The sequence below is a fragment of the Pseudophryne corroboree genome, chromosome 2 (genome assembly GCF_028390025.1).
Source record: "Pseudophryne corroboree isolate aPseCor3 chromosome 2, aPseCor3.hap2, whole genome shotgun sequence".
NCBI classification, from domain to species: domain Eukaryota; kingdom Metazoa; phylum Chordata; class Amphibia; order Anura; family Myobatrachidae; genus Pseudophryne; species Pseudophryne corroboree.
Window position 1 is genome coordinate 925,997,215 of NC_086445.1, and position 144,179 is coordinate 926,141,393.

At 46.2% G+C, this 144,179-nt stretch overlaps 1 protein-coding gene across 4 annotated transcripts; it reads left to right on the plus strand.

Moving 5' to 3' along the window:
• The first annotated feature begins 36,147 nt into the window (after positions 1–36,147).
• On the plus strand, positions 36,148–108,178 carry LOC135050066 (uncharacterized). 4 transcript variants are annotated; one of them, XR_010241538.1, is made up of 9 exons: positions 36,148–36,279; positions 39,240–39,294; positions 95,452–95,884; positions 96,196–96,215; positions 96,951–97,065; positions 97,150–97,521; positions 104,941–104,962; positions 106,264–106,872; positions 108,002–108,178. XR_010241538.1 is itself a non-coding variant. In XM_063956185.1 (8 exons), exons 3-6 carry the CDS (start codon positions 95,752–95,754, stop codon positions 97,350–97,352), a joined length of 1,107 nt encoding a protein of 368 aa, XP_063812255.1. In that variant the 5' UTR covers positions 36,148–36,279; positions 39,240–39,294; positions 95,452–95,751; the 3' UTR covers positions 97,353–97,521; positions 104,941–104,962; positions 106,264–106,671. The 4 variants fall into 4 exon arrangements, 3 of the variants coding, with proteins under 3 accessions (XP_063812255.1, XP_063812256.1, XP_063812257.1); XM_063956185.1 differs by lacking the exon at positions 108,002–108,178 and having other exon boundaries at positions 96,315–97,065; positions 106,264–106,671; XM_063956186.1 differs by lacking the exons at positions 39,240–39,294; positions 108,002–108,178 and having other exon boundaries at positions 96,315–97,065; positions 106,264–106,671.
• Positions 108,179–144,179: the final 36,001 nt, after the last annotated feature.

A 144,179-nucleotide genomic window follows, 5' to 3' on the forward strand; every position in this document is an offset into this window, starting at 1 on the left:
GAAAGACTAATTCACTGATAAGTTAGAACACATTTTTAATAGACAGACCCCTAAATCAGTTGAAAAGGGGTGGCCTCATATCTGGACCTTAAACTGAAAAGGTTACCAAAGAATTTTCAACATCAGCTAATTATTCCTTTAATATTCTCTTATCTAATGTCATTTAACCTAATTTAGAGAGTGCTCATTGCTGAGATTCTCTATGGGGGTCATTCCGAGTTGTTCGCTCGTTGCCGATTTTCGCTATGCTGCGATTTGTTGCAAACTGCGCATGCGCAAGGCACGCAGGGCGCATGCGCTTAGTTATTTAACTAAAAACTTAGCAGATTTGCTTTGGATTCTGCGGCACTTTTCAGTCGCACTGCTGTTCGGTAAATGATTGACAGGAAAGGGGCGTTTCTGGGTGGTAACCCAGCGTTTTCCCGGCGTTTGCAAAATAACTCAGGCGTATCAGGGAAAAAAGCGGGAGTGTCTGGAGAAACGGGGGAGTGGCTGGCCGAACGCAGGGCGTGTTTGTGACGTCAAACCAGGAACTAAACGGACTGAGCTGATCGCAATGGCTGAGTAAGTCTGGAGCTACTCAGAAACTGCAACTAATTATTTAGTAGCAATTCTGCTAATCTTTCGTTCGCACTTCTGCTAAGCTAAGATACACTCCCAGAGGGCGGCGTCATAGCATGTGCAATGCTGCTAAAAGTAGCTAGCGAGCGAACAACTCGGAATGAGGGCCTATACCCATTAGTTGCCCTTTCCTGCACTTTCTCACTTCTAGGACATTCTTTACCTTATGTGAGATGGTGCCCAAATGTTATATTTAAAGTGACCTCACTAGTGCTTTATAACATGGCAAAATGATTGTACTTTTTTCATCTAGACTATAAAAATTGAGTGTTCCTCAATTATTTTTCTACTTATCGAGCTGGAAAGGAAGCCAAAGCAGTATGCTCACTAGGGTCCCATGGTGTATTAATCTGGCTCTGGTTACCATATTTCTTACAAAGGAGAAGAGAAAGACAACTCTCTTTGTTGGGGAACTCTTTAGAATAATTAAAACTTAACTTTTATTAATGATATCAATTATAGGACTCACACAGACATAACAACGAAAAACATAAAAATATAATGCCCACAGGTGAAACCAAATATAATTGGACTCTCTCCTGTTTTAGTTTAGTTGTAGGGATGTAGCACTGTTATTAAGTCATTTCCTATTATATCTTATAAAGGAAACTATACATTTTTAAACATTAATTGGAATAACTAATAACTCCAACACTAATGCTCATGCAAAAATATTTACACCAGGATATGTTTCTGTGTATCCAAAACAAAGGGGAGGATAGTAACAATTTGTCAAAGCAACACTGACTAGAACTTTGGATACAATTATTTAACAGTCTCATACATTGGAAACATTTATTGTTAACCACATCAATTCCATTGCTGGCTCTCTAGTACCTATTTGCTGAGCGAAAATACACAGTCCTAATGTGCATAAATCCACCTTTAATTATTACACGTGTGGTGAGTAAAGATATCAGTCAGAAGGAAGAGGGGATATAAGTCATGTGACTAGTTTCTGCTTTTGAAAATCTGCTAATTAGCATCAAATTTTCAATGAGAGGACCATTTTTGACACACATATACATCCCAAGATCTGTATCTGCCGACCTATCATGTGACCATCGATTATCACAGGTCAATGAGAGTACAGAGGAGAGGTCCCTAATAAAAATATTATTTTTAAAAAGTTTTGAAATATTTAATAGGTGCCCACCGAAAAATATATTAAATATTTATATCAAAATATGTAAAAAGTATGCTTTGAACAGAGTAGAAATTCTTAGTAAGAAGGTGTAAAATGATTTAAGCTATTGAATGTCAGATATCCTATTGGCTGGTATTGCTAGAAGGAAGCTTCCCATGGAAATAGCATCGATGGTTTCTGCTGTCAGCAATCATATCAAAGGACATCGAATTGCTGATGAGAGAACCAAAGGGATGCTGACCCATGGAATCAGACGTGCTTCTACTGTCCATATCCAGATACCTAGATATCGATGAGAGGGCACAGAAATAGAAGATAATCGGAACCAAAGTGGAAAAATGCAATAAATGCTGTTAATAGCAATTTATACCTATAGCCAGATGTGGTATAAAATTCATACACCATACTTATAAATCATCTATGTGCGAGTTCATAGGATATAAAGGTATTTAATAATTATCAATTTAATTAGGTCCTATATTAAACATAAACATCTAATACTCATCCAACCACTCTGTTAGAATACAATTAGCGTCCCTCTTGATGTAACTATTTATAGAAAATCCCGGGGGTCTTATAAATTCTGTATCACATTATATACAGTACTTTCCACACCCATGCATATAATCTGTGAATGGATTGTAAATCATGTGAATAATTAAATAAGTACCTGGGTCATGAGTGTAATCAGATAAGGGTATATAATTCCTAAATATCAACTCATATATATATATACACACATAATTATTTCTATTATTGCAACATGATTATTAACAGCGAAAATTTCATGGGTTTCAGTTCATGTATATACACATGCACATATTCATTTTTTCTGTTCCAGCATGATTTTTTTACAAGAAAAAAAAAAAGAAATAGAAATAGAAGGAGATTTAAAACCCATTCATGTGTGTGCACATGTCTATCTATGTCAATCCTACTGTCCAAATTCATGGATACCAATTACGACCTATACACACATGCTAGATTAGTAATTAATATTATACCAGCATATCTGCATAAATTATGCTGGTATAATATTAATTACTAATTTAGCATGTGTGTATAGGTCGTAATTGGAATCCAAGAATTATCAGCCACAGCAGTATATTTGGAAAAACATCAGTAGCATGACTATAAAACATATCCAACACAGCTTGTTCCTTTGTCTATGTGAAAATACCACAGGCATATTCAGTTTATTTCACCCTGCCAACCAACTACCAAGGGCTGTCCGTGGGCCCTCATCAGTCATCAGCTTACTTCCAGGCCACCCTACGGTGTGTGGCTTCAGCATGTCTGCTAATGCAGGAGACAGGCAGACTGCATATAGACAGTGTCTATTGTCTACAAGGTGTGGCTATTCTATAACGAGACTAATGCTATAATTTATGTTCAAGTATATTAAGTACATTTTAACTCTGTTGTACTCTATGTACTCCCCTTCTGCATTCACACACTTCTGCATTTTATTTTCCATTGGTCAATGCTGTTCTATTGGTTGCTCTTTTTCTGTCAGTTTCCTGTTTTCTTCTTTACCTCAGGAACTGATGCAAAATGGGTTTCTTTGAGTACAGATTTATCTTTAGGGAAAATAAAAAGGCACACGGTGCTAGGACTGGCAAGTATGGAGGATGTTATAGCACTGCAGTCTGTTTCTCGGACAAAAAATTGCTTCACAGAGAGAGCTATGTGGGCTGGTGTGTTGACCTCTTTCTACTGATTCCTTCCAGCAGTTTCTAGAACATTTTTGTAGTAATGTTGACTCACTGTTGCACTTTCTGGTACCCAGACTTCCAAAATAACACCCCTGAGATCACAGAAAACAATTAACATGGCTTCAAACTTGAATGTGCTTTGACATGCTTTCTTGATTCTTGGTGATGTTGGTGTTGTCCAGTGCATGGACTGGCATTTTGTCTTAGGATCGTACTAGAAGATCCATGTTTCATTACAGGTAATAACTGTATCTAAAACATGCAAATATGCTTGAATTTGTTCCAAAATGTCTGTACAAATTCACTTTCGATTTTCTTTCTGCTTGGCAGTGAGAAGCCCTGGAGTCATCTTAACACAAGTTTTTGTCATGTTAAAATCTTGATGCAAAACTTGCCTACAGTTTCTTTGTCAATGATTACCATTTCTGCTATCATTTGGATACTGTGTCGACGGTCAATTTGAACACTTTTCTACATTTTTTCCACATTTTCATTTGTTTTTGATGTGCAGGGACTTCCGCGACATTCATCATCTTCGACATCCTCATGACCGTCACTATATCTTTTTTGCCACTGACGCATACATGCACGTGACATACAATCATCGAACGCTCTGTGACATCAAACTATCTGTGTGAAAAGGGTGAAACCTGCAAAACCATTTTGGGATAGTCCAAGGTCAGTGTTCCCCCACTTCCTTTTAACTCCAGCAGTATGGTTTACTTTTACAGTATTGTTATATAATAGCCACACCTCGAAATGCGTTTCAGGCAAACCTCTCTCAAAAGTGGAGAAAAGGTTTGGAGAAAGGTTTGTCCAAAACACGTTAAGCGGTACTGCATCATCCTCTTATCCTGACGGTGACATTACCATCTACCAGTCCCCTTGGAAGGTAATCTCTGTTTCCGGAACTCTGCTTTGCCTGGCTGTAAATACAGTCTCAGCAAACTGGTGGGATACTGTTTAGCCACAGAGTATGATGTGATATGCTATTTCAAGCTTTTATTTTGTGAGTGTAATGTGCTAAATTAAATTGCTGATTTATTAAGGATCTCTGCACTACTGGTCTCTTCTGTTTCTGTGTTTTAATCCCTGTATTTCATCCGTGAGCGAACAGGATACCACATTTTACAGGTTGTCTATTAAAGTGAGGAGGAGGAGGAGGAGGAGCCTGCAGGAATTCAACTGCCTTCATCTTGTTTTGAAAAGTCAATTATCTGCATGTTAATCCTGGAGAGCGCCTGAGTGGGGACACATATTTTCACATTCTTAGCCCTACAATGTGACATCATGTTAATTAGGGGGATGCGGTTATGTGACCGGCGGTCGGGAGGCCGCTGGTCACAATACCGACGCTGGGATCCCGAACCCTGAATAGCCACCAGTCAGCATGCCGACCAGCAAGGACTATTCCCACTCGTGGGTGTCCACGACACACATAAAGTGGGAATAGATCATGTGGTGAGTGCAGCTGGCCGGTCACATGAACCCAACCCAACTAGGGAACTACGATGGTTCATAAAATAAACTAGGGCCATACTATACAGTATAATATTAACTAGGACACTACTATGGTCCAGAATATAAATTAGGGCACTGTCTATTATGGGGCAGAAAATCAATAGAGAGGTGTCACTCAATAAGCATTGGGACAGGGGTACCTTGAATATGTTGCTATGGGACACTCTAAGTGCCGTTTATGCCCCTGGCTATATGTCATTATTATTATTGTATATTTGTATAGTGGCACCATATTACCTAGCACTTTCTAAAAAGAATATTGTATTCTCCATCAGTCTAAACCCCCGTTAAGTTTACCATCTAAATTCCCTACCACACACTTGGCAGCAGCCATGGACTGGGCCTCCGTTTCGGGTCGGGCATTTGTGAACATGCACATGCGCCGAAGACGCACATGCTGTAGGGAAAAGGGGGTGCCGCAAGTCAACGGGGAACTGTGGCACGCCTCCATTTCTATGGCGACGCATGCTGGGGGCAGAGGCGTGCAGCGAGTCCGGGGGGACTCGCGGCATGCCCCAATTTCCATGGCGACCGGGGGGAGCGGCTAAACCAGAGAGCCGGAGGTTGCACATGGCCCTCCTGGCTCTCCGTGGGACCGGACCACCTGCCCATCATCCCTTCTGGCATGTGCCAGAAGTGTTAGATGGCCAGTCCAGGTACACACATAGCATGTATCTGATAATTTAACCCCCCCTCCCCATCCCCTTCTTAAATCCTGGAGATACTGAAATTTTGTTGGGCCATTTTGCATTGCATATGAAAATGGCACAACAGAGATAATCAAATAGTACACAGAATAAATATTCTGCATATCTAAATTTTGCAAAATGCATACAAAAATCCTAAAGTGATATATAATTATCGATGAAACATGACATACAAACGGACTGCTAATTCTAAAAATAGACGACCAAGTTAAAATAAGAATTACAATGATAAAGCAATGCAAGGGGCTTGAAGCATTGTGTATTTTTCTCCATCCATTTAAAGGACATGGAGAGCAAATACATAACATGAATTAATAAATACATTAACATTTATAGTCTTATATACAAAAAAAACACACATTAAATTTTAAATATGAATTTAGCCCCCCAGGTATTAATGTTTTTTTTTGCATTACATGACTGGTTGATTCAAAAGTAATCCCATTAGAAATATAAGACAAGTTCCAATTTCTGGCACCTCCAGAGGGCCTTTTAAACATATTTTATTATGCTATTGAGTTTGTGCTGTAACCTCTTTACCACGGAAATCGCCCTCAATCATAGTCAAATTAAGAGGGGGCTGCAGGAGATACTGTACCCCAGGCCCACCTGTGTCAGGGGTCCCCCTGGCCAAAGCAAACTGACATCACTAACTTTCCCTCTTGTGCATCAGCAGAACCAGAGCTGTAAGTGCCCCAGGGATCCCAGTTTCTCCTCCTCCCCGCCTGGGTGTCTGGGTCCTGTGTAACCGGTTATCTAATGAGACCATTCAGGTGTAGAGATGGAGAGACACACAGAGAGTCCTCCTGAGTCCTGTCCCAGTGTGTGAGTAGCACAGAGGCTGCTGCTATTCTTACATGTGACAAGATAAATTATAGATTTAATTTTTCTTTGTATATTTTAAGATTGTTTGAATTATCTTTGTTCCACTACATAAAATGTTATAAAATAGTTGTCTGTCAATTAGGTGGAGCCATAAAGAGTACCCAGGTATTATTAAACTATTACTTTAAATCTAATATAAACTATTGGTTTTAATTTAATATACACAATCCAATATACACACCCCCTTTCCCCGAGCCCCCCTGTTTAAGTGCTCCAGCCCTGCCCTTACTTTTCAACCCTTGAATCTTATTTTAATGTACATTTCCATCAAACTACATTTGCATGTGGGTGCAATACTAGATACAAGGTGTACCCGGAACTTATTTAATTAGGACTACCCCTATTACATTTCCAGTGAAGTCTTACTCAAATGACTGCTTTAATGATTTCAGCGATACATATTATATTTCATGTACACACAAAAATATTCTACATTATCTGCAGGTTAGTATTTTCAAGTTATATTTAATAATTTAATTCTATAACTCATTCTTAAAGTTGTTGCTCAGATTACTCTTGTGTGGACTAATGGTGGCAATTTTGTAATTTTGTATTGCTAAGTGGGGATTACAAATATTGAAGGAATTCCCACAGAAATGCACATATGACTACTATACAGTATGTCACAGAATGTGCTCAGCTACCTTTCTTGACTATAGCAGCACTAATAAGACAAATGAGCCAAGTGAGGAGAGACAAATCTTGGTTGGGTGGTGGCATTATGGGTTTCAGTCTGTATTACATTCACATAATTTCCATGGCATAGTCTCCAATTACTGGATTGGGCAAGGGAGAATTATTATTAGGGCAATGGTTAGCATTACTGCCTCGCAGCACTGAGGTCTTGGGCTCAATTCCCACCAGTGCCCCAACTGTGTTGAGTTTGTATGCTCTCCCCATGCTTCTGTGGGTTTATATGCTGGTAGGGTTATTGGCTCCCAAAAAAGTGAACCTGACAGATAGGTAAGATCCACTGGGTGGAGACTAATGTGAATGACCAAATATTCACTGTAAAAGCACTGCAGAATATGTGTGTGCTACATACATAATTTGTAATGAAGCACTGTTATATTTCTCATTTGCAGGGCTGTCCTCAGGTCTATCATCACCCTGTTCAAGGCAATTTGAAAAAAATAAAAAATAAATTACCACCCCAACTATATCCATGATGAACACTATTATTATTATTATTATTATTAATAGTAATAAATAGCATACACATTTGTCTGCATAGGATAAAATAAAATGCACTGACCCTTGTAGGTTACAAAAAAAACAACAACACGTTGGTCAGAATAAAAAATAAAAATATATTGTCCCTTTATGAAAAATAAAAAAACTAATTGAACCCTCTCAGATTGCCCACTTGTGCTCTATAATACCCCTTTTCCACTAGCTCTAAAAACATGGGTAAATGCGCGGGGGCGCGCATTTACCTGTGTTTTTTTCTAGTGGAAACGCCCCCCCCCCCCCCTGCAAATTCCCTGGTAGGTTGCCGGGATGAACACGTGTTCAACCCAGTAAGCTGTGTAGTGTAAATGGAAGCCGTGTTGAGGCAGCGTCACTAGCAGCTGCCGCGTCACTAGCAGCATCACCAACCCGGCAATATGCCGGGTTGGTGAGCGCAGTGGGAAAGGAGGCTTAGCACGGGCCACAGCCGGGTAGCACCCATGTCAGGCTCCCGGCTGCGACCCGTGCTCAGTAGGTGTAAAAGGGGTATAAGTGGCCAGCCACGGGTGGATGGAGGAGAGAGTTTTGCGAGCAGCTGGATAGGGAGACTTGCCCACCTTGCCAGGGGGTTGGGCGCATCATCCAGTTTTCAGGGAGCCTCTCGGCCATTTCAGGAGAGCAGGCAAGTTTGCCCTGATCTGCAGCACCTTTTTGCTGATAGAAATGTCTACAGTACTTCCAGTCTGTTTAATAGGTTATTTGAAATCAAATAAAAACAAAAATTGCTACAATACACTATCTAATCAAAAGGGGGCACTGCAGAGACATCTTAAGATTGTTTGATCTTGAACTGCGGCCCCTGGCAGCAGGAAACATACAGTGGGGGAGATATATCAAGTCTTAGATAGAGATAAAGTGGAGCGAGAGATAAAGTACCAGCTAATCAGCATCTAACTTTCCTTTTTTCAAACACAGCCTATAAGATAACAGAAGCTGTTTGGTTGGTTTACCTTTCTCCACTTTATCTCTCTCCAATGCTTGAACCATCTCCCCCATAGAGTTAAAGATGATTCTGCAGGAGCATGCATGAGAAAATGCCTCACTTGACTTCATTTGTCTGCTTTTTGACTTTAGGAACTGCAATTTTAAACTTTTCATGTTAGATACTGTTATGCCAAAAGCACACACCAGGATGGGTTGAAAAAAAAAAAAAGTTTCAGATAACCGCAGGTTATTTATTACACCCATTAATATTGTAACCAGGTATAACTGCTCACAGTCAGTATCCTATCTGTCAGGAAGGGGAGAACGGAATGCTGTATTCAAAGATAAAATGATATTTTGGCAGCAGACGTAGGATACTACTTTGTATCTGTCTGTTTCATAATATTGTCCGTCATGCTGTACTTTCTCTCTTTCATTCCATTTCTCTCTCATTAATTTCACTTGACTCTCTACAGTATATCCCCCTCTCTCTCTGTCCTATATTCGCAGAAAGTCAGTATGACACAGTATTACTCTGCCCAACCCTATTCTCACTTGTCACATGACTCTAACATTCTTTCTGCGCTCATACATGATCTGTCACACGACAGTGATGTCACCACATAACAGCCTCTCCCCAAGCTGAAGACGTTTCAGTTCTCTCATCAGTTTCTGTTTTATCAGTCTGACCATATATGGTCAGAAGGATGTCTCCTTAATCTCTTTACTATTTTCACTGTTATTGTGTTAGACATAACAAAGGTTACAGGAAGTAATTGCTTTTGTCCTGCCTTAGGAATTAGATCATAATATGGATAACTGAATACAACATGGAGCTGAATGATGCTAAATGATTAAGGGGTCTATTCAATTGATGTTGGATCCTTTCAGACGGAAAGGATCCAACATTTCAGTATTCAATTTGCAGCCAAATCCGACAGGTTTTCGCCATTCACGACAATGCCAATCTGAATTTTTTTAAAAGTCGGATTGACATTGTCGGAAACAAGGCTAAAACCTGTCGGATTTGGCCGCGAATCCGACAAAACACGTGGATCCGTGGCTTATCCACCGATCCACGTGTTTTCTGACAAGTCAGAATTTCTGACTTGTTGAATAAATGGCAGTATGATTGAATAGGTCGAATCTGGATTCCACCTTAAATTGTCGGAAACTGCCGTTTTTGCGACAAGTCGGGAATTCCGACTTGAATTGAATAGACCCCTAAGACTATAATATAATGGTATATTTAGCTTTAACTGCAAAATCTACAGGTCTGCAGAGATTTGTAATTTTAACAGCATTGTATAAATATATTATGAAATGTTAGTGAAGGCAGTTGTCATAGGTAGATGACAGTTTGTGGTTAGCTAGGTTCATGAGAAAGAATATATATATATTGATTGTGCGCATACAGGGCTGTCTTTTTGTATGGGCTCAATGGGCTCTTGCCCAAGGGCCCCAAGAGTATAAGGGCCTAAGGCTGATAGCTGAGGGTCCCCTCTTTCCAGGGGTACCAGATTTTTGAAAATCGGCCCTGGGGAACCGGAGATATCCAATGTGAAAGCAGTGGTCCCCATCTGAGCCTGTTAATTGCTCTTCCCAGCCAGATATCTCAGGTTCTGTCTGACTTAGAGTTTTTGTGAGGGTATAATCCAAAAGCTGGGACTCTTCCCTTTCAATGGACACTGACAGCTTGTCTCTACTATGCCCAGAACCAGAGATATCAGCCTTCCAGCAGCTGGTCCCTGCTCCAGCTCCACACGCCTTATATGAAGTTTTATATTTTCATCTGTGAATTGCTCTGGCACCTGAACTCTGATCCCCAAGTCCCCAGTACCTCCTGACAGGTGTCCCCAGTACCTCCTGAAAGGTGTCCCCAGTACCTCCTGAAAGGTGTCCCCAGTACCTCCTGAAAGGTGGGACTCTTTAGTGTTTTTAGCCCATTCAAAGCTAAGAAATATATTTTCAGGAACTGGAGATATCTGCAGTCAAGTAAGCTGCTCTCCCACCGGAAAATTATGAATATTAAGCCCATCCCACTGTCCACCCTCCCCTACGTATTAAACACCCCCTACCACCCTTCATTCAGCCCAATGCCCCCTTCTACAGTTTAGCCTCATCTGTGCAGTAAAGGAGTAATTAGCAGAAATGACTGCTCCAGGTCCTACATGCTCAGCGGAAGATAAAACACCCCCTACCGCCCGCAGGACATCAAAGCTGCCGCTGAGGGCACCCCCCACCCCTACCGCTGGAGGATAGGTAGGGGGCCCAGTGCATTGCTGTGCCCAGGGGCCTACACTGCTGTTAAGACGGCCCTGTGCGCATACATACACAGGCTGAGTATATTTATTAGTCCACCGGACTATGTACGCACAGAATCAATTTCGGGTGCAAAACAGTTTTCCACAAAGCTGTATTAGAATATTATTATTATTATTATTATTATTATTACACACAATTAAAAACCATGCAGCTCCCACAATGTAGTCTGAAATGTCCTACTATAAGCAAATGTACAATAATTTAAATAATAATTTAAACCAAGGGAGCGCAAAAATATTCCATATTTATTATAAAAACACAGTGGATAAAACAATTACAAGTTGAAAAGCTAAAGATTGCACTATCGGATTTAAACTCTCCAACCATATATCTCTTATGGGATCCCTAATGTTGTGATCACACCATATACCTGCAATAATCCCTTTTTCACTTTTCTATATTAGCTGTGAGTAGGAATATCAACAGATAAAGAATGTCATTTGTATCCAATTATTCCATGCGCATTTTAACCATCGTTTGATAGTGACAGTCTGATTAGATGTTGAATAGTGTATGTCACACAGTCCCAGATAGTATTTAGGTTCTCACCCTTTTCAGTGCGCGGTATTGCGCTATGCTCCACCTCCGTTAACCTCAATTTCTGAGTGTAAGTCCATATACCGGTATCTCTAATGCCGTGTTGAGAGCAATCAGCTCCGGCCAATGTAGGCTTTAACAAACCCACCAGGCGGGTATTAACAGCGTGTTTCCCCGTTACCTCTTGGTCGCTAGATGGTATTACGGCTCCGGTACCTATTGCAGATATGGAACAGCAAGGAGGGAAGGCGCTTTCTCCGCAGCAGTTGAATGGAGTTTTTAAATGGATGGCAGTCTGTCTCCGATATTAAGTTGTCCCTTAACGCGTTTCTCCGTTCTTAAGTAATAACGGTTTCATCAGAAGGATTTTGATGTGTGGTGCACAGCCCTTGTATTTAACAGAGCTTTCCTCCAATCATAGCAGGGTTTTAATTATACCATACAGGTGTATGGATCAGGTGTGACCACACTAACTATATTGAATTCATTTACTCTAACGTTTTATTATCCACAATATCAATTTCTTTTATATATATACATAAAAAACATCTCGACATAAAATATAATCAACACTTTCATATACAGCTTATTTTGTTATATTGTTTTCATTTACTTAATGGCATTGCGTGGTTTATAAAAGGTTTTTTTTCTTAATATATCTAACTTTATATATATCCAGATGCTCTGTGGGGTCTTATATATCTCTTATAGCTAGATAACCAAATCTCTGGTTTAGCAAAGGAACACAAATAACAATATCTGGTTCAATTCACAGTGGTGACCACCCCGAGCTCGCCACCATAGTTCATTTACCATATATTATTTCTACTTTTCTATATATATATATATATTTATGTTTTTTTATCTTTTATTTTTATTATTTATTTTATATATATATATATATACAGCCCCACACGGCTCTCCTTATCATAATTATCTAAAGATATGACCAATTATAATTGTCTCAAATGGCTCTTATGCATGATATATAGCCATCATAGTCTAGTGGTTAGAGGTCTCGACTAACAAAAATAAACCACAGGTTCCCGGTTCAAACCCCCTCCAATATGGTCGTCCATTCCAAACATCTTATTTTATTTTTATTTTATTTTATTTTTAAAAAATATATATATTTTCCCAAAGCCCATGTATATTTTTTCAGGACCAACACCCATTCTTAGTAAATTTCTTAGATGAATCCATATTATTAAAGAACCACTGATTTCTACAATAATACATCAACAGAATTCCCCATTCGTCTAGATGTTATTCATCTCTATATTATCATTTAATCCTAGAGGAAAAAGAGATCCCATAGAGAAAATCCAGAACGCCTCTCTTTTGCACAATATGCTGAACCTATCTCCACCTCTCTCAGTGACAGGGATGTGTTCAATGCCCTGCAAGCGCAGACCCTCAAGCTTTCCGGTCCGGGTCTCCCGTGCCCGGAAGCGCGTGCAATCACGGGGCAGATGGTGGTGGTTTGAGGGGATATAAGGTGAGTTATTACATGTATGTATATGTTTACCTGATGAAAACTCAATTAGAGTTTGAAACGTTGTACAGTTAATCTGCTTCCTGTCGTTATTTGGGCTGCCAAGTGGTTGTGAGTGCCGTACTTTCGCTTCCCTATATATATATATATATATATATAGAGTACTATGTACTCGGCACTCACTCATAAGTTGATAGGTGCTGCGGTGCCCTCCTGGAGGCGAAGACCTCTAGTAATATATTGATGAAGAAGGCGGCACTCAGACAGGCTTGGAAAGCAGTAAAACTTTTGTCAGTTTATTCCAACATGTTTCGGGGTAAATCCCCTGTCCTTTGATGACCCTGAGGACGGGGGATTTACCCCGAAACATGTTGGAATAAACTGACAAAAGTTTTACTGCTTTCCAAGCCTGTCTGAGTGCCGCCTTCTTCATCAATATATATATATATATATATATATATATATATAAAATAAATAAATAATAAAAATAAAAGATAAAAAAACATATATATATATATATATATATATATAGAAAAGCAGAAATAATATATGGTAAATGAACTATGGTGGCGAGCTCGGGGTGGTCACCACTGTGAATTGAACCAGATATTGTTGTCTGTGTTCCTTTGCTAAACCACAGAGATTTGGTTATCTAGCTATAAGAGATATATAAGACCCCACAGAGCATCTGGATATATATAAAGTTAAATATATTAAGAAAAAAAAACTTTTATAAACCACGCAATGCCATTAAGTAAATGAAAACAATATAACAAAATAAGCTGTATATGAAAGTGTTGATTATATTTTATGTCGAGATGTTTTTTATGTATATATATAAAAGAAATTGATATTGTGGATAATAAAACGTTAGAGTAAATGAATTCAATATAGTTAGTGTGGTCACACCTGATCCATACACCTGTATGGTATAATTAAAACCCTGCTATGATTGGAGGAAAGCTCTGTTAAATACAAGGGCTGTGCACAACACATCAAAATCCTTCTGATGAAACCGTTATTACTTAAGAACGGAGAAACGCGTTAAGGGACAACTTAATATCGGAGACAGACTGCCATCCATTTAAAAACTCCATTCAACTGCTGCGGAGAAAGCACCTTCCCTCCTTGCTGTTCCATATCTGCAATAGGTACCGAAGCCGTAATACCATCTAGCGACCAAGAGGTAACGGGTTAACACGCTGTTAATACCCGCCTGGTGGGTTCGTTAAAGCCTGCATTGGCCGGAGCTGATTGCTCTCAACACGGCATTAGAGATACCGGTATATGGACTTACACTCAGAAATTGAGGTTAACGGAGGTGGAGCATAGCGCAATACCGCGCACTGAAAAGGGTGAGAACCTAAATACTATCTGGGACTGTGTGACATACACTATTCAACATCTAATCAGACTGTCACTATCAAACGATGGTTAAAATGCGCATGGAATAATTGGATACAAATGACACTCTTTATCTGTTGATATTCCTACTCACAGCTAATATAGAAAAGTGAAAAAGGGATTATTGCAGGTATATTGTGTGATCACAACATTAGGGATCCCATAAGAGATATATGGTTGGAGAGTTTAAATCCGATAGTGCAATCTTTAGCTTTTCAACTTGTAATTGTTTTATCCACTGTGTTTTTATAATAAATATGGAATATTTTTGAGCTCCCTTGGTTTAAATCATGAGAATGTAAGAGGTGCGGCGGTGCGTGTGGTGGTGCCTTCTGCCGTGCAGGTGTATTTTCGGTACTCACCAGGCGCCGCTCTCTCTCACCTTCAGGTACCGGAACCTTCAACAGACCTGGCAAATCTTCCGTCGGACCCGGACACGACGACCTAGGAGGAAGGAGATTTCATCATTCATCATTTGAAAAGTCTCCTGAGTGCCGCCAGACTTCCTTCGTTTTATATATATATATATATATATATATATATATATATATATATATATAAAAAAAAAAATTATATATATATTTTAGTTTTCCCTTTGTACCATATTTACCAGTGATATTGTGACATTTTCTATTGCCTGACACAACCTCTTGAACATCTGTTGTAATTCTGACATCATATACCTGGGCAAATTATATACCCTTGCAAATTTAAAACGTGTAGCTGAAATGAAAGTGTTATGGGCCCTACACATTTTACGATGCGCCGCCGAGGTGCCCGACGGCCGATACGGCCGACGAGCGACCCGGCGGCGGGGGGGCAGTGACGGGGGGAGTGAAGTTTCTTCACTCCCCCCGTCACGCGGCTGCATTGAAGTGCAGGCAAATATGGACGAGATCGTCCATATTGGCCTGCATGCACAGCCGACGGGAGACCAGCGATGAACGAGCGCGGGGCCGCGCATCGTTCATCGCTGGAGTCTCCACACTGAAAGATATGAACGAGTTCTCGTTCATTTATGAACGAGATCGTTCATATCTTTCAGAAAATCGGCAAGTGTGTAGGGCCTATCACTTATTTCAATCTTTAAAGACTTGTAGCTGCTGTTGTACTACAAGTCACAGCAAGGATAATAATACCAATTTTTGAGATTATAGAAAACAAATAAAATACACAGAAACAGCTCTATACCCACTATGTACTTTGACCTACTCACAAACACCAACACACACCTTGACAGGTTAGCAATTTCAATACTGAATGAGCATAAAGGATTCTGCAAATACGCAAACTAGAGTATATGAATACAAAGATGGCATCATACCTCCCAACTGTCCCGATTTTTGCGGGACAGTCACGTTTTTTGAGGACTGTCCCGCTGTCCCACCTGCGGGCCGCAGTGTCCCGCGGTGGGGGGGGGCATTTGGGAGTCTGTGTCTCTTGCTGCCCTGCTTAGCAGAGCAGCGGTGAATAGACGCTGTGTGCATGCGCACAGCGTCTATTCACTGGAGTCAGAGGGAGAGGGGGCATGCCAGCGGCTCACAGAGCGCTGGGCATGCCCCCTCAGTGACGAAAATGGGGGCGTGGCTCACGATCGCGGGTCCTCCCGCGAAGCCATGTCCCTGTTCGGGAGCACGCGCTCCCTCTTTAGAAAGATGAGAAGTTGGGAGGTATGATGGCATACATTACTTTTGAAATAATTTTAGTTTATCAGCAGCCCACCATCCTCTTGATGCACCCAGCTGCAGTCATGCTCTGCAGATCCAGTGTCAACACGGCAGCACTTCGGAGCCACTGCGGGACAAGGGGTGTAGTATGGTATGCCGGCGCCGGGCTCCCGGCAACCAGCATACCGGCGCCGGGATCCCGACCGCCGGCATACCGACAGCGTGGTGAGCGCAAATGAGCCCCTTGCGGGCACGGTGGCACGCTACGCGCGCCACACTATTTATTCGCCCTCCAGGGGGGTCGTGGACCCCACGAGGGAGAATATCTGTCGGTATTTCAGGTGTCGGGAATCCGGCGCTGGTATACTGTGCGCCAGGATCCCGACATTTGGCAACCTGAAGACCACCCGGGACAAGGAATGAACAAAAGCCCCAGCCAAAGCTACAGGTGAGGGGGCAGTTGAGAGTCTCCCGAAGCCGTGGGTGGAGGCATTTTCAGTCCGCTGATTTCGCAACAGTGCCCTATACAAGCACGCATGGGTGGTAAGTGCACAAAGTCCCTGTGCATCAGATCCAGGCGTGGAGTGCAGGATATTCCAGGACAAAACTCTGGGTCCCCAGGGTCAGCATTATTTTAGCAGTTGCTGAGAGCTCCGTGCAGTGAAGAGCTGCACGGAGCTGCTGTCAGCTGCTACTTATAACTTGTCGGCCCAAGTCATTTTGGGACTGTAACTCCAGGCCGTGGCACCCCTGTAAGTACGCTGCGGAACCCCTGCGCCGCACACTTTGAGAACCGCTAGGCTAAGTCCATTTCTGTACCAAGCCACACAGCTTGCAGTGGCCAAATGCAGTGCAGTCATTGGCATTTCTATAATGGGTGCAGTGTGTGCACCCATTTCTCCTATACTTACCTTTCCGGAGTCCATCGCTGACCGTGTGTGGGCCCCTCCTCTCCCGTAGCCGTCGCGCCGCTGCAAGCGCACTGACCACTAGGTAGAGCTCCCACTGTACCAGAGCGCATGTGCTCAGAGGGGCCGATCAAGATATGGGCGACAGACACCCGCAGCTGCAGGTAGCTATCAGTGGCCAGTGAGGAGAGGGGGTCCTGTCTGCAGAGCCGGAGGGGAGGACAACCAGCTGCATTCCGGCTGCTCTTGATCTGTGTGGTTGAGCTGTGTCACCAGTCAGGTCCAGCGGCACGTCGAACCTCTGTATCACTGGCTCCGGGGCGAAGGTCCAGGGAAGAGGTGAGAGCAGTGAAAACACAGCCAGCCCATATCCCAGCCCACACCAGTTAGCGCTGCCCAATAATATCTGCCTTACTGACAGGGACGTGCCTTGATGTGGGTTGTAGGCACGGCCCTATCAATGAGTCAGATTTACTTTGCTTCACACACTTTATTATAGTCAGTGGGAGGCAGCGCTCTTGCTGCCACCCATCTACTTTTGGCTGCATTTTCACAGCAATGATGATTAAGATAATACAAAGCAGATTTTTATGCCATAGAATATGTTATAAATATCTTCTGTGCATTCTTTTAATCATCATGACAGGTGAGGCACTGCCTCTCCTGACTGCACGTCCCTGACAGGGAGGGAGCTAGTCATTGGCAGCCCTTATCTCCTGGAAGTATGGCAGTGACTGACAGTTGTCCATTTCACTACTGGACCCCAGTGGAAAATTTTCCATTAGGCACATGAGGCACGTGCCCGGGGGCGGCATTTGTGTGGTGACGGCAGTTTGTGTTGGTACAGTCAGTCTGAAATGGACCAATAACTGCTAAATATTTCCACTGTACTGTACAATAGTAGGAGTAGTACTGAGTAGGATATGCACATACTACCTGTATAAGTTGCCCTACTTAGTAAATATGTATAAATACAGTAATTTAAAAAAAAAAAAATCATAGTGGAGTTTAATAATTCTATTAAATTGGCTATTTTCAAATGAAGGCTTATAATCATTCAATAAAAGTAATAAAATTAGGCAATGGGAGGGCGGGGGCGGCCATTACTGTTGTGCAATTCGCCCCTGCTAGACCCCCTACTGGCACCACAGAGTCTAGAGATAACAAACTTACACAATAGTTCTTAACATAAAGACTAATCAATGACTATTATCTCAGCTCAACTGTCAACTTTAATTAACCTCTTCCAGTGTTTTATTGAGATTCAGAGCTAAAACTTTACAGGACTTTCATTGCTCTCATTCATACACTTAAGGGGGGGGGGGGGGAGGTACTCACGGAGCGATCGCTGCTTAAAATCTAAGCAACCTGACTAGATTGCTTAGATTAGAAGCAGCGATCACTCCGTGTGTGCCCCTCACAGCGATAGCGATGTGCAGCCCCGCGCATCGCTATCGCTGGTGCTAGGTATGCAGGCCAATCTAGCATGTCGCTCACTTCACCCGCTGGGTGAAATGAGCAGCCCCCCCCCCCGTCTCCCCCCGCACGCTCAGCACACATCGCGCTGTGCTGAGCGGGGGGAGAGATGTGTGCTGAGCGTGCGGGGGGAGACGGGGGAGACGGGCTGCTCAGCACACATCTCTCCCACATCGGCCCATGAATACAGCCCTTTAGAGAAGTAAAAGAGGTCTCATGGTGATGCACAGGTCAAATTTCACGAACTGGCAAAACCATTTTTCTCTAACGTCCTAGTGGATGCTGGGAACTCCGTAAGGACCATGGGGAATAGCGGGCTCCGAAGGAGGCTGGGCACTCTAGAAAGATCTTAGACCACCTGGTGTGCACTGGCTCCTCCCACTATGACCCTCCTCCAAGCCCCAGTTAGATTTCGTGCCCGGCCGAGGTTGGATGCACACTAGGGGCTCTCCTGAGCTCTTAGAAAGTTATAGTCTTAGAATTTGTTATTTTCAGTGAGACCTGCTGGCAACAGGCTCACTGCAGCGAGGGACTAAGGGGAGAAGAAGCGAACTCGCCTGCTTGCAGCCGGATTGGGCTTCTTAGGCTACTGGACACCATTAGCTCCAGAGGGATCGACCGCAGGCCCAGCCTTGATGTTCGGTCCCGGAGCCGCGCCGCCGTCCCCCTTACAGAGCCAGAAGCAAGAAGATGGTCCGGAAAATCGGCGGCATGAAGACTCTGTCTTCACCAAGGTAGCGCACAGCACTGCAGCTGTGCGCCATTGCTCCTCTCACACACTTCACACTCCGGTCACTGAGGGTGCAGGGCGCTGGGGGGGGCGCCCTGAGGCAGCAATAAAAACACCTTGGCTGGCTAAAATACCTCAATATATGGCCCCAGGGGCTATATATGAGGTAAATACCCCTGCCAGAATTCCATAAAAAACGGGAGAATAGGCCGCGAAAAAGGGGCGGAGCCTATCTCCTCAGCACACTGGCGCCATTTTTTTCCTCACAGCTCGGCTGGAAGGAAGCTCCCTGGCTCTTCCCTGCAATTCTACAGTACAGTAAGAGGGAAAAGAGAGGTGGGGCATTAAAATTGGCACTGTATACAGTATATTATATAAAAAGCAGCTATTAGGGACATAACTCAGTTAGTCCCTGTATATATATATAGCGCTCTGGTGTGTGCTGGCATACTCTTACTCTGTCCCCCCAAAGGGCTTTTGTGGGTCCTGTCCTCGTTTAGAGCATTCCCTGTGTGTCTGCGGTGTGTCGGTATGGCTGTGTCGACATGTTGAATGAGGAGGCTTATATGGTGACAGAACAGAGGCCGATATATGTGATGTCGCCCCCTGTGGGGCCGACACCAGAGTGGATGGATAGGTGAAAGGTATTAACCGACAGTGTCAACTCCTTACATAAAAGGGTGGATGACGTAACAGCTGTGGGACAGCCGGCTTCGCAGCCCGCGCCTGCCCAGGCGTCTCAAAGGCCATCAGGGGCTCAAAAACGCCCGCTCTCTCAGATGGCAGACACAGATGTCGACACGGAGTCTGACTCCAGTGTCGACAAGGTGGAGACATATACACAATCCACTAGGAACATCCGTGACGTGATCCCGGCAATAAAAAATGTGTTATACATTTCTGACTTTAACCCAAGCACCTCTAAAAATGGGTTTTAGGTTTGGGGAGAAAAAACAGGCAGTGTTTTGTTCCCCCATCAGATGAATAAATGAAGTGTGTGAAAGCGTGGGTTCCCCCGTTAAGAAACTGGTAATTTATAAAAAGTTACTGATGGCGTACCCTTTCCCGCCAGGTGGATAAGTTACGCTGGGAGATATCCCCTAGGGTGGATAAGGCGCTCACACGTTTGTCAAAAAAGGTGGCACTGCCGTCTTAGGATACGGCCACTTTAATAGGTACCTGTTGATAAAAAACAGGAGGCTATCCTGAAGTCTGTATTTACACACTCAGGTACTAGACTGAGACCTGCAGATAGTGCTGCTGCAGCGTGGTCGGTGACCCTGTCAAACAGGGATACTAGTTGGCAAACATAAAAACATATTAAAGACGTCGTCTTATATATGGGGGATGCACAGAGGGATATTTTGCCGGCTGGCATCCAAAATAAATGTAATGTCCATTCTGTCAGGAGGGTATTAGAGACCTGTCACTGGACAGGTGATGCTGACTTAAAAAGCGCATAGAGAGCCTTATAAGGTGAGGAATTATTTGGGGATGGTCTCTGGGACCTCGTATCCACAGCAACTGCTGGGAAGAAATAATTTTACCTCAGGTTTCCTCACAGACAAAGGTACAGTCCTTTCGGCTTCAGAAACAAATGGCGCTTCCTTTCTGTACAGAGACAAGGGTAGAGGGAAAAAAGCTGCACCAGTCAGCCTGTTCCCAGAATCAAGATTCTTCCCCCGCCTCCTGTGAGGCCACACCATGACGCGGGTGCTCCACAGGTGTAGCCAGGTACGGTGGGGGGCCGTCTCAAAAATTTCAGCAATTAGTGGGCTCGCTCATAGGTGGATCCCTGTTTCTTTCAAGTAGTATTTCAGGGGTACAAGCTGGAATTCGAGATGTCTCCCCCCAGCCGTTTCCTAAAATATGCCTTGCTGACAACTCCCTCAGGCAGGGAGGCTGTGCTAGAGGCAATTAATAAGCGGTATTCCCAGCAGGTAATACTCAAGGTGCCCCTACTTCAACAAGGACGGGGTTACTATTCCACACGGGTTGGGGTACCGAAACCGCATGGTTCGGTGTGACCCATTTTATATTTAAAATCCTTGAACACAAAAATTCAAGTTCAAGATGGAATCGCTCAGGGCGGTTATTCCAAGCCTGGACGAGGGGGATTACATGGTATCCTGGGACATCAAGGATGCTTACCTGCATGTCCCCATTTACCATCCTCGCCAGGAGTACCTCAGATTTGTGGTACAGGATTACCATTACCAAGTCCAGACACTGCCGTTTGGACTGTACATGGCACCGAGGGTGTTTTATCAAGGTAATGGTCGAAATGTTGATACTCCTTCAAAAAAAGGGAGTTGTAATTATCCCGTACTTGGACAATCTCGTTATAAGGGCGAGGTCCAAGGAGCAGTTGGTAGTCGGGGTAGCACTATTTTGGAAAGTGCTACAACAGCATGGTTGGATTCTAAACAGTCCAAAGTCACAGCTGGTTCCTATGACACGTCTACTGTTCCTGGGGATGGTTCTGGACATAAACCAGAAATAGTGTTTCTCCCGGAGGAGAAAGCCAAGGAGTTGTCATCTCTAGTCAGAGACCTCCTGAAGCCAAAATAGGTAGCGGTGCATCATTGCACGCGAGTCCTGGGAAAAATGGTAGCTTCCTACGAAGCAATCCCATTAGGCAGGTTCCATACAAGAACTTTTCAGAGGGACCTGTTGGACAAGTGGTCCGGATCGCATCTTCCGATGCATAGGCTGATAACCCTGTCTCCAAGGACCAGGGTATCTCTACTGTGGTGGCTGCAGAGTGCCCATCTTCAAGAGGGCCGCAGGTTCGGCATACAGGACTAGGTCCTAGTGACCATGGATTCCAGCCTTTGAGGCTGGGAGGCAGTCACACAGGGAAGAAATTTCCAGGGACTTTGGTCAAGTCAGGTTATTTCCCTACACATAAATATTCTGGACCTGAGGGCCATTTACAATGCCCTGAGGCCGGCAAGGCCTCTGCTTCAAAACCAGCCGGTACTGATCCAATCAGACAACATCACGGCAGTCGCCCATGTAAACCAACAGGGCGGCACAAGAAGCAGGATGGCGATGGCAGAAGCCACAAGGATTCTCCGATAGGCGGAAAATCATGTGTTAGCACTGTCAGCAGTGTTCATTCCCGGAGTGGACAACTGGGAAGCAGATCTTCTCAACAGACACGACCTCCACCCGGGAGAATGGGGACTTCCTCCAGAAGTCTTCCAATAGGATTGTACACCATTGGGAAAGGCCACAGGTGGACATGATGGCGTCCCGCCTCAACAAAAAGCTAAAAAAAAGATATTGCACTGGGTCAAGGGACCCTCAGGCGATAGCTATGGACGCTCTGGTAACACCGTGGGTGTACCAGTCGGTTTATGTGTTCTCCCCTCTGCCTCTCATACCAAAGGTACTGAGAATAATAAGAAGGCGAGGAGTAAGAACGATACTCGTGGATGGCCAAGAAGAGCTTGGTACCCAGAACTTCAAGAATTTATATCAGAGGACCCATGGCCTCTGCCACTCAGACAGGACCTGCGGCAGCAGGGGCCCTGTCTGTTTCAAGACTTACCGCGGCAGCGTTTGTCGGCATGGCGGTTGAACGCCGGATCCTGAAGGAAAAGGGCATTCCGGAGGAAGTCATTCCTACGCTTACTAAAGCCAGGAAAGAGGTTACAGCAACTCATTATCACCGCATATGGCGAAAATATGTTGCATGGTGTGAGGCCGAAAGGGCCCCAACAGAGGAATTTCAACTAGGTCGATTTCTGCATTTCCTGCAAGCAGGAGTGACTATGGGCCTTAAATTGGGTTCCATTAAGGTACAGATCTCGGCTCTGTCGATTTTCTTTCAAAAAGAACTAGCTTCAGTACCTGAAGTTCAGACATTTATAAAAGGAGTGCTGCAGAGTCAGCCCCCGTTTGTGCCTCCTGTGGCACCTTGGGATCTCAACGTGGTGTTGAGTTTCTTAAAATCACATTGGTTTGAACCACTAAAAACCGTGGATCTGAAATATCTCACGTGGAAGGTGGTTATGTTATTGGCCTTGGCTTCTGCCAGGCGAGTATCAAAGTTGGCGGCTTTGTCTTGTAAAAGCCCTTATTTGATTTTCCATATGGATAGGGCAGAATTGAGGACTCGTCCCCAGTTTCTCCCAAAGGTGGTGTCAGCGTTTCACCTGAACCAGCCTATTGTGGTGCCTAGGCTACTAGGGACTTGGAGGACTCCAAGTTGCTAGACGTTGTCAGGGCACTGAAAATATATGTTTCCAGAACGGCTAGAGTCAGAAAATCTGACTCGCTGTTTATCCTATATGCACCTAACAAGCTGGGTGCTCCTGCTTCTAAGCAGACTATTGCTCGTTGGATTTGTAGTACAATTCAGCTTGCACATACTGTGGCAGGCCTGCCACAGCCAAAATCTGTCAATGCCCATTCCACAAGGAAGGTGGGCTCATCTTGGGCGGCTGCCCGAGGGGTCTCGGCTTTACAACTTTGCCGAGCAGCTACTTGGTCAGGGGCAAACACGTTTGCAAAATTCTACAAATTTGATACCCTGGCTGAGGAGGACCTGGAGTTCTCTCATTCAGTGCTGCAGAGTCATCCGCACTCTCCCGCCCGTTTGGGAGCTTTGGTATAATCCCCATGGTCCTTACGGAGTTCCCAGCATCCACTAGGACGTTAGAGAAAATAAGAATTTACTCACCGGTAATTCTGGCGGAGCCAGTGCACACCAGGTGGTCTAAGATCTTTCTAGAGTGCCCAGCCTCCTTCGGAGCCCGCTATTCCCCATGGTCCTTACGGAGTTCCCAGCATCCACTACGGACTACGAGAAATAGAATTACCGGTGAGTAAATTCTTATTATAGCATGTTTTGATAAAGACATAATTACCCTTTTAGATAGGTATCCGGTCTCTAGGTCGACACTGTCTAGGTCGACCACTATTGGTCCACAGTAAGTAGGTCGACATGGTTTTGAGGTCGACAGGGACTCTAGGTCGACATGTTCTAGGTCAACATGACAAAAGGTCGACATGAGTTTTCCACATTTTTTTTCCTTTTCTTGGACTTTTTCATATTTTACATCCACATGGACTACAATTGGGACCAGTAACCTGTTGTTGTTTTTTGTTTTTGTTTTTTTAAAAAGTAGTCTTTATTTGACATAAAGTAGCAAAAAACATACATATACATGACAAACATACAGTAAGTACCGTGTTGCAGCACAGCCAAAACACAGTACAGATGCAGACGGTATAGGGGGTCATTCCGAGTTGTTCGCTCGCAAGCTGCTTTTAGCAGCTTTGCACACGCTAAGTCGCCGCCTACTGGGAGTGAATTTTAGCTTATCAAAATTGCGAACGAAAGATTCGCAATATTGCGAAAAGACTTCTCTGTGTAGTTTCTGAGTAGCTCGAGACTTACTCTGCCAGTGCGATCAGTTCAGTGCTTGTCGTTCCTGGTTTGAGGTCACAAACACACCCAGCGTTCGCCCAGACACTCCTCCGTTTCTCCAGCCACTCCCGCGTTTTTCCCAGAAACGGTAGCGTTTTTTCACACACTCCCATAAAACAGCCAGTTTCCGCCCAGAAACACCCACTTCCTGTCAATCACATTACGATCACCAGAACGAAGAAAAAACCTCGTAATGCCGTGAGTAAAATTCCTAACTGCATAGCAAATTTACTTGGCGCAGTCGCACTGCGGACATTGCGCATGCGCATTAGCGACTAATCACTCCGTTGCGAGAAAAAAATAACGAGCGAACAACTCGGAATGACCCCCATAGTGCAGTTGAAGAACTACGGCACAGGCCAGCCTACACTATAGTTCTCGAACTGCACTATGCATTTAAACTATACAGTAATACAATAGTTAATAAGGCTATGGGTGTGGAGGGTAGGAGGGTGAGGGAGGGGGAATCACAAGCCTGCAGCTTTATTGAAAGACAGACACATATAAGGGGAAGGGCAATAAATAGAAAGACATCAACAAAATAACAGACATTGTGAATGGGGGGAAGGGGCCACGGTCCCAAGTCTCATTAATCAGTTCAAACAAGGGGAGAGGGGCAGAAGAAGGGGGGGTTTAGTCCTCTTCTTCCTCAGGGCTGTCTATGATGGAATAGTCTCTTAGCAGGCTGTGAACCAGCCTGCAACAGTCCTGGATGGACATCCTCTCGCTCCGCAGTATGAGGCGGTTCCTGGTGAGCCACAAAGCGTCCTTAACACAGTTCATAAGGCGCCAGGCTTCCTGGATCGCCCCAACGGTGTGGGTGCCAGGGAATAGTCCGTAGAGTACCGAATGGTATGTGAGACAGTTCCTTGGCACACAGTCTTTCAGTTCGTTTTCCAGGGTATCCAACAACAACTAAGCACAGGCACAGTCCCAAAACAGGTGTGCCGAGCGCAGTGGTAGAAGAGAGGCACCTTGCCCAAAGTCGCTCGCCATGTGAGGGGACACGGTGCACTAATTGGGGATCCTGGTCACTCTACGGAGAGAAAAACACTAAAAAAAAAGTGCAAAAACTCATGTCGATCTTCCGTCATGTTGACCTAGTACATGTCGACATAGAGTCCCTGTCGACCTAGAAACCATATTGACTTACTTATTGTCGACCAATAGTGGTCGACCTAGACACTGGCGGGCGAGCTAAGTGTGGTCGACCTTGCATACCACACCCTTTAGATATGGTGATCACTATAAACACAACTTACCTATTTTAATTTTAGTACAATATGGGGGGTTCCTGTCACTGCTGCTCTGCTTAGCAGGGCGGCGGTGAATAGACGCTGTGCACATGCGCACAGCTTCTATTCACTGAAGACAGAAGGAGAGGGGGCATGCCAGCAGCTCAGAGAGCGCTGGGCATAACCCCTCAGTGATGAAAACGGGGGGCGTAGCTCGCGATAGCGGCAACCCCGTGAAGTCACGCCCCCTTTCACAGGTCACACCCCTTTTCACACCCTGCGCTGATGTCCCTCTTCCACAGGATTGAATGTTGGGAGGTATGCTGATAGAATGATAGAACACAGATTACGGTTTAGCAGCAGTCAGGTTTGAAATTAATTTAAGGTAATTCTTCAGGCAAATACAATACTGGAGGAACATATTTATTATTATGTCACCAAGCTCTGTCGTCATACAGGGACAGCAGTTGCTAAATAGCTACCATATAGGCCTTATCATTAGTCTAACAGAGCCTGATTCAGAGATCTACGCTAATGCCAACACAGCTGCAAGTGTATACGCAGCGTTTGTGCAAAAATATACAAATACTGCAGATGCTTGGATTTGTAATGAGACACACACCTGAGAATCTCAACAGTTGAGTACACAGACACAGCTTCTGTCACAGATCAGTCAATTATTGAACATCAGAGTAGATTCTATGGTTGCTCAGCATGGTTACAGAAAGTGAGATACCACAGCTATTGCTTCTGTATCTGAGATTTCAGTCGCACACTGAGAGGCCCTGAAAAAACTACTTTTTTACTGCGACTTCCTGTAACCATGACCAAATGGTCTCTGGCTGTCAATCAATTAATCGTAGGGGCCACAGAGCACCCTCCTGCAAAGGTAAAATGTCTGTTGAAATTAAGAAAGCCCTTCATTCTTTTGGGGAGCAGCTATGAACTGGGAATGAATCATACCTCTTATCTTTGTAAACAACCCCACAACAGAAGTCTCTAAGGTCTTTGTCATAAGTCTTGGATTTCTGAAAATGTCTTCCTATTTTAGTTTATTTTTTAAATTACTTTGCAATCATAGGGCGGTATTCAAATGATATATCACGCCAATCTCCTTTCTAAAGTGATCCCCGTTATTGCACATATCACGCCCATAGTATTCAGGCTTAGCTGTGTAAAGGGTTGGGCGCCTCGCTACCCCAGGGGAAGCAAGCTGAAATGATGATACCACACCCGTCAGCAGAAACAGAACGAGTGTGGAGGGGGGCGGAAAGAATTGAATAACGCCCGTAATCTGTATGTAATATCCTTTTGTAACCAAAGCATTGGAGATATTTTTCAGTTGAAATACATTTAATCTAGCGTTTTCTTCGTGATTCTTATTGAACTGTGGGGCCCAGTACTACATACCTATGTGTAATTAAGTGTTAGGTATTAATATTTGTGTGGAGAATGTAAGGATTCTATTGTTTTCCTTTGTGGTGGCAGGGAAATTGTGTATTTATCAGTGAGTGACTGAAGTGAGCACCATCACAACCCAGCTGTCCTAGATTGCAGAATTTGAGAGCAGGCTGGTATTGTGACAGATTGGCAAGCAGTGGGATGATAATTTTTTGCTCCCAAACACTGGATAATGGACAGCTTTAGTGGTCAGCACACCCTTATTCAAGTCTTATGATATTTTAAAGAACATACTGTTGCAAATAGTTTCTGCATCTCCCCCCACCTTCTCTTATTTTTCTGTTGTATTTGGCAAAAGCAGGGGCTAAGATTGCCACTGGATACAAGCATCTGAAGAATGATGAGCTTTTGTGACCTACATGAGGACAGAAGAATTGTCAGCATCAACAAGAGAAAGGATCAGCTGATCCAAGCACTCTTCAGTGAGGACCAGGGTAAGGATGCAGAAAGGGATCAGGCTGAGCCAAACTCTGTTGGGGAGATCCTCTGGCATGGGACAGTACTACACATGCACAGCAAAGGACGGACACCTCTAATGACTCCAGGGAGGATTCTGATCTGGACAAGTATTTACAGATTGCCCTTAAACATGTGAAGGATGCAGACACTGTGTCAACTCTGAAGCTGATCGAGCAATACCATGCTGCCAGGGAGTCCGCAGAATGGCAAACTGACGCAGACCGTTAGTACCAGAGGGATTTGAAATTACTTGCCAACAGTTTGCATTAGACTCCAGTCACTGGGCAAGCTATTTAACCCCTAGACTGAGGAAGAAAGCTTTGGAAGAGTTTGCAGACCTTCCCCAGGAACTGGAGGTCGATTATGCCGCAAATAAGATAGCATTGATGCAGCATTTCAACATCATCCCTGAGGCTTACTGCAGAAGTTCAGAGTCTCAAAATGTAGTCCCCCTGATACCTATGGTGGACTGTTAGCGCAATTGTCAACCTTTTTTACATCAATGGGTTGGGATATTGCAGGTCATGGACTATGACAAACTGAAGGATCTCATCGTACTCTGCCCAGCTGAGGTCAAAGAGTAGATTGTGGATCGGGATCTCACATCATCTAAGGAGGCTGCCAGCCTCGCAAACAAGTACACCAGTACCTGTTGTACAGTGGCTGCTAATCTGATGTGAATAATCAATACACTGTTTTACCGTACTGCTGGAGATGATTCTTCCTACCCTGCAACAACTGCAAATATACCATTATCAAGAGGTGGGGTGAATACTATATGCAGCAATATGTTCAATGCAACCCCTTTTTTAGCAGTAATACCTGATAAGACATAACACAGAGGAACTGTGCATTAACCCTTGCAAGTGTGGAAATTAGTTACTAGAAACTAATCCCCCTCAACCCCATTCCCTCCCTGCAGAAATTTCAGACTCAGATACTAACTTTAGAGAGGGCAGGCAATCTCATGCTTTGTTTCCACTCACTGATCAGCTAGTCAGAGGTGATGCTTTCAAAGCAGAACAGCAAACAGACTCTAGTTTATCATCTGTGATGGGGCAGGTCAGCCATGCAGGTCTAGAAGCAAAATGTCCCAGGTGCGCCTCAAGACAAAGGGTCTATTTACTAAGCCCTGGATGGAGATAAAGTGGACGGAGATAAAAGTACCAGACAATCAGATCCTAACTGCCATGTCACAGGCTGGGTTTGAAAAATTACAGTTAGGAATTTATTGGCTGGTACTTTATCTCCATCCAAGGCTTTGTATATAGACCCCAAAGTTCCTTACAGACAGCTGGTTATTTCCCAGATCTATAGAGAAGGGTTGCTGAAGATAGTCAATGAATTTCCTTTAGCAGAACATTTGGGTGTAACTGTTAAGCTCTGGAAAAGACTATGGGGTCTATTTACTAAGCCTTGGATGGAGCTACAGGGGTGCATTTACTAAGCAGTGATAAGAGTGGAGAAGTAAGCCAGTGGAGAAATTTCCCCATCAACCAATCAGCAGCTCTGTATCATTTTATAGTATGCAAATGATAGATGTTACCTCAGTGCTGATTGGTTGCCGTGGGCAACTTCTCCACTGGCTCACTTCTCTGCTCTTATCACTGCTTAGTAAATGTACCCCAAAGTCACTGGAGATAAAGTACCAGCCAATCGGTTCCTAACTGTCATTTTTCAAAAAAAGCCTGTGACATGGCAGTTAGGAGCCGATTGGCTGGTACTTTATCTCCAGCAACTTTATCTCCATCCAGGGCTTAGTAAATAGACCCCTATATTCTGACTGTGGAGGATTAGTCCACTAGTTACCATGAAGCAGTGGCTCTTTCCTCTATCCATGCAGACAAAGTAGTTGATGCCCTTATAACCAAGAGGCCATTTTATCAAGGGTGGGGTTCACAAAGGAAATGTAAATGGATCAGGGTATCCAGCTTATATATAATCTCATGCAGAGCCTCTGTAAAAAAGATGCAGATGGATCACTTCATCAACTCAGCGTATCACCCCCAGACCAATGACATCTGTGAACATTTTAATAGCACCCCACAACAAATGCTTAGGACTGTTGTGGAGTCCAAGAGTAGAGACTGGTAGAGGTTCCTGACACGCCTCCTATTTGCATACCACAAGGTACCACAGGAATCCACTGGCTTCTCATCCTTTGATCTCCTGTACGGGTCCTGGGTATGTGGCCTCTTGGATTTGATAAGAGTGGGAAGGAAAATGATTCACCCCTGAAACGTCAGTTGTACGCTATGTGGTGCAGTTCAGGAAGAAAATGCAGTCCCTAACGGGAATGGAACTGAGCAACCTGAAAGCTGCACAGGCAAAACAAAAACTGTGGTATGATCGCAGCTCGAGAGAATGCATATTTGAGGTGGAGCAAAAGGTTCTGGTTCTGACTCCTATGTGGCAGAACAAGTTACATGCTGCTTGGGAGGCCCCGTACACTATAGTACAGCGCACCAATGATATCAATTATGTATTGGCAAAGGAGGAGGGGCGTAAGAGGCAGGAGTGTACCACATCAACATGCTCAAAGCTCAGCATGACAGGGGGAGCTTGTGTGTTAGTGGTGGGTAGCTTGCCTGAGAATGAGCAGGAACCCAATCCCTTGGTGGATTTGGCAGCTGGTGCTACAGAGGGGAATTCCCTGGGAGATGTCCACTGAAGTGAGGAGCTGACTGAGATTCAGCTACAACAGCTAACTGACAAATTGTAGCCCTTTCAGTCCCATTTCTCAGGGAAGCCTGGAAAACACACATTGGTCACGCATCTTATCTTTGTGAAACGAGCCACAACAGAGGTCCCTAAGGTCTCTATAGTAAGGCTTGGATTTCTGAAAACGTATTCCTATTTTATTTCTGAAATTATTTTGCAATCATAATCTATATGTCAATTTTATGTAATATGCTTTTGTAACCTAAGCCTTGGAGATATTTGCGACCAGATAGGCTTAACTGCTGCATCAAGTGATTACAGATTTGTATGGGTCTCATGGGACCTGAACCAATAGGAGATTCCTTCTTACCAACAGTAACTGTCTGTTACTGACTCCATCCACTGCACAGTGGGTAGGTATTTTGCTGCCACCACCAGATTCTACCACCGGCACCTGCAACTGCTTGCTACTGTGTATGCGTAGACTTGCTGCTGACACACCTCCTAATTAGTGTTGGCTGATTCTCACTGGTCCCTCACATGGACCAGGCCCTGCACAGTAGATAGCAGAGGTTGGAGCTGGGAGATGCTGGACTCAGAACAGCCGGAGAATATAATTGTGTTTGGCGCAACTCTGTTGGTCACAGAAATTCAGATGTAGTCATCTGAGGGACGTATCAACGGAGGAGGGGACCCGTGTTCAGTCTCCGTGTGTGGGCCCCCTCCTCCTCCATAGCAGGCAGCGCAGTTAGTGCTCTGAGCACTAGAAAAACAGTGGCAGAGACAATAGCGCTTGCGCAGGTGTCCGGGAAAATGGCGCGGCGGCCATTTCTCCGGAGGCCTGCATAAGCGCTTTAGACACAGTGCCTGAGTCTCTCTAGCGCTCAGAGCACTAACTGCGCTGCCTGCTACGGAGGAGGAGAGGGCCCACACGTGGAGATGCCGATGGACAACAGAAAGGTAAATGTAGTTGAAATGGGTGCAGTGTGTGCGGTGTGGGCCCCCTCTGGACCCAGGGGCCCGTGTGCACTGCACACACTGCACCCATTATAGATACGCCACTGAGTCATCTTAAAGGCAAGATGTTTATTGCTCAGTCTTAAAAAAGACTCTTTCCCTTTGCAAGGGTGTACAGCATACTGATGTTCACAGCAGCACAATTTTTTTGATGTCACAGAAGGTATATATCTACACACATAAGGCTCACATGCCCTCTTTTTATAATCAGAAGACACAGAACACCATTGTGTAATCCTCCCATAGTTGATCTTGTATACCAGGGACGGGGAACCTTCGACCCTCCAGTTGTTGCTGAACTACACATACCAGCATACCCTGCAACAGTTTTGCAATTTGGTCATGCTAAAACTGTTGCAGGGCATGCTAGGATGTGTAGTTCAACAACAGCTGTAGGGCCAAAGGTTCCACATCCCTGTTGTATACCAATCAAACTATCTCAAAATGTAAATATAACTCACATTATGCAGGAACTGGTAATTTGTATTCCTCCTTTGATATATTTATCACACAGAGTCAAAGGGGGTAATTCAGACCTGATCGTAGCAGCAAATTTGTTAGCAGTTGGGTGGGGTGTTTTCAAACTGAAATCTAAATTGCAGTGTAAAAATAATGCAGACAGTAGTTACCCTGCACAGAAACAAAATAACCCACCCAAATCTAACTCTCTCTGCACATGTTATATCTGCTACACCTAAAGTGCACATGGGGGGTCATTCCGAGTTGATCGCTCGCTGCTGTTTTTCGCAGCATAGCGATCAGGCTAAAATTCGGCTGTTCTGCGCATGTGTATGGGCCGCAGGGTGCACGCGCCAAGTAATTTCACACAAAACAATGCAATTTTACACAGGTGCGAGCGACGCATTTCAGTCGCTCTGCTGATCGGTGAGTGATTGACAGGAAGTGGGTGTTTCTGGGCGGAAACCGACCGTTTTCCGGGAGTGTGCTAAAAAACACGGGCGTGTCAGGCTAAAACGCAGGAGTGGCTGGAGAAACGGGGGAGTGGCTGGCCGAACGCAGGGCGTGTTTGTGACGTCAAACCAGGAACTAAACAGTCTGCAGTGATCGCAATCTAGGAGTAGGTCTGGAGCTACTCAGAAACTGCAGGAAAAGATTTTCGAGCAATTCTGCTAATCTTTCGTTCGCACTTCTGCTAAGCTAAGATACACTCCCAGAGGGCGGCGGCTTAGCGTTTGCAATGCTGCTAAAAGCAGAAAGCGAGCGATCAACTCGGAATGAGGGCAATGGTTTTGCCCAACTGCTAACAAATTTGCTGCTACGATCAGGTCTGAATTATTCCTAAAGTATCTATGTAATTTATACAGCAATAATGTTTGCATTTGACTTCCTAAATTGTACAGGAAATATACATATGCTCTGAAAAGTGCTGCATGTTCATCTCTACATTTGCCCCGATGTCTGCATCATCCTTTCTCTTTAGTCACAGACATATCATTTATTACTGTAAAAGTAACTACTGTACTGTTGACTTTCCCTGCAGCAGGTCAGTGTGAGTCCGCCCATCCCTGTCTTACAGAGACGTACGTTGAGATTCCTGTTCCACTGTGCTGTACACCATACCAATATAGTAAAGCAGACAAACTGGTATTTGCCGACTGGTTTCAATAATAAAGGTAGCGTTATCTGCAGATGATAACTTGTAACCTGACAATCATAACTACACAATCCGTATCTTATACAAACAGCCTCAAACACGTATTAAACGCATTGCCTTTATGCTCAATTGTTTATTCCCAGAATTTCACATCCTTAATCACTAATATTATCTTACTGCTCTAGCCGCAGGGACATCATGACTACACAAGGCTGTATATGATAAAAGTAGGTCTATTTATTTTACAGACATTCACAATCCTATTTATCATATGGAGAACAACGCAAAATCCAGCAAAAATCGTTTTTTGCATTGGAGCTAGGACTTCTCCACAGATAAGGAGGCTGGCAAAGACTGTTTCCAGTTCTTGCCAGCTGCCTATAGCGCAGAGCCGGCCATAGGTATAGGCAAACTATGCAATTGCCTAGGGCATTTGATATGCCTAGGGGCATCAGCAGCTTCTGCTGATTAAAATGATATGCGGCATGCCTATATTCTGTGTGTAGCATTTCATATGCAGATACAGACACAGTCTCACACAGTATATAGGCATGCTGCATATCAGTTTAATCAGTAGAAGCTGCTTGTGCATCCTAGCCACATAGCAATGCAAGTAAGATGCATTTTCATAAAAAAAATGTGCCGGACGTTCAAATTGAGGCAAGATTTATGAGGACACATCTGTATCCAAGCAGAGGCAGAGGGCACAGTGTTAGTGGCAGTGTGAGTACTGTGTGGATGTGAGTGGGTTGGTTGTGTAGTAGTGTTCAGAATATGTGTACGGAGCATTATGTGTGTCATGTAAAAATTCATTAATAATGTGTAACATATGTGCAAGGGGCACTATGTGTGTCATTATGTGTATAAGGGCATTAATAATGTGCGGCATATGTGTAACAGGGTACTATTGTATGTGTGTCATTATGTGTATAGGGGCACTAATAACGTGCAGCAAATGTGTAGGGGACACTATGTGTGTCATTATGTGTATAAGGGCATTAATAATGTGTGGCATATGTGTAACAGGGTACTTCTGTATGTGTCATTATGTGTATAGGGGCACTAATAATGTGCAGCAAATGTGTAGGGGGCACTATGTGTGTCATTATGTTTATAAGAACATTAATAATGTGTGGCATATGTGTAAGGGACATTACGTGTAAAAAGGCATTAATAAATGTTGGCATAATGTGTAAGGCGCATTATGTTTATAAGGACATTAATAATGTGTCTCATAAGTGTTAGGTGCATTACTGTGTGGCATTATGTGTTTAAGGTGCTTTACTATGTGGCGTTGCGTATAGAAAGGGCACTACTGTGTCGTCTAATGTGAATAAAGAGCAGTAGGGTGTGGTGTAATGTGAATAAGAAGCAATTCAGTGTGATGTAATGTGAATAAGGGGCTCTACTGTGAGAAGTAACGTTAATAAGGTAAAGTGATACTACTGTGAGATGTAATATGAATTATGGAAACTATCGCATGATCAAATGTGAATAAAGTGCAGTACTGTGTGGCGTAATTGGAATTGGGGTTACTATTGTGTGGCCATGCCCCTTGCCAGCAAAAATACACCCCGTTTTGGGCTGGGCGCCAAATGTGCGAACTGTTCCTATTTAAAATATAGGGGGTACAAACACCAAAATAAGGACTGCTATGGATGAGGGGTGATGGTGCTGGGAAAGAAGTGCAAGGTCAGAGGCGGAACCAGTGGTGGTGCTAGGGGGCACCAGCCAAAATCTTGCCTAGGGCATCATATTGGTTAGGGCCAGCTCTGCTATAGCGATAGCTTCCTGTGCCTATCTGGCAATAAAGCGGGGGTGGCACATGTACTGCCGGCTGTCCTGCTATAGCGACCTCAGGATGGCGCCTGAAAGAAATAAAATTGTTAAAATAAGTAATTTCTTCTATTGGAAAGTATATATTTATTCCCATATTATACCTTTTTTGTGTGTATGTTTTCATTTTTAAAGAGCCTGGGCTCATAGTACAGTGTGGATGTGCCTGGACAAAGCCACAGCGGAGACCAGGACTGGCAGGAGAAAGCGGAAAGGCTGGGTACACACCATCCAACAGTGGGACCCGTGATGCGACAATTCACTACACTGCGGCGCGCTGTATCATTACGTGCTTTATATAACTACACAAGGGCCCTCATTCCGAGTTGTTCGCTCGCTAGCTGCTTTTAGCAGCATTGCACACGCTAGGCCGCCGCCCTCTGGGAGTGTATCTTAACAGAATAGCAATGAAAGATTAGCAGAACTGCTACTAAATAATTCCCTGCAGTTTCTGAGTAGCTCCAGACCTACTCCTAGATTGCGATCAGCTCAGTCTGTTTAGTTCCTGCTTTGATGTCACAAACACGCCCAGCGTTCGGCCAGCCACTCCCCCGTTTCCCCAGCCACTCCTGCGTTTTTACCTGGCACGCCTGCGTTTTTTAGCACACTCCCTGAAAACGGCCAGTTACCACCCAGAAACACCCACTTCCTGTCAATCACTCTACGATCATCCGAGCGATTGCTCGAGCTTGTGTAAATCTACTAAGTTTTGTGATAAATAACTTAGCGCATGCGCGCTGCGTACCATGCACATGCGCATTTTCCACCTAATCACTGCGTTGCGAAAAACAGCAATGAGCGAACAACTCGGAATGACCACCAATGTCATCCATGGAGTTGTCCCATTGGACATGTAGCCCATGCAATGGGACAATTTAGTGAATGACGGCAGGGACAACGGATTGGCAGTACACACTATATGTTGTGTATTATGTATAATTCCAATACGCGACAGAACAGTATACTGAACAATACACTAAAGTCTCCTTTCACTGCTGCCATACAGTATCATCAGTGAACTGTCCTACTGCTACTGGCCATTGGCGGATTCAGGGAGGGGGCACCAAGGCACGTGCCCCCCCTGTCATTTTCAGGCGTTTTTTTTTTATTGTACTTGCTGCCAGCATTAATAGTACCTGTAGCAGCAGCTTGGTCAAAGGCTCAGCAGCAGCTCCGCGGCTTCCGCCTCCGTGAGCTCTGCTCTGCAAGCTTCCCGGACCCAGCTGCTTGTCAGTCATCGGAAGAGTGAAGACGGGAGGGAAGGTGAGGTCAAAAGAATGCTCCAATTTACGGCAGAGGGAGACAAGGAGATTCCAACACATGCTTTTCAACCTCCTCTCCCCTCTGCTTCACACAGTCACATACAGACGGGATCCCACCAGCCAGTATGTGGGGCGGGCTGCTGCAGAAACTGTGCCAGTAATACATAAACATGCATTGACTTATTGCCCACACACGGCAGCTACAGTAAGTTCAACTATAAGTTTGTCTGTGCTGCTCTGAGGATTTGCATTTACTAGTCTGCTTCATTGAGTTTTGTAAGTGCAGGCTAAAATCCTAAACTCTGCCGCATTCCTGACCTGACCCAGACAATAAAGTACAACAGGTCAACATAAAACAAACAGGAGACAGCCAGGAATACAGAAGGACAGCATAAAAAATAATTAATCCTATTGTTTTCTGATAGAGTAGGTACATAAAAGCCTGGTTGCCATATATTAAAATATTTTAAATATATAACATCACAGATTTTCAAAAACTTCCAGGGACCCATTTTATATTCTAAAAAATGTGCTTTATTATTTGGCTTACTTTTCAGTTATTAGCGTTACATCATCACCGTTAATGGCAGATCTTTGTGAATTTTAAATACAGGTAAATGTTTATTAAATAAATCCATGTGCTCTGCATTTATATTCAGAATGGATAATACTTGTGGTGATATACAGTACTGTAGCACGTGGAAAATGTATGTGTTTTTTAAAATAAAATATAGATTTGAATGCTTACAATTAGACAAATTCTGTCTTTTAGCAAATGGTATTCAAAACATTTCTATTTAAACAATTTTACTTTACTGTTAGTAGTGGTTTCATAGAGCACTTACTCACACTCTCTGAGGCCTATGTATCAAGCATTTTACCATAAAATGATGTAGAAACTGAATTTTCTGCATCATTTTATGGCTTGTGGCTATATACTAATAGCATAATGCAGGAGATTTCACAAAATCTCTTGCTGAATGCTAATTAGCACTACAGATCGCAGTCCCCACTATTATCAGCAAAGCTTTTCAGAGTTTGTTCACGTTAGTTTACGCCATCTCTCCTTTTAGCCTAAAGAGGCATAGTAGCAGGTGAGAGATCTTTCGCTCGCCCTACTGCAGCCTCTGTCCAGCAGGAACGTGCGTTGAGGCAACTGGCTGAGGATGCACAGGCTACTACCAGAGCCAGATTTACACACAATATATGAGCCAAAGGGTACACGTGGCATTATACACAGGTTCAGCAGTATATACATGTGGGCATTATACACAGGTTCAGCAGTATATACATGTGGGCATTATACACAGGTTCAGCAGTATATACATGTGGGCATTATACAGAGGTGCAGCAGTATATACATGTGGGCATTATACACAGGTTCAGCAGTATATACATGTGGGCATTATACACAGGTGATACTGCTGGAAATTTGGTGAGCTTTGATCAGAGATGTGCGGAAAAGGTAGGCAATGGTAGAGATGGACATCGCATCACGATGGTTTGCAACCATCAATGTTTTGTTGCGATGGTAGTGGTTTTTCCCTTTAATGTTTGCCGCCATCTAATGGTAAACATTTGATGGTGTAGTGATGGGCCCGCCCCAAGTCCGATCCCAAGCCACCATACTGCAGAGGGTTGAACATGCGCAAACAGGACTTTTCTTGCGCATGCGCTAATCATATGATTTTTTTTCTTCTATCTAATTCTTTTTTTGCATCGAAAGATCATTTGATGGTGGGCTTGCGATATCCATCCATAGGCCCCTGCCATAGACTTTTTACTCCAAAGATTTGACTATATAAATGATTAGATACAAAGAAGATATTTATAATATATTCTTTGTATTTTCCATATACGTTAGTATGACAGGAAAGGCTCTGACTCACCTGCCTCACCTCACCGCACGTCACTGCCACACCCCACAACTACACTTTCCCAATCACAGTGCCCCCCCTGTCATTTTTTTCTGGATCCGCCCCTGGCTACTGCCACATATTGGGCCTAATTCAGACCTGATCGCTGCTGTGCATATTCGCACAGCAACCGATCAGGTCTGAACTGCGCATGCACTGGTGCCGCAGTGCGCCGATGTATGCCATACAGCCAACGGCCATCTCAGCCCTGCGATCGCCTCTGCCTGATTGACAGGCAGAGGCGGTCGCTGGGTGGGAGGGAGCGGCCCGGCAGCGCTTGGCCGCTGTTTTAGGGGCGCGGTCCAGGCAACACAGGCGAGCCCGGAACGTGCGGAGGGCGGGGCGCGGTTGCTGCGTGACATCACACGCAGCCACTGCGACCCGGACAGCGACGAGTAGCTCCCTGCCAGCGTGCAGGAGCTGCGCTGGTAGGGAGCTACTCCTCAAATACAAAAGCACCACCGCCATACGATGCATTTGTACTTGCGCGGCAGGGTAGGGCCTGACATGCAGTCCCCCACATGTATCAGTAACTGATTGTAGCCATGCAAAATTTTGCACGGCTACGATCAAGTCTGAATTAGGCCCATTGACCAGCATAACCCTTTAATACTGTTCTAGCCGAGTAAATATCATGATCACAGCTAAATAAACACATATAGCATACAAGTAGATTGACATGACTTTGCCATACACTAAAGCCTTACTGCCCCCTGTCTGTCTGAACTGTAACAGCTACCAGTAATTTTTGCAGAGAAAAATGAATCCATATCATCATCATGACCCTTAATGTGACTGTGAGTGCAATATAATGAGATGGATCATTGTAGGTGCTCTTACGTGAGTACAGTACAAACATCTCTGTCTGTTTCCATATTGAGTGAGGTTATTTGTAAAAAATGAGAAACATAAATAAATGAAATGCAGCCATGTTTATATATGAAACACTCATGTAGAGTTGCTTGTACATCAGTTTATTTGAGAGAAAGATATATTTTTTTTGTCCTGCGTGCACTCACCCAAAATGTATCTGTATCTATTCTAGACATTTGCCTTACCTAAATTGGTAAAACTTTGGCTGGGAGGAAGTGCAAGCATAGGTGAGTACAGCAAGGGCAGGGTCTACATAAATGTAACGTAAGCATAGGTGAGTACAGATAGGGCAGGGTATACATAAATGTAACGTAAGCATAGGTGAGTACAGATAGGGCAGGGTATACATAAATGTAACGTAAGCATAGGTGAGTACAGATAGGGCAGGGTATACATAAATGTAACGTAAGCATAGGTGAGTACAGATAGGGCAGGGTATACATAAATGTAACGTAAGCATAGGTGAGTACAGATAGGGCAGGGTCTACATAAATGTAACGTAAGCATAGGTGAGTACAGATAGGGCAGGGTATACATAAATGTAACATAAGCATAGGTGAGTACAGATAGGGCAGGGTATACATAAATGTAACGTAAGCATAGGTGAGTACAGATAGGGCAGGGTCTACATAAATGTAACGTAAGCATAGGTGAGTACAGATAGGGCAGGGTATACATAAATGTAACGTAAGCATAGGTGAGTACAGCAAGGGCAGGGTATACATAAATGTAACGTAAGCATAGGTGAGTACAGCAAGGGCAGGGTATACATAAATGTAACATAACTAGGTGCTTCATCGCGCCCTACGGGCGCTCTTCACACCGTCGGTAGGGGCTACGCCCCCTTAACCCCTGCACGCCTTTCTGGGGTTCAATATATGGAGTATTACCTGCATTCCTAGTTTTGTTAGTGTTTGAATATTGCACAATGAAAGGCCTTCCGATGGTGAAGGGGGCGTAGTCCCTTGCAACAGGAAGGGGTTTGGGGAGTGGGGACCGCGGATGGGGGAGGGGGTATGAAGGCAAAAGGGGCTACGCCCCCTTAACCCCTGCACGCCTTTCTGGGGTTCAATATATGGAGTATTACCTGCATTCCTAGTTTTGTTAGTGTTTGAATATTGCACAATGAAAGGGCGTCCGATGGTGAAGGGGGCGTAGTCCCTTGCAACAGGAAGGGGTTTGGGGAGTGGGGACCGCGGATGGGGGAGGGGGTATGAAGGCGCTGTGGGTGGGGTAGGAGCAGGGGTGTCGCAGGTGGGGGATGGCAGCTGCAGGGCTGTTGCGGATGGAGGAGGGGTTCCGAAGGCGCTGCAGATGGGGAAGGGGTGGGTGCGGGTGTGCAGTGGATGGGGGAGGTGTCCAGGGGGCGCGGTGGATGGGGGAGGGGTGGATGCGGGGGTAACGTGGGTGGGGGAGTGGCGGGTGCGGTGCTGTTGCGAATGGTGTAGGCGATGCGGATTGGGAAGGGCCTGCTGCGTGGGTGGGGTAGGGGATCCAAAGGTGCAGCGGGCGGGGGAGAGCCAGATGCGGGGTGTGGCGGATGGGGGAGGGGGTCCGGAGGTGATGTAGGTGGTGGAGGAGCGGGTGGCATAGGTGGTCTGGAGGCGCCGCGGGTGGGTACCGGGGGAGGGGGCCGGGGGGGCGTTGTGTGTGGGGGAGGGGCAGGTGGGGGAGGGGCAGATGCTGGGCTGGATGGGGGAGGGGTTCCAGAGGTACTGCGGGTGGGAAAGGGTGTGGCGGGTGGGTAGGAGGTGTGGAGGCGTTGCGGGTGGGAGAGGGGGGGGGTGCAGTGAATGGGGTTAGGGGTCCGGAGGAGGGAGGGTCCGTGTGTGTTGAGGTGTGGGGTCCGTAGGCGCTGTGGGTGGGGGTGCCACGGGTGGGCTAGGGACAGGTGTGTGGATTTGCGGTGGATGGGGTCTGGAGGTGCTGCAGGTGGTGGAGGGGTGTGTGCGCGGGTGGGATAGGGGGTGGGTGCGGGGGTGCAGCGGATGGTGGAGGTGGTCCGGGAGTGTGGGAGAGGTGAGGTGCTGTGGGTGGGGGAGAGGCGGGTGAGGGGCTGTTGCGGATGAGGGAGGGGTTCCGGAGGCGCTGCAGGGTGGAAGGGTGCAGGTGTTGCGGGTGAGGTAGGGGGCCTGGAGGCGCTGCGGGTGGGGGTGCGGTGGATGGGGAGGGGCTGCAGGTGGTGAAGGAGCGGGTGGTGGAGGAGGTCTGGAGGTGCAGTGGGTGGTGGAGGGGTGGGTGCTCAGGGTGGGGTAGTGGGTCCGAAGGTGTTGCGGTTGCTGGAGAGATGGGGGTGTAGGGGATGGGTCAGTGGGTGCAGCGGATGGGGGAGGGGTGAGTGCGGGGGTTCAGCGGATGGGGAGGGGGTCAGGGGATGCGGGAGGGGTGGGGGTGCTGTGGGTGGGGGAGGGGCGGATGGGGGAGGGGTTCCGGAGGCGCTGCTGGTGGAGAAGGGTGCAGGTGTTGCGGGTGAGGTAGGGGGCCTGGAGGCGCTGCGGTGGGGGAGGGAGGGAGGGGGGGGGAGGGTGCGGTGGATCGGGAGGGGCTGCAGGTGGTGGAGGAGCAGGTGGTGTAGGGGGTCCGCAGGTGGAGTGGCTGGTGGTGGGGTGAATGCTGCGGGTGGGGTAGTGGGACCGAAGGTGTTGCGGTTGCTGGAGGGGTGGGGGTGCAGGGGATGGGTCCGGGGGTGCAGCGGATGGGGAGGGGCTGCTGCAGATGGGGGAGGGGTTTGGAAGACACTGCGGGTGGGGTAGGGGGTCCGAAGGCGCAGTGGGTGGGGGTGCCACGGGTGGTGGAGGGGCAGGTGCGGGGGTTTGCGGGGGATGGGGAGGGGTCCAGGGGCGCTGCAGGTGGTGGAGGGGCAGATATCAGTGCACATAGTCTTTGTGGTAGTTAGTGAGGGTTGGTGATGGTGTGAGAGGGGTAAAGGCCAGTACACAGACAGGCAGTTAGAGAGCAGGATGAGGGTGACAGGGCATAGTGACGGGGAGTACTTAGCAGATATATGGGTGGGCTACAGGTGTGATGTCACAGTGTGTGTACCTTTGCTCTCATGTGTGAGGTATGTGAGGTATATGTGAGGTATGTGTGAGGTATGTGTGAGGTAAGGATGTGCGGGTCGTGGTGGCCACTAACCTCCAGGCTGCTGCTGTGAGATGGTGACTGCAGAGGGAGGTAGCTCAGACCCAGCAGCAATGGGTCGTGGTCAGCATTCCTTCCTGGCCCCGTTCCGCCGCACACTGTCCGCCCCGTCTGACGGGCGTCATTCCTCCATCCTGCCTGGCAGCGTCAGCTGCTGTGATCGCGGAGCATAGGTAAGCTCCGGGAGCCCTGTGGGCGGGCAGGCATGGTGTTTCCCTGGAGAGGTGCGGCGCGCGTCCTTAGGCTGCAGACGGAGGGAGCTCCGGCCCAGCAGCAATGTTTAGTGCGTGTCCCGTCCTGGCGCTGTCCCGCTGCACATGCTCCGCACCGCTTGCCGCTGAGCATGGCAGCCCTTGTGTGTATGCTGCAGATGCTGATCTAGCGGTGCCTGAGCTAGCGCCCTCTCCCTGGGGTGTGGGTGTCAGGCGGCAGGTATGGTGTGTAGGTGGGAGAGGAGCTGCGGGCGGCGACTCGCTGCCTGCAAGTACCCTCCATATCAGCGCTGTTCCCCTCCCTGCAGATAGTGTCAGTGGCCGTGGTGTACTTTTGCTACTGGTGACCAGGGCCGGTGCTAGGGTGTTCGGCGCCCCCCTGCAAACTATGAATTTTGCGCCCTCCCATATTCCTTTGTTGTGCATCGGGAAAAGTGGTGTGGTCTCACAACTAAGGGGCATGGCCACACAATAGTACCCCCATTTAAAATTACGCCACAATGTAGCACAATCTTATTCATCTTATACGTAATGCCCCACCCGTAGTAGTAGCGTCCATATACGTAATGCCCCCCCAGTAGTAGTAGTGTCCTTATACATAATGCCCCCCCAGTAGTAGTAGCAGTTATATGTAATGCTCCCCAACAGTAATAATAGCGTCCTTATACATAATGCCCCCCCAGTAGTAGTAGCATCCTTATACATAATGCCCCCCCAGTAGTAGTAGCGTCCTTATACATAATGCCCCCCCAGTAGTAGTAGCGTCCTAATACATAATGCCCCCCCCAATAGTAGTAGTGTCCTTATACATAATGCCCCCCCAGTAGTAGTAGCAGTTATATGTAATGCCCCACAACAGTAATAGTAGCATCCTTATATGTAATGCCCCACCCGTAGTAGTAGCGTCCTTATACGTAATGCCCCCCAGTAGTAGTAGCAGTTATATGTAATGCCCCCCAACAGTAATAGTAGCGTCCTTATACGTAATGCCACCCCTGTAGTAGTAGCATCCTTATACATAATGTGCCCCCAGTAGTAGTACCGTCCTTATACATAATGCCCCCCCAGTAGTAGTAGCATCCTTATACATAATGTGCCCCCAGTAGTAGTACCGTCCTTATACATAATGCCCCCCCAGTAGTAGTAGTAGCATCCTTACATGTAATGCCCTCCCAGTAGTAGTAGCACCGTCCTTATACATAATGCCCCCCAGAAGTAATAGAGTCCTTATACATAATGCCCCCCCCAGTAGTAGCGTCCTTGTATGTAATGCCCCCCAGTATTAGTAGCCTCCTTATACGTAATGCCCCCCTATAGTAGTAGCGTCCTTATACGTAATGCCCCCCCATAGTAGTAGCGTCCTTATACGTAATGCCCACCCTATAGTAGTAGCGTCCTTATACGTAATGCCCCCCCTATAGTAGTAGCGTCCTTATACGTAATGCCCCCCCTATATTAGTAGCGTCCTTGCATGTAATGGCCCCCCAGCAGTGGCGTCCATAAAGTGCGCACACACAGACATACCTCACACACACACAATTCACACATATATACAAACACACACACCCCACCATATACACACACACACACACACACACACACACCACTATACACACACACACACGCACACACATTTCTCTCTCACCCTCCACTTACCAAGTCTGGCTGGCCGTCACTGCAATGCTGATTCCACCACTGTTCAGCTGTCTGGTCCCGTGTAGCTCCGCCCCTCTATTTCATGTAGCTCCTCCCCCTCGTGCCGCCGTAGCTCCGTCCCCTTTTTCGGGACCCGCACTGCACAGCACACAGCCCGCTGTCACAGGTGATTGGGGGGGGGGGAAGGACAGGCACAGCAGCCGGCAGCTAGTGGCCATCCTCACCTCCTATACTGTAAGGTAGGGTCTTGCACCTGACTGCTGCTGGCGCTGGGTATGGGATAGCTCCCTGCAGCAGATGCAGTAGACTCCGCCCAGCTCTGTGACTCCGCCCAGCGTTACGGGCACAGAGTCACAGACTAAGGCAAATATATAGGAGATTAGTCTTAGGTGCATCCCCAATTACATCTTTGGAGGCATACAGTATCTCTTGTGGGGATGCAGTTAAAATGCCGGCTGTTGGGATCCCAGCGTTCAGGATACTGACGCCGAAATCCTGACAGCCGGAATCCTGGCTCACCAGGGTTATTCCCACTCGTGGGTGTCCACGACACCCATAGACTGGGAATAGATCCTGTGGGAACTTTTAGAGCTCGCCCTGCTGTCGGCATTCTGACGGGGGGGATGCCGCTGTCGGGATATTGATAGCCGACATACCGCTCGCCAGTATAATGTATGTAACCCCTCTTATGGGTATGGGACAGGTGTTGCATGGTTCACTTTGATGATGATGATGATGATGATATTAGTACCACCATCTAACCACTCCTGATTGGCCGCTTGTGTATCAACCTCTCCAGCTGATAGAACTTGAATGATTAGTATCACAGCACTGTACTATAAAGTCATGCACATCCATTCACAACAATTTAATTATACATGGGAAGTGTGATATTTGTGTTTATTAACACTTGTCAACACACTTTTATATCATGTGGGGAAGCAGTCAGGATCCCGGCTGTCGGGAACCTGGCAGTCAGAATACCGGCATTCAGAAAGGGAGCAAGATCCCGGTGCCAGAATACCAACAACCAGGATCCTGAACGTGTAAAAACCACGGTGCTGCAGAGGTAAGCTACGGGGAGGGGGGGGGGGGGACTGCTGGGGGGCGGGGTGTTAGGTTTAGGCTGTGTCGCGGGAGGTTCGGGTTAGACTGGGTGGAAGCGGGGTTAGGGTTAGGCACCCCCCTCGGAGGGTTAGGGTTAGACTACGGGGTGGGATGATTAGGTTTAGGCACCTCTGGGGGGTGGTTAGGGATAGACTGCGGGTGGGTAGGGAGGGTTAGGGGGGTGGGGAGAGGTTAGAACACTCTTTACTCAACCCTGTCGGTATTTTCAACTCCAGTATCCCAGCGTCTGTATTTCGAAAGCCGGGATACCATACACTGGGATCTCATACTGATCCCATCTTGTGTATGTGAGATTTAATTGCATTATTGAACTGTGGGCCAGATTCAGAGTATCCGATATATTCAGATCAGTACATGTGCAGATTTCTATCTGCGGCAACAGTCTCAGCTGCAGCAACTTGGGGGTAGAGAAGGGGCAGCGACGACCAGTGTTCTAGAAGACAGGGGCATGTCAGGGCGTGCGGGGCTAGCAGCTGTGCTTTATTAACCAAGATGCCTCCTGTGTCATTAACATATTTTAGCACAGCCATAATCTGATTTAGGCCCTGTATACAACTAGTCATTTACTACTCTCATTGTTAAGCTCTATGAAGTGCTGATAAACATACAGTCACAATCATGTTTGTAAACCATCTGACTGATTCCACTCAGACTTTTATTTTTTCTTCAGTAAAAACATTCATTTGGGCTAACAGTTACACAGTGTTTTCTGTCCAGAAAGCTATAAGGTAGCATTGTTACAGTGAGGGACGGACTGGGCTACCTGAAAAAGGGGTAAGTCCCCGGGCTGGTTTCATGTCCCCCTCTTGCCACTGTGGACCACAACCTGGAAGCTGTCATCAGCTCCAGCTAGCGGTCACTTTCGAGTACGGTTAGCCAGGAGAGATGGATGCTGGGAGCCACCAAGAAAGTTCCCTCCCACCTCTACACACCGCTATTAGCCACTCCCATCTTGGTCAGAACTCCTGTTATTAGCCTAAGTTCCCCCAAGACAGACCTCAGTAGGTATGGCCATCAGTGGGTTATCCATCTATGGTTACTATCGATGGTACCATTGATAGATAACCTCGAGGTGTGAAACCATCTGTAAGGGAGCTATCAATGTTTTTGCCCATCGATTGTCATCCTTACTTTAGTCTTGAGCAGGTCGTGGGCCGATCAGGGCCCGGGGGCATGGCTTCGTGGGTGTCGGTGGGGCAAAGCTATGCTCCGTGTCCCCGACACCCTGTAGAGGAAAGAAAAAAAATTTGATAGCTCTTTATCATCGATGGCAGGAAACCATCTGGATCTCTTCCATCGATGTGAAAAGTAGTTACCATCGGTCATAGACAATTGATTTTAAATCATTGTTGATCGATGGCCATCACTAGACCTCAGTACTTGCAGCAGATTCATCACCTCTCCCCATCACCCTCTGCTGCTCCCACCCTTCATCAATAACACCCCACTGACTCAGATGGACCAAATCAGTTCTGCATGAAGTGTGGGCTGGCAGGGCTTGTTGGTATTAGACTGAACCATCTGTGCAGGGGTGAGCAATTTCTATTGTGTTTAAATTAAGTTCACTGGAGTATATTTACGAACTGTGTGAGAATGAACAGCTTGGAAAATAGCAGTGCAGGAATAAGAAACCATGTGGAAATTATAAGTGAGCGTTAGAAATAAGAAGTGTTGGAATGAAGAGTATTGGAATGGGAAGTATATGGTTGAAGAATGAAGAGTATGAATTAATAGCATGATAATAAACAGTATGACAATGAGTGTTGGAATAAGCAGCCTAGGAATGAACAGAGTAGGACTGTGAATTATCCATTCAGTATTGGACTGCAAACAATCTATAGTTTCCGTCTCACAGGGCTGAAACGAGGGAAGCAGAGTTTTCTCTGCCATGAGGATAGCTGTTGGATCACTCTTACCGCCATACCTCTCTGGGGGTGACAGCATGCCAGCAATGTTTAGCTACTGATCTATTCATGTTTTCCTCTGGGTTTCTTATTATTAAAATATTTAGGCAGTGCCGTAACTAGGCATTTTAGCGCTATGTGCAAGAAACAGCATCGGCTCCCCCCCCCCCCTATACAAAGCAGGTCCCCTTTTTACACGTTACAGCAACAGAGACCCCCTTTTTTACACATTACGGCAGCACAGTTCCCTTTTTACACATTACGACAACAAAGTCACCTTTTTCAAACATATAGCAACAGAGCCCTCCTTTTTTACACATTATGGCAGTCAGTCCCACTTTTTTACACATTATGGCAGGCAGTCCCCCTTTTTTACACATTACGGCAGGCAGTCCCCCTTTTTACGCATTACGGCAGGCAGTCCCTCTTTTTTACGCATTACGGCAGGCAGTCCCCCTTTTTTACGCATTACCGCAGGCAGTCCCCCTTTTTTATGCATTACGGCAGGCAGTCCCCCTTTTTTATGCATTACTGCAGGCAGTCCCCATTTGTTACGCATTACTGCAGGCAGTCCCCCTTTTTTACGCACTACTGCAGGCAGTCCCCCTTTTTTACGCATTACTGCAGGCAGTCTCCCTTTTTTACATACTGTATTACTGCAGGCAGTCCCCCTTTTTTACATACTGTATTACTGCAGGCAGTCCCCCTTTTTACACATTATGGGTGGGGAGGGAAAGGAAGGAGAAGGGGAGAGAGAGAGAGTTATACTCACCACCTGTGACGAGCCGGCATGATAGATGCGCCTCTCCTCTCCTTCTGTCTTCCTGCGCTGCGCTGTGCTGTTGGCAGCGCAGGGCATTGTGAATAGGCTGGGGGTGGGCTGGGAGAGACGTCATCTCTCCCAGCACATGGGGGGAGCGGAGGGGGAGCTGTAGCGCTGCCCGGCTACCTATGTGAGCGGTAGCCGGCCAATGCAGCTGGGGGCGCCGGACGGTGACAGGCAGGGAGACGCGGCCAGGACACCTCAGTGCGGCGGCGATAGCAGCGGCGGAGCGACCAGACGGGTGTTGCTAGTGATCCTGCGCCTCCAGCGCATCTGCGCTGTGTGCAAGGCACCACTAGCACACACCTAGTTACAGCGCTGTATTTAGGGGTCAATCCTATTAAGTGTAGGGGGATAAGTTGTTATTGCAATGTAGTAGAAACACCAGCGGCCGCACCGCAACTCTTCTGCTGCTGAAAAGTGGTTGCGTGCAGAGATGCTGAGTCACTCACATTGGAGGCCATACTCAGACGGAAGATCTGCATGTAGCACAGGGAAATGATCAATCGTGTGAAAGATGCTGGGGTCTAAAGATGCACAAAGCATGATGGAAACGTGTAGACAATGAAAGTGGGCACATTCGGACACATGGATGTACACCAGGGAAGGGCTTTGTAGCGCCATTAGCATAAATTCACAGACGCAACTGCAGAAAAAGACGCAAGGATGACTATGACTGCGTCTGACTCAGAATGAGGCCCTATGAGGGTGTATCACACCCCCTCCACAGCCCCACCCCCTCAACTGACCCACCCTATTAGGGCTGCTTACAGAAATTTCCCAGGCTAGTTTTCCATCCCAATCCTCCCCTGGTTACAGTTTACTCTTATCATACTTGCCAATAGTCCCTGATAACGAAACTGTAATAAATGATGTATGCATAGATTACTAAAAAAATCTAATCTGATTTCTCTACATAATTCAATGCATTAATATTAGTGGGAGTATTTTTATTAAGTGTTCTGTGACGTTCAGACGCTCCAGTTATGGTAGTATCCTTTCTTATCAAGTACAATGTATTTATTAAGTGTTATTTTCAAATTGAAACATTTCAATAGAATATACTTCTTATCTGACTTGAATTGCCAGCATTCACGACATAGTCACGCACGTTACATTTAGTATTGCAAGAAGTGAAAGATGAAATGTTAAAATAATTCAAACAAATCAATGAAGTAGTTCTTGTGTATTATTATGCTTGTGTATTATATACAGTTTACCAAACTTATAAACTTTGCTTATTACTGTATGTGTGCAGCTTGTCTCTATTATCATACCTTCATGCCTGACCAGTTGTCTTATCAAACGATAAATCAATAAACTGATTGCACTACTGACCTTCTTTAAGGATTTGATTAGTGAGATTTTGGAATCCAGGCTGAAGCATAGTGAGACTTGATGGATAGGATTATATCTCATTATATGTTATCCCCTAACCTTCAGCCAGTGAAAAGTGATGTGCTCTTTGTCATTAACACCTATGAGTCATAAAGTCTGCTTTATCTTATATAAATGGCATAGGATGGGTACTGTACTTCAAGAGCAGCTTCTGATGGGGAGTCTCTGTTTGTTTACTATTTTTTAAACTACATCTGTTCATTATTTTGGGTATTTTATTTTATCCACTTGCCTGACATGGTTACATTGTATGTGACCACACCAGCAAGTGCATTATCTGATCTGGTCGCAAAAGACGTGGCCAATCAGATACACAGTGTTTGCGGCTGCAGGAAGAGAAACTTCTTGCAGATGCCGCTCTAAGAGGGATCTTCCGGTCTCTCTGCTTCCCTGCCCCCTCCCTCTAGTGTCTGCCATGCTGCCCATCACTGCTGAACGGGGAAATGTAAATTAGCCCCTAGCCCCCAAGCTCCCCCTCCCCCGTTGTATATCTGGGTGTGGATTATAGGGTCGACCACACTTAGGTCGACAGTCATTAGGTCGACCACTATTGGGCGACAGTGACTAGGTCGACATCTGAAATAGGTCAACACAGTCATTAGGTTGACTTGAACACGGTCGACATGGAAAAATGTCGACATGAGTTTTTTTTTTTTTAAATGGTGTCCTTTTCTTCGCAAAGTGACCGGGAACCCCAATTAGTGCACCATGTCCCCTTGCATGTCTCGCTTCGCTTTTAAATGCTTCTAGCAAGGTTACTGTTCCCAATTGTAGCCCACATGGATCTTAAAGTATGAAAAAGTTGTAAAAAATGGGGAAAAAATTGAAAAACTCATGTCGCCCTTTTTCCATGTCGACCTAGTGACCATGTCGACCTATAGTCCATGTCGACCTAATGCATGTCGACCAATAGTGGTCGACCTAATGACTGTCGACCTAAGTGTGGTCAACCTAGAGACCGGGTACTGTATATTTGGTGTCTTCTGCTGGGAAAATGAAAGTTGCAATAGTTGCAATTTTACCAATGTTCTTGATGTTCCAATAATGGCTATCCAATGTTCCTATGTTTGGAAATACCCTATTCTTTGACAAATATAAAAACACTTTTTTTTTTAAATAAATTAGTTTTGGATAAGTATAAACACTTCTTGACCCTAAAAAAACTACAATTTCTCAGTGGTTTTTGGAAAAAAAATTTGTCAGTTAAATGGTTAATCACTAATTAACATATTACATAGATTTGGCCTCAGCACTGACTCCCAGGTTCTGTTAACCAGCCTAATCGTGCTGTAATGTACCCTTCAGCAAATTCTATGAATTACATATGATTCAACTAGGGTTGGCCATCGATGGTCTAAGGTTTATGTGCCTAATTCAGCTTCAGTCGCTTCTGCGACTCACTGAGCAGCTTCCCGATAATTTGGAACATATGCAGAGCGGGTCCTGCGGTCGCATCGCTATAATGGGAATGCCTCTGCATTCGGGGGATGGGACGGGGGCGACCTGCATTGGGGAAAATGGGGACATGTCACCACCGTTTTCCAAGAGTGGTGAAGCCAAGGACTGTGTCCCAGATGCAGTTTCCTAGGCCTCGCAAGTCGCACTGCGACTGCTAGTCTCAGTAAGCTCAGGCTTACTCAGCTTGCAGTCGCAGATGAACATTGCTATCGATGGTCATGATGTTCATCCAAGCTCTGTCCCTGCATGCGATAATTGCTACATCCCTGCGAATCAATTATCGCAGTGCGATTATGGGTGATGCGGATGGTGATAAATAGACCCCATAGTGTGCCCATGCCAGGGATGCTTTACATGTTACAGGCTGTGTTTGAAAAATTACAGGAGCTGATGGGTTGGTACTTTATCTCTCACAATTTTCGCTCTCTCCAAGCTTTAATAAATACCCCCCCACCCCTCAGTGCAGCAAAGTCTCTTCTATGCATGCGTGGGTATTCGATGGTGGAAACCATTAATGGCATGCATGCAAATTGTTTAAAACCATAGATTGTCCCATCCCCCTTCCCCGTATACTTACCCAGTGATCGGTGCTCCGGTGCGCTCCGACAATCTATGGTTTTAAATAATTTGCATGCATGCCATTAATGGTTTCCACCATCAAATACTGGTTATGTGATCTCCAGCTCCTGCACTGTGACCCGGTCATCTGACACTGCAAAGTGCTGCAAATGCCAGTTTATAGCATTAGATGACCGGGTCACAGTGCAGGAGGCAGAGATCAGCTGACAGGAGATGGAGGAGAGCACCGGAGCACTGTACACTGGGGAATGACAGTGCAGGAGGCGGAGATCAGCTGACAGGAGCTGAAGGAGAGCACCGGACCACTGAACACTAGGGAATGTAGGTATATTTTACACACTGACCAGAAAGTCTGTTGTGGTCCATGGATCTCAGCCAGCACAAAATCCTCAGGCTAGTATAATCTTGGAAGAGCGGGAAGACAGCGCCATTAAGGGGGTGGAGCTTCTCCTCAGAGCGGACCCAGCAGCATTCAGCACCATTTTCCTGCCTGCAGACATGCAAGTGGAAGAGCAGTCCCTCCAGAGCACCTGCAGCTATCTGTATGGTAGCAGGGGGTTCTAGAAGGGAGGGGAGGCTGTGTAAAGACTGTGTCACTTATTACGGGACACAGTCAGCACTGGTTAAGGGTCTCCTTATAACTATATAGCGCTGTGTGTGGGTTGGCTCCAATCTCTGTGTCTCTCTGCCATTCTTGGGAGGGAAACTCTGTCTACCCTGTACCCTGTGTGTATGTAGGGTGTACATGCAAACATGTCTAGAGACTCTGTCTCATATGCTGCAGAGGATTTATCTTCTCAGGAAGATCCCATCCCATGTAATCAGGATTGCACTGTTGTAGCGCAGATTCCAGCTAGAGAACCACAGTGGTTAGCCTTTCTTAGGGGGGCTATTTCTCAGATTTCTGAAAGGGTTGCAAGGACTGAGCATGCAACTCAGGTATTGCAGTCCTCTATGGCAGTATGGTCCGATACTGCTCCCCCGGGGCCCCCTGCGATACATTCTCACAAACTTGCTCTTGCACAAATTATGCAGGATGACACGGATACAGTTTCGACACAGCAGACGGTGATGGGGATGTGTCAAGGGGAACGGCATCACTTGCTAAGGGGGTGCAGTTGATGATTGAGGCCATGCAGGATGTGTTACATATTTCTGACACACCTCCTGAGCAGGTTGAGGAGGCCTTTTTCACAGACAGTAAGTAAAGCCCCTCTCACCTTCCCGGCATCTAAGGAATTAAATGCTATATTTGAAAAAGCCTGGGAAAACCCGGAGAAAAAATTCCAGATCCCTAAAAGGGTTCTGGTTGCTTTTCCCTTCTCGGAAGAAGATAGGAAAAAATGGGAGTCCCCACCTATAGCTGACACCTCTGTCTCTAGGCTGTCAAAACAGGTGGTTTTACCAGTCCCGAGATCTACCGCGTTGACAGATCCGGAAGATCGCAAAGTGGATGCTACGCTCAAATCCATATACACGGCTTCAGGGGCTATACTGCGGCCTACTATTGCCTGTGCATGGATTTCAAAAGCTATAGCAAAGTGGTCAATCACTCTGCAGGAGGACTTGACTACGATGGATAAAGGTGACGTTGATTTGTTTTTATGTAACATACAGGATTCTGCAGGGTTCCTGATAGAATCAATGAAGGATCTGGGTACCATGGCTGCGGGGATCTCCTCCATGTCCGTCTCGGCTTGCAGGGGTCTCTGGCTGCCTCATCAGTTGAACAAAGGTTACTATTTGAACCTTTTTGTGGTACCAAAGCCGGATGGTTCAGTAAGGCCAATTCTGAACTTGAAATATTTGAACCCTTATCTCAGGGACTTCAAATTCAAGATGGAGTCTCTGAGGGCAGTTATCTCAGGACTGACGGAGGGGGAGTTCCTGGTGTCCCTGGACATCAAGGATGCGTACCTCCACATTCCCATTTGGTCGCCGCATCAGGCTTATCTCAGGTTTGCACTGTTAGATGATCACTATCAGTTTCAGGCACTGCCGTTCGGTCTCTCCACGGCACCGAGGGTCTTCACCAAGGTGATGGCAGAGATAATGGTTCTCCTCCGCAAGCATGGAGTGAACATAATTCCATATCTGGACGATCTGCTGATCAAGGCATCGTCCAAGGAGAAGTTGTTAAGATCCATTGCTCTCACGACGCATCTGCTCAAGGAGCACGGCTGGATTCTGAACCTTCCAAAGTCTCATATGGAGCCGACAAGGAGGCTGTCTTTCCTGGGGATGATCCTCGACACAGAGGTGCAGAGGGTGTTTTTACCGGTGGAGAAAGCATTGGTGATTCAATCCATGGTCTGGGATGTCTTGAAGCCTGTAATACAAGTTATCAATCCCGCACTAACTTACACAACATCCAGAAAAGCTATGCTTGCACATGTATACATATATATGTTACCAATATAAGCAGTGTTATTTGTGAACAATTTTGCAACACTCAATCATTGGTGGTGCTCCCAAAATACTTTTTGTAGAACAACTACAAGTAAAAATGGGGAAAGAAAAGACAAAAAATGTCCTTTTTAGGAGCACTCTTCAACATAAATTGATATAGATATAACCAAGATATAAATTTGCAGTAAACAGTGTATTGGTGAGTTATCTAAAACGTAACCTTTATTCTGTTTACGTTTAAAATAAAGACCAAGGAATGGTAAAAAGAAGTTTGTCTAGAATAGAGACCAAATGGTTAAAAAAATATATATATCTTATATATTTATTTAATTGTTTAAAAGTCTTGAGCTTGTCAAAAATTGACATGGGTTCAAGAAAAAGGTGGTGAAAATATTTTGAATTAGAAATCAGGACGCTATAACAGGAACACTCACTGTACGCCTAAATTCTATATGGAGGTAAATAAAGTACCCAGGAACACTGGGTACTGTGAGCAGCTTCTGGATGTCTACTTTATTTACCTCCATGTAGAATTTAGGTGTACAGTGTGTGCCTAAGAGCTGTATACAACAGCCTTCTTCAAGCAGCACACCTTCTACAGGATCGGGCTGTTCAGGTGCAGTCGGACAACGTGACCACAGTGGCCTACATAAACCAACAAGGCGGAACGAACAGCAGGACTGCAATGTCAGAGGTGACAAAAATCCTCCTCTGGGCAGAAAGGCACACTGTAGCGATGTCAGCAACCTTCATTCCGGGAGTAGACAACTGGGAAGCAGACTTCCTCAGCAGACACGATCTCCATCCAGGAGAGTGGGGCCTCCACCCGGAGGAGTTCGAGGAGGTAACTGAATGGTGGGGGGTTCCTCACATAGACATGATGGCCTCTCGCCTCAACAAGAAGCTACGGAGGTACTGTTCCAGGTCGAGGGACCCACAGGCAGTGGCGGTGGATGCACTAGTAACGCTGTGGGTGTTCACATCAGTGTATGTATTCCCTCCACTTCCTCTAATTCCAAAAGTTCTACAACTTGTAAAGAGAACAAAGGTTCTGGCAATCCTCATTGCTCCAGACTGTCTACAGGAGGCTGAAATCAAGTTTCTCACGTGGAAGGCGGTAACTTTGTTGGCCTTGGCTTCGATTCGACTTGTGTCGGAATTGGGGGCTTTGTCCTGTAAAAGTCCCTATCTGGTTTTCCATGAAGATAGGGCGGAACTCAGGATTCGTCAACAGTTCCTTCCTAAGGTTGTGTCGACTTTTCATATCAACCAACCTATTGTGGTGCCAGTGACTACTGATTTATATGAAGAGGATGGCACGTCACAGAAAATCTGACTCTGTTTGTCCTCTATGATCCAAAGAAAATTGTGTGTCCTGCTTCTATGCAGTCAATTTCCCGTTGAATCAGGTTCACCATCCAGCATGTCTATTCTATGGCAAGATTGCCGTGTCCAAAATCTGTTAAGGCCCACTCTACTCGTAAGGTGGGTTCTTCCTGGGTGGCTGCCCGGGGTGTCTCGGCTGTACAGCTTTGCCGAGCAGCTACTTGGTCTGGATCGAACACATTTGCTAAGTTTTACAAGTTCGATACTTTGGCCTCTGATGACCTCAAGTTTTGTCAAGCAGTTCTGCAGGAGCCTGCACGCTCTCCCTCCCGTACTGGGAGCTCTGGTACATCCCCATGGTACTAATATGGACCCCAGCATCCTCTAGGACGTAAGAGAAAATAGGATTTTAATTACCTACCGGTAAATCCTTTTCTCGTAGTCCGTAGAGGATGCTGGGCGCCCACCCAGCGCTTCTTTATCCTGCAGTGGTTGTTTGGTTCAATACTGCCTGGTTACTAGGTAAGTTCTGCGTTCTTTACTGTTTCAGCTGTTGCTGAGTGTTCCGGCATGTTGGCTGGATTCGCCTTGTTGTGTGAGCTGGTATGAATCTCGCCACTATCTGTGTATTTCCTTCTCTCGAAATACGTTGTTTCCTTGGGCACAGTTTCTGGACTGAGTCTGGTAGGAGGTGCATAGAGCGAGGAGCCAAACCACACTGTTAAACTCTTAAAGTGCCAATGGCTCCTGGTGGGCCCGTCTATACCCCATGGTACTAATATGGACCCCAGCATCCTCTATGGACTACGAGAAAAGGATTTACCAGTAGGTAAAATCCTACTTTTTTTTTACAACAACACTGTAATTTTAACACGGGGTGAAATGTAATAGGGTGAGAGAATCAGAAAGTGAGAGATTTTGGTCAAATTCTCCTGTTTTTTTTAAAGTGGCAATCATTTAAATGGCAAAATCAACCTGGTTTTGCCATGTAAATAATTGCCACTTTAAAAAAAAAAAAGAGGGGGGGGGGATTTGACCAAAATATCTCCCTTTCTGATTCTCACACCCTATTACATTTCCCCCCTGATGTACCACAAACTCATCCAAGATCCACGTGTCTTGGACTTCCAACATGGATAATTTGAGCCATCTTCCTGATTGCCGAATCATGTGAGAATCATGGGCACTTTCTGGGTACCGGGCATTCAGGGAAAGGATCTGGAGGTATGGGCCACAAACCACCATCACATTGAAAGTAGAGATGAGCGGGTTCGGTTCCTCTGAATCCGAACCCGCCCGAACTTCATGTTTTTTTTCACGGGTCCGAGCGACTCGGATCTTCCCGCCTTGCTCGGTTAACCCGAGCGCGCCCGAACGTCATCATCCCGCTGTCGGATTCTCGCGAGGCTCGGATTCTATCGCGAGACTCGGATTCTATATAAGGAGCCGCGCGTCGCCGCCATTTTCACACGTGCATTGAGAGTCATAGGGAGAGGACGTGGCTGGCGTCCTCTCCGTTTAGAGAAGAGAGAGACACAGTAGAGACGAGAGAGACACAGTAGTAGTAATTTTGGGGAGCATTATTAGGAGGAGTACTACTATACTACTATACTACTTGCTGAAGTGATATAGATTAGATAGTGTGACTGTAAGTGTATTGTATTATCTGACTTGTGGGGGAGACACTGACAGTGGGGAGCAGTTAGAGTCTGAGAGCAGGACTCAGGAGTACATATAACGTACAGTGCACACTTTTGCTGCCAGAGTCAGTGCCACACTGCCATTGTTGTGACCACACTGACCACCAGTATAATAATATATTTTGTGATTGTCTGCTTAGGACTCGGAGTACTAGTTGCAAGTTGCAACGTGAGTGACCTGACCACCAGTTTAATTATCAATCACCACCAGTTTAATATATATATATATATAATTGTATATAATATATATATATATATATAATATGTATACCACCTACCCGTGGTTTTTTTTTTTTTCATTCTTCTTTATACATACTACTATAGTAGCTTACTGTAGCAGTCTGCGGTGCTGCTGACCTGACAGTGTCCAGCAGGTCCGTCATCAGTCATTACATAATAAATATATATAGTACCTGTCCGGCTGCAGTACTAGTGATATTATATTGATTTCATCTCATTATCAATAATTTATCATCCAGTCTAGACTCTATATTAGCAGCAGACACAGTACGTTAGTCCACGGCTGTAGCTACCTCTGTGTCGGCACTCGGCAGTCCATCCATAATTGTATACCACCTACCCGTGGTTTTTTTTTTTTCTTTCTTCTTTGTACATACTACTATAGTATAGTAGCTTACTGTAGCAGTCTGCGGTGCTGCTGAGCTGACAGTGTCCAGCAGGTCCGTCATCAGTCATCATTACCTAATAAATATATTATCTACCTGTCCGGCTGCAGTACTAGTGATATTATATATACATACATATATATATTGATTTCATATCATTATCATCCAGTCTATATTAGCAGCAGACACAGTACGGTAGTCCACGGCTGTAGCTACCTCTGTGTCGGCACTCGGCAGTCCATCCATAATTGTATACCACCTACCCGTGGTTTTTTTTTTTTCTTTCTTCTTTGTACATACTACTATAGTATAGTAGCTTACTGTAGCAGTCTGCGGTGCTGCTGAGCTGACAGTGTCCAGCAGGTCCGTCATCAGTCATCATTACCTAATAAATATATTATCTACCTGTCCGGCTGCAGTACTAGTGATATTATATATACATACATATATATATTGATTTCATATCATTATCATCCAGTCTATATTAGCAGCAGACACAGTACGGTAGTCCACGGCTGTAGCTACCTCTGTGTCGGCACTCGGCAGTCCATCCATAATTGTATACCACCTACCCGTGGTTTTTTTTTTTCTTTCTTCTTTGTACATACTACTATAGTATAGTAGCTTACTGTAGCAGTCTGCGGTGCTGCTGAGCTGACAGTGTCCAGCAGGTCCGTCATCAGTCATCATTACCTAATAAATATATTATCTACCTGTCCGGCTGCAGTACTAGTGATATTATATATACATACATATATATATTGATTTCATATCATTATCATCCAGTCTATATTAGCAGCAGACACAGTACGTTAGTCCACGGCTGTAGCTACCTCTGTGTCGGCACTCGGCAGTCCATCCATAATTGTATACCACCTACCCGTGGTTTTTTTTTTCTTTCTTCTTTGTACATACTACTATAGTATAGTAGCTTACTGTAGCAGTCTGCGGTGCTGCTGAGCTGACAGTGTCCAGCAGGTCCGTCATCAGTCATCATTACCTAATAAATATATTATCTACCTGTCCGGCTGCAGTACTAGTGATATTATATATACATACATATATATATTGATTTCATATCATTATCATCCAGTCTATATTAGCAGCAGACACAGTACGGTAGTCCACGGCTGTAGCTACCTCTGTGTCGGCACTCGGCAGTCCATCCATAATTGTATACCACCTACCCGTGGTTTTTTTTTTCTTTCTTCTTTGTACATACTACTATAGTATAGTAGCTTACTGTAGCAGTCTGCGGTGCTGCTGAGCTGACAGTGTCCAGCAGGTCCGTCATCAGTCATCATTACCTAATAAATATATTATCTACCTGTCCGGCTGCAGTACTAGTGATATTATATATACATACATATATATATTGATTTCATATCATTATCATCCAGTCTATATTAGCAGCAGACACAGTACGTTAGTCCACGGCTGTAGCTACCTCTGTGTCGGCACTCGGCAGTCCATCCATAATTGTATACCACCTACCCGTGGTTTTTTTTTTTTCTTTCTTCTTTGTACATACTACTATAGTATAGTAGCTTACTGTAGCAGTCTGCGGTGCTGCTGAGCTGACAGTGTCCAGCAGGTCCGTCATCAGTCATCATTACCTAATAAATATATTATCTACCTGTCCGGCTGCAGTACTAGTGATATTATATATACATACATATATATATTGATTTCATATCATTATCATCCAGTCTATATTAGCAGCAGACACAGTACGTTAGTCCACGGCTGTAGCTACCTCTGTGTCGGCACTCGGCAGTCCATCCATAATTGTATACCACCTACCCGTGGTTTTTTTTTTTCTTTCTTCTTTGTACATACTACTATAGTATAGTAGCTTACTGTAGCAGTCTGCGGTGCTGCTGAGCTGACAGTGTCCAGCAGGTCCGTCATCAGTCATCATTACCTAATAAATATATTATCTACCTGTCCGGCTGCAGTACTAGTGATATTATATATACATACATATATATATTGATTTCATATCATTATCATCCAGTCTATATTAGCAGCAGACACAGTACGGTAGTCCACGGCTGTAGCTACCTCTGTGTCGGCACTCGGCAGTCCATCCATAATTGTATACCACCTACCCGTGGTTTTTTTTTTTCTTTCTTCTTTGTACATACTACTATAGTATAGTAGCTTACTGTAGCAGTCTGCGGTGCTGCTGAGCTGACAGTGTCCAGCAGGTCCGTCATCAGTCATCATTACCTAATAAATATATTATCTACCTGTCCGGCTGCAGTACTAGTGATATTATATATACATACATATATATATTGATTTCATATCATTATCATCCAGTCTATATTAGCAGCAGACACAGTACGGTAGTCCACGGCTGTAGCTACCTCTGTGTCGGCACTCGGCAGTCCATCCATAATTGTATACCACCTACCCGTGGTTTTTTTTTTTTCTTTCTTCTTTGTACATACTACTATAGTATAGTAGCTTACTGTAGCAGTCTGCGGTGCTGCTGAGCTGACAGTGTCCAGCAGGTCCGTCATCAGTCATCATTACCTAATAAATATATTATCTACCTGTCCGGCTGCAGTACTAGTGATATTATATATACATACATATATATATTGATTTCATATCATTATCATCCAGTCTATATTAGCAGCAGACACAGTACGTTAGTCCACGGCTGTAGCTACCTCTGTGTCGGCACTCGGCAGTCCATCCATAATTGTATACCACCTACCCGTGGTTTTTTTTTTTTCTTTCTTCTTTGTACATACTACTATAGTATAGTAGCTTACTGTAGCAGTCTGCAGTGCTGCTGAGCTGACAGTGTCCAGCAGGTCCGTCATCAGTCATCATTACCTAATAAATATATTATCTACCTGTCCGGCTGCAGTACTAGTGATATTATATATACATACATATATATATTGATTTCATATCATTATCATCCAGTCTATATTAGCAGCAGACACAGTACGGTAGTCCACGGCTGTAGCTACCTCTGTGTCGGCACTCGGCAGTCCATCCATAATTGTATACCACCTACCCGTGTTTTTTTTTTTTTTCTTTCTTCTTTGTACATACTACTATAGTATAGTAGCTTACTGTAGCAGTCTGCGGTGCTGCTGAGCTGACAGTGTCCAGCAGGTCCGTCATCAGTCATCATTACCTAATAAATATATTATCTACCTGTCCGGCTGCAGTACTAGTGATATTATATATACATACATATATATATTGATTTCATATCATTATCATCCAGTCTATATTAGCAGCAGACACAGTACGGTAGTCCACGGCTGTAGCTACCTCTGTGTCGGCACTCGGCAGTCCATCCATAAGTATACTAGTATCCATCCATCTCCATTGTTTACCTGAGGTGCCTTTTAGTTGTGCCTATTAAAATATGGAGAACAAAAATGTTGAGGTTCCAAAATTAGGGAAAGATCAAGATCCACTTCCACCTCGTGCTGAAGCTGCTGCCACTAGTCATGGCCGAGACGATGAAATGCCAGCAACGTCGTCTGCCAAGGCCGATGCCCAATGTCATAGTACAGAGCATGTCAAATCCAAAACACCAAATATCAGTAAAAAAAGGACTCCAAAACCTAAAATAAAATTGTCGTCGGAGAAGCGTAAACTTGCCAATATGCCATTTACCACACGGAGTGGCAAGGAACGGCTGAGGCCCTGGCCTATGTTCATGGCTAGTGGTTCAGCTTCACATGAGGATGGAAGCACTCAGCCTCTCGCTAGAAAAATGAAAAGACTCAAGCTGGCAAAAGCAGTAGCACCGCAAAGAACTGTGCGTTCTTCGAAATCCCAAATCCACAAGGAGAGTCCGACTCCAATTGTGTCGGTTGCGATGCCTGACCTTCCCAACACTGGACGTGAAGAGCATGTGCCTTCCACCATTTGCACGCCCCCTGCAAGTGCTGGAAGGAGCACCCGCAGTCCAGTTCCTGATAGTCAGATTGAAGATGTCAGTGTTGAAGTACACCAGGATGAGGAGGATATGGGTGTTGCTGGCGCTGGGGAGGAAATTGACCAGGAGGATTCTGATGGTGAGGTGGTTTGTTTAAGTCAGGCACCCGGGGAGACACCTGTTGTCCGTGGGAGGAATATGGCCACTGACATCCCTGGTGAAAATACCAAAAAAATCAGCTCTTCGGTGTGGAAGTATTTCAACAGAAATGCGGACAACAGGTGTCAAGCCTTGTGTTGCCTTTGTCAAGCTGTAATAAGTAGGGGTAAGGACGTTAACCACCTCGGAACATCCTCCCTTATACGTCACCTGCAGCGCATTCATAATAAGTCAGTGACAAGTTCAAAAACTTTTGGTGACAGCGGAAGCAGTCCACTGACCAGTAAATACCTTCCTCTTGTAACCAAGCTCACGCAAACCACCCCACCAACTCCCTCAGTGTCAATTTCCTCCTTCCCCAGGAATGCCAATAGTCCTGCAGGCCATGTCACTGGCAATTCTGACGATTCCTCTCCTGCCTGGGATTCCTCCGATGCATCCTTGCGTGTAACGCCTACTGCTGCTGGCGCTGCTGTTGTTGCTGCTGGGAGTCGATGGTCATCCCAGAGGGGAAGTCGTAAGACCACTTTTACTACTTCCACCAAGCAATTGACTGTCCAACAGTCCTTTGCGAGGAAGATGAAATATCACAGCAGTCATCCTACTGCAAAGCGGATAACTGAGGCCTTGGCATCCTGGGTGGTGAGAAACGTGGTTCCGGTATCCATCATTACTGCAGAGCCAACTAGAGACTTGTTGGAGGTACTGTGTCCCCGGTACCAAATACCATCTAGGTTCCATTTCTCTAGGCAGGCGATACCGAAAATGTACACAGACCTCAGAAAAAGAGTCACCAGTGTCCTAAAAAATGCAGCTGTACCCAATGTCCACTTAACCACGGACATGTGGACAAGTGGAGCAGGGCAGGGTCAGGACTATATGACTGTGACAGCCCACTGGGTAGATGTATGGACTCCCGCCGCAAGAACAGCAGCGGCGGCACCAGTAGCAGCATCTCGCAAACGCCAACTCTTTCCTAGGCAGGCTACGCTTTGTAGTGGTAACGAGGTGGAATTCAACCCTCTATATGCTTCAGAGGTTGGAGGAGCAGCAAAAGGCCATTCAAGCCTATACAATTGAGCACGATATAGGAGGTGGAATGCACCTGTCTCAAGCGCAGTGGAGAATGATTTCAACGTTGTGCAAGGTTCTGATGCCCTTTGAACTTGCCACACGTGAAGTCAGTTCAGACACTGCCAGCCTGAGTCAGGTCATTCCCCTCATCAGGCTTTTGCAGAAGAAGCTGGAGACATTGAAGGAGGAGCTAACACGGAGCGATTCCGCTAGGCATGTGGGACTTGTGGATGGAGCCCTTAATTCGCTTAACAAGGATTCACGGGTGGTCAATCTGTTGAAATCAGAGCACTACATTTTGGCCACCGTGCTCGATCCTAGATTTAAAGCCTACCTTGGATCTCTCTTTCCGGCAGACACAAGTCTGCTGGGGTTGAAAGACCTGCTGGTGAGAAAATTGTCAAGTCAAGCGGAACGCGACCTGTCAACATCTCCTCCTTCACATTCTCCCGCAACTGGGGGTGCGAGGAAAAGGCTCAGAATTCCGAGCCCACCCGCTGGCGGTGATGCAGGGCAGTCTGGAGCGACTGCTGATGCTGACATCTGGTCCGGACTGAAGGACCTGACAATGATTACGGACATGTCGTCTACTGTCACTGCATATGATTCTCTCACCATTGAAAGAATGGTGGAGGATTATATGAGTGACCGCATCCAAGTAGGCACGTCACACAGTCCGTACTTATACTGGCAGGAAAAAGAGGCAATTTGGAGGCCCTTGCACAAACTGGCTTTATTTTACCTAAGTTGCCCTCCCACAAGTGTGTACTCCGAAAGAGTGTTTAGTGCCGCCGCTCACCTTGTCAGCAATCGGCGTACGAGGTTACATCCAGAAAATGTGGAGAAGATGATGTTCATTAAAATGAATTATAATCAATTCCTCCGTGGAGACATTGACCAGCAGCAAATGCCTCCACAAAGTACACAGGGAGCTGAGATGGTGGATTCCAGTGGGGACGAATTGATAATCTGTGAGGAGGGGGATGTACACGGTGATATATCGGAGGATGATGATGAGGTGGACATCTTGCCTCTGTAGAGCCAGTTTGTGCAAGGAGAGATTAATTGCTTCTTTTTTGGTGGGGGTCCAAACCAACCCGTCATTTCAGTCACAGTCGTGTGGCAGACCCTGTCACTGAAATGATGGGTTGGTTAAAGTGTGCATGTCCTGTTTATACAACATAAGGGTGGGTGGGAGGGCCCAAGGACAATTCCATCTTGCACCTCTTTTTTCTTTAATTTTTCTTTGCGTCATGTGCTGTTTGTGGAATGTTTTTTGGAAGGGCCATCCTGCGTGACACTGCAGTGACACTCCTAGATGGGCCCGGTGTTTGTGTCGGCCACTAGGGTCGCTTATCTTACTCACACAGCTACCTCATTGCGCCTCTTTTTTTCTTTGCGTCATGTGCTGTTTGGGGAGGGTTTTTTGGAAGGGCCATCCTGCGTGACACTGCAGTGCCACTCCTAGATGGGCCCGGTGTTTGTGTCGGCCACTAGGGTCGCTTATCTTACTCACACAGCTACCTCATTGCGCCTCTTTTTTTCTTTGCGTCATGTGCTGTTTGGGGAGGGTTTTTTGGAAGGGCCATCCTGCGTGACACTGCAGTGCCACTCCTAGATGGGCCCGGTGTTTGTGTCGGCCACTAGGGTCGCTTATCTTACTCACACAGCTACCTCATTGCGCCTCTTTTTTTCTTTGCGTCATGTGCTGTTTGGGGAGTGTTTTTTGGAAGGGCCATCCTGTGTGACACTGCAGTGCCACTCCTAGATGGGCCCGGTGTTTGTGTCGGCCACTAGGGTCGCTTATCTTACTCACACAGCTACCTCATTGCGCCTCTTTTTTTCTTTGCGTCATGTGCTGTTTGGGGAGGGTTTTTTGGAAGGGCCATCCTGCGTGACACTGCAGTGCCACTCCTAGATGGGCCCGGTGTTTGTGTCGGCCACTAGGGTCGCTTATCTTACTCACACAGCTACCTCATTGCGCCTCTTTTTTTCTTTGCGTCATGTGCTGTTTGGGGAGGGTTTTTTGGAAGGGACATCCTGCGTGACACTGCAGTGCCACTCCTAGATGGGCCCGGTGTTTGTGTCGGCCACTAGGGTCGCTTATCTTACTCACACAGCTACCTCATTGCGCCTCTTTTTTTCTTTGCGTCATGTGCTGTTTGGGGAGGGTTTTTTGGAAGGGACATCCTGCGTGACACTGCAGTGCCACTCCTAGATGGGCCCGGTGTTTGTGTCGGCCACTAGGGTCGCTTATCTTACTCACACAGCTACCTCATTGCGCCTCTTTTTTTCTTTGCGTCATGTGCTGTTTGGGGAGGGTTTTTTGGAAGGGCCATCCTGCGTGACACTGCAGTGCCACTCCTAGATGGGCCCGGTGTTTGTGTCGGCCACTAGGGTCGCTTATCTTACTCACACAGCTACCTCATTGCGCCTCTTTTTTTCTTTGCGTCATGTGCTGTTTGGGGAGGGTTTTTTGGAAGGGACATCCTGCGTGACACTGCAGTGCCACTCCTAGATGGGCCCGGTGTTTGTGTCGGCCACTAGGGTCGCTTATCTTACTCACACAGCTACCTCATTGCGCCTCTTTTTTTCTTTGCGTCATGTGCTGTTTGGGGAGGGTTTTTTGGAAGGGACATCCTGCGTGACACTGCAGTGCCACTCCTAGATGGGCCCGGTGTTTGTGTTGGCCACTAGGGTCGCTTATCTTACTCACACAGCTACCTCATTGCGCCTCTTTTTTTCTTTGCGTCATGTGCTGTTTGGGGAGGGTTTTTTGGAAGGGACATCCTGCGTGACACTGCAGTGCCACTCCTAGATGGGCCCGGTGTTTGTGTCGGCCACTAGGGTCGCTTATCTTACTCACACAGCTACCTCATTGCGCCTCTTTTTTTCTTTGCGTCATGTGCTGTTTGGGGAGGGTTTTTTGGAAGGGACATCCTGCGTGACACTGCAGTGCCACTCCTAGATGGGCCCGGTGTTTGTGTCGGCCACTAGGGTCGCTTAGCTTAGTCATCCAGCGACCTAGGTGCAAATTTTAGGACTAAAAATAATATTGTGAGGTGTGAGGTATTCAGAATAGACTGAAAATGAGTGTAAATTATGGTTTTTGAGGTTAATAATACTTTGGGATCAAAATGACCCCCAAATTCTATGATTTAAGCTGTATTTTAGTGTTTTTTAAAAAAAAAACACCCGAATCCAAAACACACCCGAATCCGACAAAAAAAATTCGGTGAGGTTTTGCCAAAACGCGGTCGAACCCAAAACACGGCCGCGGAACCGAACCCAAAACCAAAACACAAAACCCGAAAAATTTCCGGCGCTCATCTCTAATTGAAAGAATGGAACATTTTTCTATTCCTAAAGATAATTTCATTATGTGATGGAGCCACAAGTGTGGGAAGCCAGCAATTGCACAGAATTGCTACTTGCACAGAATTGCTACTTTACCACAGCCAGGGACTTCATATCCAATGGCATTAATATGAACTGCTTAGTTCTTTTAAGGAATGCACCAATTACGTGCCTCAGGATCCTTGAGAATGAGCCCTGGGAGACACCTCGCAGGACTCCAACAATATGCTCGAAGGACCCTGAGGCGCAAAAATGTAAGACAGCAATGAATTGTGTCAGTGGTGGAATTGCTATAGGATTGCGATTTTTACTCTGTAGATCACTCTCCATTATTGAGAGTTTCTAGGATGACATGAGGGGGCAGACTATAGCGCTGCACCACCTCATCATCTGGCAAACCAAAAAGGGCAAAATGGGTTCGAAAGATCTTAGGCCTTGCACGCCTCCTTTGCCTTCAAGGATGAGGCGCATGTTGGGGTTGGCCGTATAAGACATACAGATAAACTGCCATAGCCAACCGCAAATAACATTTTTAACATGGCTAATTTAGAATCAATTTACTTTTGACAAATATTATAGTCAAGCTAAGTGAATCACTAAAATCCACTTACAGGTGTGCTGTTTTCCACCACTAAATATTACACAACAGTAGGGAAGCAACATTTAAAAATTAATAATTGATTTCTTTCAAAATTAAAACTCCCCCCCCCCCCAAAAAAAAAAACGCTTAAAACCTCCATATACTTACCAGTGGAAGACAGTAAATGAAATCAACACCAAAAGGACTAAATTAAAAAAAGCCTACTCCGGTACCAAATTTAATACAAAAAACACGCACCCTGAGAAGTAAACCAAACAAAAAATAATAATTAATTAATACCAAAACACACTCAGAATAGACACATATAAACCACACACAGCAAACCGACACTTAAAACCTCCATATACTTACCAGCAGAAGACAGCAAATTAAATCAACACAAAAAGGACTAAATAAAAAAAAAAACCTACTCCGGCACCAAATGAAACACAAAAAACACGCACCCTTGAGAAGTAAACCAAAAACATTTTTTTTTTTAAATTACTACCAAAACACACTTAGGTAAAAAGTTACAAACAAACACAGCACACCAACACACACTTACTTACCAGTGAATCAAAAAATATTTGTGTAGACCACACACAAATAATAAATCAAACCAGCAGACGTACTTTTTAGGAGCAAACAAACAAACATACATTATTTGTGAAATACGCTGTGCGAACGCAAAGCACCATATACATAAAAGCGTAGAAGTAGAAAAATGTCATAGAAGCTGTAAAAACGCAATAGTTTGGACAATAACTTTAAAAAGCAAACTACCCCTTTAAGAATAAACATGCAGACGTACATTTGTTTCACAACCATGCTGTGCGAACGTAAACAACCATAGCAAACTACAACATACTTACCGACAGAATCACACCAACACTGAGAAACACGAACAGTCTAGAGAATACATTACATAGCAAATATTAGTCTCAGGAAATATGACTACTTTTAATACATGTTTAACTTGGAAACCTTTAAAAAAAACACTTACCTTCACAATGACACCAGACACATGCTATCTCCAACAGCATCACCCACAATACACAGATGCCTAGAGCCACCTTAAATATGGTAATCAATCAATTTCATTTAGCCAATTATGTATGAATCACCTATGTGAGATTACGTTAAGCATGCATACGCATGAATAAAAAAAAAAACGCAGCCCCAGAACCATAGACAGATGCTTCCTGCACCATGGATCCCATTGAGGAAGAAATCAATATCCTTAATGCCCAGCTAAGTGCAGAATTCCAAAAAAGTAAAGAAGCACAACTCAGAAGGCAAGGTCAAATGGCACAGCAAATGCTAGCACCTGGCTGTGCAGAGGAGGAAGGAGCAGGACCCAGTAGGCAGTTACCCCCATCTATCCAACAAACAGAACAAGAAGCTGGTCCAAGTTTCTTGGCTGAGGAATATGTGAGCCAAACAGAAGAAGAATCTGGGCCTAGTACCCAGACACAACAATCTGGCCCACAAACAGAAGAGGAAGCTGGGCCTAGTACCCAGACGCAACAATCTGGCCCACAAACAGAAGGGGAAGCTGGCCCAAGTTCACAGTCTACTCAATCGCAGCCAGGGAAAGAGAAAAAAAAAGACAACCCCCATTTGGCAGGAGGGTGTTGGACATTCTTGTCCCGCAAGCCATGGAAGAAATCCACTATGGCCCAAAGAACATGAGCGCAGTAACCAAGGAGCACATCTGGAAAGAAATCACCAATGCTGTGAATGTGCAGGCACCAATTGTCCGCACACCACAGGAAGTGAAGAGATGGTAAGTACATACTGATTCACACTCTAACACAATATCGGGTAAATTTACTAAGATGGGAGTTCAATTTAAAATGGGATTTTGCCTATAGCAACCAATCCAATTCTATGTATTATCTTCTAGAAGGTAAATGAGCAGTTGAATCTGTCTGGTTGCTATGGGCAACATTCCATCTTAAATAGAATTCCCATCTTACAATAATTACTGCTATGTAAGGAGAAGTAGGCCAAAGTAATGTAGTGTATGTTTCTTGTGTTTGTTTGATGTATACAATTAGACCGATATTTTTTTTTTAAAAAGACCCCCCAAAAAAACATGGTATGTTAAACATGATGGACAGACTTCAAGTGCTGGCTGAAGGGCAAGATGGCTGCGCGGTGGAGATCTGCGGGGCAAACTGGTGGAGGCAGACTCCCTGAGAGTCTGGAATACTTGACCTTGGAGGAGCTTGCCTTGAGCTGCGTGGCCGATGAGGAGGTGGCAGACGTATCTGAGATGGACACAGACATGCCTGCCCGTGAAGCTCCACATGTCTTGCCAGGTAAATATTTAATTAATATGTTAATAAATGTAAGCTGCATTACAAATGGGATTAGTAATTTTTTTTTCTCCTTAACAACATACAGCACAGGAGGTGCATCTCACCATGGCTGGGGAGGATGTATCTGACTCCATCTCTGATGTTGTCCCAGACATCCCACCACTCTAAGAGCACACTGAGGCAGCCACCCCAACCAACTCTCCAGGAGCTTCTGTTGGCCATACATCACCAAGGCCAACGAAATGATGAGTTCCAGCAACAGATGCTCCTGGAGGTCCGTGAGCCCACCTCTACTATGCAGCAAGGTATGCATGAGCTAACCTCTATTCTTGGCCCCATTGCCCAAGGCCTGCAGCCATCGCAGCCCTCCATGGCCAGACTCTCAGGGAGTCAACAACATCTGCTCCATCCCATAGCCCTCCCCAGGAACAAAATCTTGCTGGTCAGGGCCCTCGCAGGTCGGCACGCAGAAACCATTCCCCAGATCCACCCCTTCAGCTGGCTAAAAAAAGAAGAAGACAATGATTTCTCTGCCCAGACGCGCTCCTTGGTTCCTGCCAACATATTATTTGGGACATAGTGGCTTTGCTTCATGGTGTGCGGAACAAGAATGTCCAACTCAATTCTGCCAAATGTTCGGGGGGGGGGGGGGGGGGGTCTCTTTACCTGATCAATTGAGTAGACTGTGAACTTTGGACACCTTCCTCTTCTGTTTGTGGGCCAGATTGTTGGGTCTGGGTACTGGGCCCAGTTTCTTCTTCTGGTTGGCTCACATATTCCTCGACCAGGGTACTGGGACCAGCTTTTTGTTCTGTTTGTTGCGGAGGTGGGGGTAACTGCCTACTGGGTACTGTAAGCTTCTTCTATGCACAGCCAGGTGCTTGTTTTTTGGTTTGAGTTTATTATTAAAATTTATTTTTATTGGCTTATACTTTGAGCACAAATAATGTTAATTTTTCAGTGATACATGGTAATGCTAAAATGTGTAAAAACCATATTGTTAATATATTAACTGTAGCATGATTTCAGAACATAATAACAATAATTGTAGTATGCTGGTAATGTAATATGAGTAACACAAGAAATTAATTATTTCAGAAAACATGGCATGTAGGTGGGAGACGTGCAGAAGTCTATTTAGATTGCACACAGCAGTTTGAAAGGCAGCTCAAAGCAATGTGAGCACACAAACAGGGTCTGTAAATATGAGTCTAATGTTTAGAATGTTGTTCGTAAAAAGACACATGTAGTACATGTGTAGAACACGTGTAGTATTTGTAATCAAACAAAAGTGTAGATTGTGGGTTGCACATATCCAGAAAATGAGAGGCTACATACCATCTAACAGAGATCTAGATCTGTGCAGGAAGATCGATGGCAGGACACTTGTGCTGAGCGATCGCATGCTGTGCGCAGTCCTAGACTTACTCGGCATCTGCGAACGCTCAGTGTGCAGTGACAGAGAACTGCTTTGCAGTCATGTAAAAACACCGCCTGCACCCCATGGCACCCCCTCCTCCCCCCCCCCCCCGCTACACGGCCAACTTCACGCCCCTTTTTGCTTGCTTGTGAAGCCTTGCCCCCGATACCGCTTCCTGCACGCCCCTCTGTCATTGCCTGTAGGCGTTCTAATTTTTCATTTGTATGTGTGCACATTTCTCGCACAACGCGTCCGGCACATGCACACTTGTGACTTCGCGTGTGCGCATATAATGTAAAAAATGCCGCCTGCGATGCGATTTGCAGCAGTGATCAGATCTGAATGACCCCCATAGTCTTAGTTGTCTGGTCAGCCACTGAAGACACCTGATCAGACTCATCAGATGTCATGAAATGTCTCCAAGAAGGCTGAACAGAAGGTCATCATCACGCTCCCATAAAATATCCATGTCCAGTCTTGACCAGACCACAGGAAAACGCTAAATACCTTTGGCATTTTCGGATGCAAAATTCCCAGGAACACTGATTAAGAAAGCCTCAGCAGTGCCGTAACTACGTGTGTGCCAGGTGTGCCTGGCACACAGCGCAGTCGCACTGAGGGCGCAACGGCCAGCAGCTTGTAATGAGTCAATTTGACACACTTTACAAGCCGCCTGTGGCGGAGGAGGAGAGGGAGCAGCGGAGAGGGAGGAGGAGGGAGCCGCAACAGCGCTATGTAGTTGGTAGCGGCGCCGCTGCAGTAGTCCCTCTCCTTCCGCATTGGCTGGCCCGGCGCTGCTGTGAATGCTGGGATGCGCTTCCCTCATCCCAGCGTTCACAGCAGCGGCGGCCAGCCAATGCTGAAGGAGAGGTACAGCTGCATGCGGCGCCGCCGGTAATTACAGTGCGCTGCTGCGGCTCCCTCCGCCCCCTCCCTCCTCCTCCTTCTCCCCTGCCACCCGGAGCTGCCAGCACCGAGGAGCCTGACTGCCTGAGAGATGGTAAGTATAATCTATTCTGTCTGTCTGTCTATCTATCTATCTATCTATCTATCAGTCTGTCTACCTAATGTGTAAAAGGGAGACTCTGTCTGCTGTAAGTGTAAAAAAGGGGACGCAGTCTGCCGTAATGTGTAAAAAGGGGGTGCTGTCTGCCGTAATGTGTAAAAGGAGGACTGGCTGCCGTAATGTGTAAAAGGGGACACTGTCTGCCGTAATGTGTAAAAAAGGATATGCTGTCTGCCTTAATGTGTAAAAAGGGGGACTATCTGCCATAATGTGTAAAAAGGGGAACTATCTGCCGTAATGTGTAAAAAGGGGGACTGGCTGCCGTAATGTGTAAAAATGGGACGTTGTCTGCCGTAATGTGTAAAAAGGGGGACTATCTGCCGTAATGTGTAAAAAGGGGGACGTAGTCTGCCGTAATGTGTAAAAAGGGGACGCTGTCTGCCGTAATGTGTAAAAAGGGGGAGGCAGTCTGCCGTAATGTGTAAAAAGGGGATGCTGTCTGCCGTGATGTGTAAAAAGGGGGATGCAGTCTGCCGTAATGTGTAAAAAGTGGACGCTGTCTGCCATAATGTGTAAAAAGGGGACGCTGTCTTCCGTAATGTGTAAAAAGTGGACGCTGTCTGCCGTAATGTGTAAAAGGAGGACTGGCTGCTATAATGTGTAAAAGGGGACGCTGTCTGCCGTAATGTTTAAAAAGGGGACGCTGTCTGCCGTAATGTGTAAAAAGAGGAATCTGTCCGCCGTAATGTGTAAGAGGGGCTGTACCTGATGTAGTGGCGCTACTGTGTGGCGTAATTTGAATAACGGAGACTACGATAACATGTAATGTGAATTGGTATTATTTTGTTGCCACACCCCTTCCCCGTGAAGCCACGCCCCTATATATTTTGCGCGCGCCTACGGCACGCACTGCCCCTTTTTTACATAGAGGTTGGGCGCTGATGCCCTATCTTGCACACAGCGCTAAAATGTCTAGTTACGGCACTGAGACTCAGTATGCTTTAGGATCCCTATCATACTTATTTTATTAGGGATAGGAATATGCAACTGGAATGCAGTTGGTACTGCAGGTGGTTGATCTGATGGTGGAGTGACTTTGCTTTTGGAGCTCCAGTAGATTGGAGTGTATCCAGATGTACTAAGAGTTAAAATCAAAAGAGCGGGGAGGTCAATATAAGTAAAATAAACTAAGATAATTATCAGATGCCAAACAGTGCCATCATATATTTTAAATTTATCTTTCTCTTACGTCCCAGAGGATGCTGGGGTCCACTTTAGTACCATGGGGTATAGATGGGTCCCTTGGGAGCAATGGGCACTTTAAGAGTTTAATAGTGTGGGCTGGCTCCTCCCTCTATGCCCCTCCTACCAGACTCAGTTTAGAAAATGTGCCCGGTTGGAGCCGGTCACAGCTAAGGGAGCTCCTAGGAGTATTTCTAGTTTTTTTGTTTTTTTTTAAAGAGCTAGGTACAGGGAGGCTGCTGGCAATACCCCCCTGCTTCGTGGGACTTAGGGAGGGAGTAGGAACCAACCCTAGAGGTTAATGGTTCTCTATCTCCGCTGACAGGACACTGAGCTCCAGAGGGTGATGATTGCAAGCCCCCGAGGTGACCGCTCACTCCCGCGGCACGGCTGCCACCCCCTAACAGAGCCAGAAGATAGAAGAGTGTATGATGCCGGCGGCCCGGAAAGTGGATCGCCGGTGGTAATGGCGGCACAAGGGTGAGAGCGCAGTCCTGTCAGGCTGCGCTCCGGTGGCTCAGCAACATGGATGTATTGCGCTGTGAGGGGCGTCCTGGGCTGCAAAATACCCTAACACTGGTCAAACTACGCTACCAGAGGGATAATCCCGCTGTTAGCAGCACGGTACCTCATTCCAGTATAAAGATATAAGTGCGGGAAGACGTGCCATTACAGGGGGCGGGGCTCCTCCTCAGAGCAGATCCAGCACTCACCCGCGCCATTTTCTCCCTGCAGATCACACAGACAGAAACTGCCAGGGAGCGCTGCCGTCCACATAACTCCAGCTTACCTCTGCGGTACCAGGGTGTTATAGACAGGGGGGGAGAGTGTTATATATTTATATATTAACCCATTAAGGTGTTATCTCAGTGCTTGGCTTATTGTATATTACACTGCCTATTGAAGCGCTGTGTGGCTGGCTCCATATACTCTGTGACTCTCTGAAAGTACTCTGGTGGAAACTGTGGCTGACATTTTCCTGTGTGTGTTGCTATATAGATCACATTATCATGTCTAGGGAATCTGTCTCTTGTGCAGCAGCGTGTCTTTCTTCACCTGATGAGTCTATTCCATGTACGCAGGACTGCAATGTGCTTTCCCAGCCCTCTGAATCTGAACCCCCATGGGTGGATTCCTTATGAAGAATGATATCTCAGATTTCATCTCGGATGTCCTATAATGAGAAACAAACACAGGTTTTGAGAAATTCTGTAGAGGTGTTGCAATGTTCAGGAATTTCAGTCACATCTGGGTGTCATCAGGCCTGGACACCTGGGTACAAGATATTGTTACTCAGGGGTACAGACTGGAGTTCCAAGAACTCCTGCCTCACAGATTCTTCAAATCAGTCTTACCAGCTTTGCTGACAGAAAGTGCTATCCTACAGGAAGCCATTCAAAAATTGCTAAGGTCAAATGTCATTGTTCCAGTTCCACCTCACCTAACAAACAAGGGTTATTACTCAAACCTGTTTGTGGTACCAAAACCGAATGGTTCAGTCAGGCCAATATTGAACCTAAAGTCATTGAACCCTTATTTGAAGGAATTCAAATTCCAAATGGAGTCTCTGAGAGCGGTGATCTCAGGTCTGGAGGAGGGAGAGTTTCTGGTATCCCTAGATATCAAGGATGTGTACCTTCACATTCCGATCTGGCCGCCTCACCAGGCTTATCTAAGATTTGCACTACTGGACTGTCACTATCAGTTCCAGGCACTACCATTTGGCCTTTCCACGGCACCGAGGGTGTTCACCAAGGTCATGGCGGAAATTATGCTACTCCTCCACAAGCAGGGTGTGAACATAATTCCTTATCTGGACGACCTGCTGATAAAATCGTCTTCCAGGGAGAAATTGTTACAGAGCATTGCTCTCTCGATTCAACTACTCCAGGATCATGGATGGATCCTGAATCTTCCAAAGTCGCGTTTGGAGCCGACAAGGAGACTGTCCTTCCTGGGGATGATTCTCGACACAGAAGTTCAGAGGGTGTTTCTACCGGAGGAGAAAGCGTTGGTGATTCAAACAATGGTCCTGGATGTCCTGAAGCCAGCCCGGGCGTCGGTCCATCAGTCCATTCACCTTCTGGAGAAAATGGTGGCCTCCTATGAGGCTCTACAGTACGGAAGATTTCATGCACGACCCTTCCAACTGGATCTCCTGGACAAATGGTCGGGATCTGATCTTCACATGCACCAGAGGATACGTCTGTCGCTGAAAGCCAGAATCTCACGCCTCTGGTGGCTGCAAACTTCTCACCTACTGGAGGGCCGCAGGCTCGGGATTTAGGATTGGATCCTTCTAACCACGAATGCAAGCCTCAGAGGTTGGGGGGCAGTCACCCAAGGGGAAAACTTCCAAGGAAGGTGGTCGAGTCTGGAATCCATCCTTCCGATAAACATTTTGGAACTAAGGGCCGTGTACAACGGTCTTCTACAAGCGGCACACTTTCTAAAAGATCATGCCATTCAAGTTCAGTTGGACAATGAAACGACAGTAGCCTACATAAACCGACAGGGCGGAATGAAGAGCAGAGCCGCGATGTGGGAGGTAACAAGAATACTCATCTGGGCAGAAAAGCATGCGGTGGCGCTGTAAGCAATCTTAATTCTGGGAGTGGATAACTGGGAAGCGGACTTCCTCAGCAGACATGATCTCCATCCAGGAGAGTGGTGCCTCCACCCGGAGGTGTTCGAGGAGGTAACCGGTTGGTGGGGGGTTCCTCACATAGACATGATGGCCTCCTGCCTCAACAAGGAGCTTCGGAGGTACTGTTCCAGGTCAAGAGACCCACAGGCAGTGGCAGTGGATGCCCTGATAACTCCGTGGGTGTTCAAGTCAGTGTATGTGTTCCCTCCATTTCCACTCATCCCAAGGATTCTCAAATTAATCAAAAGAACAAGAGTTCAGGCGATCCTCATTGCTCTGGACTGGCCAAGAAGGGCTTGGTACGCGGATCTTCTGGAGTTACTGCTGGAAGATCCAAGGCCTCTTCATCTTCGAGAGAACCTTCTGCAACATGGGCCATTCGCTTATCAAGACTTACCACGGCTACGTTTGACTGCATGGAGGTTGAACGCTAGATCTTAGCTCGGAAGAACATTCCGAACAAAGTTATTCCTACACTGATACAGGCTATGAAAGGAGTAACGTCTAAACACTACCATCGAATTTGGAAAAAGTATGTGTCTTGGTGTGAATCCAAAAATTTCCTACGGTGGAGTTTCAACTTGGGTGGTTTCTTCTCTTTCTGCAAGCAGGTGTAGATGTGGGCCTGCGTTTGGGCTCCATAAAAGTCCAGATTTCGGCCTTGTCCATTTTCTTCCAGAAACAATTGGCTGTCCTCCCTGAGGTTCAGACTTTCTTGAAAGGGGTTCTGCACATCCAACCTCCCTTTGTGCCTCCTATGGCACCTTGGGATCTTAATGTGGCGCTACAGTTTCTGCAGTCACATTGGTTTGAACCTTTACAGGAGGTTGATGTCAAGTTTCTCACTTGGAAGGCTGTCACACTGTTGGCATTGGCATCTGCTAAATGTGTGTCGGAATTGGGGGCATTGTCCTACAAGAGCCCCTATTGCGTCAGCAATTTCTTCCGAAGGTTGTGTCGGCTTTTCATATCAACCAACCTTTTGTGGTGCCAGTGGCTACTGACTCCTCAATTACTTAAAAATCCTTGGATGTTATAAGGGCTTTGAAGATTTATGTGAAGAGAACTTCTCATCACAGAAAGTCGGACACTCTGTTTGTCCTTCATGATCCCAACAAGGTTGGGTGTCCTGCTTCTAAACAGACGATTTCTTGCTGGATCAGGTTTACTATCCAGCATACTTATTCTATGGCAGGCTTGCCGTGTTCAAAATCTTTTGAGGCCCCTCTACTCGTAAAGTGGGTTCTTCATGGGTGGCTGCCCAGGGTGTCTCGGCTTTACAACTTTGCCAAGCGGCTACTTGGTCAGGATCGAACACGTTTGCTAAGTTCTACAAGTTCGATACTTTGGCCTCTGAGGACCTAAAGTTTGGTCAATCGGTTCTGCAGGAGCCTCCGCGCTCTCCCTCCTGTACTGGGACCTTTGTTACATCCCCATGGTACTAATATGGACCCCAGCATCCTCTAGGACGTAAGAGATAATAGGATTTTAATTACCTATTGGTAAATACTCGTAGTCCGTAGAGGATGCTGGGTGCCCGCCCAGCGCTTCGTTTCCTGCATTTGTTACTTAATTAAGTACTGCGTTGTTACTTGGTTAAGTACTGCATTGTTACTTGGTTAAGTACTGTTGTTAAGCCGTTGCTGAATTGTTTCAAGCTGGTTAGCTTGGTTTTCTGTTGTTATGTGTGAGCTGGTGTGAATCTCACCACTATCTGTGTATTTCCTTCTCTCGAAGTATGTCCGTCTCCTCGGTCACAGTTTCTAGACTAAGTCTGATAGGAGGGGCATAGAGGGAGGAGCCAGCCCACACTATTAAACTCTTAAAGTGCCCATGGCTCCCAAGGGACCCATCTATACCTCATGGTACTAATGTGGACCCCAGCATCATCTACGGACTACGAGAAAAGGATTTACTGGAAGGTAATTAAAATCCTATTTTCAGAAAATAAATAAAAAAACAGCTGATGAAGATGACTCGGCACTATGGGGGGAATTCAATTGAGAGTGAAGTTTAGCAAGGTAAAAAAAAGTGTGTACAGTGCGCCCAATTCTGGATTACTGAAGGTATGCGCACTCACGATACCTGCGGTATCCAATTTAAAAAAAAAATGGTCATAGAGTTTTCAGCACTGCAAACGCCTATGGCACGTGAAAAAAAATACTCACCTCCTCAGTGCTCTCCTGTGGTCTATGCGGCTCCCGGAGGCCTGCCTCCATCTTCACTCTGGGGAGGGAGCGGCTGGGAGTCCTGGGGCCTACTGGGAGGTTGGGAGGTGAAAGGGCTGCTGAGAGATGTAGTTCTCCTAGTGCTGGCTTCAGGGAGGGGAATACACTACATGGGGAGAGAGGGGGGGTCACACACACCAGGGGTCACTTACACACTCATGCTCATACACCCACTCATACACACTTAGATAACACTCTACACACGCTACATACCCACCCTGCTGCAGAGGAGCCGGTTTTCGACGCTGGATGCAGAAGAGCCAGTTTCAGAAGATGAGTAACTACAGACTTATTAAGCTAATTGGAAACATCGAATTGCTTGATTAGTCCTCAGGGGGCAGGTTGTGGAGGTTGTGGCCTAATCTAAAGGGGCGTGCATTATAGGGGAGTGCCATTGTGCACCCCAGCCAGAAGCAGATCAGGAGGAGGGTGCGGTCAGTGTGATCACTATCCCACCTCCCCCTGCCACACAGATAGAGGAGGCCGCTGCTGCAGTATGGCGGCACTAGTCTTTCTGCACACTGCAGCCCAGGCCAGGAACACTAAAATGGAGCTGACAGGTAAGGGGATGTGAGCGGTGGAATTTTGCTGCAATTTTTTGCAAACCAAAACCCAACGTGTTTTGTCTTTAGTAGAATCACCTATATACTGTGGAGGATAATAATGATTTTAACAAACTACAGCTCAAAATAACACCATTATGTTAGGAGGATATGTAACTTTATAGCCTTGTGAATGCTGCATATGAGACAAAGGGACTTGTATTAGGATGAAAATGGAGATGAGCAGATACAGATATTGTACATATTTAGCAAGAAAGCAGCAGTTTTGCATAGACCTTCATTCAGGGTATATGTGAGTTTTCATAAATGGCTGTACTCATTGCTAAGTATACCTCAGTATTGTACATCTGTAGTTGTCCAGCAGAATGGGCCACTACTAGAGATGAGCGGGTTCGGTTCCTCGGAATCCGAACCCGCCCGAACTTCAGCTTTTTTTACACGGATCCGAGCGACTCGGATCTTCCCGCCTTGCTCGGTTAACCCGAGCGCGCCTGAACGTCATCATGACGCTGTCGGATTCTCGCGAGGCTCGGATTCTATCGCGAGACTCGGATTCTATATAAGGAGCCGCGCGTCGCCGCCATTTTCACACGTGCATTGAGATTGATAGGGAGAGGACGTGGCTGGCGTCCTCTCCATTTAGATTAGAAGAGAGAGAGTGAGATTGAGACAGAGACACTTGATTTACTGGATCTTAGGAGTACTAGAGAGTGCAGAGTTTACTAGTGACTGACCACTGACCAGTGACCACCAGTGCAGTTTTATTTAATATAATCCGTTCTCTGCCTGAAAAAAACGATACACAGTGACTCAGTCACATACCATATCTGTGCTCAGCCCAGTGTGCTGCATCATCTATGTATAATATCTGACTGTGCTCACACAGCTTAATTGTGGGGGAGACTGGGGAGCAGTTATAGGTTATAGCAGGAGCCAGGAGTACATATTATTAAAATTAAACAGTGCACACTTTTGCTGCAGGAGTGCCACTGCCAGTGTGACTGACCAGTGACCTGACCACACTGACCACCAGTATAGTATACTATATTGTGATTGCCTGAAAAAGTTAAACACTCGTCGTGTGACTTGTGTGGTGTTTTTTTATTCTATAAAAAACTCATTCTGCTGACAGACAGTGTCCAGCAGGTCCGTCATTATATAATATATACCTGTCCGGCTGCAGTAGTGATATATATATATTTTTTATATCATTATTTATCATCCAGTCGCAGCAGACACAGCACGGTAGTTCACGGCTGTAGCTACCTCTGTGTCGGCACTCGGCAGTCCATCCATAATTGTATACCACCTACCCGTGGTTTTTTTTTTCTTTCTTCTTTATACATACTACATCTCATTATCATCCAGTCTATATTAGCAGCAGACACAGTACAGTACGGTAGTCCACGGCTGTAGCTACCTCTGTGTCGGCACTCGGCAGTCCATCCATAATTGTATACCACCTACCCGTGTTTTTTTTTTCTTTCTTCTTTATACATACTACATCTCATTATCAACCAGTCTATATTAGCAGCAGACACAGTACAGTACGGTAGTCCACGGCTGTAGCTACCTCTGTGTCGGCACTCGGCAGTCCGTCCATAATTGTATACCACCTACCCGTGGTTTTTTTTTCTTTCTTCTTTATACATACTACATCTCATTATCATCCAGTCTATATTAGCAGCAGACACAGTACAGTACGGTAGTCCACGGCTGTAGCTACCTCTGTGTCGGCACTCGGCAGTCCATCCATAATTGTATACCACCTACCCGTGTTTTTTTTTTCTTCTTTATACATACTACATCTCATTATCATCCAGTCTATATTAGCAGCAGACACAGTACAGTACGGTAGTCCACGGCTGTAGCTACCTCTGTGTCGGCACTCGGCAGTCCATCCATAATTGTATACCACCTACCCGTGGTTTTTTTTTTCTTCTTTATACATACTACATCTCATTATCATCCAGTCTATATTAGCAGCAGACACAGTACAGTACGGTAGTCCACGGCTGTAGCTTCCTCTGTGTCGGCACTCGGCAGTCCATCCATAATTGTATACTAGTATCCATCCATCTCCATTGTTTACCTGAGGTGCCTTTTAGTTGTGCCTATTAAAATATGGAGAACAAAAATGTTGAGGTTCCAAAATTAGGGAAAGATCAAGATCCACTTCCACCTCGTGCTGAAGCTGCTGCCACTAGTCATGGCCGAGACGATGAAATGCCAGCAACGTCGTCTGCCAAGGCCGATGCCCAATGTCATAGTACAGAGCATGTCAAATCCAAAACACCAAATATCAGTAAAAAAAGGACTCCAAAACCTAAAATAAAATTGTCGGAGGAGAAGCGTAAACTTGCCAATATGCCATTTACCACACGGAGTGGCAAGGAACGGCTGAGGCCCTGGCCTATGTTCATGGCTAGTGGTTCAGCTTCACATGAGGATGGAAGCACTCAGCCTCTCGCTAGAAAAATGAAAAGACTCAAGCTGGAAAAAGCACAGCAAAGAACTGTGCGTTCTTCGAAATCCCAAATCCACAAGGAGAGTCCAATTGTGTCGGTTGCGATGCCTGACCTTCCCAACACTGGACGTGAAGAGCATGCGCCTTCCACCATTTGCACGCCCCCTGCAAGTGCTGGAAGGAGCACCCGCAGTCCAGTTCCTGATAGTCAGATTGAAGATGTCAGTGTTGAAGTACACCAGGATGAGGAGGATATGGGTGTTGCTGGCGCTGGGGAGGAAATTGACCAGGAGGATTCTGATGGTGAGGTGGTTTGTTTAAGTCAGGCTCCCGGGGAGACACCTGTTGTCCGTGGGAGGAATATGGCCGTTGACATGCCTGGTGAAAATACCAAAAAAATCAGCTCTTCGGTGTGGAAGTATTTCACCAGAAATGCGGACAACATTTGTCAAGCCGTGTGTTCCCTTTGTCAAGCTGTAATAAGTAGGGGTAAGGACGTTAACCACCTCGGAACATCCTCCCTTATACGTCACCTGCAGCGCATTCATAATAAGTCAGTGACAAGTTCAAAAACTTTGGCCGACAGCGGAAGCAGTCCACTGACCAGTAAATCCCTTCCTCTTGTAACCAAGCTCACGCAAACCACCCCACCAACTCCCTCAGTGTCAATTTCCTCCTTCCCCATGTTATGATTCCTGTACTCCAGACCGGAGGAGATCTTATGGCAGGGATCTGAGTACAGGAAAATAAGCTGGTTGTGGGAGCTGGATAGCCTAGTAACCCCTGGCGCCCTAACTCCGTTGTCTCGCCCGTGTTATCAGAAATCCCCTGCGAGACTATGGTTGCTTGAGCCCATGGCAGCCGCGTTTGAAGGGCGGATTATGTCTGCCCAACCCCGATGCCCCCGCAGGTCTTAATGGGAGACAAGGGGAAGTCCGAGACAGGGTGATAAGGGGCCCTCTGACTAAGCAACCAGGCCAGGGGTTACAAGCTAACTAACTAAATCAAAAGGTATGTGCGGACTAGCCGCCAGGAAAAAGGACAACCAAGGATCCACTGATCCGACACTCCTATCCGGCACCGCCGGACACCAGAGTGGATCTGTGGAAGCGGAATCCTCCGCAAAGCTCCAGAACACAATTAAACAAAATAATAAACAGAAGCGGACAAGCCGCAACACACGGCTGCGCCGCGACTCACGAACACCACCAGATGTTAAAGGTGCTCGGTCAGGCTCCAGGAACAGATGGTAACTTCCGAGTACAGGATCTCTGAGGACAGGAACAACCGAAAAGACCGGGACTGGGAACTCTCTGCAGCAGACACAGGCAAACAGGAAGCTATCACCGGCGTCTGTAAGAAGTCCTGAGGGTGCCTTTATTCAGGCACCCTCCAATCAGGATCCAGACAGGACAATCAAATAGAAATGCCGTGCAGCTTGCATGCTGCATGGCCAGCACATAATCAGGGTAATGAGAATAGACCCAGCAACGGGGAACGCGGCTGAACGTGGCGTCCCCGTTGCTAAGGTCAGAGCGGCTCCGTGCGCCCGGCGTCTTAGCGTTGCCAGGGAGCCGGCGGCTGAACGCGCACGGCGTCCCTGGTTGCTAGGCGCCGGGCCGCACGGCCGAGCGGACCCCGGCGCCTAACAGTACCCCCCCCTTGAGGAGGGGTCAAGGAACCCCTAAAGCCAGGTTTCCGAGGAAATTCACGAAAAAATGCCCTTTTGAGCTTTGGGGCATGAAGGTCTTCATCCAGGACCCACGACCTTTCCTCTAGCCCATAACCTCTCCAATGCACCAAAAAATAAAGCCGACCCCGGGACAACTTGGAATCGAGAACCTTCTCAACCAAGAACTCTTGCTGACCCTGTACATTAACTGGTGATCTCCCCTGAGATTTTTTACGAGGAAATCTGCTGGACGAAACATATGGTTTAAGCAATGAGCAATGGAAGGTATTTCCGATCCGTAAAGTTTTTAGTAAACGTAACCGGAAAGCAACTGGATTGACTTTTTTGATAATGAGAAATGGTCCAATATATCTAGGACCCAATCTGGCTGAGGTTTGTCGAAGTTTGATGTTGCGAGTCGACAACCACACCCTGTCTCCTACTTTAAAAGTGCACGGCCGCCGGAGCCTGTCAGAAAATTTTTTTTCCCGGAAAGCTGCTTTTCTGAGAGCCAGGTGCACTTTTTTCCAAATAAGTTTAAGATGAGAGGTCAGGGCCAGAGAGGAGACAGAGGAATGTTGAAAAAATGAATTAGCTCTGGGGTGGAAACCAAAAACTGCAAAAAATGGAGACACATTGGTGGAGGAATGACAGGCATTATTATAAGCAAACTCCGCCAATGGAAGAAACTCAGACCAGTCATTTTGGAGTTTGGCCGAGTACAAACGCAAATATTGTTTTAGAGATTGGTTAATTCGCTCAGTCTGTCCATTGGATTGTGGATGATAGCCGGAGGTTAATGATAATTTCATCTTTAATGAAGCACAAAAAGACTTCCAAAATTGCGCAATGAATTGTGGACCCCTGTCAGAAACAATATCAGTGGGTAACCCATGGAGTCTGAAAACATGGCGGAGGAACAAGACTGCCAATCCCTGGGCAGATGGCAATCGGGGAAGAGCAATAAAATGGGCCATCTTGCTAAAACGGTCCACTACCACCCATATGACTCGGCATCCGGCTGACAGAGGGAGATCCACCACAAAATCCATGGAGATATGCGACCATGGCCTAAGAGGAACTTTCAAGGGCATAAGTTGACCAATAGGCAAAGAACGGGGAACTTTATGCTGTGCACAGACCTGACACGAAAAAACAAACTCTTTAATGTCTTTGGAAAGACCAGGCCACCATACTGAGCGGGATACTAATTCCAAAGTCTTAGCGATTCCCGGATGCCCTGCAACTTTGCTATCATGAAATTCCGCCAAAACAGTTGCTCTCAAAAACTCAGGAACAAAAAGACGACTAGCAGGAGTATTTCCCGGAGCTTGATGTTGAAGCAGCTTTAATTGGGAAAATACATCCTGTGTGAGACCTGCCTGAATGACTGAAGGCGGAAGTATGGGAGTAACAGGACTGTTGTCTTGAACCGGAAGGAAACTGCGTGACAGGGCATCTGCCTTGGTATTCTTGGAACCTGGTCTGAAGGTGATAATGAATTTGAAACGAGTAAAAAATAAAGCCCAACGAGCCTGTCGGGCATTCAGTCGTTTAGCCGATTCAATGTATTGAAGATTTTTGTGATCAGTCAAAACTGAAATGGTGTGGGTAGCTCCTTCAAGCCAATGTCTCCACTCCTCGAAAGCCCATTTAATAGCCAGCAATTCCCGGTTACCAACATCGTAGTTGGATTCTGCAGATGAGAATTTCCTGGACATAAAGGCACAAGGATGTAACTCAAGGGAATCTGGATCCTTCTGAGAAAGGATAGCCCCTACTCCAACCTCCGAGGCATCCACCTCAATAATGAAAGGTAATTCTGGGTTGGGATGTCTAAGGACAGGGGCTGAGACAAAGGCTTGTTTTAAGGCCTGAAAAGATAACTCCGCTTCACATGACCAATTGGTAGGATCTGCTCCCTTCTTAGTAAGTGCCACAATGGGAGCAACTAGGTCAGAGAAAGAGTGAATAAATCTTCTATAGTAGTTTGCAAACCCTAAAAAGCGCTGAATTGCTTTTAAATTGGTGGGTTGCGCCCAACTAAGGATGGCTTGGAGCTTTTTTGGTTCCATTCGGAATCCCCGAGGGGAAATAATGTACCCTAAAAAGGATACTTCCGTGACATGAAATTCACACTTCTCCAGCTTGGCATATAAGTGATTTTCACGTAATCTCTTTAGCACCTGACGCACCTGGGTAACATGTTGTTCCACGGAGTCAGAATATATCAAAATATTGTCTAAATAGACCACGACGAATCTTCCCAGAAACTCACGGAGCACATCATTAATGAGATCCTGGAAAACTGCCGGAGCGTTAGATAGGCCGAATGGCATGACCAGATACTCATAGTGGCCCGACTGAGTACTAAATGCCGTTTTCCACTCATCCCCTGACCTGATTCTGATGAGGTTATATGCTCCTCTAAGATCAATCTTAGAAAAAATAACAGCCGAACGTAGCTGATCAAAGAGGACAGAGATCAGCGGCAGAGGGTAAGTATTCTTTACTGAGATTTTATTCAAAGCTCTAAAGTCAATGCAGGGTCTGAGTGAACCATCCTTCTTCTCTACGAAGAAGAAACCTGCACTTAAAGGGGATTTAGATGGCCTGATAAACCCTTTCCCAAGGCTTTCTTTCACATACTCATTCATGGCCACAGTTTCAGGACCAGACAATGCATATAACCTTCCTTTAGGCAACGTGGCACCAGGAATTAACTCAATGGCACAATCATAAGGCCTATGGGGAGGCAAAATATCCGCATTGCCCTTGGAAAACACATCAACAAAATCCTGGTATTCCCCAGGAATATGTGCGGAACTGGCGGCAGCTACTCGGATAGGAAGCGTAATACATTCTTTATCACAGATGGTACCCCATTGTAGGATCTCCCCTGACTGCCAATCAATGACGGGATTATGAAAGGCCAGCCAAGGATGACCCAGAACCACAGGAACTGCTGGACAATGGGTAAGGAAAAACTCAATTTTTTCAGAATACAGAGCTCCCACCGAGAGCAAAACAGGAGGTGTACATAGAGAAATAACCCCATTGGATAAAGGACTCCCATCTAAACCATGCATGGTGATACACCTACCTAAGGTTAGCTGAGGAATACCTAAGGCCTTGGCCCATGTTAAATCCATAAAGTTTCCTGCAGCTCCACTGTCCACAAAAGCAGAGACCGAGGAACAGAGGCTGCCATAGGAAACTTTAGCAGGAACCAACAGTGAATTATTTGAGGAGATGAGCTGCAGACCAAAGTGAACCCCCTCACAATTCACTTGGTCAGGAAGTTTCCCAACTTGTTTGGACAACTACGGGCAAAATGTCCCTTACCTCCGCAGTATAAACACAGACCATAATTTTGCCTCCTGGTTCTTTCTTCCGGAGACAATTTGGAGAGACCAATCTGCATAGGCTCCTCTATGTCTACAGGAATGGAAGGAACCCAGGGAGAGGACCCGACAGATGCCCCTTTTTCAGCCCTCCGCTCTCTGAGCCGACGATCTATTTTAATAGATAGCTCCATGAGGTTATCGAGGGTCTCAGGAGCGGGATACTGGAGGAGACTGTCTTTTATAGATTCCGATAAGCCGAGGCGAAACTGACTGCGCAGGGCTGGGTCATTCCAGCCACAGTCGTTCGACCAACGGCGAAACTCCGTACAATAATTCTCTGCGGGATTCCTACCCTGTCTAAGAGCACGCAACTGACTTTCTGCGGACGCCTCTCTATCAGGGTCGTCATACAATAGCCCTAAAGATTTTAAAAAGGCGTCTACAGACGATAAGGCCGGATCGTCTGTCTTTAAACCAAAAGCCCAGGTCTGAGGATCCCCCTGAAGTAGAGAAATAATAATCCCAACCCGCTGAGCCTCTGTACCTGAGGTAACTGGTCTTAAACGAAAATACAGTTTGCAAGATTCTTTAAAATTAAAAAACTGTTTTCTATCCCCAGAAAAACGGTCAGGCAGATGCATTTTTGGTTCAGGGATGACCCTCGGGGAAGTCCGTAACAGATCTTCCTGTGACCTCACCCGGAGGGACAGATCCTGAACCATCTGAGTAAGTTCCTGAATCTGACTAACAAGAAGCTGGCCAGGGTTTGGCCCAACACCGGTGGGATTCATAAGGCCGACAAAAATCTCCCAACTAAAAAGTGAAAAAATTTACTGTAAGTTAAATCTTTTCTTTTGTAGGCCGGTGATAATGTTATGATTCCTGTACTCCAGACCGGAGGAGATCTTATGGCAGGGATCTGAGTACAGGAAAATAAGCTGGTTGTGGGAGCTGGATAGCCTAGTAACCCCTGGCGCCCTAACTCCGTTGTCTCGCCCGTGTTATCAGAAATCCCCTGCGAGACTATGGTTGCTTGAGCCCATGGCAGCCGCGTTCGAAGGGCGGATTATGTCTGCCCAACCCCGATGCCCCCGCAGGTCTTAATGGGAGACAAGGGGAAGTCCGAGACAGGGTGATAACAAGGGGCCCTCTGACTAAGCAACCAGGCCAGGGGTTACAAGCTAACTAACTAAATCAAAAGGTATGTGCGGACTAGCCGCCAGGAAAAAGGACAACCAAGGATCCACTGATCCGACACTCCTATCCGGCACCGCCGGACACCAGAGTGGATCTGTGGAAGCGGAATCCTCCGCAAAGCTCCAGAACACAATTAAACAAAATAATAAACAGAAGCGGACAAGCCGCAACACACGGCTGCGCCGCGACTCACGAACACCACCAGATGTTAAAGGTGCTCGGTCAGACTCCAGGAACAGATGGTAACTTCCGAGTACAGGATCTCTGAGGACAGGAACAACCGAAAAGACCGGGACTGGGAACTCTCTGCAGCAGACACAGGCAAACAGGAAGCTATCACCGGCGTCTGTAAGAAGTCCTGAGGGTGCCTTTATTCAGGCACCCTCCAATCAGGATCCAGACAGGACAATCAAATAGAAATGCCGTGCAGCTTGCATGCTGCATGGCCAGCACATAATCAGGGTAATGAGAATAGACCCAGCAACGGGGAACGCGGCTGAACGTGGCGTCCCCGTTGCTAAGGTCAGAGCGGCTCCGTGCGCCCGGCGTCTTAGCGTTGCCAGGGAGCCGGCGGCTGAACGCGCACGGCGTCCCTGGTTGCTAGGCGCCGGGCCGCACGGCCGAGCGGACCCCGGCGCCTAACACCCCAGGAATGCCAATAGTCCTGCAGGCCATGTCACTGGCAATTCTGATGATTCCTCTCCTGCCTGGGATTCCTCCGATGCATCCTTGCGTGTAACGCCTACTGCTGCTGGTGCTGCTGTTGTTGCTGCTGGGAGTCGATGGTCATCCCAGAGGGGAAGTCGTAAGCCCACTTGTACTACTTCCAGTAAGCAATTGACTGTTCAACAGTCCTTTGCGAGGAAGATGAAATATCACAGCAGTCATCCTGCTGCAAAGCGGATAACTGAGGCCTTGACAACTATGTTGGTGTTAGACGTGCGTCCGGTATCCGCCGTTAGTTCACAGGGAACTAGACAATTTATTGAGGCAGTGTGCCCCCGTTACCAAATACCATCTAGGTTCCACTTCTCTAGGCAGGCGATACCGAGAATGTACACGGACGTCAGAAAAAGACTCACCAGTGTCCTAAAAAATGCAGTTGTACCCAATGTCCACTTAACCACGGACATGTGGACAAGTGGAGCAGGGCAGGGTCAGGACTATATGACTGTGACAGCCCACTGGGTAGATGTATGGACTCCCGCCGCAAGAACAGCAGCGGTGGCACCAGTAGCAGCATCTCGCAAACGCCAACTCTTTCCTAGGCAGGCTACGCTTTGTATCACCGGTTTCCAGAATACGCACACAGCTGAAAACCTCTTACGGCAACTGAGGAAGATCATCGCGGAATGGCTTACCCCAATTGGACTCTCCTGTGGATTTGTGGCATCGGACAACGCCAGCAATATTGTGTGTGCATTAAATATGGGCAAATTCCAGCACGTCCCATGTTTTGCACATACCTTGAATTTGGTGGTGCAGAATTTTTTTAAAAACGACAGGGGCGTGCAAGAGATGCTGTCGGTGGCCAGAAGAATTGCGGGACACTTTCGGCGTACAGGCACCACGTACAGAAGACTGGAGCACCACCAAAAACTACTGAACCTGCCCTGCCATCATCTGAAGCAAGAAGTGGTAACGAGGTGGAATTCAACCCTCTATATGCTTCAGAGGTTGGAGGAGCAGCAAAAGGCCATTCAAGCCTATACAATTGAGCACGATATAGGAGGTGGAATGCACCTGTCTCAAGCGCAGTGGAGAATGATTTCAACGTTGTGCAAGGTTCTGATGCCCTTTGAACTTGCCACACGTGAAGTCAGTTCAGACACTGCCAGCCTGAGTCAGGTCATTCCCCTCATCAGGCTTTTGCAGAAGAAGCTGGAGACATTGAAGGAGGAGCTGACACGGAGCGATTCCGCTAGGCATGTGGGACTTGTGGATGGAGCCCTTAATTCGCTTAACAAGGATTCACGGGTGGTCAATCTGTTGAAATCAGAGCACTACATTTTGGCCACGTGCTCGATCCTAGATTTAAAGCCTACCTTGGATCTCTCTTTCCGGCAGACACAAGTCTGCTGGGGTTGAAAGACCTGCTGGTGAGAAAATTGTCAAGTCAAGCGGAACGCGACCTGTCAACATCTCCTCCTTCACATTCTCCCGCAACTGGGGGTGCGAGGAAAAGGCTCAGAACTCCGAGCCCACCCGCTGGCGGTGATGCAGGGCAGTCTGGAGCGACTGCTGATGCTGACATCTGGTCCGGACTGAAGGACCTGACAACGATTACGGACATGTCGTCTACTGTCACTGCATATGATTCTCTCCCCATTGAAAGAATGGTGGAGGATTATATGAGTGACCGCATCCAAGTAGGCACGTCACACAGTCCGTACTTATACTGGCAGGAAAAAGAGGCAATTTGGAGGCCCTTGCACAAACTGGCTTTATTCTACCTAAGTTGCCCTCCCACAAGTGTGTACTCCGAAAGAGTGTTTAGTGCCGCCGCTCACCTTGTCAGCAATCGGCGTACGAGGTTACATCCAGAAAATGTGGAGAAGATGATGTTCATTAAAATGAATTATAATCAATTCCTCCGCGGAGACATTGACCAGCAGCAATTGCCTCCACAAAGTACACAGGGAGCTGAGATGGTGGATTCCAGTGGGGACGAATTGATAATCTGTGAGGAGGGGGATGTACACGGTGATATATCGGAGGATGATGATGAGGTGGACATCTTGCCTCTGTAGAGCCAGTTTGTGCAAGGAGAGATTAATTGCTTCTTTTTTGGGGGGGGTCCAAACCAACCCGTCATATCAGTCACAGTCGTGTGGCAGACCCTGTCACTGAAATGATGGGTTGGTTAAAGTGTGCATGTCCTGTTTTGTTTATACAACATAAGGGTGGGTGGGAGGGCCCAAGGACAATTCCATCTTGCACCTCTTTTTTCTTTTATTTTTCTTTGCGTCATGTGCTGTTTGGGGAGGGTTTTTTGGAAGGGCCATCCTGCGTGACACTGCAGTGCCACTCCTAGATGGGCCCGGTGTTTGTGTCGGCCACTAGGGTCGCTTATCTTACTCACACAGTCAGCTACCTCATTGCGCCTCTTTTTTTCTTTGCGTCATGTGCTGTTTGGGGAGGGTTTTTTGGAAGGGACATCCTGCGTGACACTGCAGTGCCACTCCTAGATGGGCCCGGTGTTTGTGTCGGCCACTAGGGTCGCTTATCTTACTTACACAGCTACCTCATTGCGCCTCTTTTTTTCTTTGCGTCATGTGCTGTTTGGGGAGGGTTTTTTGGAAGGGACATCCTGCGTGACACTGCAGTGCCACTCCTAGATGGGCCCGGTGTTTGTGTCGGCCACTAGGGTCGCTTATCTTACTCACACAGCGACCTCGGTGCAAATTTTAGGACTAAAAATAATATTGTGAGGTGTGAGGTATTCAGAATAGACTGAAAATGAGTGGAAATTATGGTTTTTGAGGTTAATAATACTTTGGGATCAAAATGACCCCCAAATTCTATGATTTAAGCTGTTTTTTAGGGTTTTTTGAAAAAAACACCCGAATCCAAAACACACCCGAATCCGACAAAAAAATTTGGTGAGGTTTTGCCAAAACGCGGTCGAACCCAAAACACGGCCGCGGAACCGAACCCAAAACCAAAACACAAAACCCGAAAAATTTCCGGCGCTCATCTCTAGCCACTACTCCTCATTCTCCTCTTCATCAGCATTAAGTGGTACCCATGGGAAGGGACTCCAACCAAGCACTACTTTGGGCTACCATCCTTTATAAAGTGTCAAAGTCGAAAAATATTCCAGTACATACACCACGTACTAACAACACACATGCCCGCTGCACGTGCACTTGTTCCGCCGTGCATGCACATATCCGCAATTTGCGTATGATCGCTCCCGTGGTCCTGCGCGTGGTATGGGTATTTACGGTGGAGTTTGTGAGCGCATAGAGAGTTATCAAAACAATACATATTTAACCCAAATAGTGCACATTATACACATAGCCCCCCTGCACCACATCAGCAAGTATCAACAGTTTAAATGATTCCAGGACTAAGGGATTCGCCTTTGCATGATAGGAAGGGACAGACTAAGGTTATAAGGTGATGTCTAGTATCCAGCTGTAGGATATTTTAAGGGTAACATTCCGGTGTTGGTTAGAGGAAGATCGCATGTTCCTGCGTATAGTTATGTGCAGAAGTAGAAAACAGATATAAACTGTATTTACTGTATATTATGTATGCGGCGGGAATCCAGAGGAGACCACCCACAAGAGCAGTTGAGAAAGACATCGCCCACCTTTTCAAATCAACCTATGACCTCTCCTGTAATGTAAAGATACATCTCTGTGTCCAATGGACAAAGGGATTACAGTATCCATTGTATTGTTATTGGAAGTAGTGTATAAAAAGCCTGTTGCTGCCTGGCCGGTCAGAAGACTCTTAACGCTATCTACCTGATGAGCGGAGGACTGGACCAGGTTGCGCAAGCGAATATTCTCACGTATGTACATTGACTGTAGCCATTTACTCTGTTGTATTTTGTAGTGTATAAATTGTATTGTTATCCTCTTCCAGATATATGCGCTGAGGTTTCGGAGCCCAGTGTTTAAACTACAAATCGGTGTTGTGTCCTCTTTTCCCTGCTAGGGTTTAAAGCATATTACATTACCAAACTGTATAAGGTTTAAGAGTGTATTGATAAGGTGTGTATGCGCTGCGGGTACTTTGTACCGTCAGCGCTGCATAAGGTTTAAAGTGTAACATCTTTGCAGTGCTTTGCTGCATAAGGTTTAGAGTGTAATAATATCATTGCATTGCATTACGAATAAGGTTTAAAGTATATCAAAAGTGTGTGCGCGCTGTGTGTATTTTGTACCCCCAGGGCGGCGTTTGTACGCTAAGTCCGTACAAGGGCCCTCATTCCGAGTTGTTCGCTAAGAGTCATCGCATCGCAAATTTACGAAATGTAAGTATCTGCGCATGCGCAAATGCGTGATTACGCATGCGCGAGTACATACGTACGACAACTGTGCAAAATTACTTAGAAAAAAAAAAGCCGTAACTGGCAACCGAAAACGAGGAGTGGCGTGGGCGTTGCGGAGGCGCGACTTCGCAATGCTCCGACATGGGCGTGAAAGTGGGCGTACAGTGTGGGAGTATGCAACTCGCAATGGGCGTGTTTTTAGCAAATAAACATTGTCGCTGTTAAAACTAACATAGGAAACCGTAGCAACATTCACGCAGCAGCAGAGTAGGTCTGCAGTTACTCTACATTTGCGAAGTACTGGTACAAGTGTGTATGCAGTAATTAGCAGTTAATTGGATATCACATTCATCAGATGTCCAATTACTTGTTAATTAATGAGCAGATGAAAGTTACCAACCAGCAATTGTCTGAACACACATTACATGTTTAGTCTACTCACATAGAAATCTCACACACTGCCAAATAAGGGTTTTTGTTTTTTTGGAAATTGTTGTGTAAGCCTTTTTAAAACTTGTTTTAATGTGTGTAAGACTCCCAAATACAAGCAAATGAAAATTTTTGTGAAAGTGTTTGAAATCTGCATAATTGTTTAAAAATAAACCAACACCAACATAATGCAGCATACACTTTAATTTAGCCTTAAAAGTCACAATAATATTTGATTATAATATCTGACAATGTTTGAAATGATGTCCTGTTGACCCTAGATATTTATAAAAAGCGTCGTGTCTGTTTACTTAATATGGACATTAAAGTGTGGTGCAAAGCATACCTTTTTTTTTGTTTTTTTCAATTTTTAAGGAGAATTAGCAGATTGGTCTACAAGTGTCTATATGCTGACCTAATCTTTCTGGAACTGCATTACCTGGAAGAAACTGCTCAAATTTTTGAAATATATTTTTTATTACTATATAATTTTTTGACAACATTTAAACATGGCTCCACATGAGTCGCACAGGCAGAGATGGACCAAGCAGCAAGCAGATGGCACTGACAATCATTAGATAGCAGAACTCAGTACTCTGCAAAAGTCTGCTTCTGCCAAAAGTATATATTTAAAGCATAAATAAAACATGACACACCCTGCCACACACACATTTTAAACCAAATGAGAAAGAATTAGGATCCACCACACAAACACAACAATACATAGCACACTAGTAAGAGGAAGATGGCTCTGGTGTTTATACACATAAACTCACAGGCTACAATACATCCAAACAGAAAAAATACATTTCACTAAGAGGGAGTTATCCATTCTGGTCACACAAGCCAACTCCAAAAATACAGAGAGGCAACATCAAAAACATGGGTGCTGCCCATCTGGAGAGACATCATTTTCTTCTTTTTCTCCCCGCCTGAGGCTGTTCTTCTTTGGAAGGTCTGCGGAGCGACCTTCGTTGGGCCTGCCCAGTGGGCTGTTCTTCCTGGGCAGGGGCAGGGGAGGGAGCCGATGTGGGTGGCTCTCTGCCACTGTGGGCAAGGGAGACAGCGATGGCCTGGAGCCCTTGCAAGATGTTATTTGCAAGGGTTTGGAATGAGGAGGCAAGTTGTTCTTGGCCCTGCCTGATCTCTGCCAGACCTTGGCAGAGTTGAGCAACACCTTGCTCAACACAGGTTCCGTGCTCAGTGAGCCGGACAGCTATCTGGCTTACCTCCCGGATGACCCCGTCTTGAAACCGATTTAGGCTCTCACCATACCTAGCGATTTCAAGCAGGATCTCCGGGATAGCAGAGGGTTGGGTGGGGGGGCCAGTAGGAACCTGCAGAGGTGGGATTTGTTGGCCCACACTGCCAGACTCACTAGGTCCCTCCACCTCAGCCTCAACCACATAACCGGCCTGTGACTCAAACTGTTCACCCCCCTGTGCTGTGTTTTGTGGCAAGCAAATAGAAGAATGTGTGGGAAAAAAGTAGGATACAAAATTAGTTTATTATTATAAATACTGTCAAAATTACAGACAAATAAATGTGTAAACTTACCTTCCAAGTCATGTCCCGTCAGGATCTCAGGCAGGTCCGTGTCCATATGAGACACCCCTTGGCCCTCCTCATAACTGACACAGGGCATCGCCATCTCCTCCAAGTCAGTATACTCCACAGCGACAGGTGCTCCTCCACCTGTAGCCCTTGAGGCATTCCACTCCGCAGCCCTCTTTGCCTTCAGGCGGGATTTGAAGTCGGCCCACCTACATATGTATTGTGAAAGAGGGACAAAGTAGAGTCTTATTATTTGTCTAAGCTAATATATAGGACACGTGTTCTGCTTGTGTTTGCTAGACATAACATCACATGCAGGGGCGGATTGGGAACAAAAAACGGCCCTGGAAAAATTTGTACTAGTGGCCCCACATGGGCAGCATCAGGGGTTTAAGGTCTAGCCATGGGCCATGGCAGCAGCACCCTACCCCCATGACTTTCCAGATAGTGGGCATGTCCAGCATCAAGGGGGAAGTTAAAAATAAATAAAATTAAATATTATTAGCACATTATATGATACACATTCAGAATTTAGGAAACTATATAATTCTTTAGAAAGATATATTTTCTTGCTTATTACACCAACCGTATCCCAATCACTATTCACTCAGTCTTATATGTCAGCCAAGCAGGCAGACAGAGCATACACTAGATCATCTGCAATCACAGGCTAAGTGGCAAAGTCATTTTCACATATGCAAATTATTTAGCATCTTATTCATTATGTCTATAAAAAGGACCACATGTCCTCAAACAGAACAGGCCCTGTGGATGCACCGGCCCACCGGGAATCTTCCCTGTAAACACTATGGCCAACCCGCATCTGATCACATGTAACTACATTTTTTAGTCAACTTAGCACAGAAAAAGGACTGTCAATATGCACTTACCGTCGTCTCACTTCCTGTGATGTTCTGACGACAGAGCCAACTTCATTCACAGATTTGGTGATGTCTCTCCAGATTCGTTCTTTTGAAGCAGCCCCCATGTTTTTTGGCCCTCTATGGATTTTGGACATGGCCTGCGTGACCAAGACACGCAACTCCCTCTTAGTGAATGCAGGCTGTCTTTTCTTCCGTCTGGAGGTAGCCTGTGAGGTTTCTTGTTGTTCATCACCATCTTCCTCCTCACTAGCAGCTTCTGTCTGTTGTGTTTGTGTGGCTAAAGCCAATTCTCCCTCAGTTTGGTCACTTTGTGTGTGTGGCAGAGTATCCCCAGTCAATTGTTGTGGTTCAGAAGCAGACATTTGCAGAGTACTAGGTCCTGCCTCTTCAACATCCGCAGAGGCGTATTCCAGCATGCGCCGTTGGCAATCTATGCGTCTTTTCCGCAATGCCATCTCCTGCTCTGCAATGCGGTCCATCTCTGCAGCGATTTGCTCACGAGAAGCCATGTTTGTGATGACGTGTGTACGCCGAGGTGTGTGCTTATATACCTACGTGCGAATCGTTAATTCACACAGCTGTACACTGTTATTCTGGTTAATGATTGCACTGCTTATTTAAGGGCCTACTTTGCACGCTGTGAGTGTAGGTAGTTTGGAGTTTCAGTTGTTTGTTGGCTTGTGCGTGAAGGTGCTTGTGGAATTTGCAGAGTGAGTAATTGTCAAGCATACCTTTGTCATTTTGTTTGCGTTTTGAATCTAGACAGTGTTGCATTTGTTATGCGTTTTTTCGTTTGTGAGTATTCTTGATTCTTTTTTTTTTTTTTTTTGTTAAAAATTTTTCTTAAAAATTTATTGTTTTAAATATTTTAAAAACATAACTATTTTGCTAGTCCATTTGTGAAAATAAACCTGTGCTTCTTTGTTTTGACTGTCATTTGTGTTCTCTTGTAGGTGTTTGCTTTTGGGAGAAATATCCCTGGTTTCATTTATTTTCTGGGTGTGCTACTGAACACCAAGTCTTTCTTTTTTTTGGAGCAGGTAAGTGCCCTTGGCCTGTGTTGGTGCCTGTTTAGTTTTAATGGTCTGTATGCTGTTTTTTGACTGTCATTTGTGTTCTCTTGTAGGTGTTTGCTTTTGGGAGAAATATCCCTGGTTTCATTTATTTTCTGGGTGTGCTACTGAACACCAAGTCTTTCTTTTTTTTGGAGCAGGTAAGTGCCCTTGGCCTGTGTTGGTGCCTGTTTAGTTTTAATGGTCTGTATGCTGTTTTTTGACTGTCATTTGTGTTCTCTTGTAGGTGTTTGCTTTTGGGAGAAATATCCCTGGTTTCATTTATTTTCTGGGTGTGCTACTGAACACCAAGTCTTTCCTTTTTTTGGAGCAGGTAAGTGCCCTTGGCCTGTGTTTTGGTTTGCTGTTTGTGTTTCTTAAAAGTGTGGTGATTCTGTTTGTTTTCCATTTTGTCTAAAATAGAATTTTTGTTTCCCAGGATTGATCTGCAAAGTAGTGTTTGTGTTTCCTGGACTAGCTACTAAATGTTTTTTTTTATTTTTTTTTTGTTTTTTTAATTGGTGTTTGTGATGTATTTGATGCTCAGAAATGTTTAATTTTGTTTTTTTTTTATTTGTAAAAATAACATATTTTTTTAATTTTTCTTTTTATTAATTTCACATTTTGGCCATGAATTCAACACAGAAAAAATGTACGCTCCTGCAGTAAGTTTCCCCAACATTTTTTACAACATTTATTGTTTGAATATTTTTTATAAGTTGTTTTTGTATTTTTCACCTCGTTTTTTTTCTTTTTCAAAAAAGTGTGTTATGTCAATATTTATTGCTGCAGAAGCCCTACCTCCCCAACCCACGCCAGCACTCCCACCCCAACCGCCAGCCCCACAACCACAGCCGGCTCCTCATCAACCAAGGCAACGGAGGCGTGCTAGGCCACCAATTTTCCGAACCCGTGTCCTACTTTTTGGTATGCCAGATGATGTGGTGGTGCGTAGATACAGGCTGCCACCACATCTAATCCTAGACACTCTCTCCATAATAGAGAGTGATCTGGAGTCTGAAATTCGGTATCCTACAGCAATACCACCATTGACACAATTCCTTGCAGTGTTACATTTTTTGGCTACAGCCTCATATCAGCATGTTGTGGGAGACCTGGTTGGCATGTCGCAGGGCCAGTTCAGTAAGGTCCTGCGGCGTGTCTGCCAGGCTTTCCTAAAGCGGGTGAAGCAATTCATTGATATGCCTTTGGATGTTGGTGCCCTAGATGTGGTGAAGCGGCAATTTGAGGAAGGTGGTAGTCGCTTCCCACATGTTATTGGGGTTGTGGATGGCACACATGTTGCTATTCAGCCACCAAGACATAATGAAGAAATTTATAGAAACAGGAAACTGTTTCATTCTCTGAATGTAATGGTTGTTTGTGGGCCATCCCTCCAGATCCTTTCCCTGAATGCAAAATTTACTGGAAGTTCACATGATGCATATGTCATTAGACAATCAGGGATATGGCAGAGATTAAGATCAAGTCAACGAGCAGACATGTGGTTATTGGGTGAGTTGTTGCTCAAATATTTTTTTCTAAAAAAAGTAACTTGACAAATTTAATATTTCAAAATTTTGGCTTTTCTTCCAACAGGAGACCGTGGATATCCTTGCACCCCCTGGCTCATGACTCCTTACCGTAATCCCAGGCCAGGACCACAGATGGCATTTAACTCCGCGCTTACTGCCACTAGGCAGCTGGTGGAGCGCACAATTGGTGTCCTTAAAGGGCGGTTTCGTGTGCTCCACCGCACTGGTGGCGACATCATGTATTCGCCGAGATGGCAAGTAAAATAGTGGTCCTGTGCGCAATACTACATAATATCGCGGTAAGGAGTAGTGTAGAGCTTCCTCAGGCAGAGGAATTGCCTGATGAGGAGCCAGGGGTTGTTCGACATTTCGGTGGGGGGAGTGTTACACGGAGGGGGAGCCAAGTGAGGGCAAGGATTGTTGCCGAATATTTCAGGTATAGTGTTTTTTTTTTTTTTTGAAATTCTTTATTTATACGTGGTCAGATACATAAAGAGGGCATTCTAGGAATACAAGGGACAGATGGCCAACATAGCCAGTGTCCAAAATGGACCACAATTTTTCAAATGAGTAACAGGGTTAGTTGGTGTGGGAAAAACAGTCAAGTTCAAACATGGGGATCAGGGGGGGGGGGAGGAGAAGAGAAACAGGGGGGGGGAATAACCACATTTGTAACCGTACATAATATAAGTCTTAAGAGCAGCAAGATCATAACAGGGGGGGGGGGGAACGGAGGAGAGACGAAGACAGAGAGGGTAATAGGGGGAAGAGATAATTGAGAAGGTTAAGAGATGAGATGAGGAGGGATATCAGGGGGAGAAGGGAGTGGGTGCCCATGGGTCTACGGGAGGGGCGGGAGCGGGTGGAGGGAGCCAGCTAACCACGTTCAGCGGTGAGCCAGGGAGCCCAGACCTGCTCGAAGACGTGGCCCCGGTCGTGGAGGTAATAGGTTATCTTTTCCATTGAGGCGATGTGCCAGATTTTAGCTTTGAGGGATAGTAGGGAGGGTGGTAAGGGGTTCTTCCAGTTGAGGGCGATCAGTGATTTAGCTGCGGCCAGAATGTGTGAGGTTAGCTTTTGGGAGAATTTATTGAGGTGTGGGGAGGGGAGACACAGTAAGGAGACCCAAGGGTCCTTCATTACAGGGGGTTCTAGAAGTGAGTTGAGGAGGGAGTGGACCAGATCCCAGAAGGGGACGATAACCGGGCAGGTCCACCATATGTGGAGCATAGTACCTCTATCCCCACAGTTCCTCCAGCAGGCTGAAGAGGAGGACGGGAAAAATTTGTTAAGACGGTCGGGGGTATAGTACCAGCGGTAATAAACTTTGTAGGCCGTTTCCTTAAAGGCGGTGGCAATAGAGCTTTTAGCAATGCCTAGTCTCATGTCCTCCCAATCCTGAGTTTCAGGTGGGGGCCCGAGGTCCCGTTCCCATGCAACTTCATGGGGCCGGGATAGGGGCAGGGAAAAATCCAGTAGGAGAGAGTAAAGTTGGGAGATTATGCCTTTGGAGGAATGAGAGTTGACACATAGGGATTCAAAGGGAGTAAGGGCACAGAGTAAGGCGGTGGAAGGGAGGGAAGTTAAAAAGTGGCGTATTTGTAAGAATTGAAAGGGATTGAGTGGTTGTGAGGGGATTTTCTGCTGGAGGTCCGGGAGGGACAGCCATTGGCCTCGGTCGGCAAAGTCAATTGGGAATTTAAGGCCTAGGGTTATCCACGTCCGGGATCTCGTAGCTGAGAGTCCGGAGGGAAACATGGGGTTCTGCCAGATGGGGGTTAAGGGTGAGGGTGTGGTGGTGAGACCCCACTTCAGAGAGAGGGTGTCCCAGGTTTTGAGGTTGAATTTGATGGTGGGAAGAAGATTAGAGGTTGGGGGTCGAGAGGAGTCCCCATAGGGGGGTCAGATCTGGGATGCCAATGAAGGCTGCTTCGATGTCCAGCCAGGAAACCGATCCTGGAGGAGCGTAGGAAGTGACAATGTGGGATAAGTGGGAGGCGAGGTAGTATAATTTGACATCGGGAAGTCCTCTGCCTCCCATGGAGGTTGCTCTTTTCAGAGTGTTGGCAGCAATGCGGGGAGGTCTGTGGTTCCAAATAAAGCGTATAAGGGCCCGTTGGATATTGCGGAGGAAGGGAGCCGGGACCGCCACAGGGAGAGTCTGGAAAAGGTAGAGCCATTTGGGGATTATGGTCATTTTAACTGCTATGATCCTGCCCAGCCACGAGATGAAGAGACTGTTCCAAGAGGTCAGGTCGGCTAGTGTGTTGGTAAGAAGGGGTGGGAAGTTTTCCCGGAAGAGGGAGTCGTAGCGCGGGGTTAGGTATATCCCTAGGTATTTTATCTTTGTGGGGTGCCATTTGAGTTTAAAATTGGTGCGAAGGGACTCAGCCTGGTGTTGGGGGATATGTAGCATCATGGCCTCAGATTTGGAGTAGTTGATCTTGTAGCCTGAAATAAGGCTATAGGCTTGTAGAACCGAAAATAGGTTTGGGAGTGAAATAAGGGGCTGAGTGAGGGAGAGTAGGATGTCATCTGCGAAGAGGGAGATTTTGGGATCTGTGGGGCCTACCTTTATTCCGTGTATATCCGGATGTGCTCTAATTTGGGAGGCAAGGGGTTCTATAATAAGGGCAAATATTAGGGGGGAGAGGGGGCAGCCCTGACGTGTGCCATTGGAAATGCTAAGTGGGGCGGATGGGGTACCATTGATAAGGACGGTGGCAGAGGGGGTGGAATATAATGCTAGGATGCTAGTGAGGAAGCCACCGGACAGGCCATAGGCCTCCAAGGTGGGTTTCAAGAAGTCCCAGGAGATCCGGTCAAATGCTTTTTCGGCATCTAAGGAAAGCATGATAGTGGGGCATCTCCTGGAGTTAGAGATATGTATAAGGTCAATGGCACGTCTGGTGTTGTCTCTTGCCTGGCGGCCCGGGATAAAGCCTACTTGGTCGTAGTGGACAAGGGAAGGGAGGTATGGGTTAAGACGGTTGGCCAGGATCTTAGCAAAGATTTTCAAGTCTAGGTTCAGGAGAGATATGGGGCGATAGCTTGCGCAATTAAGGGGGTCCTTGCCTTCCTTGGGGATCACCACAATTCTAGCCTCTAGCATCTCAGGGGGAAAAGGGTCGCCTTGGACAATCCCATTGAAGAGAGAGTGTAGGTGGGGGGAGAGAAGGGCAGAGAATTTCTTGTAGTAGAGAGCGGTGAACCCATCTGGGCCCGGAGATTTGCCTATTTTTTGCATGAGTATAGTCTGGGTGATTTCTTCCACCGTAATCTCACCGTTGAGAAGGTCCAAGGCGTCCGGGGGTAGTCTGGGTAGTTTAGAAGCAGAGAGAAAGTGGGAGATAAGGTCGGATCGAGGTTGGGGGGAAGAGCCCGGTGGAGGGGGCGGAAGGTTGTATAGGTCGGTGTAGTAGGATTGGAAGGCGGCTCTAATGGCTGTGGGATCCTGAATGATTTGGTTGAGAGAGTTTCTGATAGTGACAATGTTGGTTTTGGCTATTGTGGAGCGGAGTCGGGCCGCCAGGATCTTGTCCGCCTTGTCACCCTTCTCATAAAAAGACTGGCGAAGCCACTTAAGACGCTTGGCCACCCGTGTAGTAAGAAGAAGATCGAGTTCCGCTTTAATGGTGCGAAGTTCGGACAAGACCGCCTGGTCGGGAGACGCCTTGTGTTGGGTCTCAAGTGCATGGAGTTTAATGGAGAGCCTGTTGTATTGGGAAAGGGATTGCTTTTTAGCTTTTGAGGCTAGGCTGATAAGGTGTCCTCAAAGGACAGCCTTGTGCGCCAACCAGAGGGTGGGTCTAGAAATATCGGGGGAGTCATTTAAGGTGAAATAATCAGAGATTTTGTCTTGAAGATGGGACTTTGTCTCAGGGTTGTGTAGGAGGGAGTCGTTGAGGCGCCATGTCATGGGGCGAGGATGGGAAGCCAAGCCTGCCAGGTCGCAGGAGATGGGGGCGTGGTCGGACCAGATTAGTGGGTGGATATGGGCATCACGGAGGTTGATAGCAAGATCATGACTGAGCAGGACCATATCAATGCGGGAGTAGGAGTTATGAGGGGCAGAGTAGAAGGTATAGTCGCGGGCAGAGGGGTCTTTTATCCTCCAAGAGTCGTAGAGGAGTTGGGATCGCATGAGTCGGAGGAGGGATCTAGAGCAAAGGGAGTCCGACGGGGAAGGAGTAGGGGAAGATGTAGAGCGGTCTAGCTGTGGATTGAGAACGGAGTTGAAGTCACCTGCAAGTATAAGGTCGCCCTGTCGGACTCGAGTGAGGAGATTATCTAGCCTTGTAAAGAACCGTTCCTGTCGCTGGTTAGGGGCGTAAACGTTAACCAGGGTGCATGTATTATTGTTGAGTTTACCCACTAGGACAAGGAATCGGCCGTCTTTGTCAGCATGAGAGTCTAGGAGTTCAAAAGACAGGTGGCGGGCAATTAAGATTGCTACTCCACGTTTTTTGGCTAGGTGATCGCAGGCATGAAAGGAAACGGGGAATGGTTTACATTGCAGGGTAGGGTGAGATTCGTGCACGAAGTGAGTTTCCTGTAGGAAAATCAGATCGCCTCTATGGTGTTTAAGGGAAGCAAAGAGCTTGCCTCTCTTTTGAGGGCTGTTCAAGCCCTTCACATTATGAGAGAGTACCCGGAGACCCATGGGCAGGCAGCAGTGAGGTAGGCAGATTTGAAAGGGCGGGAGTGATTGGAGGTGGAGAAGGGGGAGGGGGAGACAGATCGAAGATATATGAAATGAGAGAGAGTGTGGTCAGAGGAGGGGTGGAAGGGAAAGAGGACCGGAGGGGGTGGGGGGGTGGTTGGTCGTCTGGCAGAGGAGGCCAGGACCGGTAAAGCTGACAAGGGGAGGGAATACTAGGCGTTGGGGGAGCACCTAGGTCAGCGGTAGGGCCCGGGGCCCTGTGGGGGCGCGGCATGGGGCCCTGATCGCGAATCACGAGCCGCTCGGGAAAAGATAGGAGGCAAGCCTCCCCTGGGGGTACCTGAGGGAGAAAGCTGGAGAGAAGACAGGTAGAGAAGATAGCTGGAGCGCCCGCCCCAAGGGGCGGAGAATAGGAGGGGGGGAGGAGGGGGGAGAGTGGGTCAAGTATCTGCATGGAAACATATCAGGAGAGTAACTTTTGAGTATGTAAGCAGTTAGACATTTAAACTTCCAAACAACATAACATTTCAATAGAGGATAACAACAATGCTATTGTGAAGCAACCAAGGGATCAGGAAGTAGCGTCACGAAGAGCCTAAGGTAATGTAGCACTTCAGGTGGGGGGGGTACGACCAGAAGTGATCGTCCCAATTCAATGTGGGGTGCTGTAGCGTAGAGAGGTGAGAGTTCTCAGGGCACTGGGGGTGGAGCCTGGGGGGCCCCGGAGGACGGCACCGTGAACCACTCAGAACGAGGAGACCGAAGCGAATCCCGCCGTGTCCGTGGTGGGAGGGATGGAGAATGGACATCTTGGTCAGGAGCGGGGATGCCCAGTTTAGAGAGGAGTGTTTGGGCCTCAGATTGGTCTCTAGCTGTGAGGAGCTTTCCTTGGTGCCACACTAGGATCCGGAAAGGGAAACCCCAGCGGTACTTCACGTTGTGACGGGAGAGCAGGGAAGTGATGGGTTTGAAGTCCCTGCGTTTAGCTAAGGTTAGCGGGGATAAGTCCTGAAAAATCTGGAGTGGGGTGTTTTGGAAAGTCACAGATCCCAGCCGTCGGGCCTCCCTCATAACGGCCTCCTTCGCAGTGAAATAGTGCATTCGGAGAATGACATCTCTGGGCTGAGAAGAGTCCTGGGAGCGCGGTCGCAAGGCCCGGTGTGCTCGGTCCAGGAGGAGATGTTCCTCAGGGGTGTCGGGCGACAGGTGTGCGAAAAGACGTTTAAGGTAGAGTTCAAGATGAGACGCCTCGACCTCCTCAGGGATACCCCGAATCCTCATATTATTTCTCCTTGCTCTATTGTCTTGGTCTTTGTTCTCCTCCCGGAGGTGGGCAACATCCTGACGGAGTTGATGCAGCTCGGTCTCTGCTGTTTGTTGGAACGTTACCACCTCTTCGACTCTTCTTTCGAGTTGGTCCGTTCTGGAGCCGATATCGGCTATATCGGATTTCAGGGAGTGTAGAGCTTGGACTGAGGACTTAATGTCCCGCATCTCCTTAAGGAGGGAGAGGAAGTCCTTGCGGGTGAGGGGTGTGAGATCGTCATCTTCGGCCTCCGATTCGGAGGGGCCCCGAGAGGGGCCGGGATTGTTGGGCCTGTTCGTGGCTGGGGTGCCTTTTTTGGTCAGAAATGGTGTGAGATCGGACCCCTGGGATTTTTTGTTACCCCTGGTCATTTTGGGGGCGTAGGGGGTAGGTGGAAAGCAGGGTGAGGAATGGGGGTGGCGTTCCAGTTGTGAGGCTCAGGGCCAGGGAAGGTGACTCGGGGGCTTTAAGGGGACATTACGGTGTGGACATCAGCCGAGCCCGGCAGATGGAGCCCGCTCAGGGAGGCCCGCGGGAGGAGAGGGAGGGCACCCCGGCCCGGACTGGAGGGTGAGAATCCGAAGTCGCAGGAGAGGGGGTCCCGGAGACTATCTCCACCGCTCGGGGACCACAGGGACGTGTCCCGGGCACGGACCAGCCGGCGATCGGGGCAGCCCCGCGGCGGGGACCTGGTGGGGGAGAGGACCGCGGGCTGATGTGTAAGCGACTCCCAGGCGGGTTCCCGTGGAGGCCTCAGTGGGGTTTAGGTGGATGGAGGCAGAAGGGACCGCGGTCCCGGAGACTTACCAGACGGCCGCCGCTGGAGCGGGTTGCAGAGAGCCGGAGGTTGAGGGTGGTCCGAGCCGGCACCTCTCGAAAGAGCGTGTATGGGCTTCCAGGTGAGTAGCAGGAGTGGGGGAGATCCCCTCAGCCTCAGTTTGATTAAGGTCGCAGGAGGGGGGGGGATGGAGCTGCGTCCAACCCCTCGAGCGTGGCTGGGCCGTCGGCCGTCTGCGGGTGCTGTGGGGTATGGTGCAGGATGAGGGACTGCAGCGGTGAGCAAGGGTCGGTGAAAGCGGCTCACCTCTGCGCAGACGGGCTCTCCAGGCCGCAGGTCCTCCGCTTCTCCGCCCGGGTCCCGAGGTCCAAGATGGCCGCCGCCGTCAGGGCTCCGTGCCTCTCGCAGCCGCGTCCGCCCGGATTCTTCCCCCTCCCGCAGCACCGCCGATCTCCGGTGCCAGGTAAGGGAGGTCCGGGTGTTTAAAGCAGGGATGGGGGTCCCGTGAGGGCACTCCGGGGGCTCCAAGGGCGGACGCCCTCCGCGACGGGTATCGCCGGAAATCGAGGCCCCGGCTTCAGGTGGGTGCGTAGGCCGCAGTCCGCAGAAGCCAGTATACCGGCTTCCCGACTCCGCAGCACAGGTCCACCGGTGTGAGGGGGTCCCGGAGGGGTAGTAGATGGTTTGGTGGGTTGAAAAAGTGGTCTGGGGAGGGAAACAGAGGGATAATTTCCTCAGGGAGTAGAGAGCTCCCTGTTTGTGCAGCCACTCTGATCGGCCTCCAGGCCACGCCCCCCAGGTATAGTGTTTTGATATTTTCTAGTTTTAAAAATTTAAAAACACAGTATGCTTATGTTTTTTTAACAATGATGACATTTTGTATGATATTGTAAAGTGATTGTGTAAGACTTTTGTTGTGTTGGAATGGGTAATTTTTGTTGGCGTCAAATTCCGCAAACACGTTAAGTTTACAATGTTTAGTTAGAAAACCAAATAATGTAATGTTGCTAAATAGTGTCCTTATTTGTTTTATATCCTCAAATCCTGATTATGTAAACAAACACACAAACAAATGATACTCAATGTTTCCCACTTTGTGACTGTCCAGCTGAATGATCACACGAACTGTGGTGAGTACACAGATCTGTATAGTAATTTTAAATAAACTGTGTCTCTGTGTCTGTGTTTTTTTTTTTATTTTGTTTATGATAAATATTTGCTTCTGCGAATGCGTATTTCCGCTCGTGCGAAATAACACTCTGCTCTTCACAGCATTGCAAAGATCAATAAAGTTATTAGAAATGACAACATAGATTTTGGACCAATCACATGCTAACAGACACTATAAATATATGCCCAAATAAGGAAAACGCCATTGCCATGATGCGTGCAGCACCGTTCACCAGGCGGGAGCTCCGCGTGCTGGTTGCGGTGATGGACCGCCGCGTAGGCCGCGTTGGGCGCTTCATCCCCAATCGGGTGAAGCGCGAGGCCTACGCGGAGGTCCGCCGCCTGCTGCGGACTCGCGTCCGCAGCAGGCGGACAATCATACAACTTGAGAGGAGGTGGAGTGATCTCCGCAGGAGGACTCCCGATCTGTTGGCGGAGATCCGCCAGCAAATCCGAACTATGCATACACGAAGTAAGTTACATTACATAAGATTATTAGCATAAATTGTGCTAATGGGGGAAATTCCAAGTTGTTTGCAGCAGGAATTTAGTGAACAATTGGGCTAAACCATGTGCACTGCAGGGGAAGCATATGTAACATGTGCAGAGAGAGTAAGATTTGGGCGGGGTGTGTTCAATCTGCAAAATAATTTGCAGTGTTAAAATAAAGCAGCCTGTATTTACCCTGCACAGAATAAAATAAGCCACCCAAATCTAACTCTCTCTGCACATGTTATATCTGCCTCCCCTGCAGTGCACATGGTTTTGGCCAATTGCAAACTATATTCCTGCTGTAATCCCCTTGGAATTACCCACAATTTACACTAAGTGGTAGGCTAATTGCAACCTTGAGTGTCCTTTTTTGGAAAATAGGACAGTGTGTGTGGTTAGGGCAAACAGTACTGACTGTAGCAAACTGTCACCAAACAAGTGCATGTTTTCAAGAAATAAGAACCAGCCAGGAAACTGTACACAAATACTTGATCAGTGCTGGCTATATAATAAGGTGCCTTGAATAGTGATCTGGTGATGTTGCCTAGACCAATCACTATGACTCAATGGACTAGATTAAGGAATGAGCTTCAAAGTAAAAGTTTGGACTCATTTTGTTTGCTGTGGCCAACATGAAGAGGATCTTAACATGTTTGCTTTTCAATTTTTAAAAACACTGAATTTTACATGGAACAGAACATTGATAATTCAAATTGTTTACTATGTAATTTCTCATGTAAACTAAATGTTGTCAATAATATCATTATAGGACAACAACAACGGCACAACTCTCCGCCCCCTTCCCCTTCCCAGTCCCCCTCCCCTTCTCACTCCCCCTCCCCTTCACAGTCCCCCTCCCCTTCTCACTCCCCCTCCCCTTCACAGTCCCCCTCCCCTTCCCAGTCCCACTCAGCTTCCCAGTCCCCCTCAGCTTCCCAGTCCCCCTCATCTTCCCAGTCCCCCTCATCTTCCCAGTCCCCATCAGCTTCCCAGTCCCCCTCAGCTTCCCTGGCCCACTCCACTTTCCACTCCCCTTCTCACCACACCTCTCCATCTCTTTCTGGGACCCCTTCTCCTCCTTCCCATACCCCTTCTCCTTCAACTTCTACATCACCATCTCAACCCCCCTCACCCTCTATTGCATTAACTTTCTCTCCGCCCCCCTCGCCCTCTCAATCAGACCCCCCCTCTGAAATTGCAGTACAAATCCAGCCTCCTTCCCCCATCCAGCCTCCTTCCCCAATCCCTCCTCCTTCCCCAATCCCTCCTCCTTCCCCCATCCAGCCGCCTTCCCCCATCCAGCCAACATCCCCACCCAGTGAATGGGCAGAGGAAGCCCCTGAAGACAGTTCAGGGAGTCTTCATGTTGCCGTGGAAAGTAAGTTTTTTAAAAAATTTTTACAAATGATTACCCACTTACACTTACAATGACAAAACATGCAGTGTTGTACTGTTTGAATTCTTGGGCCAAGGACAAATATTTGTGTTTTTCTTCATGGTGTACATGTTGCCTTTACATATTTGTGAGTGTCATTATATGTACAGTGTGTATGTGTGCAATGTTTTGTGTGTCCACTCTAGGTTGACACTCATTAGGTAGCCAGGGTTGCCAGGACAACAGGGTTTATATGTGTTACATTTTCTGGTAAACAGTTAGACCTGAGTGGAGTTTAGTATGTTGTTGGTCTTTTACACTTGTGCCTGTGTAGTCTTAATATTTGCACTTACAAATCACATGCTTCACTTTGTTATGCAGCCTAATGACACACTGATTTGTGGTGTGAAAGTTACATTCACAAAATGACTAATTGTTCAAGTCAAACCTGTTTGCACTTATTTAGTAAGGGCAGCTTTCAGGGAGTGTGGGAATGCTAGGATATGTTGGCCTTCTGAAGATGTTGATATGCAGTGTGATGAGGCAGGACCAAACCCCTTAAAAACTAAAAATAAAAAAAAGATGAGAATGAATGCCAACATGGTGTAACAGTGACGAAGATGGAAGTTATCTTTAACATGGGATGTCGCCCATAACAACCAATACAATTAATCTTTACAATTGGGGAACCACTTCTACAAGATAATAATCTTATTTTGGCTTGTTTGCTATGGGCGACGCTACATCTTAAAATGAACTCACATAGTAGTAAATGTAGCCCATGGTCAAGAAAACTGTAATAAGTAACAAAAAAAGACTGAGCAGGCTTGTGTGTTTTTCTGCTAATGATTGTACCATAAAACAGCCATGATGTATCAACTTTGCCATTAAGCAGGCCTGTCCAAACTGCGCAACTGCAACTGTTGAGAAACTACACATCCCAGCATGCCCTGACACAGGTTTGGCATTCCCTGGCCCCAAAACTGAGTCAACGCATGCTGGTATATGTAGTTTCACACAAGCTTGAGGGATGCAGTTTGGACCTGCCTGCATTAAAGTGTGCTTTGTGCCTTGCTTGGATAATAAGCAATGTGAGTAAGTTAGTAATGTTTATGTTATCTCTTAATTTCAGATGTTGCCGTTGGAGATCCCACATCGTTGCAGGAGATTGTTTCCAACATGAGGCTCCATCTCCAGGCCTTGTTGGGTCTTGTGGACGCAATGGAAAAATTTTGTTAATTTTGTGTTTTAAAAAAAAAAAAAAAAAAAAAAAGGATATTATCATTATTCCAGTAAAAAAAAAAAAATAAACTACTAAATTTAAATACTTCAGCGGCTCTTTATTATTTATTAATGCAATAAAGGAACAGCAGATTGCAGAACAAACATTTTTTACCTTAAACATTTCAAACATCTAACGTAAGTTATTTTAAAACACCAAATAAAACATGTTATTGGCTAAATAAACATGCAAACACCTTCATTCACATACAAAAACTCTACTTTAATAAATTCAGAAAACACATTAGACCAAGCACATTGCAAACATCTATATTTATATTAAACATGTAAATAAAAGGAGGCTCTTTTATGGCTACAAAGTGCACTTCAGGTATTTAAACAAATACTTAATTGATCATGAACATTTCAAATCATTCACTAATTGGATTTGTTATTGAGGAGGGCTTGTGGACTTTTAATTGGAAGGTGTTAGTCCACTTAATAGTATAAAAACAAATTGTGCTGCGTTTCTCAGCAAAAGTGAGCACTTTAACTGAAAAATGTGTAAATCTACTACAACTTAGTATTTTTACGAAGAAGCATGTGTTAATGCGATGGGTTCGCATTGCTGCGAGGATTTCGCATTGCTGCGATGTCATTTGGCGTACGCCCACTTTGTGTAATAATGCGTGCGAATGAGCAAAAATACGTTGGGGGCGGATGTTCGCAAATTTACTACATTAACGCAACTTTACTAATAGGTTGTGCGAACGAAAAACTTAGCGAACAACTCGGAATGAGGGCCAAGGTACGGGACTCTGTACGCAAATAGCGTACAAAGTACGTAGCGTGTGTATTAAGTCTAGCGGCCGCAGCGGCTCCATGGTAAAAGTGTGTTTAAAGGTATAGCTTTATGGTTTAAGATAATATCGACATTATCAATTGGGGACATCGTCCGGTTTTTCCTCATACCCGCAGCCTAGCAGGTTAAAGCAAACTTTATCTATCAGCAAAGGGCGGACAGGTATCCCATGTAAGCCTTCTCCTGGATGGTGGATACACTGGTAAACCCTATCTCATTGCTGATAAGATGGTGTCTGCTCTGCATGGTTTGTAGGGATGCTGGTGGGATCCGTAAGGTAAATATACAAAGCTATTTTAAAAGTCTGTGAATTTCTGTTTGGCGCCAAATGCGCACACAACACAAGCATACACCAGTACTTTGTATTTGTATACCGGCTCGCATTGTTGCCATAAGTATTGATTATTAGATTCATTTTGACCTGTGCTGAGAAATTTGTTGCTATTTAGTTAAAAACATAGACTAAATATTAAGGAAGTAAACGTAAAACACAAATACAGTCTGGCCTAGTTAAACAGGTTTATACAGAAAGATACTGTGTTGTGTTAAGTAAACGATTATAGGTAATATCGCTTACATTTATAGAAGTGTGGGATTTGTACTACTGCGGACGTACGGTCTTTGTACACGTGTCTCGGACAAAGTACGGGACTGCGTACGCAACGTAAAGACATACGCACGGTAAGGGCACGGCCGCTAAGTACAAATTACACAATAGCATTGTTTAGTTTAGGCGCGGGACGGTAGCCACGCAACAATAGCACAAATTGCTCAGTTTCCAAGATTTAGTTTAAATAATACCTTTTTTACTGTATTACCTCTGGTACTAAGGCTGTTTATCTGAATGAAAGTTAATTTTCTGTACAGAAAAACCAAAGTGTATTTGAGTGAACGAACGTGAGTGAGCAAACATAATAAAGGTTTTGTGGACCCAGGGAATTCGGGATCCCGTAGGAGACCACACCAGGTGAGTGGAGACTTGGTGGCATGAGAATAGCTGGCTCACGTTAATATAAATTGAAGTACAAAGGAGCAAGGTAGCAGAGTACCGCAGGCCAGAAGGTCAGCGAAGGTTTAGAGTACCGCAGGCCATAAGGTCAGCGGAGGTTTTAGAGTACCGCAGCCCAGGGGGTTAGCGAAGATACCCATTTAGTTTTGATTGATTCGCTCCGGCTGAGGTTTCGCAGCCTGAAATATCGATTCCATTGGTCGTACGGCGGATAAGTAACAGTTACCTATACGCTGTGTGATTGGACCGCGCGTTCGTGGGTGCAATACTTAGCGCAATGTGATACCCTTTTTACGAGCTTTGCGTAAAATAGCAGGATCATTAGCGCTGGATATAGCATATGCAAGTGTGATTTGTGTATAATAAAGGTTTAGGGAGGTTTCGCTGGTCTCTCTCAGGAAATCTTCAACAACCAATATTTACTGGAAAGGGTAAGTCACTCCCAGATACTTCCAGTAAATAGAGGTTACGTAGGGGCCCTAGGTTGGGTACGTACCTTCGCTAAGGACAGTGTATGGTAGTATTGGCCAATGTGGGCGGTGAGTGGGTGAAAGCACTCAGAGAACTTTCACCGTTGCCTTATATTGAGTATTTTGGGTTTTTGTAGGATTAGCCGGGACGGCAATACCTGCAAAATATGGGGGCCAGTTGCTCAAGTAAGGGACGTGCAACCAGGGTTCAGGTTGACATACCGCGACCCAAAGGGTCAGCGAGGTACATAATGTGTGAGAAGCATGGACCACACGCAGAAATTTTGTGCAATGAATGGGAATGTATGACTGCGGAAGATAGGGAACCATTCCCTAAGGTAGGCAGTTTTGAACCAGAGGTATTGCAGAATTTAAGGAGTAGGATATGTTTGATAAAATCCCGAAAGCAAAGGGTCAGACACACAAACTGTTTAAACTTATGGCAGCAAGACGGCGATATGCAAGGGAAATTAACATATGCAGCCGGTTCCAAACCTAGCGGGAATGAGAACACAAACACACCATTGTCGACACAGGTCAAAGGGGAACAGGAGGCTACAGTCAATGATACATCCGTAAATGACAGTAATATGAAAGAGCAATGTATTAACCCTAACTTTTGCAAAATGTATCCTGTTTTGAAGTCTCTCCAAGGTTTTAGGTCACAGGGAGATGAAGGATTCAGCCAAATCGCAGCGCTCCTCCAGGCAGTCACTTTGCAGGACACTCAGGTGGGGCCTGTCCAACCAGGTAGTGCAGTAACAATATTCCCCAATGAAAGAACGGGTGAGGTCACAGCTACCGGTAAGTATGAGACAGTTCATTGCACAGAAACAACAACACTACACAGTAAACAAATTAGGAACGGAACGGTAGGATTACACCCTGTCTTGGAAATAGTAACTCCCAATGGGGGAACCGATAGTCAGGAAGTAGCCCTTACCAGGAATGATGCAATGTATTGCCCGTGGCCCAGAGATGAGCTGCGGTCAATCATTTCAGAATTCCCCGACCCTCGGAAGCATTTAGCCAGATGTCAGAAATTTATCAGAGATCTGGGTAATGCGTATGAACCGACAAACCAACATTGGCGGACATTTTTGAGAGCATGCCTACCCCCTAATATTGACACACAAAAATTCACCACTGATTGTAGACTAGAATCGGATAGTCCTATGACTGACCGAAACAATCAGGAAAATATAGAACGAATTAATAGGCAACTAGAGTTGTGTTTTCCCACTGAGTGGAGAAGAATTTTCTCCATAAAACAGAGGGAAAATGAAATGACATCTGAATATTTCCACCGAGCACTGCAGGAAATGGATAGATACATGGGGGTATCAGATACAGGGAACGATACGAATTACAGGAAGGTAGCTGTGTCGGTGCTAATGGACGGACTCGATCAGACAGTGAGGGACAGAGTACAAACATCTTTGCCTAATTGGAGAGGGGTCACAGTAGCTTGCCTTAGAGAGTGCGCAATTGAACACCATAGGAATATTGCTAGGCGTAGAAAACAGCAAGAGGAGAGGCTGAGGATTGAAAGAATACAGGCTCTTACACCAAAGTCTCATCAGCCCAAGCCCCAAAACCCTAGTAGTAACAAAAAACCGAGGATATGTTACATTTGTAAAAATCAAGGACATTTTGCTAGAAATTGTAAGAGTAGTACAGCACATAGCCAATATAGACCCCTAGACAGAGTAAACAAGCCACGTTATTAAACACATAGACGGGATCAAGGGACATATAGTAAGGAATCACGATACAGTATAGAAAAACACAGATTCGGTTAATGGGAAGAACAGAATAAATGCAACTTTACCCTTTTAACAGAATTTACGGCGATTAGGAGGAGGCTTCTAAACTTCTGCTTCTCTCTCTCTATCAGAAGTGACCTCTAAGTAATTTAACAGGAGTTTTGTTAGAGATGGTATACATATAGAGTGCTCCCACCCAGGAAGCACAAAATATGTTAAGATACCCATGAAGACTAATGTTGCATTTCACTGTTTTAGAAGCATGTCCATCACAGGTAGAGGAAATTATCTAAAAAATACCGGGTTCCCTATGAACTTAGTATGGACAAGACACTGGATTGAGGGCTGGGATAGTCCCAGTAGAGATATAACACACATAGATTTTTTTTTAAGGGAACAGACTGATTAGGTAATCATTCTCCTTAGTGCCCAATCCAGATGTCAAACTTTGTAAAAATCTTCTTTGCCTTTACAAACTTATCTATTACTAAACTCTGTGATTTGTCTTCAAAGTTTCCTCTTCATCCTTTTACGTTCACTGACAGGATTACAGTTCAAACGTCACATGCCTACTCGGTCTGTCAGAGCTCTGCCTAAATCCAGTATATCTCACTAGCATAGGGACACCAGTATCAGTGTGCCTGGTCATGCACAAAGGGGGGAGAATGGGAATACTGGTGAAGGTAGACTGTGCATAGATATCGATATACATGATGGTGTGACAGCCTGATGGGGAACGCAAATCTGACAAATTTTCTTTTTATTATTTCCCCTCTCTTCTCACTTCCCAAAGATCACACAACTGATAATACACAACAGTTAAACAGATTTATGTTTCCTACAGAAAGGTCGCTGACCCGGAGAGAACATCGTATCACTGGATTGTCTGTTCCAGGAAGGCTGAGAGGCAGTACTGTTGAGACGGCACCTGAGCGCGGAGAACAAGACCAAGAGGCAGTTGTCGCACCAGTTTTTCTTTTTTTTCATTATTTTCTCCATCTCCCACTACGCTCCTTCTCTCCTTCCCTTTTCCTCCCCCTTCTTGTTTCCTTTCTCTTCCCTTAACAAGATGGACTTACCCCAAGAGACTGCGTTCCGGGTTTTCCTGTTAACCCTGTTGTTGACCAGAACAGTCTGTTTCGGTGAGAGTACCAGAGAGGTTGAGAAAGGATCTGGAATGGGTTCTGATGGCGAGGACGGATTTGTAGAATTCCAAGAGCAACACATCACTCGAGCAAAGGCGAGTATCAGAAAACGATCTGGTAGTCAGGGAACTAGGAGGCACTGAGAAGGGTTATTGGCTGAGGAAAATTGCATTTGTAAAAATTGTGAGAACATAGTTGAGGATGGGTGCATCCAGAGATGTCAGTCCAGGCTTAATATCAACATGAACCGTCATCCATTGAGTGATTACCACTCACTAGTGGGTAAGGTTTTAAACCAAACAGAATGCTGGGTGTGCTCACAAGTACCTCAAGGTCAGAGCAAGTCAGGACTAGTACCGTACCCTTTAGCAATAGATGAGGTACTCGAATTACGGGGTGGGAGACCGGTGGACAAGAAATTTAATATTTCTAGGCCCCCTAGTTTGAAGCTCCACCAGTATCATGTAGATAGATCTTTAGTATGTTTCAACATTTTCAATTCCTGAAAACCAGGAAATTGGGAGGTGACATGGAATAATCAAACCATGGCATTTTTCGCACAGAGCTGATAGGATACCCATAGACTCTGAACTTATACGCCAAATAGCCAACAGTGGAAGGTACTTCCGGTATAGGTATACTCAAGGAAGCAAGACCATGCGGGTTGGAGAAGTATCACCAGGGTACTGTGCGCATATCATACAGCCTGATACTTGTACTGAACAGATGAGAGAACTAGGGATTGGGTTTTTCACTTGGAAAGTTTGTAATATGGTAATGTCATATTCTGTCCCATATGTTCTCCCTGATGATGCCTATTTCATATGTAGGAGGAAGGCGTATAAGTGGCTTGCCCCAAACTCAGAGGGATTGTGTTATGTTGGAAGAGTGTTGCCAGAGGTCATGACCATAACCCATGATAAGATGAAAGACGTTCACCGCAGTGCTCAGGCTCCTTATACTCATACTCACTATGAACACATCGTTAAGAGACACCTCATAGATAAGACAGAGCACGTAGTCTCTGATTTGATCCACGAATCCACCGGGATTCAATTCCTTCTCGCATTAGACATCACCCGTACTGCCAGAGGAATTATAAATTATAGGTACATCCATGCGGTAGCGAACTTGATAGATAATATCACTGAGATGTATGACGACACCTTCAGGTATACAGGAAGGGAGTTGCAAGCTTACAAAACGGAACTGATCCAGCACAGGATGGTCCTTAATTATATCACAGCCATGACGGGTGGGTACTGTGTCACTTTGGCAACTCAATATGGTGTGAAGTGCTGCACGTATATTACAAACAGCACTGATGACCCAACCGAGATCATCGATCAAAAGATGGACGATATCTTGCAGTTGAAGTGGAAGTTCCGAAGGAGACACAACCTTACCCTGACTGCTGTGAGTAATGAACTGACCGGCTGGGTCTCATGGTTGAACCCACGCAATTGGTTCTCAGGTTTAGGAGAATGGGCTCAAAATGTTATTATGAGTGTAGGAAAGTTTCTCCTTTGTATCCTGGGAGTCGTCATAATTATTGGCTTGAGTCTAAGGAGCGGGGGCATTGTTACAGCAGCAGATTTGATTTACGACCCATCCATAGAGACAATGTTATGATAAGGATTGCAAATGAATTCCATGGCCCGTTTCTTTCACCCGTTTTTCCTTTGTCTCCCCCTTGGCCCAGATACACCGATCCGGAAAAGACATCGACTACACCCAAGAATGATTACGAAAATGTTATGTGAATGTATTTTAGATATGTGTCTTATCTTCATCTCTACAAACTTCAGTTAGTGACACACATAGTCGACAGGTGATATCCACATATACTAGCACTCACATATGTTCCCCCTCCATGTATCATCAACTAAATGTGCACCCCATTTGTTGGAACAAGAAGCCGAAAAGAGCTTGGTAGTGTTTGTTGGCCCACTTACAGACCCTTAATACGGGATAAGAAGGATTTAATGTATACTTCGCAATACCTCGAAACTTATCTAGAACATATACGGCAAGATGATACATGCCCCTCAGACATGGATTCATACATACATGCTTTTACTATCCCACTAGCTCATACATTTCCTGCCTACACCTCTCCTCCTACCATCCAATCATCTGTAGATATTGTATTGTATATTTTTCTGTTTAGTGTTTAGATAGTGGCAGTTATTGTTGACTGCCAAAGGGTGGACTGTCAAAGTCGAAAAATATTCCAGTACATAGACCACATACTAACAACACACACATGCCCGCTGCTCATGCACTTGTTCCGCCGTGCGTGCACATATCCGCAATTTGCGTATGATCGCTCCCGCGGTCCTGCGCGTGGTATGGGTATTTACGGCGGAGTTTGTGAGCGCATAGAGGGTTATCAAAACATTACATATTTAACCCAAATAGTGCACATTGTATACATAGCCCCCCTGCACCACATCAGCAAGGTTCAACAGTTTAAATGATTCCAGGACTAAGGGATTCGCCTTTGCATGATAGGAAGGGACAGACTAAGGTTATAAGGTGATGTCCAGTATCCAGCTGTAGGGTATTTTAAGGGTAACATTCCGGTGTTGGTTAGAGGAAGATCGCATGTTCCTGCGTATAGTTATGTGCAGAAGTAGAAAATAGATATAAACTGTATTTACTGTATATTATGTATGCGGCGGGAATCCAGAGGAGACCACCCACAAGAGCAGTTGAGAAAGACATCGCCCACCTTTTCAAATCAACCTATGACCTCTCCTGTAATGTAAAGATGCATCTCTGTGTCCAATGGACAAAGGGATTACAGTATCCATTGTATTGTTATTGGAAGTAGTGTATAAAAAGCCTGTTGCTGCTTGGCCGGTCAGAAGACTCTTAACGCTATCTACCTGATGAGCGGAGGACTGGACCAGGTTGCGCAAGCGAATATTCTCACGTATGTACATTGACTGTAGCCATTTACTCTGTTGTATTTTGTAGTGTATAAATTGTATTGTTATCCCCTTCCAGATATATACGCTGAGGTGTCGGAGCCCAGTGTTTAAACTACAAATCGGTGTTGTGTCCTCTTTTCCCTGCTAGGGTTTAAAGCATATTATATTACCAAACTGTATAAGGTTTAAGAGTGTATTGATAAGGTGTGTACGCACTGCGGGTACTTTGTACCGTCAGCGCTGCATAAGGTTTAAAGTGTAACATCTTTGCATTGCATTACTAATAAGGTTTAGAGTGTAATAATATCATTGCATTGCATTACGAATAAGGTTTAAAGTATATCAAAAGTGTGTGCGCGCTGTGTGTATTTTGTACCCCCAGGGCGGCGTTTGTACGCTAAGTCCGTACAAGGTACGGGACTCTGTACGCAAATAGCGTACAAAGTACGTAGCGTGTGTATTAAGTCTAGCGGCCGCAGCGGCTCCATGGTAAAAGTGTGTTTAAAGGTATAGCTTTATGGTTTAAGATAATACCGACATTATCACAAGAGATAGTGCCTCATGTGAGAATTATTTGATAATATATTAACCAAATACTCACACGGCCACACAAATTAAAAAATGTATGATAAGATGGATTATTTGATGGGAGGAGCAGTGGTGATTCCAGAGGTGGGGCTGCAGCACAGTCTAAAATTCAATTAGGGGAGCCACACTAACTGCCACCCCATCCACTGCCAGACATCCCTGGCTGGGAGTCACTGGCAGTTGGTGTGGCTCCCCTATTTGAGTTTTGGACTGCGCTGCAGCCCCACTTCTGGAGCCACCAATGGATGGGAATATTACAGAGGTCTGGGAAGAATGGGGGAAGTGGAAGGGTAAGGATATTACAGTGGTATAGAGGATGTAGAGACATCATGATATTACAGGGGGTTTGGAGTGCTAGAAAATTTGGTTGAAAGGGATGGGGATATAACAGTGGAGTGGGAATAGTTGGGGGATGGGAGTATCGCAGTTGGCTTTCTGAATGCTTAGTGAACATAGTGAGATTATGGTGCTGATTCTGACTTGGGAACAAACTGAAAAAGAGCAAGTCATTTTGTACTTGGGCAACACCATGCTGCACTCCAGGGGGCATATTTACTAAAGTGTCGCTTTACAAAAGTGGAGATGTTGCCCATAGCAACCAATCAGCTTCTACTTATCATTTATGCAGCACCTTCTAGAATATATTAGCTAGAATTTGGTTGGTTGCTATGGGAAACATCTCTACTTCTGTAAACCCGCACTTCAGTAAATATACTCCCAGGAGGGCAGATGTAAAATATAGATTTGGGTGCAGCATAAGACCTGGGCGTCGACTCTCCATTTTAGGTTGCAGAGGCGTGTTCAGACTGTTTGCGGGGCGGGCCGCGGCGGCTGCGTGGCAAGATTGCCCTGTGTTGGGCGTCCCCCCACATGTCAGAGAAATTGATAAATTTGGCTTCCGATGCGAGCATTAAAAAAAATGTGTCCTCCCTCCCTTAGACATAAAAAAATTGTTTGCTCACTCCAAAGCTGCGCGCACTCCGGTGCATGGTCTCACTGAAATGGGCGAGGCCTTGCAGGAAAATACTAACTTACACCCCAGTTTTTGACCCTGCAACAACAGACCTCAGCCACCACAGGAAAAAAAAACATTCCACCATATTAAGCCCCACACAGTAATGCCCCTTGCACCATATTATGGCCCCTGCACCATAGTATGCCATACACCTCAATGCTGGTGATGCATTATGCCCTACAGTAAAGCGTCTAATTACTTTTAAATGACCTGCTCATTGCCTGGGGTTTCATGATGTGGGTGTCATGCTTGTTGCCAGGGGTTTCATGCGCTGGGTGTCATGCTCGTTGCCAGTGGCTTCATGCTCTGGGATCCATGCTTGTTGCCAAGGGTAATGCTCATTGCCAAGGGTGTATACTCACTCCCCCTCCTCCCACCCATAGTACTCTGATTGGGGGGGTGGAGTATCATGAAATGACGTGGTTGCTTCGTGACATCATGATGCAACTGCATCATTCCGCCAAACTCCGCCCTTGCGCGGAGTACTATGGAAGAGAGAGCACAATAGTAGACACAAAGTGCCACGGCAGGTGCACCGTGCGATCGCACGGCTCACCTGCTGCTAGAAACGGCACTGGTACCATTATATACTGCTCTGTGCTGCTATGTACCACATTATTTGCACTTTCAATGTAAATTAGATGTTTGGTCTATTCAAATATCATACATCTTGCCACTGATGCCAGTGATGAGAATCAGGGCTGGGGGTAAGGAGAACCAGCAGGGTAGATGCCAAGAGAACTGTTTGGGGGGAGTGTGTTCTCCATGTAGTGCTGCTATGGTTTTATGGGCAATTAATACATGATATTCATTTACTAATGGGGTTATGTTTGTCAATTTATTTAATGGTAGGGGCTGTTTAGTGTGTATGTGTGTGTGTGGGGGGGGGGGGGGTGAAGGGCAGGGTCGGTGCAAGGTTTCTCTGCATTCTAGGCAAATCTTCAGCCTACACACCCCCACCCCACCCCACCCCAATACCCAGTTTCCAGCCTCAGGTGAAAGTTTGGAGGTAGCATCTTAGAAGCTCAACAGCAGCCGTCTGCATTAAGTTTCCTCAGTTATCATTCATTTTGTTAGAAGTAGACTCATGACCACCACAACCACCCCTTTCCCCCCAGACCCTGGTGCCCTGGGCAGCTGCCTAATGGTAGAGCCGGACCCGACATGTTGGGGGAGTTGTGTTGATTATTTCATGTTGATTGATGATAATAGTTATGTAATTTCTGAGGTGGTTTTGGTGCTACTAATGGACTGTGGGGCTGCATTTTTGTGAAAGAGGATGGCTAATTGTTATATGTGAATTCTTATAATTCAGTATTGAGGCAGTGTTGGGGGGTGGTATTTGTATTAAATGTGAATGTTATACATTTTATCAGTAGTCAGGATGCAGATAGGGAGGCTTATTTATTAACATGGCTGCTGTTAATTTAACATTGGTGGTTTGGGGGGAGTGAAGCCTAGAGCGTACATTTATTTCTAGCTTTTCCACATTTCATGTACATGACCCTTCTGACAAATAGGGCCTCAACGTTCCAGTATCCAGACTAGCAGCAGCAGGTACTGAAATGATTAAGAGGAGAACTCAAATTGTTTTTGGGCGCCTGTAAGTAATGGGTGGCTGAAGGTGCTAATAAGTTTGCAGAGAGGTGCAAGTGCCGTGGGTGCCGATTATTTCTGCTCACATCCTCCTGAGGTGGCTAGCACAAATCCACCAAAAGTTGGGCGTTTGGACCCCTCACGCAGGACACCAAGTACTTTGGACTGATTTAGCTACTTTTCACCTCTAAAGCCGGTGCACTTGAGCGTGACATGTGTGATAAGTAATGGGTGCCAGTGGCACTCGCACCTATCAGTAATGCAATTGAATAATGTCTGTCAGGTGCCCATTACTAACTAGCACCCCAAAACAATTGAATTACCCCCTAAGTACAGGTACAGGAGGTATGTCCGCTTCACAGTACTCTGCTCATGAAAGACGAGCTGTGTGCACCTAGCATTAGAGCATCTTTGATGGGAAGAAGTTGGAGAAAGGCCTCACATTTCAATAAAAAAATACCTACATCCATAGACTGCGCCACGAGAAAAGAACAGCCAGCCACAGAACCTGTGTAATTAATATGTGTCCAGAATTAAAGGGATGAGATGGTAACCCTAGTCACAGACTTGGTTTGAAAAATGACAGGAGCTGGTTGGCTGGTACTTTATCTCTGTGCACTTTATCTCCATCTAAGGCTTAGTAAATAGACCCCTTAGTATTATCAAGTCACACTCATCTCCACACAAGTTTGCCATCACCCAGTTTGCCATTGGATTGCGGTCAGCTCACCTGGCAACACGCTGGAATTTTATCACACAATACAAACATTTCCGTGAACTTAAACCAATACCGTTTTGTGTTGGGGAAGAGAGAGCATTCAAAAATAGGAACTCAGGTGAAATTGTTTGCAGCAGTAGTCAACAGAGTTAGTGATATGTGGCTGAGACTCTGTCCGCCGTCACAATTGCCAAGTGAGCTCACAGTCGAGTGTAAATTGAGTCTCATCACTTGACATATGAACCTCTGCACACAAGCAGACAGTGCAGCAGAACTAAAGGAGTGATACTTAGCTGCCTTCCAGTTATAAATGCCCTCCCCCATTTAGTAAATAAGGGCCCTCATTCCGAGTCGTTCGCTCTGTATTTTTCATCGCATCGCAGTGAAATTCCGCTTAGTGCGCATGCGCAATATTCGCACTGCGACTGCGCCAAGTATCTTTGCTATGAAGATAGTATTTTTACTCACGGCTTTTTCATCGCTCCGGCGATCGTAATGTGATTGACAGGAAATGGGTGTTACTGGGCGGAAACAGGCCGTTTTATGGGAGTGTGGCTGAAAACGCTACCGTTTCCGGAAAAAACGCAGGAGTGGCCGGAGAAACGGGGGAGTGGTTGGGCGAACGCTGGGTGTGTTTGTGACGTCAAACCAGGAACGACAAGCACTGAACTGATCGCACAGGCAGAGTAAGTCTGGAGCTACTCTAAAACTGCTAAGTAGTTTGTGAGCGCAATATTGCGAATACATCGGTCGCAATTTTAAGATGCTAAGATACACTCCCAGTAGGCGGCGGCTTAGCGTGTGTAACTCTGCTAAATTCGCCTTGCGACCGATCAACTCGGAATGAGGGCCAAAGTCTCCATCTTATCATTTATCATCAATGGCTGTTAATACATTTCTACTCTTTTGACTCCCTCCTCTACACACACAAAATAATATTTGTTTAAGGTAACTGTAATGTTTGCAATATGTGATAATATCTCAGCATACTGTCAGCCTTCCTTATTCAGGCGCTTTGTTTATCAGGAAAAGGAATATGCCTGGCGGGTGGTCTTCAGTATGCCGACTGACGGGATCCCGGCGCACAGTATACCGGCGCCAGGACCCCGACAGCCGGCATACGACACTTATTCTCCCTCATGGGGGTCCACGACCCCCCTGGAGGAAGAATAAAATAGCGTGGCGCGCGTAGCGTGGCGCGCGTAGCGCGGCGAGCGCAGCGAGCCCGCAAGGGGCTCATTTGCACTCGCCACACTGTCGGTAAGCCGGCGGTCGGGCTCCCGGCGCCGGTATGCTGGTCGCCGGGAGCCCGACCGCCGGCATATCGTAGTGAACCCTGCCTGGCAATTATGTCACTGTTTCTCTATGTTGGAGTTTTCTGATATAAATCCATTTTTATTTTGTCTATTACCAAAAGTCAGTTTTATTCCTAATATATTGCAGGATAAGCAGGTTCAGTATGATTTACCGACAGACTAAATAACGAAGGTCATAATCCTGACAGCCATTGACCTACGGTCAAAATACAGACATTCATTATGCCGACATGTTCAAAATGCCGACATGTCAAAAATACTGACATGAGTTTTTCTGGGGGTTTGTGTCAATGTCGACATAGGTCGACATGGATACCGTCTAAGTGTACCACGTCCCCTTGCGTGCTTCGGGCACACTATTATATTCCCCCTCCAGGTCCACTGGGATGGTAAAGTATGAACAAGTCTGTTTTGGGGCAAAAATTCCTTAAAAACGCATGTCGGCATTTCAAATGTCGGTATTCTATGTCCGAATTTTGAACATGTCGGCATAATGAATGTCGGTATTTTGACCATGGCCCTCATTCCGAGTTGTTCGCTCGCAAGCTGCTTTTAGCAGCATTGCACACGCTAAGCCGCCGCCTACTGGGAGTGAATCTTCGCTTATCAAAATTGCGAACGAAAGATTATCAAAATTGCGATTAGAAATTTCTTAGCAGTTTCTGAGTAGCTCGGGACTTACTCTGCCACTGCGATCAGTTCAGTCAGTTTCGTTCCTGGTTTGACGTCACAAACACACCCAGCGTTCGCCCAGACACTCCTCCGTTTCTCCAGCCACTCCCGCGTTTTTCCCAGAAACGGTAGCGTTTTTTCACACACTCCCATAAAACGGCCAGTTTCCACCCAGAAACACCCACTTCCTGTCACTCACACTGTTACGTTCCTGATGCTCAGAACTGGAGAGATGTAGTGATGCGAGTTCAGAGCACCAGAACGTGACGCTGAACTAAGGAGAGGTACGGGAATAGCCCCTAGCACCCTACCTCCGTTGTCTTACCCGTGTGGTCGACTCACGCCTGAACGACTATGGTTTCTTGGGCCCACGGCAGCCGCGTTTGAAGGGCGGATTAGGTCTGCCCAACTCCGATGCCCCCAGGTCTTAGAGAGAGACAAAGCGTGAACCGAGACAGGGTAATAACAAGGGGACCTCTAACTAAAACCACCAGAAGCTAGGGGCTACTAACTACCCTAAAACTAAAGGTATGTGCGGCACGCCGCCAAGGAAAAAGGACAACAAATTATACCACTGTCCGTTCCCCTACACGGCACCGCCGAGTTCCGGGGAGGACAGTGAAAAGCGGAAACCTCCGCAAAAACCTCCAACACAAAAGAAATACAAAGTAAAAGCGGCCTAGGCCGCAACTCGCGGCAGAAGCCGCTACTCACGAAACCGGGAGAGAACCCCAAATAACGAGAACCCTCGGATGACTGCAACAGGTTCGTTTTGGACAGGAAGGATTCCCAGGACCGGCTTCAGAACTCCAGGACTCGGGAGCCCAGGGAGCAGGATCGACCAGATATAGCCAAATCAGGAACAGACGTTACCAGGCAGGAACAGCATGCATGAAGCTATCACCGGCGTTTGTGTGAGGCACTGAGGAGGCATATAACAGGGAACCCTCCAATGGCAGTGCAGAGCCTGATTGATGAATGTCGTGCAGCTGCCTTGCTGCACGACCAGGGGAGAACAGGTGTGAGTACTCTCATGGCAACGGGGAACGCGGTCCGCATGTGGCGTCCCCATTGCCATGGACCCGGCGGCCCTGGGCGCACGGCATCCTAGCGTTGCCAGGGACCCGGCGGCTATCGCGCGCACGGCGTCCCGGCGTTGCTAGGCGCCGTGCGGGAGCAGACAGAGCGAGAGGCGCGGCGGCCGTGACCGCTGCTTGATCAGAGCGCGGACAAAAACCGCCGTGCCTAACAGTACCCCCCCCCCCCCTTGAGGAGGGGTTAAAGAACCCCTAGAGCCGGGTTTCTGAGGAAACTCCTGAAAGAATATCTTCTTAAGTTTAGGAGCATGTAAATCCTTATCCAACACCCAAGACCTTTCTTCCGGGCCATAGCCTTTCCAGTGGACCAAAAAATAAAGCCGGCCACGAGAAAGCTTAGAATCTAAAACCTTCTCCACCAGGAACTCTTGTTGACCCTGAACATCCACCGGAAGTCTACCCTGGGAAATCTTCCGGGGGAACCTCCTGGAAACAATATATTTCTTCAAAAGAGAGCAGTGGAAAGTGTTGCCAACTTTAAGTGATTTAGGCAACCGCAGCCGAAAAGCCACTGGATTGACTTTCTTGACAATAAGAAACGGTCCAATAAATTTGGGTCCCAATCTAACCGAGGGTTGTCGGAGCTTGATGTTACGGGTTGACAACCACACCTTATCTCCCACCTTAAGAGTGCACGGGCGTCGGAACCTATCCGAAAAAAAATTCTCTCGGAAGGCAGCCTTCTTCAGGGCAAGGTGCACCTTTTTCCAAATTATTCTGAGGCGGGAAGTTACGGTCAACGAAGAGCCTGGAAAATGAGGATAAAAGGAATTGGCTCTAGGATGAAAGCCCAGGACCGAAAAGAAATGAGACTCCTTGGTGGAAGAATGGCAAGAGTTATTATAGGCAAACTCGGCCAAAGGAAGAAATTCAGACCAATCATTCTGAAGTTTGGCCGAATACAGCCGTAAATACTGCTTTAATGACTGATTAACACGTTCAGTTTGTCCGTTAGACAGTGGATGGTATCCAGATGTTAAAGAGAGCTTCATATTTAATGAGGTACAAAAACGTTTCCAGAAACGGGCAATGAATTGTGGTCCCCAGTGAGAGACAATATCCATGGGTAAACCATGGAGCCTGAAGACATGGCGGAGAAACAAAACTGCCAAAACTTGAGCGGAGGGTAATCGGGGAAGAGCAATGAAGTGGGCCATCTTACTAAAACGGTCTACCACCACCCAAATGACCCGGAATCCAGATGAAAGAGGAAGGTCCACCACAAAATCCATGGAAATGTGTGACCATGGCCTAAGGGGGATGGCTAAAGGCATGAGTTGCCCGACTGGCAACGATCGGGATATCTTGTGCTGAGCGCAGACCTGACAAGAAAGGACAAATTCCCTTACGTCCTTGGAAAGATTAGGCCACCACACCGAGCGAGAAATTAATTCCAAGGTTTTAGTAACACCCGGATGACCGGAAACTTTGTTATCATGAAACTCAGCTAGAACAGTGCCTCTCAGAAATTCAGGGACGAAGAGACGGTCCGCAGGAGTAACTTTGGGAGCCTGCTGCTGAAGCTGGACTAGCTGTGTAAATAAATCCTGTGTGAGGCCTGCTCGGATGACAGACGATGGAACTATGGGGGTAGTTGCCGGATGGTTATTGTGAACCGGAAGAAAACAACGTGACAAGGCATCAGCTTTCGTATTCTTGGAACCGGGCCTGAAGGTGATAATAAACCTGAAACGAGTAAAAAACAGCGCCCAACGTGCCTGTCGAGCATTAAGCCGTTTAGCTGACTCAATATACTGCAGGTTCTTGTGGTCAGTAAACACTGTAATGGTATGCCTAGCTCCTTCCAGCCAATACCTCCACTCCTCGAAAGCCCATTTAACTGCCAACAATTCTCGATTACCAACATCATAGTTGGATTCTGCGGAGGAGAATTTCCTGGACATGAAGGCACAAGGGTGTAATTCCTGAGACTCCGGGTCTTCCTGAGAAAGGATAGCCCCCACTCCAACCTCTGAGGCATCTACCTCGACAGTAAAGGGGAGCTCCGGGTTAGGGTGCCTGAGAACAGGAGCTGAGGCAAAGGCCTGCTTCAAGACCAGAAAGGCAGACTCTGCTTCAGGCGACCAACTGGAAGGGTCGGCTCCGTTTTTAGTCAGTGCTACTATAGGAGCGACCAAATCAGAGAAGGTATGAATAAAACGCCTATAATAATTTGCAAACCCTAAAAAGCGCTGAATTGCTTTTAAGTTCGTGGGCGGTGCCCAATTTAGGATGGCCTGGAGTTTCTTTGGTTCCATGAAAAACCCCTTAGGAGAAATAATATACCCCAGGAAGGACACTTCTGTGATGTGGAAATCACATTTCTCCAGTTTGGCGTATAAATGATTCTCCCGTAATTTTTTAAGGACCAGTCGCACATGGGTAATATGTTGTTCAACAGACTCAGAGTAAATCAAAATGTCGTCTAAATAAACGACTACGAACTTTCCTAGAAAGTCACGAAGGACATCATTAATGAGATCTTGAAACACCGCAGGAGCATTTGACAGCCCAAACGGCATCACCAGGTATTCATAATGACCTGACTGTGTGCTCAAAGCCGTCTTCCACTCATCCCCAGATTTTATTCGGATGAGATTGTAAGCCCCTCTAAGATCGATCTTGGAGAAGATAACGGCAGACCGGAGCTGATCAAACAGTACTGAAATCAATGGCAAGGGGTAGGTGTTTTTAACAGAAATTTTATTCAGAGCCCGAAAATCAATACATGGTCTGAGCGACCCATCTTTTTTCTCAACAAAAAAGAACCCTGCACTTAATGGAGATTTCGAGGGCCTAATGAAGCCTTTTTTCAGGCTCTCCTGAATATAATCATTCATTGCCGTGGTTTCCGGCCTGGACAGGGCATATAATCTCCGTTTAGGTAAAGAGGCACCGGGAACTAAATCAATAGCGCAGTCATAGGACCGATGGGGAGGCAGTACATCCGCATTACCCTTGGAGAAAACATCGGCAAAGTCCTGATATTCCAAAGGAATAAGTTCTGGGGTGACTGCCGCAACCCAGACTGGACGGGAAATACACTCCTTAAGGGACCCCATTGGGAAATCTCCCCAGACCGCCAATCTATGGTGGGATTATGAAAGGCAAGCCAGGGGTGACCCAAAACTACGGGGACAGCCGGACAATGGGTAAGGTAAAATTCGATTTTCTCTGAATGTAGGGCCCCCACTGTCAGTTGTACTGGAGGTGTGCGGTGAGTGATAACCCCATTAGAAAGCGGACCACCATCCAAGCCGTGCATGGTGATACGTTTATCCAAAGGTATCTGTGGAACGCCTAAAGCCTGAGCCCAACCAAGATCCATGAAATTTCCCGCAGCTCCACTGTCGACGAAGGCCGACACCAACGAACTGAGGCTACCAAAGGAAATTTTTACAGGAACTAATAAGGAATCATTTGAGGAGATTAACTGCAGACCCAAGTGAACCCCCTCACTACTCACTTGGTCAGAGCGTTTCCCTGCTTATTCGGGCAATTACGTGCGATATGTCCCTTGCCACCACAATACAAACAAAGACCAGAATTTAGCCTTCTGGTTCTTTCCTCTGGGGACAGCCGGGAGAGACCCATTTGCATGGGCTCCTCGATGTCCTCAGGAAAAGTATATACACATGGACTAGGCCTAAAAGTAGCTCCTCTTTCATCTCTCCGCTCTCGGAGACGACGATCAATTTTAATAGCGAGCTCCATGAGTTTGTCTAGAGTCTCAGGAGCGGGGTACTGAAGGAGACTGTCTTTAATAACTTCAGACAAACCGAGGCGAAACTGACTGCGCAGGGCCGGGTCATTCCAGCCACAGTCGTTCGACCAACGGCGAAACTCGGTACAATACGCCTCTGCTGGATTTTTCCCTTGCTTAAGTGCACGCAGATGGCTCTCAGCTGATGCTTCTCTATCAGGGTCATCATACAAAAGGCCTGAGGACTTAAAAAAGGCATCTACTGATAGCAAGGCAACATCATCCGCTCTTAGCCCAAAAGCCCAGGTCTGTGGATCACCTTGGAGTAAAGACATCACAATCCCGACCCGTTGAGACTCAGTACCAGAGGAACGGGGCCTTAAACGAAAATAAAGCTTACAAGCTTCCTTAAAATTAAAAAAATCCTTTCGGTTACCCGAAAAACGGTCAGGTAAATGCATTTTTGGTTCTGGAACCATACTCGGGGAGGCTCGCAAAAGATCTTCCTGCGATCTCACCCGAAGAGTGAGGTCCTGAACCATCTGAGTTGGTTCCTGAATCTGGTTGGCCAAAAGCTGGCTGGGATTTGGACCTAAAACTGCCGGATTCATGAGGCCGAATTTCTAGGCCCACCAATACAAAAGAAAAAATGAACTTTTTTTTTTTTTTATATGGCCGGTGATAATGTTACGTTCCTGATGCTCAGAACTGGAGAGATGTAGTGATGCGAGTTCAGAGCACCAGAACGTGACGCTGAACTAAGGAGAGGTACGGGAATAGCCCCTAGCACCCTACCTCCGTTGTCTTACCCGTGTGGTCGACTCACGCCTGAACGACTATGGTTTCTTGGGCCCACGGCAGCCGCGTTTGAAGGGCGGATTAGGTCTGCCCAACTCCGATGGCCCCAGGTTTTAGAGACAAAGCGTGAACTGAGACAGGGTAATAACAAGGGGACCTCTAACTAAAACCAACAGAAGCTAGGGGCTACTAACTACCCTAAAACTAAAGGTATGTGCGGCACGCCGCCAAGGAAAAAGGACAACAAATGATACCACTGTCCATTCCCCTACACGGCACCGCTGAGTTCCGGGGAGGACAGTGAAAAACGGAAACCTCCGCAAAAACCTCCAACACAAAAGAAATACAAAGTAAAAGCGGCCTAGGCCGCAACTCGCGGCAGAAGCCGCTACTCACGAAACCGGGAGAGAACCCCAAATAACGAGAACCCTCAGATGACTGCAACAGGTTCGTTTTGGACAGGAAGGATTCCCAGGACCGGCTTCAGAACTCCAGGACTCGGGAGCCCAGGGAGCAGGATCGACCAGATACAGCCAAATCAGGAACAGACGTTACCAGGCAGGAACAGCATGCAGGAAGCTATCACCGGCATTTGTGTGAGGCACTGAGGAGGCATATAACAGGGAACCCTCCAATGGCAGTGCAGAGCCTGATTGATGAATGTCGTGCAGCTGCCTTGCTGCACGACCAGGGGAGAACAGGTGTGAGTACTCTCATGGCAACGGGGAACGCGGTCCGCATGTGGCGTCCCCGTTGCCATGGACCCGGCGGCCCTGGGCGCACGGCGTCCTAGCATTGCCAGGGACCCGGCGGCTATCGCGCGCACGGCGTCCTGGCGTTGCTAGGCGCCGTGCGGGAGCAGACAGAGAGAGAGGCGCGGCGGCAGTGACCGCTGCTCGGTCAGAGCGCGGACAAAAAACGCTGCGCCTAACACACACTCCGATCTCCAGAACTAAGAAAAAACCTTGTAATACCGTGAGTAAAATACCAAACTTCATAGCAAATTTACCTGGCGCAGTCGCAGTGCGAACATTGCGCATGCGCAATTAGCGGAAAATCGCTGCGATGCGAAGAAAATTACCGAGCGAACAACTCGGAATGACCACCCATGTTAGTATTTTAAATGTCGGTCAATGGCTGTCGGGATAATGACCGTCGGTAAATCAACTGCTACCCGGATAAACTCAATGGCTAAAAGAGATTTAGGGTGGGATGTATCAAGCATTGGGGCTCTATTTAGTAAACATTAAACCCCTTTTCTACAGCATTTCAGCTGGAGAAAATACGTTTTTTTTCTCTTCTCCATATTTATAGAAGAGAAAACTGCAGTGAAGGCAACAATTATTATTATTATCCTTTATTTATTTGGCGTCACAAGGGTTCCGCAGCGCCCAATTACAGAGTACATATGCACATAATCAAAACAGGAAAACAGTGACTTACAGTTGAAGACAATATAGGACAAGTACAGGGTAACCAAGCATAACTACACCAGTAAACGACATAAAGATAAGTTCCACGGTGGCCAAAAAACTGCGGGATTTGGGCAGTTGGGGATTATTTAAGTAAGAAAAGGATAAGCACGTGAGGGAAGAGAGCCCTACTCGTGAGAGCTTACATTCTAAGGGAATTTCACTCATACTTCTTTCAGCCATGAGCCTAAAACCCAGGTTTTTGTGCGTGAACGCGCATCAACCCGGCTCCAGCATACGTCTGAAAGGGTCTGTCTTGGTTGAGAGACCTGTGTCCGCGACCCTGCTCACTATCAAGGTTTTTCCCAGGACTTACAACCCAGGTAGATGACCCAGCTTAGGTCTGAAAGGTGCAATAGAAAATGATTGGCCGTAAACTATTTCACTTGGAAATGAATGTGGGGAACAAAGGACAACTTACATACTATACTGAAGGGAACAGGGACAAGTAGTAGAGACAAGTTGCTCTTACCCATCTTGGTGATGTCTGTATGTACTAGGCTGTTCCTCAAATTTTTACTTCTATGGTAACAGCCAGGGCATAAGTTTGGTACCTGTCAGATTCAGGGTTTTTTGCAGACAGCGTCCTCATTTTTTCATCCCTTTTCTGGAAAGACATTTTCAGTCAGGCACCATTTGACTTTCACCAGCAGATTCGTAGTTTACTGTACATCATAACTTGTATATACGATATTTATAAAGGATTTAAATTCCACAGTTAGTTGTCGTGCCCACCACACCACCCCTGTGTGTCTCCCATCCTCAGTCTACTTCACCGCCCCTGTCCTCTTAAAGACACACACCCTTTTGAGTGGCCATGCCCCCTTTTTCAGCTCATGCACCTTCGGCCCACCCAACAGGACACCCTGCCTGGAGTGAACACTAAATCCTTTTACATTTTCCATACTCCCACTTCAAAATTCCCACTTTGACTGTGATAGATAGATAGATAGATAGATAGATAGATAGATAGATAGATAGATAGATAGATAGATAGATAGATAGATTACAGAAATATAATTACTGCACCTTGGTGTTCCCTGGACGCTGGCTATAATGGTTAATGAATAAAACTTGAGCTAGATTTATATTGTACCTCTGCTTATTGCTAAAAAAGATGTGAAAATATACCCTGTGATTCTTCTTTAAATAAAAATGCACAAACAATGATCTAATTAGGTGCAATATGCAACTGATAGGTTATCATTGTAGTTTCACCCAGGGAGTTAATGATTAGGTGGGGACTGATTCACATGGTCACGCCCCACAGAGCCTTGGGGCACCCATAGGAAACACATGCACCAGGTTCCTGGAATCCTTTTGGAAGTCCTGAGTACCACAAATAATGCATGCCAGGTCATATACTGTATATGGAGGGGTGGTCTTCAGTATGCCGGTTGTCGGGATCCTGGCGCACAGTATACCGGCGCCGGAATCCCAACAGCCTGCATACCGGGCACGGTGGCGCGCTACACGCGCCACGCAATTTTATTCTCCCTCCAGGGGGGTCGTGGACCCCCACGAGGGAGAATAAAATTGCGTGGCGCATGTAGCGCGCCACCGTGCCTGCAAGGGGCTCATTTGCGCTTGCCACACTGTCGGTATGCCGGCGGTCGGGCTCCCGGCGCCGGTATGCTGGTCGCCGGGAGCCCGACCGCCGGCATACCATACTACACCCATATGGAGGAGGTTTGTTTATAACCCATCAGTGGTTCAGCAAGACATAAGACATTCCTATGCCATAATACTGTTTGGAGCAAATTCATGTTAGGAAGTCCGGGATAGTGGTCAATTCTTTAAAAAAATTCAGATACGAATTCTTTGTGCTCACACATGACCACAATGAAGCTAACTTGTGGAACAAAGCAAGTTACTTTGTTTCTGGAGCAAACCGTGTTGCATTGCAAGGGGAGCAAATACATGGTAAACATTGGCATATCTACCAAAAATGGGTGCAGTGCACATTGGGCCCCTAGGTCAAGGGGTCCAACACAGCACAACTTGCACAGATGTTTAATCACGTACCTTTCCAGAGTCCCAAGTCGATGCTGCAGCTGCTGCAAAAATCCCAGGGAAAATGGCCACCGCACATGCGCACCAGTGATTAGTTGCTGGAACATGGGGGGCACCATGTTTCTGGAGACCTGAGCATGCACAGTAGAGAAGAGGGGGCTCACATGGAGTCTGCACACTGGCCCCTTCCTCTGTTAATCCTGCCCTGGTAAATACTGGCTATACGTACGTAAACCCAGTGGTTTAGGTACATCTCCGATGTTTTCAGATCTGCTCATGTACAGGATATCTTCTGAACATGTGCACTCGCAGAATTCTCTAAAGGCCAGTACTCACTGGCAGATATGGGGAGAGATGTGTGCTGAGCGAACCACTCAGCACACATCTATCCCCCTGCTCATCACAGCGCGATGTGTGCTGAGCGTGCGGGGGAAGCGGGGGGGCGCTCATTTCACCCAGCGGGTGAAGTAAGCGTCCTGCTAGATAGGCCTGCATGCAGGCCAATCTAGCAGCAGCGATAGCGATGCGCGGGGCTGCGCATCGCTATCGCTGTGAGGGCTACACACGGAGAGATCACTGCTTAAAATCTAAGCAATCTAGTCAGATTGCTTAGATTTTAAGCAGCGATCGCTCCGTGAGTACCCCCCTTAAGCCTCAGCCTGTGGCCAACTGGGTACAGGGTATAGGTGGCGACTGCCGCATTCCACAAAAAGGGAACATGTCTGCCACATTTTCTGTCCCTGGTCGCAGCTTCACTGGCCCCAGCTACGTAAAAACACTGGCCATCCGATGTAGTAACCGATGTTCATGAAGAGTAATCCGATGCTTTATTTTCAGATGCAGCAGTAGATCGCAAAATCCGGCAGGAGACATCTATTTACACAAGATGCCTCATGCAGCATTAACATATTTTTGCCCAGCCGCTGCATACAAAGTTACAGAATAAGGATGTTTTAAGAGAGGAGAGAAACATGTTGATGGTGCAGGAGAACCTTTTGCCACTGTAAAACTTGTTTTTGCATCCACCTGGACACTTATAAACTCACTTATTCTGGTTGAAAGTGGGGGGGGGAGTGGAGATTGTCTGTAGGTCCACTTCACATTAAGAGAGATCCGTGTTTAAAATCTAAGCAATCTGACTACATTGCCTAGATTTTAAGCACGGATCTGTTGTGTGTATGCCCCCCAGCGATAGCGATGCGCGACATGCAGGCTCAATCTAGAGGGTCGCTCACTTCAGCGCTGTGTGAAGTGAGCGGTCCCCCGTCCCGTACCCTCCTTGCTCAGCACATTGCGAAGTGCTGAGCGGTGGAGAGATGTGTGCTTAGCGGTCTGTGTTAAGATCGCTCAGCACACATCTCTCCCGTCAGTACTGGGCTTAAGTGTTTTAATTGAGGACCCGTTTACCTACTTTTTATCAACTTTTTATCTATTTTGATTATACAGAATACATGGAATAAATACCTTTTGGAATTTATTTGATCTGTGGACTTTGCAAAGTTAATAAATGCTTCTTGGAATTCATCCAATTTGTGACATTGCCTATATATATGTACCTCCGTGACACCAGGCTAAGAGTGGAAAAGTGACCTGCTGTAAAGAAAACTTTCCATGAACGACTATACATGGACCCAGGGGAGTCCTACTCCTAACGGGAGTTACACTGGTTTATATTGGTTCCCACCCCTAGTGTCGATATCGATGAAACAGAGGTAGTAAAAGATTCCTTTATGTGCATCTCACTGTTATTGGGTGAGTATGCAAAGAAATACTGCCATTCTGCTGGGAGAATATAAGATAATAATATTACAAGATGTCTTAGTATCATCAGGAGTATCATCAGGAGTAACAACAGGATTGGAGAAGACATACACATTTTTCAAGAAGACTGCGCTTGTTGGACCACTCATATTTGTTTTATATAATACAGAGAGTGTCAGTGACTGCTTTATAATTCAGAGAGCCTCACAGTGACTGTCATATAATACAAAGAGTGTTACAGTGATGCAATATAATACAGAGAGCATTACAGTGACTGCTCTACAATACAGAGAGCATCGCATTGACTGCCATATAAAACATAGAGCATTGGAGTTACTGACGTATAATACCGAGTTTATTATTTATTTATTAACAATTTCTAATATAGCTCAGCAAATTCCATTGCCCTTTACAATTGCAGTGACTGTCTGCCAAATAATACAGAGCGCATTGCAATGCCTGTAATATAACATAGAGAGCATCATTGCCCACTTTATAATGCAGAGAGCATAGCAGTAATCACCATATAATACAGATAGCATCGCAGTGAACGGCATAGTGACTGGTGGTTCTCACACAGATATACAAGTGTTGCATATAAAATTAATCAGCAGAGTCTCCTAGTGTGTGCTTAAAGCACCATGTTACATCTAAAATGCAAAACAAAAAGATGCCCGAAGCAGCGGTGTTGCATGGGACCTGTCAGCTCACTTACGTCAGGCATCTCCCGCTGTGTGGCGTATTGAGACTAGATGTATGAGGACACATCTGTAGTATTGCATTAGCCTACAGCAGGCATGTCCAAACTGCGACCCTCCAGCTGTTGTGAAACTACATATCCCAGCATGCCCTGACACAGTTTTGCTGTCAGAATGCTAAAGCTGTGCCAGGGCATGCTGGGATGTGTAGTTTCACAACAGCTGGAGGGCCGCAGTTTGGACATGCCCGGCCTACAGTAACTCCTTAGTGAGTAATATAAACACAGCTAAAGTAAACATGAGTTGTCCTTAAGAATAGGTTTAATGAATGGACCATTGTGGTGGTTGTTTTCAGAGTTACCTCCAGTTGTATCAGAGCAGGACACGCCTATGACCACTGACACAGCAGATGAATGTAAATTACTAAAATCACCATCATATTGTTTACTATAGTACATCCAGAGGTGTAGCTAGGTGCCATAGTGCCTGGAGCAAGGGTATGTTTTGGCGTCCCCCTCCCCCTGTACTGAATTGGGGGCCTGTTTAACATGTGGTGGCATGTTACATTTGAAAAGAAAAATAAGAATTTACTTACCGATAATTCTATTTCTCGGAGTCCGTAGTGGATGCTGGGGTTCCTGAAAGGACCATGGGGAATAGCGGCTCCGCAGGAGACAGGGCACAAAAAAGTAAAGCTTTTACCAGATCAGGTGGTGTGCACTGGCTCCTCCCCCTATGACCCTCCTCCAGACTCCAGTTAGGTACTGTGCCCGGACGAGCGTACACAATAAGGGAGGCAATTTGAATCCCGGGTAAGACTCATACCAGCCACACCAATCACACCGCACAACTTGTGATCTAAACCCAGTTAACAGTATGATAACAGAAAGAGCCTCTTAAAGATGGCTCCTTAACAATATAACCCGAATTTGTTAACAATAACTATGTACAGTATTGCAGATAATCCGCACTTGGGATGGGCGCCCAGCATCCACTACGGACTCCGAGAAATAGAATTATCGGTAAGTAAATTCTTATTTTCTCTATCGTCCTAAGTGGATGCTGGGGTTCCTGAAAGGACCATGGGGATTATACCAAAGCTCCCAAACGGGCGGGAGAGTGCGGATGACTCTGCAGCACCGAATGAGAGAATTCCAAGTCCTCTTTTGCCAGGGTATCAAATTTGTAGAATTTTACAAACGTGTTTTCCCCCGACCACGTAGCTGCTCGACAGAATTGTAATGCCGAGACCCCTCGGGCAGCCGCCCAAGATGAGCCCACCTTCCTTGTGGAATGGGCCTTAACAGATTTAGGCTGTGGCAGGCCTGCCACAGAATGAGCAAGTTGAATTGTGTTACAAATCCAACGAGCAATCGTCTGCTTAGAAGCAGGGGCACCCAACTTGTTGGGTGCATATAGTATCAACAGCGAGTCAGATTTTCTGACTTCAGCCGTCCTTATTTTTAAGGCTCTGACAACGTCCAACAACTTGGAGTCCTCCAAGTCGCCAGTGGCCGCAGGCACCACAATAGGTTGGTTCAGGTGAAACGCTGATACCACCTTAGGGAGAAAATGCGGACGAGTCCTCAGTTCTGCCCTATCCGAATGGAAGATTAGATAAGGGCTTTTATAAGATAAAGCCGCCAATTTAGATACTCTCCTGGCGGAAGCCAGGGCCAGTAACATAGTCACTTTCCATGTGAGATATTTAAAATCCACCTTTTTCAATGGTTCAAACCAATGGGATTTGAGGAAATCTAAAACTACATTTAGATCCCACGGTGCCACCGGAGGCACCACAGGAGGCTGTATATGCAGTACTCCTTTAACAAAAGTCTGTACCTCAGGAACTGAGGCCAATTCTTTTTGGAAGAATATTGACAGGGCCGAAATTTGAACCTTAATAGATCTCAATTTGAGACCCATAGACAATCCTGATTGTAGGAAATGTAGGAAACGACCCAGTTGAAATTCCTCCGTCGGAACACTCCGATCCTCGCACCACGCGACATATTTTCGCCAAATGCGGTGATAATGTTTCGCGGTGACTTCCTTCCTTGCCTTAATCAAGGTAGGAATGACTTCTTCTGGAATGCCTTTCCCTTTTAGGATCTGGCGTTCAACCGCCATGCCGTCAAACGCAGCCGCGGTAAGTCTTGAAAGAGACAGGGACCCTGTTGTAGCAGGTCCCTTCTCAGAAGTAGAGGGCACGGGTCGTCCGTGACCAACTCTTGAAGTTCCGGGTACCAAGTCCTTCTTGGCCAATCCGGAGCCACTAGTATTGTTCTTACTCCTCCTCACCGTATAATCTTCAATACCTTTGGTATGAGAGGCAGAGGAGGAAACACATATACTGATTTGTACACCCAAGGTGTTACCAGTGCGTCCACAGCTATTGCCTGTGGATCTCTTGACCTGGCGCAATACTTGTCCAGTTTCTTGTTGAGGCGAGACGCCATCATGTCTACCATTGGTCTTTCCCAACAGTTTATTAGCATGTGGAAGACTTCTGGATGAAGACCCCCCTCTCCCGGGTGAATATCGTGTCTGCTGAGGAAGTCTGCTTCCCAGTTGTCCACGCCCGGGAAGAACACTGCTGACAGTGCTATTACGTGATTCTCCGCCCAGCGAAGAATCTTGGCAGCTTCTGCCATTGCACTCCTGCTTCTTGTGCCGCCCTGTCTGTTTACATGGGCGACCGCCGTGATGTTGTCCGACTGAATCAACACCGGTTTTCCTTGCAGGAGTGGTTCCGCCTGGCTTAGAGCATTTTAGATTGCTCTTAGTACCAGAATGTTTAAGTGAAGAGACTTTTCCAGGTTCGTCCATACCCCCTGGAAGTTTCTTCCTTGTGTGACTGCTCCCCAACCTCTCAGGCTGGCGTCCGAGGTCACCAGGATCAAATCCTGTATGCCGAATCTGCGGCCCTCCAATAGATGAGCCTTTTGCAACCACCACAGAAGATATACCCTTGTCCTTGGCGACAGGGTTATTCGCAGGTGCATCTGAGGATGCGACCCTGACCATTTGTCCAACAGATCCCTTTGGAAAATTCTTGCATGGAATCTGCCGAATGGAATTGCTTCGTAAAAAGCCACCATTTTTCCCAGGACTCTTGTGCATTGATGTACAGACACCTTTCCTGGTTTTAGGAGGTTCCTGACAGGTCGGATAACTCCTTGGCTTTTTCCTCGGGAAGAAAAACCTTTTTCTGAACCGTGTCCAGAATCATCCCTAGGAACAGCAGACGTATCGTCGGAAAACAGCTGCGATTCTTGGAATATTTAGAATCCAGTCGTGCCGTCGAAGAACTACTTTAGATAGTGCTCTTCCGACCTCCAACTGTTCTCTGGAACTTGCCCTTTTTAGGTCGTGCAAGTAAGGGATAATTTAGATGCCTTTTTTCTTTGAAGAAACATCTTTTCGGCCATTACCTTGGTAAAAAGGCCCGGGGTGCCGTGGATAATTCAAACGGCATCGTCTGAAACTGATATTGACAGTTCTGTACCACGAACCAGAGGTACCCTTGATGAGAAGGACAAAATTTGGACATGGAGGTAATCCTTGATGTCCAGGGACACCATATAGTCCCCTTTTTTCCGGTTCGCTATCACTGCTCTAAGTGACTTTATCTCGATTTGAACCTTTTATGTAAGTGTTCAAAACATTTTAGATTTAGACTATGTGTCACCAAGCCGTCTGGCTTCAGTACCACAATATAGTGTGGAAAAATAATACCCTTTTCCTTGTCGTAGGAGGGGTACTTTGATTATCACCTGCTGGATATACAGCTTGTGAATTGTTTCCAATGCTGCCTCCCTGTCGGAGGGAGCCGTTGGTAAAGCAGACTTCAGGAACCTGCGAGGAGAAGATGTCTCGACTCTCCAATCTTTACCCCTGGGATAATACTCGTACGATCTAGGGGTCAACTTGCGAGTGATCCCACTGCGCCCTGAGACTCTTGAGACTACCCCCCCACCTTGAGTCCGCTTGCACGGCCCCAGCGTCATGCTGAGGACTTGGCAGACGCGGTGGAGGGCTTCTTTTCCTGGGAAAGGGCTGCCTGCTGCAGTCTACTTCCCTTACCTCTATGTCTGGGCAGATATGACTGGCCTTTTGCCTGCATGCCCTCATGGGAAAGGAAAGATTGAGGCTGAAAAGACGGTGTCTTTTTTAGCTGAGATGTAACTTGGGGTAAAAAAGGTTGGATTTCCCAGCTGTTGCTGTGGTCCCCAGGTCCGATGGACCGACCCCCAAATAACTCCTTCCCTTTATACAGCAATACTTCCATCTGCCGTATGGGATCTGTATCACCTGACCACTGTCGTGTCCCTGACATCTTCTGGGAGATATGGACAACGCACTTATCTTGATGCCAGAGAGCAAATATCCCTCTGTGCATCTCACATACATATATATAGAATGCATCCTATTAAATGCTCTACATGAATAAAATATTTTCAGTCAGGGAATCCGACCAAGCCAACCCAGCACTGCATCTCCAGGCTGATGGCGATCGCTGGTCGCAGTATAACCACCGTATGTGTGTATATACTTTTTAGGATATTTTTCCAGCTTCCTATCAGCTGGCTCCTTGAGGGCGGCCGTATCTGGAGACGGTAACGCCACTTGATAAGCGTGTGAGCGCCTTATCACCCTAAGGGGTGTTTCCCAACGTACCCTAATTTCTGGCGGGAAAGGGTATAACGCCAATATTTGCTATCGGGGTAACCCTACGCATCATCACACACTTCATTTTATTTTATCTGATTCAGGAAAAACTACAGGTAGTTTTTTCCACTCCCACATAATACCCTTTCTTGTGGTACTTGTAGTATCAGAAACACGTAACACCTCCTTCATTGCCCTTAACGTGTGGCCCTAATGAGAAATACGTTTGTTTATTCACCGTCGACACTGTATTCAGTGTCCGTGTCTGTGTCTGTGTCGACCGACTGAGGTAAATGGGCGTTTTTAAAACCCCTGACGGTGTTTCTGAGACGCCTGGACCGGTCCTAATAGATTGTCGGCCGTCTCATGTCGTCAACCGACCTTGCAGCGTGTTGACATTCTCACGTAATTCTCTAAATAAGCCATCCATTCCGGTGTCGACTCCCTAGAGAGTGACATCACCATTACAGGCAATTTCTCCGCCTCCTCACCAACATCGTCCTCATACATGTCGACACACACGTGCCGACACACAGCACACACACCGGGAATGCTCTGACAGAGGACAGGACCCACTAGCCCTTTGGGGAGACAGAGGGAGAGTCTGCCAGCACACACCAAAAACGCTATAATTATATAGGGACAACCTTATATAAGTGTTTCTCCCTTATAGCATCTTTTATATATATACAATATCGCCAAAATCAGTGCCCCCCCTCTCTGTTTTAACCCTGTTTCTGTAGTGCAGTGCAGGGGAGAGCCTGGGAGCCTTCTCTCCAGCTTTTCTGTGAGAGAAAATGGCGCTGTGTGCTGAGGAGATAGGCCCCGCCCCTTTTACGGCGGGCTCGTCTCCCGCTATTTTTGAAGTTAGGCAGGGGTTAAATATCTCCATATAGCCTCTGTGGGCTATATGTGAGGTATTTTTTGCCTCTAATAAGGTTTTTATTTGCCTCTCAGAGCGCCCCCCCCAGCGCTCTGCACCCTCAGTGACTGTTGTGTGAAGTGTGCTGAGAGGAAAATGGCGCACAGCTGCAGTGCTGTGCGCTACCTTTATGAAGACTCAGGAGTCTTCAGCCGCCGATTTTGGACCTCTTCTCTCTTCAGCGTCTGCAAGGGGGCCGGCGGCGCGGCTCCGGTGACCATCCAGGCTGTACCTGTGATCGTCCCTCTGGAGCTAGTGTCCAGTAGCCAAGCAGCAAATCCACTCTGCACGCAGGTGAGTTCACTACTTCTCCCCTAAGTCCCTCGTTGCAGTGATCCTGTTGCCAGCAGGACTCACTGTAAAGTAAAAAACCTAAGCTAAACTTTCTCTAAGCAGCTCTTTAGGAGAGCCACCTAGATTGCACCCTTCTCGTTCGGGCACAAAATCTAACTGGAGTCTGGAGGAGGGTCATAGGGGGAGGAGCCAGTGCACACCACCTGATCTGGTAAAAGCTTTACTTTTTTGTGCCCTGTCTCCTGCGGAGCCGCTATTCCCCATGGTCCTTTCAGGAACCCCAGCATCCACTTAGGACGATAGAGAAAAATATTTAAAAATCCAAAATTGTTGACAGGGCCAGTTCTAGACTTTGTTGAGCTCAGCAATGCAAAAATTTCCTTTGGGTGCCTCCATGTTTAAAATATGGACAGTGCATGCCAAAGGTGTGCAACTAAAATATAGGGGCGTGGCTTCATGGGAAGGGGCGTGGTCACATAATAGTAAAATTGCAATGCACCGCACAGTAGTGTCTGTGACATTGCACCACACAGTAATACCCCTTATATGTGTTACGCCACACAGTAGTCATTTATACACGTTACACAAAAATAGAGCTGGTTAAACAAGTTATGCCACAATAGAGCCACTTATACATGTTACACCACAGTAGAGCCACTTATACAAGTTATGCCACACAGAAGAGCCACTTATACACATTATGCCACAGAGTAGAGCTGCTTATACACGTTTCGCCACAGTAGAGCCACTTATACACATTATGCCACAGTAGAGCCCCTTATACATGTTAGACCATGGTAGAGCACCTTATACATGTTATGCTATGGTAGAGCCCCTTATAAACATTACACCACAGTAAAGCAGCTTTGGAAGTAGCTGTATTTTACTATTTACTTGTTTAATTCAAATTAATTAATAATAATTTTATTTATATAGCGCTCTTTCTCCTAAGGGCCTCAAGGCTCTTAGTTGAAAACAGTTTACATGCCCCGACTGACGTGACCTCACAACCTCCCCAATCCCTTAATGAAAATAATGCCTCAAATGTGACCTCCCACAGACCTGATAATCCTCCCAATTTCTCAATGAAAACAATTGTCAAAGTCGAAAAATATTGTAATACATGCCTAATGTACTAACCCCTGCACATGCCCGCTGCTCGTGCACTCAGTCCACCGTGCATGCACATATTCGCAATTTGCGTAGGATCGCTCCGGCGATCGTGCGCATGATATGGGTATTTACGGCGGAGTTTGTGAGCGCGTAGCGTGTTATTAGAACATTGCATATTTAACCCATATAGCGTACATTGTAGATATAGTTCCCCTAGACCATGTCAGCGAGTATTATTAGTTTAAACAGTTCCTGGACAGAGGGATTCGCCTTTGCATGATAGGAAGGGTCAGATAAAGGTTGGAAGGTGATGTCTAGTATCAAGCTGTAGGGTATTTTAAGGGAAACATACTGGTGTTGGTTAGAGGAAAATCGCATGTTCCTGCGTATAGTTATGTGCAGAAGTAGAATATAGATATAAATTGTATTTAAAATATATTAAGAATGTGGAGGGAACGAGAATGGAACCCAGTCACACATAAATTAAATCTCCCACAGACTGAGATACAATGGCCTTATTTACACTAAACTTTGAGATTCTATGAAGAGGGCATACACCTTTGTTTACTAAGATGGCCAGGTTTCTCTTCAGAATAATGAGTGCTGAGTTGTCATTGTCTCACCTGAAAGTAAGGGACAAACAAGGGTGAACAATGCCCAGGAGCCGAGTATGTTTGGAAGATCAGAAACAATAGCTAACCACAACAAAACCAGACAGATAGGAATTTAGGATACTAACATTCCTAGTCCAAAATCCATGGAGATAGAGGTATTCATTTATATATATTATATATGTATATATATATAAATGAATAAATATATAATTCCTAACAAATTGTAATAGCAGGAGTATGTATGTATGTATATATATATATATATACACATGTTTATGTATATATATATATATATATATATATGAATATGTGGATATATGAATATCTTGAAGATTGAAATAGATAGTAATATCGTGTGTGGGATCATATTGTTCAGAGTCACGTGAACATTAATCTGGTGGGAATAAGAACATTGTTAAAACTTACCTCATTAAGATATTAATAATACCAGATTTATGTTTAATGTGATGGGTTTAACTAATCATGGGGCGGGAACTCAGATGTAAGCAACAGAAACCACATCCCAAGTCCTAGCCATCGCCCACTTCTTGAACTAACCAATGGTCCCTGGTGCAGGACATGTCCCACCCCCTAACCAATGGAAGAAGAGCACACAGTGTCTATTGTATTATGCCTATACCTACTGAATAAAGAGCGAGCTGCAGGCCAGGTCACTATCAAAGACTCTGAACGCTATCTACCTGATAAGCGGAGGACCGGATTCGGGTTGCACTTGCGAATATTCTCACGTTCGTACATTCTCTGTAGCCATTATTCTGTTTAGATTTACTTGTTAGCCTGTAGTGTATAAATTGTGTTGTTTTTACCTTTTTGGAACAAATCCACGGAGGCCTTAGAACCCTGTGGTTTCAACTACAAACAGTGTTGTGTTTTCTCTATCGTCCTAAGTGGATGCTGGGGTTCCTGAAAGGACCATGGGGAATAGCGGCTCCGCAGGAGACAGGGCACAAAAAAGTAAAGCTTTTACCAGATCAGGTGGTGTGCACTGGCTCCTCCCCCTATGACCCTCCTCCAGACTCCAGTTAGATTTTGTGCCCGAACGAGAAGGGTGCAATCTAGGTGGCTCTCCTAAAGAGCTGCTTAGAGAAAGTTTAGCTTAGGTTTTTTACTTTACAGTGAGTCCTGCTGGCAACAGGGTCACTGCAACGAGGGACTTAGGGGAGAAGTAGTGAACTCACCTGCGTGCAGAGTGGATTTGCTGCTTGGCTACTGGACACTAGCTCCAGAGGGACGATCACAGGTACAGCCTGGATGGTCACCGGAGCCGCGCCGCCGGCCCCCTTGCAGACGCTGAAGAGAGAAGAGGTCCAAAATCGGCGGCTGAAGACTCCTCAGTCTTCTTAAGGTAGCGCACAGCACTGCAGCTGTGCGCCATTTTCCTCTCAGCACACTTCACACAACAGTCACTGAGGGTGCAGAGCGCTGGGGGGGGCGCTCTGAGAGGCAAATAAAAACCTTATTAGAGGCAAAAAATACCTCACATATAGCCCACAGAGGCTATATGGAGATATTTAACCCCTGCCTAACTTCAAAAATAGCGGGAGACGAGCCCGCCGAAAAAGGGGCGGGGCCTATCTCCTCAGCACACAGCGCCATTTTCTCTCACAGAAAAGCTGGAGAGAAGGCTCCCAGGCTCTCCCCTGCACTGCACTACAGAAACAGGGTTAAAACAGAGAGGGGGGGCACTGATTTTGGCGATATTGTATATATATAAAAGATGCTATAAGGGAGAAACACTTATATAAGGTTGTCCCTATATAATTATAGCGTTTTTGGTGTGTGCTGGCAGACTCTCCCTCTGTCTCCCCAAAGGGCTAGTGGGTCCTGTCCTCTGTCAGAGCATTCCCGGTGTGTGTGCTGTGTGTCGGTACGTGTGTGTCGACATGTATGAGGACGATGTTGGTGAGGAGGCGGAGAAATTGCCTGTAATGGTGATGTCACTCTCTAGGGAGTCGACACCGGAATGGATGGCTTATTTAGAGAATTACGTGAGAATGTCAACACGCTGCAAGGTCGGTTGACGACATGAGACGGCCGACAATCTATTAGGACCGGTCCAGGCGTCTCAGAAACACCGTCAGGGGTTTTTAAAAACGCCCATTTACCTCAGTCGGTCGACACAGACACAGACACGGACACTGAATACAGTGTCGACGGTGAATAAACAAACGTATTTCTCATTAGGGCCACACGTTAAGGGCAATGAAGGAGGTGTTACGTGTTTCTGATACTACAAGTACCACAAGAAAGGGTATTATGTGGGAGTGAAAAAACTACCTGTAGTTTTTCCTGAATCAGATAAAATAAAATGAAGTGTGTGATGATGCGTAGGGTTACCCCGATAGCAAATATTGGCGTTATACCCTTTCCCGCCAGAAATTAGGGTACGTTGGGAAACACCCCTTAGGGTGATAAGGCGCTCACACGCTTATCAAGTGGCGTTACCGTCTCCAGATACGGCCGCCCTCAAGGAGCCAGCTGATAGGAAGCTGGAAAAATATCCTAAAAAGTATATACACACATACGGTGGTTATACTGCGACCAGCGATCGCCATCAGCCTGGAGATGCAGTGCTGGGTTGGCTTGGTCGGATTCCCTGACTGAAAATATTTTATTCATGTAGAGCATTTAATAGGATGCATTCTATATATATGTATGTGAGATGCACAGAGGGATATTTGCTCTCTGGCATCAAGATAAGTGCGTTGTCCATATCTCCCAGAAGATGTCAGGGACACGACAGTGGTCAGGTGATACAGATCCCATACGGCAGATGGAAGTATTGCTGTATAAAGGGAAGGAGTTATTTGGGGGTCGGT

What these genes read in the sequence shown, in the direction of transcription:
- LOC135050066 (XM_063956185.1), top strand. Translation starts at nt 95,752, where the DNA reads ATGGTCTGTATGCTGTTTTTTGACTGTCATTTGTGTTCTCTTGTAGGT. An exon ending in CTTTCCTTTTTTTGGAGCAG is followed by an intron (nt 95,885 to 96,195) that starts GTAAGTGCCCTT and finishes AATTCAACACAG; the next exon opens with AAAAAATGTACGCTCCTGCA. An exon ending in AAAAAATGTACGCTCCTGCA is followed by an intron (nt 96,216 to 96,314) that starts GTAAGTTTCCCC and finishes TTTTCAAAAAAG; the next exon opens with TGTGTTATGTCAATATTTAT.